The sequence below is a fragment of the Lepus europaeus genome, chromosome 3 (assembly GCF_033115175.1).
Source record: "Lepus europaeus isolate LE1 chromosome 3, mLepTim1.pri, whole genome shotgun sequence".
NCBI classification, from domain to species: Eukaryota; Metazoa; Chordata; class Mammalia; order Lagomorpha; family Leporidae; genus Lepus; species Lepus europaeus.
The window spans coordinates 36,943,735-37,085,728 of record NC_084829.1 but is presented as its reverse complement, the minus strand read 5'-3'; the positions used below and the strand labels follow the sequence as shown (position 1 = coordinate 37,085,728).

General features: G+C 48.7%; 2 protein-coding genes across 3 annotated transcripts; one reads left to right on the top strand and one right to left on the bottom strand.

Moving 5' to 3' along the window:
* The first annotated feature begins 38,780 nt into the window (after positions 1-38,780).
* Positions 38,781-76,019, top strand: STK38 (serine/threonine kinase 38). Of its 2 annotated transcripts, none has more exons than XM_062186025.1 (14): positions 38,781-39,080; positions 46,983-47,115; positions 50,949-51,000; positions 51,875-51,997; positions 54,463-54,546; positions 58,034-58,157; positions 60,637-60,791; positions 64,418-64,520; positions 65,703-65,764; positions 71,278-71,395; positions 72,376-72,499; positions 72,666-72,761; positions 73,685-73,779; positions 74,229-76,019. In XM_062186025.1, exons 2-14 carry the CDS (start codon positions 46,985-46,987, stop codon positions 74,357-74,359), a joined length of 1,398 nt encoding a protein of 465 aa, XP_062042009.1. In that variant the 5' UTR covers positions 38,781-39,080; positions 46,983-46,984; the 3' UTR covers positions 74,360-76,019. The 2 variants fall into 2 exon arrangements, with proteins under 2 accessions (XP_062042009.1, XP_062042008.1); XM_062186024.1 differs by having other exon boundaries at positions 46,980-47,115.
* Positions 76,020-79,121: 3,102 nt separating this feature from the next.
* KCTD20 (potassium channel tetramerization domain containing 20) lies at positions 79,122-115,543 on the bottom strand. The gene is made up of 8 exons (XM_062186023.1): positions 115,466-115,543; positions 95,672-95,877; positions 92,931-93,204; positions 88,878-88,980; positions 88,431-88,551; positions 86,891-87,088; positions 84,116-84,226; positions 79,122-82,220 (listed from the first exon to the last, which is right to left on the bottom strand). Exons 2-8 carry the CDS (start codon positions 95,829-95,831, stop codon positions 81,928-81,930), a joined length of 1,260 nt encoding a protein of 419 aa, XP_062042007.1. The 5' UTR covers positions 95,832-95,877; positions 115,466-115,543; the 3' UTR covers positions 79,122-81,927.
* Positions 115,544-141,994: the final 26,451 nt, after the last annotated feature.

The window sequence follows — 141,994 nt, the reverse complement described above, 5'->3', positions numbered from 1 at the left end:
CCTTGGGGTGACGGCTATGGCTCTACTCAAGTTACACTTCCTCTCGATTGCCAGGGAGGGTCCTGGGAAAGCTGAGTCCTCTGTAGGGGTGTCACACAACCTCCCAGTTTGGGAAACACAGAATCAGCAAAGCGATGTCCATAGGGAGCTGGCTAGGCCGGGGAGGTTTTAAGGGCATTCACCGCATTTCTCTCCATACTTCTCCGAAAGGTTACATATCAGCATAGGCACGACCTACTTTTCAAAGATAAAAGTATTTGTATGTAGACACACGGAGAAAAAAACAGATTGTCTATCAAAATGATAATGTTTATTAATGGAAGACAATTGATGTTTTTTTAGCTAATTTTTTTTAACATTTATTTATTTATATTTAAAAGGCAAAGTTACAGAGAGGCAGAGGCAGAGAGAGAGAGGTCTTCCATCCACTGGTTCACTCCCCAGATGGCCAAAACGGCCAGAGCTGCGCTGATCTGAAGCCAGGAGCCAGGAACTTTTCCTGGGTCCCCCATGCGAGTGCAGGGGCCCAGGCACTTGGGCCATCCTCCACTGCTTTCCCAGGCCACAGCAGGGAGCTGGATTGGAAGTGTGCTCTGGCACTCAAACCAGCACTTATATGGGATGCCGTAGCCGCAGGCCTCGGCCTAACCTGTGGCACCACAGCAACGGCCCCCCATTTACTTTTTTGTTAGGTCTATTTTCTATAATTATATTTTAATGAAAACAGAAATTTTAGGTATTTGTTGTTAGGTCTATTTTTCTATAATTATGTTTTTTTTTTTTTTTTTTTTTTTCTTTTTGACAGGCAGAGTGGACAGTGAGAGAGAGAGAGACAGAGAGAAAGGTCTTCCTTTTTGCCGTTGGTTCACCCTCCAATGGCCGCCGCGGTAGCGCGCTGCGGCCGGCACACCGCGCTGTTCCAATGGCAGGAGCCAGGTGTTTATCCTGGTCTCCCATGGGGTGCAGAGCCCAAACACTTGGGCTATCCTCCACTGCACTCCCTGGCCACAGCAGAGAGCTGGCCTGGAAGAGGGGCAACCGGGACAGGATCGGTGCCCCGACCGGGACTAGAAATGAAAATGAATAAAAATTTAAGTTCTATTTTAATAAAATATCTAAAATTTGGCTTTAAAAGTATCCTTTTAAATCAGTCCACAATTTCTCTTTCTTTTTTTAAGATTTATTTATTTATTTGAAAGAGTTACACAGAGAGAGGAGAGGCAGAGAGAGAGAGAGAGGTCTTCCATGCCATGGTTCATTCCTCAACTGGCCACAACGGCCGGAGCTGTGCCGATCCAAAGCTAGGAGCCAGGAGCTCCTCCAGGTCTCCCATGCAGGTGCAGGGGCCCAAGAACCTGGGCCATCTTTTACTGCCTTCCCAAGCCATAGCAGAGAGCTGGATGGGAAGTGGAGCAGCCGGGTCTCAAACCAGAGCCCATATGGGATGCCGGTGCTTCAGGCCAGGGTGTTAACCCACTGTGCCACAGCACCGGCCCCCACAATTTCTTTATTTTAATATTTTATTTATGTATTTATTTGAGAGTCAGAGAGACAGAGAGAGAGAGAAAAAGGGCTCCCATCTCTGATTCATTTCCCAAATACCACAGTAGCTGGTGATGGGCTGAGGCGTGAAGCTGGGACCAGGAACTCCATCCAGGTCTTCCATGTGGGTGGCAGAAGCCCAATTTCTTGAGCCACCACCGCTGCCTATGAGGGCCTGCACTTAGCAGCCAGAACCAGTGTTTCACCCGGGTACTCTGAGGTGGGATTGTGGGCATCGTAATCATTAGGCTAAATGCCCACCCCCAGGCTGGCTACTAATCATTGTCAGTTATCTGAAGTCTCCCAGTGCCTCAACTGAAGTTTGAGGACTTCCCGATCATGTGTGTGTAATTCCACTCCTCTCACACTGTTCCCTGAGCACATTTCTCCCTACATAGCAACATCCCACTCAAGTACACAAACATCCCACCCAAGTACCCTGAGCCTTTTCCTGGATTTGCCTGATTCATAAAAGGTGATTGTAGCACTGGAAACAAAGGGGAACCGGATTATAGAGAAGCTAAGTAACTTGCCCAGGGTCACACAGGTTGTAAGGGGATAAAGACTGGATTTAAATCTCAAGGCTGGTGATCCGAAGGTGGCCCCGGGGCATTTGTTGGACTCCTTTAAGATATAGGGGGCTAAAGGCTCCCCAGCTTCTCCCAGAGATGCCAATCACCTACCTGGGAATTCTCTTAGACGGCTCTAACTGAGGAAATACTGTAGTTAGAAGTATGCTTCTTGGTCCATATCGTACCGGGCAGCCTCTGGCTGTCCCACCCACTGCTCCCTGGCAAGCATAACTGAAAAAGGCCCGCTGCTACAGGTGTACCCCTCAGGCTACAGACCACGCCCCAGCAGCAGTCAGCGCTACCTGACCTGCCGGCCTGCTGCTTTCTTGCCGTGTGTTCAGTAAATCTAGCTCTGCTCACTCTCTCTGCTCTGGTGAATTTCACCACCTGCGCTGGCCTCAAACTGGTCGTTTCCAGCAACCTATGGGAGTGCTAGGTTGTGAGTCCAGGCTCCGCTTCTGATCCAGCTTCCTGCTGATGCGCACCCTGGGAGGCAGGGGAGATTGCTCAGGTGCTTGGGTCCTTGGGTCCTTGCCACCACATTAGGAGACCTGGTTTGAGATCCAGGCTCCTGGCTTCAGCCTGGCCCAGCCCTGGCTGTTGCAGGCATTTAAAGAGTGAACTCATGGATAGAAGCTCTCTTTCCATTAGTCTGTCATTCTCTTTTCCTTTCAAATAAAACGAAAATAAATAACTTTTTAAAAAAATCCCAAGTCTGGCTCTGGAGCCTGGCGAGCCCTTGGAAGAGCAGAAGGCAGCAAGGCTCAGCAGCTGCCTGCCTCGGGTGTCTCGGGGGTGCGGGGTGCGTGTTTGTTTCCTCAGCTGCCGCCCCCATCCCTTCCTCTGGGGAGCCCTAAGGAACAGCGAGAACCCTGGTGGTTCCTCGCTCGCTCTGCCCCCAGAGGCAGCTCACTTCCTGAGCCTCCCAAGAGGCTGTTCCCTTCTTGGATGATTTCAGCTCCACCCCTCTCCCCCTCGGTGGCGCCAGAGTGTCCACGCTAGCCTGCTGGTTTACCTTATTTGGTTCTCAGCCCTACAAAGGGTCTGGAAGAGGGTCTGGGCTGGAAGACAAGTACTCAGGGGCTGAGAACTGCCGTTTGCAGTGGCCCTCGCCCTGCTCTGGAAATCCCCGTATGTGAGCAAGTCTGGCCTCAAAAGCAACTACGAGAAGCAACTCAAGAGGGCAGAGCAGAGGGGCCTTGTTGTGTGGTTTGCAAGATAAATTTATTTTTTTCTTTGTAGAGCCAGTATGGCTCGCATTCACTCTCTCTCAGTCTCTAGAGTTTCTACAGCAATCTCTGGCTGATAGCCCACAGAGTGATGGCTGTGGCTGTGATCATTTAGCTTATGCTTACATGCAACATTTACAAGGCTTTCCCCCCACTAAAGATTTATTTATTTGAAAGGCAAAGAGTTAGAGAGAGAGCGCTTCCACCTGCTGGTTCCTCCCCAAATGGCTGCAATTGCTGGGACGAGGGCTGTGGCTGGTCCTGGCCAAAGCCAGGAACCTGAAACTCCATCCAGGTCTCCCAGGGGCCCAAGTGCTTGGGCCATCTTCTGCTGCTCTCCTAGGTGCACTGGCAGGGAGCTGCATCAGAAGTGGAGCAGCCGGGACTTAAGCTGGTGCTCATGTGAAATGCCAGCATTGCAGGCAGTGGCCCTACGCACTGCACCACCGTGCCGGTCTCAGTATTTATAAGCTTTGGAACCAGTTTTGGAGTGTCTCTCTTTTGGTCTCTTTACAAACACACTTCATCCTTGAAACTCTCTGACCTAGACTTTCTTACAATCTCTGTTTTATGGAGGAGAAAAGTAAGGCACAAAGAAGTGAAATCAGTTGCCCAATGTCGCAGAGTTCAAAATTACAAGGAACGGTTTGACCCAGCAGTCAGGACACCCGGCCGCAGGCAAGTGCTGCCTCTGAGGTCCAGCAGCTGTCCAGAGTCTGCATCCTGCTCCAGCCATGGCACTTCAGCCTGGTGGTCCCCTTCCTCCGGCACCTCTGTCTCCTCCCAGTGTTCTAAGCGTCCGTCTCGTCGGCACTCCTTCCTGCCCTTCACAGCCTTCTCCCTCCACTGCCTGCCAAAGCAGGGAGCCCTGGGGGTTCCTCCGGGGCCTATGCCCACCTCCCTGGATGACTCCCCCCACCAGCGACCTCACGCGCTTTCAGGACCGCAGTTCTTTGCTTTCTCTGTGGCCAAGTGCTTTCCTCCACACCTGAACCGTGCACCCCAAACACACGGATGTCCTCAAAGTGCTTTAGGTCCCTGATGCACCGTCGGTCCCTTCCGCGCCCCTCAACCGAGTGTGCCTCCAGGCCACTGTCCACTGACCACCATACCTGACCCCCACCTACACCACAGTCATCTAATTTTTCCTCTGCAGAAACAAGATGTGGCCTCTAAAGTCAGTGCCTCTGCCTGGAATACCCAAGCCTGGAGTTTTCCAATTTTTGAAAGAAATACCTGGGACATCACAACACGGTGCCAAAAATTGTGTGGCCCAAAGGAAGGCAGAGCCTAGTCTGTCTCAATACACTTCAACAGTGGCTGGCGACTCTGGCCAGTTAGACTATGACTGCCAGGTCGCACTCATTAGAATTGCAATCCAGTTTGTGTCCACACCCAGGAGAATTATTCAAAATATTCAGCATGGACCCTAACTAATCAAAACAGTCACAGGAAGTTGGCGAGAGAAAAGACCAGCTGCTGGGGATGAGGGCAAGATAGGCACGGGGTGGGGTCTCAGAGCAGCAGCCATCTGCCAGTGAACACAGAAGTATTTCAATATTTTAATAATGGCTCCCTAGGTGTCAGCGCCTTCCAGCCGAGCAGCGGCCCTGTCCACCCCTCAGCTTCCGTGGCCTCCTCTAACTCCGCCATCTAGGTTCCTTTCAGACTGCCGGGCTTCCTGTCACTTGCTACTTGCTACCCCTATCCTTGCTTGGAAAAGAGCCCAGGAGGCCACCCCTAATTAATTCTGATTTCTAAAAGAAAAGCAGACAGAAGCCAATGAAGGAAGCCTTCAGGGTAAGGGCCTGCTGGGCCGCAGTGCTCAGCGCCTGCCTTATCTCAGCTGGTGCTGGGAGAGGGCAGCCTGGCAGCCTGTGTGAGACCCAGGGTGGCAATGACCTTGTCAAGGAGGAGGGAGTTCCTGGCAGGGAGCTGAGATGTTTCTCACTTGACTGTGGCCACGTTACCAGGAAGCAGGCGCCCATGAACAGGCATGCTGTAACAAATCCCCAAAGAGCCTTGGCAACTGAGAGCTTTTATTTTAGAAGCAAAGGCTTATCAGGATTCTTGGCTGTTGGCTAGGATTGAGGCCTTGAGCAACTTCCTTAAACTCTTTGCAGTCTCACCATCGTATCTTTCATGTTGCAAAATGGAACAAGAATGACCTACGTGAATCAAAAAGATGTGTGAGGATTAAAACAACTCTTTGTTTTGAAAATTCACAATTACAGGAAAAGAATTTTTTAAAGATTTATTTTAAAGGCAGAGTTAACAGAGACAGAGAAAAGGAAAGACAGAGAGAGAGAGAGAGAGAGAGAGAGAGAGAGATGATTCACTACCCAAATGGCTGCAATGGCCAAGGCTGGGCTGGGCCAAAACCAAGAGCCTGGCACTCCATCCGAGTCTCCCATGTGGGTACAGGGCCAAGGACTTGGGCCATCTTCTGCTGCTTTCCCGTGTGCATTAGTGGGAGGCTGGATTGGAAGTGGAACATGGGGAACTGAACCAGCTCTCATGTGGGATGCCAGCATTGTGGGCACCCGCTTAACTAGCTGCTCTGCAACACTGGCCCCTTAAGAGAAAGAGTTAAATATTTAAGATACCTTCCCAGTGGGGAATGATACTTACAGCAACTATATACGAAGGCAGTCCAAAAAGTGTGGAAAAATGGAAGTTTTTAATTCCAAGTTTATTTGGGTACAAAATTTTAAAATTCATGCACACTTTTTTTCATCAAATGCATGTTCCTTTTTTTTTTTTAAAGTTTATTTGAAAGGTAGACTTACAGAGAGAAAGGAAGACATAGAGGGAGAGAGACAGAGAGAGAGAAGAAAGATCCTCTGTCTTCTGGTTCATTCCCCAGATTGCCACAACGGCCAGGGTTGGCCAGACCTAAGCCAGGACCCAGGAGCCAGGAGCTTCATCCAGGTCTCCCACCTCCCTGGGTGCAGGGGCCCAAGCACTTGGGCCATCCTCCACTGCCATCCCAGGCACATTAGCAGGGAGCTGCATTGGAAGTGGAGCAAGCCAGGACTTGAACCTGTGCCCATATGGGATGCCGGCACTACCTTACCCACTACGCCACAACACAGGCCCATAAAGTGCATTTTACACGAACTTTTTGATGACCTTCATAATCTCAGTTAATGAGATTTCATCAAAGGGTTCCAGGATACCAATGTAGAAATAATACTGAAGTTCTCTATCTCAGCAGTCTCGTGCCATCCAGACTGAGGGGGACCCAGAACGTCGCGTCATGGCCGCACCAGCTAGTGCCAGAAACACTCGGGGAGGGCGGCTAAGGTTCTGCCGGTGACAGGCATCCCCACAGGATCAAGTTTGACAAATGTCACCAGGTTACTGTGGGAAAGTTGGTCTGAGAGTTAGCACTTCACGAGACGCCAGAACTTCTGCCCAGCCGTCGGTCAGCGAGCAGACACGGGGAAATGCTGCCGAAAACAAGCCTGTGGCTGCTCCCATCACTGACCTGGTACGGTTCGGCTGATCCAGCATCCTGGGGGAGGGAAAATTCGCAAGGCGGCCTGTCAGGGTGAAGGGCAAGATCTTCAGCAGAGGAGACTAAGGGCCGGGGCCTGCACTGTGGCACAGCGGGTTAAAGCCCTGGTCTGCAGTGCTGGCAACCCGTATGGGCGCTGGTTCGAGTCCTGGCTGCTCCACTTCCAATCCAGCTCTCTGCTGTGGCCTGATAAAGCAGTAGAAGATGGCCCAAGTGCTTGGGCCCTGTGCCCATGTGGGAGACCCGTAGGAAGTTCCTGGCTCTTGCAGATCTGGCCGTTGTGGCCATTTAGGGAGTGAACTAGTGGAAGAAAGACCTCCTTCTTCTCTCTCTCTTTAAAAAAAAAAAGTCTAAGGGCCTGGGGGTAGAGGGGCTGTGTCCTGATGGCTTGAAGCAGTTCATTAAATGCTGACAAATGCTAAAATGAATTAATAAAATAATAATAATATTGGAAATATAAAATTGGCATTTTGCAAGCTCTAATGAAGTTCATTCAACAAAGAATTGTCAACTGGTGTTATAATTACTAAAAGAGTCCTCTGTTAGAATGGTTAAAAATTAAAAGCCTAGGGACCAGGGCACAGCAGGTAAAGGCGCCGCCTGCAGCGCCAGCATCCCATATGGGTGCTGCTTCAAGTTCCAGCTGCTCCACTTCTGATCCAGCTCTCTGCTGTGGCCTGGGAAAGCAGTAGAAGATGGCCCAAGTCTTTGGGAGACCTGGAAGAAGCTCCTGGCTCCTGATCTCAGCTTGGTCCAACTCCGGCCATTGCGGCCATCTGGGGAGTGAACTAGTGGATGGAAGACACCCCCCCCCCTCCTGCCCACCTCTCTGTAACTCTTTCAAATAAATAAATTTTTTTTTTTTAAATTAAAAACCTGGCCGGCGCCGTGGCTCAATAGGCTAATCCTCTGCCTGTGGCGCCGGCACTCCAGGTTCTAGTCCCGGTTGGGGCGCCGGATTCTGTCCCGGTTGCCCCTCTTCCAGGCCAGCTCTCTGCTATGGCCCGGGAAGGCAGTGGAGGATGGCTCAAGTCCTTAGGCCCTGCACCCCATGGGAGACCAGGAGAAGCACCTGGCTTCTGCTTTCAGAACAGCGCAGTATGCCGGCCGCAGTGGCCATTGGAGGGTGAACCAATGGCAAAGGAAGACCTTTCTCTCTGTCTCTCTCTCTCACTGTCCACTCTGCCAATCAAAAAAAAAAAATTTTAAAAAACTAACCACATTAAATGTTGGTGAGGATGTGGAGGAACTGGAATCCTTATCCACTGCTGGTAGGAACGTAAAATGGCACAAGCACTTTGGTAAATAGCTTTATAATTTATTAAGTTAAACAGCCCACTCTTCAGTGTTTACCCAGGAGACATGAAAGCATAAATTCACACTAAGACTTGGATGTGCTCATCACAGATTTCGTTGTGATAGTCAAAAGCTGGAATGAACCCAAATGTTGATGAATGGATGATATGACATAGTCATAAGATGGAATACTGCTTACAGTTAAAAGGAAAGGACTACAGATATATTCAGCATGGATGAATCTTAAAATAATTATGCTGGGGCTGGTGTTGTGCAGCCGGCTACAGCCGCCGTTTGTGAAAATGGCATCCCATAGTCGAGCGCCTGTTTGGGTCCGGCTGGTCTGCTTCCCATCCAGCCTCCGCTTACACAGCTGAGAAGTCAGGTGGAGACAGCCAAGATACCTGGGCCCTGCCACCTCTGCGGGAGACCAGGATGAGCTCCTGGCTTTGGTCTGGCTCAGATCTGGCTGTTGCAGGAATTTGGGAAGTGAACCAGCAGATGGAAGATCTCCCTCTCTCTCTCTCTCTCTCTCTTCTCTCTTGTCCCTCTCTCTGACTTTCAAATAAATAAATAGTTTTTAAAAAGTGCATGATTTCATTTTATGTAAAACTCTAGAAATGCAAACCAGTCTATAGTGACAGGAAGTAATCAGTGGTTGCTTGGGGATGTGGAGTGGGGAATGGCAGGAGCCAGGGATTACAGAGTGCAGGAGAAAACTCTCAGAGGCGATGGAACACATGCATGCATACATCACACACACACACACACACACACCATATGTCAACCCTTGTCAAATGGGCCCTGTGACAGTCTTTCTGATGTGTCAACATGGCTGGACTATAGACCCCAGTTATTGGACCAAACATTAATGTGGGTATTGCTGTAAAGGTGTTTTGCACATGTAAAAGTCATCATCAGTTGACTTTAGGTAAGGAAGGTTATCCAGCCAGAGTGGGCTAATTCCACGGAAAGGTTTAAAAACAGAGCTGGGCTTTCGGGAGAAGAAATGCTGCCTACGGATGGTAGCATCAGTCTCTGCCAGAGGGTTCCAGGCTGCCCCTCCTGGTGGCCGCATCAGCCCCACAAACACAAAGGCCAGTTCCTTCCAGCAAATCTTGTAGCATGTTATACCTGGAAGGAGGGTGCTGTTGTAGCAGATAGCCAACCGAGTGCAGGTGACTTTGGAGCTGGCCAATGAGCAGAGGTTGGAAGAATTTTGAGGAGCATGATAGAAAAAGCTAGAAAAGCCTAGTTTACCTTAAACAGGCTATTGGTTGAAATATGGATGTCAAAAACCCAGAGGGAAGTGAGGAGGGTGGTAGAGAAGATATCTATTGCCTTAGCGAATACCTAAATCATTAAACCAGACTGTCAGAAAAATGGATCTGGAAGGCTCATTCTGAGTCCTTACCTCCCGGTGGGACATGTTATTGGGAGCTAGCAGAAAGGCAATGTTTGTCCTATAATGACAGAAAGCGGTAAATCATGGTTACCGTCACATGGAAAGCAAAGGATGAATTTGGATATTTAGCTGGGGAAATTTCTAAGCGAAGTGTTGAAGATTGTGGTCTGCTTTCTTTCTGCTTACAGTAAAATTTGAGAGAAAAGAGAAAATTGAGGAAAAGAATTGTTAAGCAGAAAGGTGATAATCTGGAGAATTATCAGTGTAGCTCCAGGGCAAAAGAGGCCAAAATGAAGAGACTCATTGTCAGGAAAGCATAATGTAAACAAAAAGCAGTATAGCCTATCATACTAGCTTAGAAAGGTCACAAGGTCATTGTGCCCCCCCCCCAACCCCTGTGCTGTGGCATAGCAGGTAAAGCTGCTGCCTGCCCATATGGGCGTCGGTTCAAAACTCGGCTGCTCCACTTCCTATCCAGCTCCCTGCTAATGCGCCTGGGAAAACCGCGAAAGATGCTCCAAGTCCTTGGGCCCCTGCACCCACGTGAGAGATCCAGAAGAAGCTCCTGGCTCAGCTCCAGTCTTTGTGGCCATTTGGGGAGTGAACCAGCAGATTCTCTCTCCCTGCCTCTGCCTCTCCCTCTCCATAACTCCGCCTTTCAAATAAATCAATCAATCTTAAATTGTTAAATCAACATCAGGAGTCACTGTGTACTTACGTCCCATGTGGGATCTGTCCTTAATAGGTTGTCCAAGGTGAAGTAATGACATAGCTAGTACTGAAACAGTATTTTTACACTTTGTGGTTATGTGTGGGTGCAAACTGATGAAATCTTTATTTAGTATATACTGAAGCGATCTTCTGTATATAAAGATAATTGAAAATGAAAACAACAACAACAACAACAAAAACCCTTGGTGTTAAATTGGAAATTACATAGAAAAGTAATCAATCTTTTTAAAAAAATATCATGCAGGATGTCTGTCATTAATGTGATGTACACTGTTATTTAATGCTATAACTAGTACTCCAACAGTATTTTTTCACTTTGTGTTGCTATGTGAGGGCAAACTGTTGAAATCCTTATATATACTAAACTGATTTTCTGTATATAAAGAGAATTGAAAATGAATCTTGATGGGAATGGAAGGGGAGAGCGAGTGGGAAAGGGGAGGGTTGCGGGTGGGGGGGAAGTTGTGGAGGGGGAAGCCTTTGTAATCCATAAGCTATACTTTGGAAATTTATATTCATTAAATAAAAAAAAAAGAAAGAAAGAAAAGAAAAGGGATAGAAAAAAAAAAGAAAAAAAGATCATTGGGGTGCAGCTGGTTGGGCTGCCGTTTCAGACGCCCACAGCCCACTTTGGAGTGCCAGGTCCCAGCTGTTCTGCTTACAATTAAGCTCTTATGCACCTGGTAGCAGGTGATTTCTTGGGTGCCTGGGTCTTTTTCCACCCACATGGGAGACCCAGAAGGAGTTCCAGGCTCCCGACTTTGACCCAGCCAAACCCCTGCTACTGCAGGCATTTGGGGAATGAACCAAAGGATAGAGGGTTTCTCTCTCTCTTCCCCCACTGTGCTCAGCCTTTCAGATAAATAAATAAACCTTAAAAAAAAAAAAAAAGGTCAGGGCCGGTGCCGTGGTTCAACAGGCTAATCCTCTGCCTTGCGGCACCGGCACACCGGGTTCTAGTCCCGGTCGGGGCACCGGATTCTGTCCTGGTTGCCCCTCTTCCAGGCCAGCTCTCTGCTGTGGCCAGGGAGTGCAGTGGAGGATGGCCCAAGTCCTTGGGCCCTGCACCCCATGGGAGACCAGGAGAAGCACCTGGCTCCTGGCTTCAGATCAGTGTGGTGCGCCGGCCGCAGCACGCCGGCCACGGCGGCCATTGGAGGGTGAACCAACGGCAAAGGAAGACCTTTCTCTCTGTCTCTCTCTCACTGTCCACTCTGCCTGTCAAAAATAAAAAAATAATAATAATTAAAAAAAAGGTCAGAGCATTCATTCACACAAAACACACTCTGTAGAGATTAAGAGTTTGGCAGAGGGGCCGGCATTGTAGCATAAGCTACCACTTGTGAAGCAAGTTTGGGTGCTGGTTTGTGTCCCGGCTGTTCCACTTCTGATCCAGCTCCCTGCTAACAGCCTGGGAAAGTAATAGAAGATGATCCTAGGCCAGCGCCGTGGCTCAATAGGCTAATCCTCTGCCTGCGGCGCTGGCACACCGGGTTCTAGTCCCAGTCGGGGCACCGATCCTGTCCCGGTTGCCCCTCTTCCAGGCCAGCTCTCTGCTATGGCCCGGGAAGGCAGTGGAGGATGGCCCAAGTCCTTGGGCCCTGCACCCGCATGGGAGACCAGGAGAAGCACCTGGCTCCTGGCTTTGGATCACCACGATGTGCCGGCTGCAGCGCGCCTGCCGCGGCAGAATGGAAGATCTCTCTCTGTCTCTAACTCTGACTTTCAAAATAAATAAATCTTTAATTAAAAAAAAAAAAAGTTTGGGGCCAGCGCTGTGGTGTAGCAGGTAAAGCTGCCACCTGCACTGTCAGCATCCCATATGAGCGCCAGTTCAAGACCCAGCTGCTCCACTTCCGATCCAGCTCCCTATTGGTGGCCTGGGAAAAGATGGCCCAAATGCTTGGGCCCCTGCACCCATGTGGGAGACATGGAAGAAGCTCCAGGCTCCTGGCCTTTGTGTCCATTTGGGGAGTGAACCAGCAGATGGAAGACCTCTCTCTCTCTCTCTCTCTCTGCCTCTGCCTCTGCCTTTCAAATAAATGAATAAATCTTAAAGAATTTGGCTGATGGATTTGCTCCACTGTCTCAGCTGAAGTGAAAAACAGTGATGGGATAGCCCGGGAAAGACATGAGGAAGAGCCTCTTGTCTGCTGGACCCGATATGTACAGGAGATTCACAAGGGCCTGAGGACTTTATTGCTGTACTTATTTAAAAGATTTATTTATGTTATTAATTGATGTATTTGAATGGCAGAGTCACAGAGAGAAAGGGAGAGACAGACAGAGAGAGAACAGACAGAGAGACAGAGAGAGAGATCTTCCATCTGCAGTTCACTCCCCAATGGCCACAGTGGACGAGCATGGACCAGACTGAAGCTAAGGGCCTAGAACTCCATTTAGGGTCCAGGCACTCTGCCGCTTTCCCAGGCACATGAACAGGGAGTTGGGTCAGAACTGGAGGGGCTGGGACTTAAGCTGGTGCTCATGTGGGATGTCAGCTTTACAGGCGATGGCCTAACCCCCTGTGCCACAATGTTGTTCCCTAATTTTTTGCTTTTTGGAGAGACTTATTTGAAAGGTAGAGTTACAAAGAAAGAAGGAGCAACAGAAAAAGAGGAAGATCTTCCATCTGCTGGTTTACGCCCCAAATGGCTGCAACAGCTAGGACTGGGCCAGGCCAAAGCCAAGAGCGAAGAACCCCTTTCTGGTTCTCCCATGAAGGTGGTAGAGGCCCAAGTACTTGGGCCATCTGCTGCTGCTTTCCCAGGTGCATTAGCAGGGAGCTTGATAGGAAGTGGAGCAGCCTGGACTAACACTGGTGCTTACATGGGCTGCCGGAGTCACAGGTGGCAGATGGCCCTGCTGCCAATGCTGAACAATGCTGGCCCTTATTTGAAATGCAGACGGAAACAGAGCTCTCCCATCTGCTGATTTACTCTCCAAATGTTCCCAACAGCCAGTACTGGACTAGCCGAAGCCAGCAGTCAGGAACTCAATCCAGACATTCCATCTGGGTGGCCGGACCCCATCATTGAGCCGCTATCCACTGCGTCTCAGGGTACACATTAGCAAGCCGCTGGAATTGGAAGCAGAGCTGAGACTTAAACCCTGCTACTGGACGTGGGACATGGATATCCCAAGCAGCCTTTTTTTTTTTTTTTTTTTCTTTTTGACAGGCAGAGTTAGACAGTGAGAGAGAGACAGAGAGAAAGGTCTTCCTTTCCAAATGGTTGCTATGGCCGGCGTGCTGTGTCGATCCAAAGCCAGGAGCCAGGTGCTTCTCCTGGTCTCCCATGTGGGTGCAGGGCCCAAGCACTTGGGCCATCCTCCACTGCACTCCTGGGCCACAGCAGAGAGCTGGCCTGGAAGAGGGGCAACTGGGATAGAATCCGGCGCCCCAACCGGGACTAGAACCCGGGTGCCGGCACTGCAGGAGGAGGATTAGCTAGTGAGCCACAGCGCCGGCACCAAACAGCCTCTTAATCACTGCACCCAACGCCTGTGCCCTGAGACTGTGCTAGCAGAAGCCCCGACACCTTGGACTGAAAAGCACAGGCAGAAGCTGACGTGAGAGAAGCCCGTCAGATCCCGAAGAGGCAGGCTGACGAGAACTACTGAGCTGCAAACGTGTGCACCTCTCGTTCTGCCTCATGCTAAGACTCTGATTAGCACGCCCTTACCCCACATCGGGGTACCTGGCTTGGTTCCCCGCTCCGGCTCCTGACTGCAGCCTCCCGCGGATGCAGATACTAATACTGAGTTCCTTTCTGCCACCCATGTGGGAGACCTGGATTCTGACTTTGACCTGGTCCAGCCCTGGGTATTGCAGGCATTTCGGGAGTAAACCAGCCAATGGGAGATCTCTCTGTGTCTGTCTGTCTGTCTGCCTCTCTGCTTTTGAAATTAAACAAAAGGGGTGTGTAGGTGAAGGGGGTGACTTTATCTCAGTCACCAAGGGAGGCAGATTTTTGTTACATCAGCACCATAATTTTCTGGGAGGCTCATTAAGAATGCAGACCCCCAGGCCCCCACAGACCAACTCAATGGACCCTTCATGAGCCAGCCAAGGGAGCTGCATTTCAATGAGGTATCTGGGATCTTGTAAGCATTAAAATTCCAAATTATTGCTTGAAAAATGAAAAGACCCTAGCAGAAGGGCCTCGTACAAAGTTCATGGAGTAGGCACTAATAAGAGATTGTTGTAAATAGAAAACTTCAATTTCAAGTCAGTGTTTAAGCAAGGGTTCAAAGAAGCATGATATAGAGAAAAATTATTTCATCAGTTCGTTTAAACCTCAGCTCTCCCTGGGGTCCAATTATTTTTGTTTCTTCAAACTATCTCTCCAGAGAGAAGCCTAACTGAGAATAAGAAACAGAACATTGAAAAACAAAGGCAGATGGAGAGAGTATCACGGGAGGGAGTTGTAGGCAGGGACCTGCAAAAATCAGATTCCCACTGTGTGAATGTCAATAAGAAAAAATAGATATAACCAAGTAAGTCATTTAAATCTTTCTCAGTCAGCCAAAAGAAGGTGGATTTCAAGGTGCATTTTGGCACTGAGAGAGAACAGCTAGACAGACTCCATCCTGGCCATGTCAAGTTCTTAGTCACCAACAGGCAGTCACTGCACTTGTTGTTCTGCTGTGTCCGTGGGGATTACCTAAAAGCAAGAGGCCCCTGGGGTTGCATTCCTGCCCCTAGAGAACCAGCCATATTTGCAGAAAAGTGTGTGTCACTTTATATTCCTGTTTTGTGTGTGTGTGTGTTTTACAAATTTATTTATTTACTTGAGAGGCAGAGTTACAGACAGAGAGACAGCAAGAGAGGACTCCCATCTGCAGGTTCACTCCCCAAGTGGCTGCAATGGCCGGAGCTGGGCCACTCTGAAGCCAGGAGACAAGAGCTTCTTCTGGGTCTCCCACACAGGTGCAGGGGCCCAGCGACTTGGGCCATCTTCTACTGCTTTCCCAGGCCACAGCAGAGAGCTGGATTGGAAGTGGAGCAGCCGGGACACAAACCAGCATCCGTATGGGATGCCGGCGCCACAGGCAGATGCTTAACCTACCACGCCACAGTGTCGGTCTCTGCCCCTTGTGTTTTACATTTCCTTCCAGGATGTGAGATTTCTCTTTAAAAAAAAAAAAATTGAGAATTAGAGAGAGACAGAGAGAGAGAAATCCCATCCACTGGTTCACTCCTCAAAATCAACATATAGGAATGTAATCCAGGTCTCCTGTGGGAGTGGCAGGAGACCAATTCCTTGAGCCATTGCTGCTGTCTCCCAGGGTTAGCTTTAGCAGGAAGCTGGGAGCTGGAGTCGGAAGTCAGAAGTCAGAGCAAGGTATCAAACTGGTGTCTTTTTTTTTTTACTTGAAAGTCAGAGTTACAGAGAGAGAGAGAGAGAGAGAGAGAGAGAGATTCTCTATCCAATGGCTCATTTCCCAATTGGCTGCAATGGCCAGGGCTGCGCTGATCCAAAGCCAGGAGCTTCCTCCTGGTCTCCCACGCAGGCGCAGGGGCCCAAGGACTTGGGCCATCTTTTGCTACTTTCCCAGGAGAGAGCTGGATAGGAAGTGGAACAGCCGGGTCTCGAACCAGTGCCCACATGGGATGCCAGCGCTTCAGGTCAGGGCATTAACCCGCTGCGCCACAGCGCCGGCCCCTGAACTGGTGTCTTCATCAGTAGGCCAAATGCTCACTCCTTGAGAGTCTCAAAAAGGAGATGTTTTACTATAGATGATCAGGAAATATGATAGGGGTCTTTCTCAAACATGTGGCTTCTCTTGGTTTTCTGTGGGCTTTATGTTTAGGGTGATTTTTGTTTCATTTAGATAATAAACAACAAATGAGGATATGTGGGATAAGGAAGACCAAAAGATGGGGCGGCGTCCTGGTACGGGAGGTTAGGCCATGATGCCAGCGTCCCATGTCAGAATACTGATTTGATGGGGTTTCTCCACTTCCACTCCAGCTCCCTGCTAATGCATCTGAGAAAGCAGCAGAAGATGGCCCAAGTACGTGGGCCCCTGCCACCCATGTGGGAGGCCTGAACAGAATTCTGGGCCTTGAACAGAGATCTGGGCTCCCAGCTTCCGCCTGGCCCAGCTTTGGCCACTGTGGTCATTTGGGGAGTGAACTAACTAGGAGAGAGAGAGCTCTCCCTGTTCTTCTGCCTTTCTAATAAATAAGTAAATAAGTCTAATCTTTTTAAAGGCCCAGAGGATGGTAGGAGGTAATTAGATCAATTAAGCAGTTAAGGGGAGCCATGTGGGCGATTGCCAGCTTCACTGCTGGTGACATTAGGCACAAGGACTTGTCTTGTTGTTGTTAATGTGTACAAATGTCTCCTACCCATTGCTCTTCCGCAGCCACAAAATCTTCCCATTTCCCCCCAGAAATTCCTCTGTGTCACGCTGAAGAGGAAAGAGGCCTGCCTTGTCTGCTTTCTTGCAAAATGATTCTCTTTCCTTCCCAGGACATCACACAGTCTTAGATTCGTCCCCAAACCCTGGTCCCTGTGTTCCCAGTGTCCCCAGCACCGGGTCAGGAACAGTCACTGAGGGTTTTCATCCCCAGGGTTTGCTTTTCTCCTCTGCCTTACTCCATTTAGGGAACTAAATCTTCACTGTCTCGACTTAGGGAAGATTTATTTTATTTTTCTTAAGATTTATTTATGGGGCTGGCACTGGGGTGTAGTAGGTTAAGCCCCATCTGCAGTGCTGGCATCCCATATAGGCATTGGTTCGAGTCTGGATTGCTCTACTTCTGATTCAGCTCTCTGTTGTGGCCTGGGAAAGCAGCAGAATATGGCCCAAGTCCTTGGGCTCCTGCACCCGTGTGGAAGGCCAGGAAAAAGCTCCAGGTTCCTTGATTCAGATTGGCTCAGCTCCAGCTGTTGTGGCCATTTGGGGAGTAAACCAGTGGATGGAAGACCTCTCTCTCTCTGTCTCTCCCTCTCTTTGTTGGTAACTCTACCTCTCAAATAAATAAATAAATCTTTTTTAAAAAAGATTTTTTTTTATTTATTTGAAAGTCTGAGTTACACAGAGAGAGGAGAGGCAAAGAGAGGGAGAGAGAGAGAGAGAGAGAGAGAGAGAGAGAGAGGTCTTCCCTCCCCTGGTTCACTCCCCAGATGGCCACAACAGCCGGAGCTGCACCGATCTGAAGCCAGGAACCAGGAGCTTCCTCCAGGTCTCCTATGCAGGTGCAGGGGCCCAAGGACTTGGGCCATCTTCTACTGCTTTCCCAGGCCACAGCAGAGAGCTGGATCGGAAGAGAAGCAGCAGGGACTAGAACCAGCGCCCACATGGGATGCCGGCGGTTCAGGCCAGGGCGTTAACCCACTGTGCCATAGCTGCGGCCCCAATATATAAATCTTTTTAAAACTTTTATTTTATTGGGGCCGGCGCTGTGGCGTAGCGGGTAAAGCCGCCTCCTGCAGTGCCGGCATTCTATATGGGCAGCGGTTTGAGACCTGGCTGCTCCATTTCTGATCCAGCTCTCTGCTATGGCCTGGGAAATCAGTAGAAGATTGCCCAAGTCCTTGGGCCCCTGTACCCGTGTGGGAGCCCTGGAAGAAGCTCCTGACTCCTAACTTCGGATCAGTGCAGCTCCAGCCATTGCAGCCATCTGGGGAGTGAACCAGCAGGTGGAAGACCCCCTCCCCCCCGCCTCTCCTTCTCTCTCTGTATAACTGTGACTTTCAAGTAAAATAAATAATAAATATTAAAAATATTTTATTTATTATTTTAAAGGTGGAGTTACAAGGAGAGAAGGAGAGACACAGAAATCTTTCAGTCTTTGGTTCACTTCCCAAACACTGCAATGGCTGGGGCTGGGGCTGGGTCAGGCTGAGATTGGGAGCCAGAAGCTTCATCCGAATCTCCCATGTGAGTACAGAGGACCAAGCACTCTGGCCATCTTTTGCTGCTTTCCTAGGCACATATTAGCAGGGAGGTGGATTGGAAATGGAGCAGCTGGAACTTGAGCCCACACCCAAATGGGATGCCAGCATTGCGGGTGGCGGCTTTACCCGTGTCACCAGAGTGCCGGCCCCTTATTGAACCATGACACTGCACCACACAGAAGGGAAGCACACGCAGAGACCGGTGTGTGCAGTTCAGGAGAGCCCACTGTACCTCCGCTTGAGATCAGGGCCTCAAACTGAGAACTCGGAAGCTCATGTTTTTGTTTTTTTAAGATTTATTTATTTATTGAAAGGCAGAGTTACAGTGAGAGAGAGAGAGAGAGAGAAAGCGAAAGAGAGAGCTTCCATCTGCTGGTTCACTCTGTCTGCAACTGTTGGGGCTGGGCTGGTCTGAAGCCAGGAGCCAGGAGCCTCCTCTGGGTCTCTCATGTGGATGCAGAGGCCCAAGCACTCGGGCCATCCTCTGCTGCTTTCCCGGGTGCATTAGCAGGGAGCTGGGTGGGAAGTGGAGTAGTGGGGACTCGAACAGCCACCCATATGGGTTACCAGCAGTGGCTTAACCTCCTATGCACAGTGCCAGCCCCCAGAAGCTTGTGTTCTCCAGGCCCTGTGCTCTGTCCCCTACACTGGCCCAGGCTTTACGGGAGTGGGAATTAGAATGTAGATCAGAGGAGACTCTTCTCTTTTTTTTTATTTTTTATTTTTTTTTTATTTTTGACAGGCAGAGTGGACAGTAGAGGGAGACAGAGAGAAAGGTCTTCCTTTTTGCGGTTGGTTCACCCTCCAATGGCCGCTGTGGTTGGCGCGCTGCGGCCGGCCCACCGCACTGATCTGATGGCAGGAGCAAGGTGCTTATCCTGGTCTCCCATGGGGTGCAGGGCCCAAGCACTTGGGCCATCCTCCACTGCACTCCCTGGCCACAGGCAGAGAGCTGGCCTGGAAGAGGGGCAAGCGGGACAGGATCGGTGCCCCGACCGGGACTGCGGAGAATTAGCCTACTGAGCCACGGCGCCGGCCAGAGGCGCCTATCTGTTCTGGTGTATCCTGGGGTTGCTAGGTGGAATTTCGTACAGAGGCCAGACTACCCTTGGGGATCCCTGCCTTCATCATGTGCAATGATCGCTTCTGACAGCATCTGGAAAAACACAGAGAAAGCCTTAGAGCTGTGAGGAGAATGAAGAGGGCAATGGGATCAGGTGCCGCCAGTGGGCAGGGGGCGGGTGAGCTCCCAGCGCAGGTGGGTCGCGTCAGCGTGACACTGGGGAGCAGGAAGTCCCTCCCACACGACTCCACATCGCATTGCACTCTGGGAGAACTGCTGCTCCGGCAAAGCAGGGCAAGGCTGCAGATGGGGCTGCGAGGACAGGGAAGGGCTCCCCCAGCGCAAACCTGAAGAGGGAGGTGGCCAACACTGGGCGTTTGGAAGGGTGGAAAGAAAATCCTGGCCCTGCACTGGCAATACCCAGCAAGCCACCCGGAGCTGTTTACAAAGCGTTGTCGGGAAGAAGATGGCAAGGAGACGTTGTTCTGCAAGAAGCCACTGCTCAGGGCAGCAAACGCCACAGAGGTGCCAAGGCCTCCCACTCCCCAGACTAAGAAAAGCCCGTTGGATTAAACAATGTTTTCAAGAATGTTTTTATTTTATTTGAAAGGCAGAGTTACAGAGAGAGAGGAAGAGAGACAGAGAGAGACCTTCCATGTGCTATTCACTCCCCAAATAGCCACAACAGCCAGGGCTGGGCCAGGCTGAAGCCAGGAGCCTGGAAATCCATCTGGGTCTCCCACATGGGTGAGCCATCATCTGCTACTTTCCCAGATGCTTCAGCAGAGAGCTGGATCAAAAGTGGAGGGGCCGCGGGCGGGCTGGCCAAGGGGCCGGTGGGGCCAAGCGGCAGCCCCGTACAGCATCACCTCGCAGAAACGCCAACTTTCCCGGGCAGCTGCGCCCAAGTTCCCACCGCCTGCAGCCACTCCCGCCCCGCACCAGCCTCGCTGCAGCCTCTTCAGGCCCTGCACCAACTCCGCTCCAGTCCCTCTCTGACACCTTCAGGGCCCCCGGCCCCTCCAGCTCGGCTCCCACCAGCTCCAGTCCCGCAGGCCCGCTGCTCGGCGCGAGGAGACACACTAAAGAAGTAAACAGGTCATGGAACGCTTAACAAAAAGACGACAGGCGGATACAAGAGCTATCCAGCATCTTTGGGCAGCCATTGAGATCATAAGGAACCAGAAGCAAATCACCAACATTGACCGTATTACAAAGTATATGACTCGAGTCCACGGTATGCATCCAAAAGAGACCACCCGTCAGCTGAGCTTAGCTGTGAAAGATGGTCTTATTGTCGAAACTCTAACAGTGGGCTGCAAAGGTTCAAAAGCTGGTATTGAGCGAGAAGGATATTGGTTGCCAGGAGATGAGATTAGCGTTAAGAAAAAGAATACAAACAAACAGGAGATGGGCACATACCTGAGATTCATTGTCTCCCGCATGAAAGAGAGGGCTATTGATCTTAACAAAAAGGGGAAGAACAATAAGCATCCAATGTACAGGAGGCAATTCAAAGATGGCGCCCAAAGGAAGTAAGGTGGGTGGTACCCAAAGGTCGTTTACCACCAAAGCTGATTGGCCGCGCAGCATCAGGAGAAGTGACAACTGATGATGAGTGTACAGACATATGGCTGGTCCTGTAAAAAGTCACCCCGTAAAATGACCTTTTAAGTAATTGGTTGGTCCTTATTCCCTGCCCCAGTAATCCTGCAGTCTTGTGCTTTAAAAGGCTTTGCTACACGTGCAATAAACCGAGTTCTTGCTTGCTTGACTTGACTCCCCGCTGCGTCTGACTGTCTCCGGGATCGGGAGGCTGGGAAATGGGCAAGCGGCGCACTTACCTTTCTTCGGACCCAGTCCATCCTCGTTTGGGTGGACTAAGACGCAGCACCAGAAAAAGCTCCTGGTTCCTGGCCTTGGGTCAGCACGCTCCAGCCATTGCAGCCATCTGTGAAGTAAGCCAGTAGATGGAAGACCTCTCTCTCTCTCTCTGCCTCTGCCTTTTTGTAACTCTGACTTTCAAATAAATAAAGAAATAAATCTTTTTTTTGTGTGTGTGACAGGCAGAGTGGATAGTGAGAGAGAGAGACAGAGAGAAAGGTCTTCCTTTTTCCCGTTGGTTCACCCTCCAATGGCCGCTGCGGCCGGCGCATCTCGCTGATCCAAAGCCAGGAGCCAGGTGCTTCTCCTGGTCTCCCATGCGGGTGCAGGGTCCAAAGACTTGGGCCATCCTCCACTGCACTCCCTGGCCACAGCAGAGAGCTGGCCTGGAAGAGGGGCAACTGGGATAGAATCCGGTGCCCCAACCGGGACTAGAACCCGGTGTGCCGGCGCCACTAGGCGGAGGATTAGCCTGTTGAGCCACGGCGCTGGCCTAAATAAATAAATCTTAAAAAAAAAAAAAAAAAGTGCAGCAGCTAGGACTTGAACTGGTGCCCAATGGGATGCTGGCATTGCAGGCAGTGGCTTATCCATCGCACCTGGATTAAATAATATTAAACAATTAAAGTCCACTGCACGGGAGGACATTGCTGCTGACTTTGACAAGAATAGTTTGAGCCAGGTTGTGGGAAGAAAGCAGAACTGCAGGAGATTGAGACACATAGAAAATACAGACACCTAGACGGAAAATGGAGACAACTCTTTCGAGAAATGTGGTTATGAAGGAAATGGGAGATGGGCACTCGTGGGGGCTGGACATGGGGATCACAGGAAGAGACTAAAACAGAGGCTTTGGAGAAGTATCCACGCCGGTGAGCAGCACCAAACACGGAGCAGGCACTTGGCCTAGCAGTGAAGACGCTGGTAAAGACAGGACGTCTGTGCCTTTCTTCCATGCCTGCCTCTGGCGCCTGACTCCAGCTTCCTGCTACTGTAGACCTGGAAGGCGATGGTGATGGCTTAAGTAGATGGGCTGCCGCCACCCAATGGGAGACCTGGATGGAGTTCCTGGCTCTTGGTTTTGGCCTCTGCCCAGCCAGCATTTGGGGAGTGAGCCAGCAGATGAGTTCTTCGCTCTGTCTCTATCTCTGTTTAACCAATTAAAGGAGCAAAAGAGGAAGAAGGCACCAGAGAGACCAGGTGAGAGAGAAAGGATGGGGACCCCTAAAGAGCCAGGAAGCATCAGGTAGGAAATTGGCCTAAATAGGGGGACAGAAGCCTGAGGGTAGACGCGGATGCCTATAATTTGGTGGCAGAAGGTGAGAAAACGCTCTGAGGCCCCGCCTCTGTGTGAAGTTCGAGGTTGTAGAATCTGCTGATTGGTGGCACTGGGGCAGCAGTGGTCGGGGGTGGGGGTGGAGTGGGGGGTGGGGGGAGGGTTGGCAAAATCAAAGAATTAAAGAAGGCTACTTGAAGTAGCCACTGGAGTAGGTACAAATTCCAGGGTGCACGAGCACCTTGACATTGAACACTTTTATTTCTGTTTCAAGCTCTCGTTCCCCCAGGGGGCTGGTGTTGCATCCCCAGCAATTCATGAAAAAGGACGGAGAGGCAGGTGGATACCTGGGTCTGGAGCTCAGAGGAAGGGTATGGGCTGGAAACACCCATTAGGAATTCATCAGAAAAGAGTTTGTCCCTGGACTTCCAGAAAGTATTCATTTATTATAATTCAGAGAGAGAGAGTGATCTTCCATCTGCTGGTTCACTCCCCAGATGGCTGCACCTCAGCGCTGGCCCCTCCAGGAAGTACTTTTGCTTGGTCTGAGAGGCAGAAGAGACCAAAGAGCCAAACGTGAAAAAACCATAGCCTGAAAGGCCCAGTGGAGGAAGAAGAATCCATAAAGAAGAGTCCCAAAAAGTGGGCCAGCGTCTTGTCTCAGAACCTAGGCCAGCGAATGTTTCATGCGAAGTGGACATAAGCCAGCTAGCGTGGGGATTATCAGACAAAAAAGTGGGACATCATGGATTCCTTCTTTGGGTTGAGGCACAAAGAACCCCAGAAGATGCAATCATGAGAATAATCCTGTCTTCTATTGATTGATTGATAGGAGCGGCTGCCGCCTCAGGCAGCCCATCACACATGCACTAAAATCCCCGCACCTTATGTGAAACTCAAGGCTTCTTCGTGGTGCCCGGGGGCTGTCGCACATAAAAAATGATAATATTTGTACATCTGCTGGGGTGAGTGGATGATGAGGCCACTGGAGGTTGCCTGGCTCCCTTGGCCACTCTGAGGGCTGGGATACTACTGGCTCACCCTCCCCTGTCTCTAGGACCAAAAATCCTTCCGATTCCTACATTGAGCAGGTCTGTGGAGAGCTTTGCTGTGCAGGCAGAGCTGGGGACCATGGCAGGGCAAGAGCTCCTGCTGGTCTTCAGAAGGTTGGTAAAAGCCTCGGAGAAAGAGACAGTTTTCAAAAGCTTGCTGCTTGAAAGAGAGACAGACAGAAGAAAAAAAAAAGTCTACATTAGGTTGTTCAACTTTCGATAACGAGTGAAGAGAGGGAACATAGGAACAACATAGGAAAAGGAAGAAGTTCTGAAAAGTTGGATTGCACTGAAGACCTTGAAGTTGTCTGAAATTCAACACTGAGATTTAGGAGCTAGGAAACACTGTGAATTTCTGTGCTACACATCAGGACCGCGTCGGAAACACCCTGAGAGCATCTTGTCCTACAACTGAGTGTGATTGAAGACAGAACTGCGGGGATCCAGTGAGATTGACAGAGGATAATAGAGTTCACCAGGACAAAAGTCTTCTTTTAGGCAAGTTTCCTATGTGTGTCTCCATTAATGAAAAATCGTACAGTCCTTTCCAAAAAAAAAAAAAAAAAAAAGACTGAGGCTGTTCTGTCTGTCTTGATGTGGAAGACTCTCCAAGATATGTTTTTCAGCAAAAAATAACAAAGGGTTGGGCCGACTGGTTGGGTGCTAGTTCCTGTCCCAGCTGCTCCTCTTCCAATCCAGCTCTCTGCTATGATCTGGGAAAGTAGTGGAAGATGGCCCAAGTGCTTGGGCCCCTGCACCCATGTGGGAGACCTGGAAGAAGCTCCTGGCTTTGGATTGGCCCAGCTCTGGCCATTGTGGCTGTTTGGGGAGTGAACCAGCAGATGGAAGACATTTCTGTCTCTCCCTCTCAGATAAATAAATAAAATCTTAAAAAAAAAAAAAAATAACAAAGGGCAAAGACAGGACTTTAGAATGCTGTTTTTGTAAAAGAATATATGTGGATCTGTTTGCATATGCAAAGGCTATGGATGGATACACCGGACACTGGGAACAGCCCTGCCCACGGGGAGGAGGGTCCTGCAGGCGCTGGGGACCAAGGTGGAGCATTTTCATTGTACATGCTTTTTAATTTTGTACCAAGCATAAGTATTATTTATTAAATAAATAAACATATGTAAATACATTCTCAAAAAGCCTTTGGTGAATCATTTTTACAAGGTTCATTTGTAATGCAAACAACCGCTCCCACATTTGCTTTGGAAATGTTGACATTTGTGTACTGGCTCTTCTTAAGGCGTGAAATACCAGCATCTGTAAACCACACCCTGAGTGCTCAAATTTGAGGTCACTGACAAAACCAGCCATGCAAGTGCGACTTTCAAAAAAACCCGAAAGGCGTGAGCGGCAGGGGTCTGGACGAGTCCCAGCCTCGGAGGATGTGGGAGAGAACTCTGGGAGAGAGATGGTGCAGTTCCCTCTACTCACCAATCAGGAAACGGGCCCAATAGGCAAGGACCTAATAGAAACCGTGCCACGTTGTATAAGACAAAGGAAGAGAAATAAATCTCCCTACCCACATCTGCTTTCATTCGCATAAAAAACTCCTGAAGGGGCCACAAAGTGCTAATGAATACCAATGGCTAACTTGGAGGGGGTGGGAGTCATGGCAGGGAGGAGATTTTCACTTTGAATTTTTTTTATTATCCTTGGCCTATTCTTTAAAACATATACAATCTTTTTTTTTTTTTTTTGACAGGCAGAGTGGATAATGAGAGACAGAGAGAAAGGTCTTCCTTTTTGCCGTTGGTTCACCCTCCAGTGGCCCCTGCGGCCGGCGCATCTCACTGATCTGAAGCCAGGAGCCAGGTGCTTTTCCTGGTCTCCCATGCAGGTGCAGGGCCCAAAGACCTGGGCCATCCTCCACTGCCTTCCCGGGCCATAGCAGAGAGCTGGCCTGGAAGAGGGGCAACTGGGATAGAATCCGGCGCCCCAACCGGGACTAGAACCCGGTGTGCCAGTGCCGCAAGGCGGAGGATTAGCCTGTTAAGCCATGGCGCCGGCCAAAACATACATAATCTTTAGGAAGGGAGACGGACAGTGCCATCCACATGACCTACAGCTCAGTTTCAAGCAAGTTGTAGGTTCAGAGGTAAATCAAGAATCCAGTGGTGGGTGTTTGGCACAAGGGTAACCAGATGCCATTGGGATGCCCACATCACAGTGTCTGGGTTCAAATCCTGGCTCCGCTTACAATTCCAGCTTCCTGCTAATGTGCGCCCTAGGAGGCAGCAGATGGTGGCTCAAGTAGTTGGTTCCTGCTGCCCATGTGAGAGACCTGGATTTAGCTTCTGGCTCTCAGCTTCAGTCTGGCCCAGTCTTGGCTGTTGCAGGCATTTAGGGAATGAACCAGCAGAAGGGAATTCTCTCTTCCTCTGTCTTTCAAATAAATTTAAAATTTTTAAAAAAGGAATCCAGGGGCCAGCATTGTAGCATAGCAGGTTAAACCTCTGCCAGTGAGGTTGGCATCCAATATGAGTGCCAGTTTGAGACCCAGCTGCTCCACTTCTGATCCAGCTTCCTGCTAATGCTCCTGGGAAAACAGTAGAACAGGGCCCCAAGTCCTTGGGTCCCTGCACCCACTTGGGAGACCCAGAAGAAGCTCTGGGCACATGGCTTTGGCCTAGTCCAGTCCTGGACATTGTGGCAGTTTGGGGCGGGAGTGAACCACCAGATGGAAGATCTCTCTCTCTCTCTCTCTCTCTCTTCCTCTCTGTAACTGACTTTCAAATAAATAAATAAAAAAAAAAAGGAATCCACTGTTGAAATAACTGATCATATTTTGCTTCAAGCTCCAATGACTGAATTATTTTATCTTATGGAAATTTTGTCCTATGGAGATGTGTTTGGGATGACGTGGACTGTCAGTCAGGCCCATTTTTGACTACAGGCAGACGTGTCAAAATCACACTAGTGCTAGTTGGTGAATTCAGCCATCTGGGGAGGTACTGCCGCAGTGGACAGGGAGTTCTACAATCTACAGTGATCTCGTGGTTCCCTGTGAGCTCTGATGTTACTGGATTCTGAGATGGTTAGCCACGATTCGGCGTGAAAGGGGAATTTATGAGGTCATCTTTCGCTTCCAGGGGATGGCAATGGGCTGACAGGCCTCCTTGGGCTCCTTTGGCCTGAAGCTGCCCGGGAACTAGCCAGTGATCTTCTGGACCCCTATCTCGTGCTCACCCCTATGGTGACCATCTAGACCTGTGTTCCGTGAGCTAGGGAAATGTTAATTAGTGCTTCACAAAGCATCTCAAAAAGCTGTGGGAAATCCAATAAAATTAATGTTTTGGATAGAGAGTAAAAATGCTATTAAAGGGAGCTGTCACTGTGGTGCAGGGGGTTAAAGCCCTGGCCTGCAGCACCAGCATCGCATATGGCCACCGGTTCGAGTCCTGGCTGGTCCACTTCCTATCCAGCTCCCGGCTAATATGCCTGGGAAAGCAACAAGGATGGCCCGAGTCCTTGGGCCTCTGCGTGCATGTGGGAAACCCAGAAAAAGCTCCTGGCTACAGGTTGGCTTAGCTCCGACCGATGCTGCCATTTGGGGAGTGAATCAGTGGTTGGAAGACCTTTCACTCTGTGTGTGTGTCTCTTCCTCTCTCTCTAACTCTTTCAGATAAATAAAATAAATCTTTTAAAAAACGCTATTAAAGGTACTGAGAAGTCCTGAAATAAATAAGACCATATAACTTTACTTAATCCGACATTTTCCAGATTTATGGATATGGAACACTTTTTCTTGGGGGCGGGGGAGGTTTGTCCTATTACTCTATTTGGAAGAAATGGGGCAGGCGTTGTGGCACAGCGGGTTAAGGCCATGCTTGGGACACTGGCATCCCACGTAAGAATGCTGGCTTGTCTGTGCTTCCGATCCAGTTTCCTGCTAATGCACCTGGGAGGTAGCAGACGATGGCTCAAACACTTGGTTTTCTGCCACCCATCTGGGAGACCCGGATGAAGCTCCTGGCTCCTGGCTTTGACTTGGCCCAGCCTTTGCTGCTGTGGTGATTTGGGGAGTGAACCAGTGGGTGAAAAATCTCTCTCTCTCTCTCTGCTTTTTCAAATAAATAAATACATACATCTTTTTCACAAATGGGATTTAGGGAATTTCTGAGACGGCCTCTCAGTTGGCAGTTCCAGGACCTTTGCAAATAGCAGATCAGCCCCAAGGAGGGGGCCTTAGCTTCTGGGGATCTGCGTAGCCCTGTGCCCAGCAGCCAAAGGAAAACTTTTCAACCATGGCAGCCTCGGCAGTTCCCTTATTTTCCAAGAGGTTCCCATCTACACTGGGTGAGGTCAGTGGACACCTTCTCGCTTTCGCTTCTAGATTTCAGATTTGTTTTTGCTTTGGGGAACTGGATTCCTGCATTCTTTTTGTTTGGAAATCCTGGTTCCCCTCCTCTCCTTCTCCCAGGAGACCTCAGGCCACATTTGGTTGTATGTTTCTCTCCACTCCCAAATGAGCAGGCGGGAAAAGTTTATCCATTGGTTGGGTGTGAAGTGTGTGGCACTGGACTTGCCACACCTCGCATTCTTCACTGGTTTCTGAGATTTTTCACCCTCATTTCCCAAAGAAACATTGACTCATCATGACACATACCCACAGTCATTTGGAAAAAATTAAAGTCTGTATCTCCAAAGACTTCTCAATTATTTTGACTGCTTCATTAAGCATGCACTTGAAAGTTAAAAAACAAAACAAAACAAAAAAAACTCCAAGCAGGAAAAAATATTACAATCAAAACATCTCATTGCACCATGTGTTGACATACCTGTCCATCTGAGTCCAAGAAACCACATGAAAAGTTACTTTTGCCTTTAGAGATTTCTTTACTTTGAGGTTTTCAGGTTTGCAATTTAAGCATCAGGATAAAAATGATCAGCGAGGCAGCTGTTGTAGACCGAACTAATCCGACTAATGCTTCCCGGAACGACTGGAGCTGTGCATAAATTATCTTTCTCCTCACCTGGCTTGGTTATTGGCAGTTACCATGGAGTCCGTGCTGCCCGAGTTCAGCAGCCGTGTGTGTGTGTATAACACTTTGTGTACCTTAGCCCAGTTCCCTGATGGCTTGTTTCCATGCACCTGAGAAATATTTGCTGTAGGCTGTGGATGGTGTTTAAAGAGAATAGGAGTACTCTAAAGAGAATCACGTATGATTGGGGAGGGATTCTTTGGGGGGGGGGGGGCGGTGAGAGGGTGTGATGGTTAATTCTTTGTGTCAGCTTGGCTAGACCATGGTGCCCAGGGGTCTTGTTAAAGACCAGTCCAGGGGCCGGTGCTGTGGCATAGCAGGTGGGGCGACCATATGGCTGCCGGTTCGAGTCCCGGCTGCTCCACTTTTGATCCAGCTCTCTGCTATGGCCTCAGAAAGCAGCAGAAGATGGCCCAAGTGCTTGGGCCCCTGCACCCACGTGGGCAATCAGGAAGAAGCTCCTGGCTCCCGGCTTCAGATCCACCCAGCTCTGGCCATTGCGGCCATCTAGGGAGTGAACCAGCGGATGGAAGACCTCTCTCACTCTCTCTGCCTCTGCCTCTCTGTAGCTGTGCCTTTCAAATAAATAAATAAATCTCTAAAAAAAAAAAAAAAAAGGCCAGTCTAGATGTTGCTGTTTAGATCTATTTTAGGTGTGATTAACACGCACAGTCACTTGACTTGAAGTTAATGAGCCTTCATCATCTGAAGTGGCTTCTTCCAATTGGTTGAAGACCATCAGAACAAAACTGAGGTTTTATTTTTCTTAAGATTTATGTATTTATTTATTTATTTATTTGGACAGGCAGAGTGGATAGTGAGAGAGACAGAGAGAAAGGTCTTCCTTTTTGCCGTTGGTTCACCCTCCAATGGCCGCTGCGGCCGGCGCATCTCGCTGATCCAAAGCCAGGAGCCAGGTGCTTCTCCTGGTCTCCCATGCGGGTGCAGGGCCCAAGGACTTGGGCCATCCTCCACTGCCTTCCCAGGCCATAGCAGAGAGCTGGCCTGGAAGAGGGGCAACCAGGACAGAATCCGGCGCCCCGACGGGGACTAGAACCCGGTGTGCCGGAGCCGCAAGGCAGAGGATTAGCCTGTTAAGCTACGGTGCCAGCCTATGTATTTATTTTTAAAGATTTATTTGTTTGTTTGAGAAGCAGAGTTACAGAAAGAGAGGGAGAGACCGTGAGAGAGCTTTTCTATCTGCTGGTTCACTCCCCAAATGGCTGCAATGCCACAGTCAGGAGCCAGGAGCTTCTGCAGGGTCTCCCACACAGGTGTGGAGGCTCAAGCACTTGGGCCAACTTCTACTGCTTTCCTCAGCCACTAGCAGGGATCAGAAGTGGAGCAGCCAGGACTCGAGCTGGTGCCCATATGGGTTGCTGGCGCTGCAGGCGGAGGGTTAGCCCACTACTCCACAGTGCCGGCCCCAAGGCTGAAGTTTTCCGAGGAAGAAGGAATGCTGTCTCATGGCAGCAACACAGAGCTCTCAACTGAGTTTCCAGTCTGCAGGTGGGGATTCCGGAGTGTGGACGGCAGCCTGAGTGTCCAGCCTGCCCTGCGAACTCAGACTTTCCATTGCTCAGAATCACACGAGCCAGGTCCCTAAAACACGGCTCTGTCTCCACAGGTCCTCTGCATAACCCTGTACAGGGGTGCCGCTTCCCTGCGACTTTGCTTTCCACGGGTTCAGTTATCCATGGTAACCCACAGTCTGGAAATATTAAATTAAATATCCCATATTTTGACAGAGAAACCACACTCATGTAACTTTTATTACAGCATATTGTTATTTTATTGTTGTTGTTAATCTCTTACTGTGCCTCATTTATAAATTAAACTTTATTACGTATATGTAGGTATAGGAAAAAAAATAGTATACACAAGGCGACTTTGAAAAGTTCATGGAAAGTGTGTGGTATGAAAAAGTATACATGGGTTTCAAGATTTTTTGCATCCAAATATGCTTGCCTTTTAATTCTATTTTCCACAAATGTTTTGAAGTAGGGTTCAGTACTATACAATATTTCAGGCATCCACTGAGGGTCTTGGAATGTATCCCCCTAGGATAAAGGGGACAGACTACTGTTGTAGCCTACTGGATCTCAAGAAACTTGACTTTTTTGTGGCTGGTGCTGTGGCTTAGCAGGTAAAACCTCCATTCTCAGTGTCAGCATTTCATATGGGTGCTGGTTCAAATCCTGGATGCTCCACTTCCAATCCAGATCCCTGCTATGGCCTGGGAAAGCAGTGGAAGATGGTTAAAGTGCTTAAGCCCATGCACCCAAGTGGGAGGTCCAGAAGAAGCTCCTGGCTTCTGGCTTTGGCCTGGCCCAGCAACCTCCAGCTGTTGCGACCATGTGGGGAGTGAACCAGTGGATGAAAGACCTCTCTCTCTCTCTCTCTCTCTCTGCCTCTGCTTCTCTGTAACTCTGCCTTTCAGATAAATAAATAAATCTCAAAGAAGGAGGAGGAGGAGAAACCTGACTTGTACAGAGGGCTCCAGGGAGGGAGACCCTATGGACAAAAAATGCAGCTGATAAATTAATTGTGAGTTTGACCATAAGTGGAGTGTTGGCAGGGAGCTCGCAGCAATACTATTTAACAGAACTGTGCAAGATAAAAAACGTCGAGTCAATTCATTCCAGGGCCGGAGAGAGTTGTATAAGAAGGCAAGTTGGCTCAATTGTAAACACTACCACTGACGTAAGAGGGATGGCAGTGGTGGAAGAAGTTGCGGCATGAGTTAAATGCTCACCTCCACTGAGGAATCTAACAGCTTAAATAACAATGTTTAAGAAAAGGAACCCTTGGAAGCACTGACAGCAGCTGCTTCTGCCAAGTGACTCTGGAAGTGTCGGGTGGGGCGGGTAAGTGCTATTTATTACACCAAGTCCCGAAGCTCACCTGACCTTGCTCAGGTCTGTACAGGTGCTGCTCTAATAAAAATAAGAATGAAAGTGGAAAGTTGTGTAGGGCCAGTGTGGACAATTTGGCTTTACCCACTATGTCACAATGCCAGTTCCTTAGTGTGGACAATTTGGAAAGCACAGGAAAATATAAAGAAGATAAACCACTCACAATTCCTGCACTCAGAGAAAACCACGCGTGCATTTTGGAGGACCAGGATTATTAAATGAATTTCCAAGATTGAGGATTTAACACTTTGTAACTGGGGTGGTCTTTTTGGCGCAGTATGTTAGCTACCACTTGGGATGCTCATACCCAATACTGGAGTGGCCAGGTCTGAAGCCCATCTCTGCTTCTGATCCAGCTTCCTGCTATTATGCACCCTAGCAGGGCAGGTGATGGCTCAAGGAGTTAAATTGCCGCCATCCACATAGGAGACTCAGATGGACTTCCTGGATCCTGGCTTCAGCCTGGCCTAGCTCCAACTGTTGCAGATATCTGAGGGGAGTGAACCAGCAGATAAAAGATCTCTCCTTCTCTGTCTGTCTCTATCTCTCTGCCTTTAAAATAGAATAAATAAATATAAATTAAAAAATTAAGCATTGCAACTTAGATATAAATGAGCAAATAAGTACAGCATAATAGAGGCCAGTGCTGTGGCATTAGTGAGTTGAGCTTCTGCCCGCAGTGCTGCATCCCACGTGGGTGCTGGTTCGAGTCCTGGCTGCTCTATTTCTGATCCAGCTCCCTGCTGATGGCCTGGGAGGGCAGTGAAAGATGGCCCAGGTGCTTGGACCCCTGTACCCACGTGGGAGACCCGGAGAAGGCTCCTCTCTTAGGATCGACCCAGCTTTGGTCATTGTAGCCATTTGGGGAGTGAACCAGCAGATGGAAGATCTCTCTATCTGTCTTTCCCTCTCTCAGTCTGTTACTCTGCCTCTCAAGTAAATACGTAAATCTTTTAAAAAGTACATAATATTGTGTGTGTAATCTTGTAGGTATTCTTATATACAATATAATCACATACAGTAGGATTCCATATGTGTTCATCAATGTTGTTAGAAAGTAGTGTGGAGGGATATCCACCAAATGTCCCTGAGTGGATGTTTTGCCAGAACTGGAAGATTCAGTATAGGGATGCCCTCACTCTCAGGGTTATTCAAGTGCAGGGGGGAACATGATGGCGAGTGTCTCCTTAATTGTGCCTTGGGGCCCCCATGCGTCCCTCTAGTCTTGGCCATAGAAGAGACCGAGGGTTCCTGGCCCATGGGCAGGTTCTCCTTCTCATTTTCCACTCAGTTATCTGGTGAAGTTCCTTGCAACTCCAAGAGTGGTATGTGGACCAGGAGAGTTAGCACCCCTAGGGACTTGTTTGAAATGCAGAATCTCTGGGCTCTGCCCCAGACCTTCTGAACCAGAATTTGCATTTTAACCAAATCCCAGGAGATCTGTGTGCACATTAAAGTTTGAAAAACACTGGGTTAGCAGGCACCAAGCATAGTTCCTGCTCTTAAAAAAAAAAGATTTTATTTTTTTTGCTTGGAAGGCAGTTACAGAGAGAGAGGGGGAAAGAAAGACAGACAGGGAAACAGAGAGAGAGAGATCATCCATCAGCTGATTCACTCCCCAAATGGCCACAATGGCAGCCAGGCCTGGGCCGAGTCAAAGCCTGGAAACTGGAACTCTGCCCGGGTCTCCCACGTGAGTGGCAGGGGTCCAGGACTGGGGCCATCTTCTGCTGCTTTCCCTGGCACATCAGCAGAGAGCTGGATCGCCAGGTCTGGGACTCAGACCTGTGCTCATATGGGATGCCAGCATTGCAGGCAGCGCCTTACTCTGCTACACAACAGTGCCAGCCCTCCTGCTCTCCTGTGGAAGGAATAGTCAGAGGTAACTGATGTCATTGCCCTTTTTAAATTAAAGATTCTATTTTTATTATTTATTTTTGAGAAGTAGAGTTACAGTGAGAGGGAAAGACAGAAAGAAAGGTCTTCCATCTACTGGTTCACTCCCCAGATGGCTGCAATGGCCACAGCACCCAATCTGAAGCCAGGAGCCAGGAGCCAGGAGCTTCTCATGGGTCTCTGAGAGGGGTACAGGGGCCCAAGCATTCGGGTCATCTTCTGCTGCTTTCCCAGGCCACAGCAGAGATCTGGATCAGAAGAGGAGCAGCAGGCACTAGAACCAGCGCCATAATGGGATGCCGGAGCCACAGGTGGACGATTAACCTACTGCGCCACAGCATGGAGGGCACACACACTGCCTGTGTCCTGGATGGTGGAGGAATCACAGCTCAGCCTGAGGGAAGGAAAGCAACTAATTCCCTTGGACAAAGAATAATTTGGGGCAACACTTAAAGAGAACGGAAACATTATTTATTGTGTTTGAAACTGGAGAAATAAACAAAAAAGCCAACAGGGTCTGACATTGTGGTATAGCAGGTAAAGCCACCACCTATAATACTGGCATCCCAAGTGGGCGCCGGTTTGTGTACCACCTGCTCCACTTCTGATTTAGCTCTCTGCCTGGGAAAGCAGCAGAAGATGGCCCAAGTGCTTGGACCCCTGCCACCCATGTGGAAGAAATTCCTGCCTCCTGGCTTTGACTTGGCCCAGGCCCGGCTGCCATTGCGGTCATCTGGGGAATGAACCAGCTCGCTTGCTCTCTGTCTCTAACTACCTCTGACTTTCAAATAAATAAATAAATATTTTAAAGATGCTAATCAAGTAACTCAATCACCTGTGGATGAGTAAAAATTTAGTAGGCTATGCCTTTTTGTTCTTCTCCCCGGGAGTTTTAGAGAAACTGAGAAGCTTGATGGAGTGAACTATATTATGATAGCCATTACTGCGAGGGCAGAGGCAATACAACATAAAGAGGTTGCTTGAGTTCCCAGGCCGATTAATGGTCCTGCCATGTCTCAGTTCTCTATACAGACTGGTGGGTTAGACTAAAAGACAGCGACAAAGTCATAGGAGTATACACGATTGTGGTAGACATTACTGGCTGGCTAACCTAGCATCCATGCCTGACTCTTCTCTCCCTGTCTCGGTCACAGGACCTATGCAAGCACAGAGCTTGTTTTCCCAGGATGGGTGGCCTTGTGAGAGCCTGAAACCCGCTGGCACCAGCTGAGAAGCCTCTTGCTCTCTTGATGAAAGGGACAGACACAACGGATGGTGCTCTAGCTTCCTTGGTCCCCTTTTGAATGTAGACAAGATGCCTGGAGCTACGGCTGTCAACTTGGGTCCATGAGACTAAAGGTAAGAAAATTAGAAGAGACAGTCCTGATACCATGGAGCCGCATACCTCCAGAATTCTTTGCGCGTGAGGAAAGCAAAGCCTGTTTGCTGCAGTCACTGGGAATCTAGTTAGTTGTTACTTCCAGAGGAGTGAGCTTCTCAGAGATGAATATTAGGCCCTTTTGATATTAGGCTCAAACCTACAGAGATTTTCTCTGATATTTGCAGAAATTTTTTTTTGACAGGCAGAGTTAGACAGTGAGAGAGAGAGAGAGAGAGAGAGAGAGAGAGAGAAAGGTCTTCCTTTTTCCATTGGTTCACACACACACCCCCCCCCCCCCAAGTGGCTGCTACGGCCGGTGTGCTGCGCTGATTCGAAGCCAGGAGCCAGGTGCTTCCTCCTGGTCTCCCATACGGGTGCAGGGCCCAAGGACCTGGGCCATCCTCCACTGCTTTCCCGGGCCACAGCAGAGAGCTGGACTGGAAGAGGAGCAACCGGGACAGAATCTGGCAACCGGGACTAGAACCCAGAGTGCCGGCGCCGCAGGTGGAGGATTAGCCTAGTGAGCAGCGGTGCCGGCCAGGAATTCTAAACTGGTGAGAATCTATCCTCAGTTTGGTGGGTCTGTAAATCCTGTGATTCAGCAGGAGACATGAGGTGTGGCCAATACCATCCCCCAAACCATGCAGCAGGAAATAAGGAAGTGAAGTGTGATGTTTTCGTAAACATATACAATGCATACTGAGCAAACCAGGGTGATGGACATTTCCTTCTCCTGTTTTTTTTTTTTTTTTTTAAATAATTTTATGTATTTCAAAGGCAAAGTTAAAGAGAGAGAAAGAAAGAGAGGGAGAAAGAGAGAGAGAGAGAGAATTCTTCCATCCACTGGTTCACTCCCCAAAAGGCTGCAACAGCTGGGAGGGGTCAGGCTGAAGCCAGAAGCCAGGAGCTTCATCCAGGTCTCCCATGTGGGTACAGGGGCCCAAGCTCTTGGGTCCTCCTCTGTTGCCTTCCCAGGCACATCATTAGGGAGCTGGATCAGAAGTGGAGCAGCTGGGACTCGAAGTGGTGCCCATATCGGATACCGGTGCAGCAGGTGGCGGCCAAACCCGCTACGCCCCAACACTGGCCCCTCTCCTTGCTTTTTTGTTTGATGCATTCATGGTCAGAGTTTTTGTTGTTTTGTTTTTTGAAAATTTATTTATTTAGAAGGCAGAGTGACAGAGAGAGAGAGAGAGAGATCGGTCTTCCATCCACTGGTTCATTCCCCAAATGCCCGCAACAGCCAAGGCTGGGCCAGGCTGAAGTTAGGAGCCAGGAACTCTACCCTTGTCTCCCACGTGCGTGGTAGGGGCTCAACCACTTTTGGGCCACTATCTGCTGCCTTCCCAGGTGCATTAGCAGAGAGCTGGATTAGAAGTGGAACAGCTAAAAGGGCTGGCGCTGTGGGGCAGCGGGTTAAAGCCCTGGCCTGTAGCACCAGCATCCCATATAAGCGCCAATTCGAGTTCAGGCTGCTCCACTCCCAATCCAGCTCTCTGCTATGGCCTGGGAAAGCAGTAGAAGATGGCCCAGGTCCTTAGGCCCCTGGACCACTCCGGGTGGGAGACCCAGAAAAAGCTCCTGGCTTCAGATCAGCTCAGCTCTGGCCTTTGTGATCATATGGGGAGTGAACCTTTGGATGGAAGACCTCTCTCTCTCTCTCTCTCGCTCTCTCTCTCTGGCTCTACTTTTCTCTGTAACTCTGTCTTTCAAATAAATAAAACAAACCTTTAAAAAAAAAAAAAAGAAGTGGAGCAGCTGGGCCTAGAACGGGCACTCAGATGTGGGATGCCAGAGCCACAAGTGGCAGCTTAACCTGCTGCACCACAACACGAGCCCTGGTGCTCAGAATTTTTAAGTGCAAATCATAGAGCCTAACTGGCCAATGGATGCAGCAAAAGTCTTTACTAACAAGATATCGAAAAAGGGAAAAAAGCTGAGTAGTGTAAAGAATTCTGGGGATAGGCAGAGAGGCAGGCTTAGCAACAAACTGTGCAAAGAGGCAGCTTAAAATCAGACTGAAAGGGGCCAGTGCTGCGGCGTAGCAGGTAAAGCATATGGGTGCCGGTTCGAGCGCTGGCTGTTCCACTTCTGATCGAGCTCCCTGCTCATGGCCTGGGAAAAGCAGCGGAAGACTGCTGAAGTGTTTGGGCCCCTGCTACCCATGTGGGAGAATGGATAAAGCTCCTGGCTCTTGGCTTCAGCTTGGCCTGGCTCAGCTCTGCCCACTTGGGGAGTGAATGAGTGGATGGAGGCCCGTGTGCGCTTTCTCTCTGTCTCTCTCTCTCTCTGTTTCCATCTCTTGGACTGTCAAATAAATTAATTACTCTTAAAAAGAATCACACTGAACACCTGATCTATTCCCACTGCTGGGCCAGGTCTTGATGCTGGTGTGGCCGACACTACTGAGGGTGAATTCCAGGTGCCATCCTCACCAGAACGGATTCAGAGTGATCTTTCCAGGGCCTGGACCAAGGTGAGGTGAACAGGTAAGCAAGACCCTCACCTTGGGGACAAGATTTAAGAGGGCAGCAAAAAGCTTAATAATCAAGGTGAATATTTTAATGTAATACACATTTTAAAGATTATTTATTTGAAAGGCAGAATTACAGAGAGAGATCTTCCATCTGCTGGTTCACTTCCCAAATAGCCTCAATGGCCAGGGCTGGGCCAGACCAAAGCCAGGAGCCAAGAGCTTCATCCACATCCCGGCCCAAGCACTAGGGCTGTTCTCTGCTGCAGCTTGGGCCATGCCACCCATGTGGGAGACCTGGATGAAGCTCCTGGTTCCTGCCTTTGGCCTGGCCCAGCCTTGGCTACTGTGACTATTTGGGGAGTGGACCAGTAGACGGAAGATCTCTCTCGCTCTCTCTCCCTCTTTAACTCTGCCTTTCAAATTTCAACATAAGTAAAAAATTAAAAAACAAAAACAAAAACAAGAAAGTGAATGAGTAGGAGCATGTTTCTTTGGCTCCCTAGGGAGCCCCTTGGAAGGCAGGAGGGAACAATGTCTTACACATCTAATTCCAGGGACCTGACACTTTCTAGTTGGGAGCAGTTTGCTCCATTTTGAAGCAATTAGCGCCCAAGGGCTAGTAAACTTGGGACCTCTACCCGAAAAGTGGAATAGGCTAAGTGGTTGGGTAGCTTTGGAAAACAGATTCTCTGTCTGCATTGGGATGCCCTCCAGGTAGCCAATGCCCAAACCTAGCAGTGCTCACTTGGTCCCAGGTAAGAAGTGTTAATCCCGGGCCAGCTCTGTGACATAGTGGGCTAAGCCTCCACCTACGGCACCGGCATCTCATATGGGTGCTAGTTGAAGTCCTGGCTCCTCCTCCAATCCATCTTGCTTATGGCCTGAGAAAGCAGTGGAAGATGATGGCCCAATTGCTTGGGCCTCTGCATCCACGTAGGAGACCTGGAAGCAGCTCCTGGCTCCTGCCTTTGGATTGGCTGAGCTCCAGCTGTTGTGGCCATTTGGGGAGTGAATCAGCGAATGGAAGACCTTTCTCTCTGTAACTCTACCTCTCAAACTAATAAATAACATCTTTAAAAGAAAATAAAAAAGAAGCATTAATCCTTACTGGAACAAAGAGTAGGTGGGGTGGAGGGCTCCGTCAAGCCTATGACTACAATGATGGAAAATCAGGAAGGGTGGGGAAACCATACAAATGATTCAATTTCATAGAACACACACACACCCGAAAACAGTGCACGCCAAACTGGTTAAATCCGAGCAAAGTCTGTAATCTAATTAACCGCATTGCTTCAGTTAACTGATTTGTGCTAATGTCAATTTCCTGGTTTTGATAATGCTGATATAAAGACCCAAGGGGGGGCAAGTGGGCATGGGTATAGGGCACTTCTCTGTACTAATTTTGCAACAGCTTGTGAGTCCATAATTATTTCAAAATAATCTGTAAAAACAAAGCAAGGGGAACTTCCCCCTAGCCCAGCCCCGCCCCAGGCCCGGCCCACCTCGACACCGCCCCACAGCCCAGCAGCCCGGCCCCACCCGCGCCTCGATCGCCCGGGGCCCGGGGGAGGGGGCGTGGCGCGTGGGGGCGTGGCCACGCACGCGCAGTCCCGCCGTCCCGGCGGCGCCTCCGGGGAGTCGCGCACGCGCAGTCCCGGCCCCGGGTCGCCACTCCAGCCCCTCACCGCTGCCGGGGGACCCGGTTACCTTGGCCCCTTCGCGCTGCCGTCTTTTCCGGCAGTTGGGGAGTTTCCTGTTGTCCTCACCCGCAACCGCTGCTCGGCCGCTACCTCAGAGCCCCTCGCGCGTCCGCGCCCCTCTCTGGCCGCTGGCTGCCGCCGCCGGGGCTTCGCCTGTCTGCACGTCGAGACCGCTGGCCGGGCGGGCGTCTGCGGCTGTCCGCCGGCCACGGCCCTGCCTCCCCCGGGGCTCTGGTGAGTGTCCCGCTGCCGCTGTCTGCACTCCGTCCGCGGTTTCCGCGACTCCTGGGGCTGCCCCTCTCTCTGGCTGGCGCCCCCTCCCCTCGCCTCGGCCGCTCTCGGCCCCCGGCCCCCCTCGCCAGCCTCCTGTCAGCCCCCTGGGCCCGGCTGCCAGGCTCCGGGTTGGCCCTCTCCCACATTCCCCCAGGGCCACGTCCTGTCTCTGTGTGTGTGCAGTTGGGGCGGGGAGCCAGGCTCTCCTCTCCGGGTCGCCAGCTTTGTCTGCTCGCTGCCAGCAGGCAGTCCCCGTCGGGGTCCTGGCCATCGTCCGTTTTCCTTTATCTGGGTCTGAGGGTCGGAGGTGCCCGCAGCCCAGCGTGGGGGTGGGGGGGTGCTACGTTGGCATCTGCCCCTTCCCCGCCGTGGCCGGGCTTAGGGTCCTGGGCTGCAGGTGGTCTTACACTCACAGGCGCCTAAGAAGAGAGTGGGGAAGACATAGAGCGGGGGGTGGGGGTGGGGGTGGGGATAGGAAAAAGTCGCTCGGGACCAAGAGGCAAGCTGTCACAAAGCCTGCAGGACGTCTGGGAACGCGTCCCAGCGGCACCACAGCAGCGTGCTTTTTGCCATCCCCAGAGGAAGATTGGGGGCGAAGTAGGCCCTGTGCCTCCTCTCCCTAGCAGCCCGCCTTGGCTCCAAGCTAGCCAGCCGTTAGGTGCGGGTTTCCTGAAACATAAAATAATCACCTCCGCAGTACCAGGCTGCCCTCCCCGCCCAAACGGTAGACAGCAGCTTCCTGGTGAGGGAGCACTCTCCCCTCCCGGGCGGAACGGAGGGCCAGGGCACGGCCCGACCCTGCCCCCATCGCACCGAGGTGCTCTCGGCGCGTCCTCCTGGTTAATCTTTCCCAGGAGGAACATTAGAGCGGGTTGTAAGACGTGGGAGGGATGTGGCTCTTACGGAGTAGACTAGGTCTCAGGGTCGAATTGCCCAAATGGAAGATAGCTGGGTTGGCAGTCACAAAGGCATGAGCTATTGGTGAGACAAGAGGATTTTTTTTTAAGAGTACCGTTGTAAAGTCAGTCAACCAGACCTGTCCAGATTGAATAAAGTAATGGTTTTCCTTTGCCCTCCTTTTAATTTGCGATCCTTACCCCTGACTTTTCAGAGTATCACATCCTTTTGTTAATTTAAAAAAACCTTCTAAGAATGCCTCACCTACCTATTGTTTCTAATTCTGCAGAATTTAAGGAGAATGAAACAGGGCAGTGGGCCTCCAGCGGCTTGTAGGTCAGAACAGGAAAGCTTGACTTATCAAAAGCAGGAGAGAAAATCTTGTCTCACAAAAGCACAGGGTGTCGCAGTGAACCCATGAATTGCTAGAGGGCCGTGTTAACCGTGTCTTTTGATGAAAGGCCATTAGGGTTTGAGGAAAGGTCAAAGGGGAGGGCAGTGCGAACTTTACCATTGTGTTAGAGACCGCGTATGGAAGCCAAGAGCCTGGCCCATTGTGAGCATCTTTAGTGCGCTTACTGCCCTGTTGATTTTTTTTTTTTTTTAACAGGCAGAGTGGATAGTGAGAGAGAGAGAGAGAGACAGAGAGAGAAAGGTCTTCCTTTGCCGTTGGTTCACCCTCCAGTGGCTGCCGCGGCCGGCGCACCACGCTGATCCGAAGGCAGGAGCCAGGTGCTTCTCCTGGTCTCCCATGCGGGTGCAGGGCCCAAGCACTTGGGCCATCCTCCACTGCCTTCCCGGGCTATAGCAGAGAGCTGGCCTGGAAGAGGGGCAACCGGGACAGAATCCGGTGCCCCGACCAGGACTAGAACCTGGTGTGCTGGCGCCGCAAGGCGGAGGATTAGCCTAGTGAGCCGTGGCGCCGGCCTGTTGATCTTTTTAAGCAGCAGCTTGGAAGGTAATGCTTGTGATTTGAACGAGTCAAAACTTCTTTTTCCCCCGAGTTTTTGATATGCCCACCGATGTAAATGTACTCTGTTCTTTAACTTTGTTGACAACTAAAAATCACGAACTTATCCAGCTTGCATTTATCAGTCGCCAATCATAAGGCCTGTGTTGTCTGTCTAAATACTCTGGAATTGTGTGTTTATGCTGAAGTGACTTCAGCTGTTAAAATGAGACTACATGTGTGAAGAGCCTCCAGAAATATTCAGTCTCTCCCTTGCTTTTGCCTTGTTTTTAGGTCTGGTTTTCAGAATTCTTCAGACACACTTGGAGTGCATGTGGTTTTCATTGTGGGTGGAGGGGGTACAGACTGACAAATAAGGAACCACACCCAAGCTTCATAAATGAAACAGAGGTTTTAAAAACATTCCTCTGCTGATACATGAAAAACATTTGGGTTTGCTTTGGTAGTCGTAGAAACTTCCCTGTAAAACATAACATATTTTGTAGTGAGATGGCTCTGAGTGTAGTGTCTTGAATTTGTGATTTTGGCACATCACGAATCAAAATGTTTGCCTCTTAAGTAGACCCCTGATTTTTTTTTTTCCCCTGAGATTTATTTAATTGAAAGGCAGATTGAGAGAGAGAGAGCGAGAGAGAGAGAGAGATCTTCTATCTGCTGGTTACTCTGCCCCCTCTCCCCCCATGGCTGCAGTGTCAGGAGCCTGAGAACTCCATCTGGGTCTCCCACGTGGGTGGCAGGGCCCAAGCACTTTGGCCATCTTCTGCCACTTACTCAGGCACATTAGCTGGGAGCTGGATCTGAAGTAGAGCCTCCAGGACTCTAACTGTTTTGGTTGACTTTTTAAAGATTTACTTATTTACTTGAGAGGCAGTTATAGATAGACAGAGGTCTTCCATCCACTGGTTCACTCTCCAGATGGCTACAATGGCTGGAGCTGCGCCGAAGCCAGGAGCCAGGAGCTTTTTCCAGGTCACTCCCCAAGACACTTGGGGTATCTTCTACTGCTTTCCCAGGCCATTAGCAGAGAGCTGGATTGGAAGAGGAGGAGCCAGGACATGAACTGGCGCCCATATGGGATGCCTATGCCACAGCACTGGCCTCCAAGAGCCTGGGTTTTAAATCTCTCCTCTGAAGGGCTTATGTGATTTATGCCTGGGGATTTTAAAAAAATTTTTATTTTATGATTTATTTATTTATTTATTTGAAAGTCAGAGTTACACAGAGAGAAGGAGACATAGAGAGGGGGAGAGATTTTGTATCTGCTGGTTCACTCCCAGATGGCTCCAATAGCCAGGGTTGGACCAATCCAAAGCCAGCAGCCAGGAGCTTCTTCAGGGTCTCCCATGCGGACGCAGGGGCCCAAGCATTTGGGTCATCTTCCACTGTTTTCTCAGGCCTTTAGCAGGGGACTGGATCAAAGTGGAGCAGCCAGGACTCAAACCAGTGCCCACGTGGAATGCCAGTATTGCAACCTGCAGCCTTGCCTGATATGCTACCATGCCAGCCCCCTAAAAATTTCTTCTTCTTTTATTTATTTTTTTTTTTAAGATTTATTTATGTATTTGAGAGGCAGAGTTACAGACACAGAGAGGGAGAGACAGAGAGAGGAGAGTCTTCCATCTGCTGGTTCACTTCCCAGATGGCTACAGTGGCTGAAGCTGGGCCAATCTGAAGCCAGGAGCTTCTTCAGGGGCTCCCACATGGGTGCAGGGGCCCAAGGACTTGGGCCATCTTCTACTTTCCCAGGCCATCAACAGAGAGCTGGATCAGAAGTGGAGCAACCGGGACTTGAACCTGTGCCCATATGAGATGCCAGTGCCTCTGGTGGATACTTAATCTACTGCACCACAGCGGCCCCCCCCCCCAATTTCTTAATGTTAAACCTTGTTTCTTAACAGTAACAAATGTTTATATATTAATTTAATCCACAAACAGTTAAAAAGCTGCTAAGTACTAAGAAGGGAAAAACCTTAAGAAAACTTCATAAAATACACTATCTTTGAAAATGGTCCTTAACCCCTCCTGCATTTTACTCTGCTTTTTGTGGAGATGAAAAGTCAGAAGTATATGGAAGGAAAGTGTAAATAGAAAACACTGAGCGCTGTTGCCAGTGCTGGAGCTGTCAGTTTTGGTGAACAGTTTGGCCGAGTGTGATAATAGAGGTTAGTTAAAATATTGAGGGCAAAATGAGATTTCAATCTTAGGAAAAACTGTTCTATAAACGATCTAAACCTTTTTGAATTTTGTTGTTGTTGTTCTGTAAAATGAGGAAGTTAGGATCCCGTGTGTGTGTGTGTGTGTGGTGTGTATGTGTGTTTAAAGATTTACTTATTTTTTTTGAAAGTCAGAATTACAGAGAGATAGGTAGAGAAAGAGAGGGAGAGAGAGAGAAAGAGAGACAGAGAGATCTTCCATCCACTGGTTCACTCCCCCAAATGGCTGCAAAGGCTGGGGCTGGAGCCTCCTCTGGGTTTCCCAGGTGGGTGCATGGGCCCAGGGACTTGGGCCATCCTCTGCTGCTTTCCCAGGTGCATTAGTAGGGAGCTGGATTGGAAGTGGAGCAGCTGGGACTCGGAATGGCAACCACATAGGGTGTTAGCACCACAGGCAGAGGCTTAACCTTCTCTGCCACAGTGCCAGCCCCAGGACCCCTTGTTTTTTTTTTTTTTTTTTTTTTTTTTTGACAGGCAGAGTGGACAGTGAGAGAGAGACAGAGAGAAAGGTCTTCCTTTTTGCTGTTGGTTCATCCTCCAGTGGCCCCTGCGGCCGGCGCATCTCGCTGATCCGAAGCCAGGAGCCAGGTGCTTCTCCTGGTCTCCCATGCGGGTGCAGGGCCCAAGGACTTGGGCCATCCTCCACTGCTTTCCTGGGCCACAGCAGAGAGCTGGCCTGGAAGAGGAGCAACCAGGACAGAATCCGGTGCCCTGACCAGGACTAGAACCCAGAGTGCCGGGGCCGCAGGCAGAGGATTAGCCTAGTGAGCTGCAGCGCCAGCTGGATTTTCTTTTAACTGTGGAAATAAGCCCACAAGTTCCGGGGAACAGGTGTTTGGCCTGGTGATTGAGATGCCCATGTCCGGCATCCCAGAGTGTGAGTTCAACTCCGGACTCTTGCTCTTGATCCCAGCTTCTTGCAGATGCAGACCCTGGAAACCAGTGATGATGGCTCAGGTAATTAGGTTTCTGCCACCCATTTATGAGACCTGAATTGAGTTCCCAGCTCCTGGGTTTGGTGCCTGCCTAGCCCTAGCTGTTGTGAGCATCTGGGGAATGAACCAGTGGGTGGGAGCTGTCTGTCTGTTTCTCTCTCTCTGCCTCTCAAATATATAAATAAATAACATTTTTTTTTTTTAAATTTCATAGAATTACGGAGAGAGGCAGAGAGAGAGAGAGAGAGGTCTTCCATTTGCTGGTTCACTCCTCAGATGGCCACAATATCCGGAGCTGCGCCGATCCGAAGCCAGGAGCCAGGAGCTTCCTCCTGGTCTCCCACATGGGTGCAGGGGCCCAAGGACTTGGGCCACCTTCCACTGCTTTCCCAGGCCATAGAGCTAGATTGGAAGAGGAGCAGCCAGAACTAGAACCAGTGGCCATATGGGATGCCAGCATTTCAGGCCAGGGCGTTAACCCGCTGTGCTACAGCACTGGCCCCAATAAATAAATTTTGAAAGTTATTTGTAATAGTACATGTTCATTGAAGAAAATATAGAAAAACATGGAAAAGCAGAAGCCAGAATGAAACTGTCTATTATATATATTCTGACTGCCTAAACTAATAAGAACATTTTGATTATCTGTTTCTAGTATTTCTGTACACATGTAGTAAATACATAAACAAAATTGAGATCGTAATATTTACTCTTTTTTTTAAAAGATTTATTTTATTTATTTGAAAGGCAGAGTTATAGAGACAGGGAGAGATAGAGATTGTCCATCTGCTGGTTCTCTCCCCAAATGGCTGTGATAACCAGGGCTGGGCCAGGCCAAAGCCAGGAGCCAGAAACTTCATCCAGGTCTCTCACATGGGTATTGAGGCTCAAGGACTTGGACCATCTTCCACTGCTTTCCCAGGTGCATTAGTAGGGAGCTGGATCAGAAGTGGAGCAGCCGGGACTTCAACCGGCTGCAGCTTAACTCATGCTGCAATGCTGGCCTTGTGTGTGTGTGTGTGTTTAAGATTTATTTATTTATTTGAAAGAGTTACACAGAGAGAGAAGGAAAGGCAGAGAGAGAGAGAGAGAGGTCTTCCATCCACTGGTTCACTCCCCAGTTGGTCGCCATGGCCGGAGCTGGGCCGATCTGAGCCGATCTGAAGCCAGGAGCTTCTTCCTGGTCTCCCACACGGGTGCAGGGACATAAGGACTTGGGCCGTCTTCCACTGCTTTCACAGGCCATAGCAGAAAGCTGTGGATTGGGAGTGGAGCAGCCAGAACTTGAATTGGTGCCCATATGTTGCCGGCACTGCAGGTGGCAGCTTTAATTGTATCCTACCACGCCACAACTCTGGCCCCTCTACTGTATGTTCTTAATTTACACATATGGTATTGTGATCTTGTTCTTTTTTAAAAACTACAACACTATGCTTTTTTTTTTTTTAAAGATTTTTATTTATTTGAGAGTTAGAGTTAACAGGGGTAGAGGCAGAGAGAAAGGTCTTCCATCTGCTGGTTCACCTCCTAAATGGCCACAGTGGTTGGAGCTGGGCTGATCAGAAGCCAGGAGCTTTTTCCTGGTCTCGGCCATCCTTTTTTTTTTTTTTTTTTAAGATTTACTTATTATTTGAAAGTAGAGTTACAGAGATGCAGAGAGAGAGAGAGTGAGAGAGAGAGAGAGAGAGAGTCTTCCACCTCTTGGTTCATTCCCCAAATGGCTGCAATGGCTAGAGTTTTGCCAATCCGAAGCCAGGAGCCAGGACCTTTTTTCAGGTCTCCCATGCGAGTGCAGGGGCCCAAGAACTTGGGCCATCTTCTACTGCTTTCCTAGGCCATAGCAGAGAGCTGAATCGGAAGTGGAGCAGCCAGACATGATCTGGCACCATATGGGATGCCAGCTCTGCAGGTGGTGGCTTTACCCCTACCCATAGCATTGGCGCTAATGGGCCATCTTCTGGTTTCTCAGGCTGTAGCAGAGAGCTGGATCCAGAAGAGGAGCAGCTAGGACTAGAACTGGTGCCCATATGGGATGCCAGTGCCACAGGTAGAGGTTTTGCCCACTGCTACAATGCCGGCCCCAACACTATGTTAAAGATACATTCCTGTGGAGTTGCTTCTGACTACTACATGGTTATTTCTTGTTTGCATTCAAAGTATTTTACTTATTTATTTCCTTACTGAATTGCTTCAACTTCCCATAACACAAATGATGGCAAAATGAACATTCTAAATGTACTGCACATCCTATATGTGCTCCCTTTAAAAGCCTGTATGGTAATTTCTCTAGTGTTTATACTTAGGAGTGGGATTTCTGGGTCAAAGGACATTTATATATATATATATATATATATATATATATATATATATTCACCCAGTATTCTCTTTGTCTGGCCTTTTTTGTGTATTATGTGTGTCCTCTAGAATTTTTTTTTTTTAAGATTTATTTGTTTATTTGAGAGGCAGAGTTACAGAGGGAGAGACAGAGAGAGGTCTTCCATCCTCTGGTTTACTCCCCAAATGGCTGCAATGATGGGGGCTGGACCAGGCTGAAGCCAGGGGCCAGGAGCTTCTGTGTACAGGGGCCCATGCCCATGGACCATTCTCCAGTGCTTTCCCAGATGCATTAGCAGGGAGCTATATGGAAGTGGAACAGCTGGGACTTGAACCAGACCCCAGATAGGATGCTGACACTGCAGACCACAGCTTTAACCCACTGAGCCACAGTGCCAGCCCCCTTCCCGAAATCCTGCACCAATATACATTCCTATCTGAAGGGAAGGAGAAGGTATAATTGGTGGATTCTAATTCTAAAACTAATACCTCCTCTTGTCTTTGTTTTTAGCAGCCATGGCAATGACAGGCTCAACACCTTGCTCATCTATGAGTAATCATACAAAGGAAAGGGTGACAATGACCAAAGTGACATTGGAGAATTTTTATAGTAACCTTATCGCTCAACATGAAGAACGAGAAATGAGGTAAATAATTTTGCTTGAAAAAATGATCATGGCTATGGCATTCATGTCTGGTGTAATAAAACATATTGATAATATTGCTGAAAAGAGACAAGAATAGCAGTAACCATGTAATAGACTATCCCTTTGCAGTGGAATGACAGTATAACAAATTCCCAAAGTCCCTGCTATTAACCATCTATTTCTGTTAGTCAATAACGTAAGGTTCTGTTGAAATATATTTAAAAAATGGAGCTAGATAATTGAAGTTCATTTTACAGATTATTTATTTATTTATTCTTTAAGAGACAAAGACCAAGAGAACTCCATTCTGCTGGTTCACTCCCTAAATGCCTTTCAGCGGCTGGGCCTGGGCCTGGTAGAAACCAGGAGCCAGGAACTCAATCTAAGTCTCCCAGGTGGGTGGCAGGGGCCCAGTTACTTGAGCCATCACTTGCTTCTTCCCTGTGTGAGCAGGAAGCTGGAATCAAGAGCCAGAGCTGGGACTCAAACATAAGCACTCTGATAGAGGATGCAGCAACTTGACTGCAGGCCCAGCCCTTGCCCTGGGAGTTCATTTTTAAAGCAGTGTGATAGCGCGGAAAGATCAGCCTCTTTGGCATCAGACCTGGGCTTGGAATTCTGCTTGTACCATTTAGTAGCTCTATGAACCTGGCACAAGTTCCGTAGTCTTTTTCAGTTTCCCCATCCAGAAAATGGGCATAATTCTCCTTGCCTTGCAGGATTGCTGTGGGGATTAGATATAACATATGTGGTTACCCACCGTAAGCTTCATGGATAGCGAGCACTTAGTTAATGGTGATGGTAGCAGCTATTGTTATTACTGATCTGATATACATTTTTATGTAGTAATTCATAATTAAATTTTTTTCAAACGCTCTGTTGTGAAAGTACTCAGAAGTATAGAAAGGTTAAAAGCATTATACAGTAAATACATGTATACATGTTATCTAGAGTCTACAATTATGATTTATCGTATTTGTGTTACCCATCTCTATATCTATTCATTAATCTACATTTTTAAAAAGTTTATTTTTTATTTATTTGGAAGGCAGAGAGAAAGAAAGAGAAATTTTCCATCCATTGGTTCACTCCCAAATACCTGCAACAGCCAGGGCTGCAGCAGGCTGAAGCCAGGGGCTTGGAACTCAGTCTCAGTCTCTCATGTGGGTGGCAGGGCCTCAACTACTTGAGCCATCACCAACTGCCTCCCAAGGTGTGCATTAGCAGGAAGCTGGAATGGGAAGTGGAGCTGGGACTCAAACCCAGACACTCCAAGATGCAGTAGAGGCATCCCTAGCAGCTTCTTAACCTCTGTGCCAATTGCCTGCCCTGCCTCTATCTTACATTTTTGCTGTGCTTACAAGTTTGCTGCAGATGTCAGGGTACTTTTGAGTATTTCTGCTTATATAACATTAAGTAGAAGGGTGGACCTTTGGTGCCTTGGCTTAAGTTGCTGCTTGGGTTGCCTGTATCCCATATTGGAGTGTCTGGTTTGAGTCCTAGCTACTGTGCATCCCATCCAATTTCCTGCTGATGTGTACTCTGAGAGGCAGTAGAAGATGGCTCAGGTGGTTGGGTCCCTGCCACCTATATGGGAGCCCAGGATAGAGCTCTGGGCTCTCAGCTTTGCCCTGATCCAGCCCTGGCTGTTTCATGCATGAGGGGAGTGGACAGTGAATGAACGCTCACTCTCTGTCTTTGTCTCACTGCCTTGCAAATAAAATGAAAATAAAATTTAAAATATTAACTAGAGTCAAACATTTATGTTTTTAGGTTAGTGTAAAATTTGTGAGTTTTAACAGATGAGTATACCTGTATAAGTGAAACTTGTTTGATGAGTTTTAACAAACACACGTATCTGTATAAGTTAAAAACCCAAATCAAGATGTAGAACATTGCAGTCCTTCCAGAAAGTTCTTTCATGCCTCTTGCTCCTTCAGCCTTGGGAATTCCACTGTTGTGATTTTTTTCTAGCGTAGATTCATCTTGTCTATTCCATACAAGTAGAACATATAATTGAAATCATAGAGTAAATAATTCATTTGAGGACAACATCTTTCATTCAGCATGTTTTTGAGGTTCATCCATTTTTTGTTGTTGTCATTGTTGTTAAAGATTTATTTATTGGAAAGGCAAAATGACAGAGTGAAGGGTGGTGAGAGAAAGAGATAGATCTTTAATCCACTGGTTAACTCTCCAAATGCCTACAACAGGCAGGCCTGGGCCAGGCCGAAGCCAGACTTCAAGAACTCCTCCATCCACGTCTCTCGAAGCTGTGTCAGAAGCAGGGGAGCTGGGGCTTGAACCAGGCCCTGTCACATGGGATGCGTGGACATCCCTAGGGGCGCTGTGCCGAAGCTGCCCCTGTGCTCTGACCCTTCTTACTGTTCCCTACTTTAATTATCCAGCCATTGAAATGGAATTCATTTACACCCTTGAAATTTTCGACAGCGGAATCTTCTCCTTCTAATACTTGTGAACACATGGGTGAATATCCCAAAGTATTCTGGAAATTTAAAGAAGAAAATTGGGGAAGTTGGGTAGATAACCCATTAAGATTAGAGTAAATCCTCCCAAGTTTGGATGCAAATTCTTATTTTTTGTTTCATCCTGTGGATTTGTAATAAAATTCTTCAACAAAACATTCACTTTAATACTGTTATTGAAATAAATATTCATTGGCCAAAATCAAACTCATTTTCTTTCTGTGTTCCTCTCTCTCTGTTTCTTTGTTCATACATCATTGTCTACCCCCCACCCACCAGACAAGACATTTTAAGATGTTTCCTTTGATTCCTGCTTATTGGTTTTCTTTGCAATGACAAGGCACTTCATTGCAGTAGGAGATCTTTGCTGTGCGACTGAATTAGGACGGTAGCTGTCAGTGGCCTCAATCTCTTCTCAGCTGCTTTGCCTGCCTGCCAGTCTGTTAGATCTTCATTATTGCTGGTTACCATTCTGAAAGAAAAGTCTTGTCACATCACTCTTTGCTTAAAAGCCTCTATGAGTTCTCACTGTCCTCAGAGTGAGACCTAAGCTTCTTGATTCTATGTGTATCAGCCTTACTAGACTCCACGCTGTTTCTTCCTCAGTGTACCCTGTGCTTTGATTCTTATCCCACCCTGCTCAGGTCGCCTGTTGATCTGGAAAGCCCATAAATGGTGGAGGAGAGGTTCTAGCCCGTGTGTTTTCTTTTCTTATGATGAATAAATGAAGATTTGCTCTTAAGGGTATTTTACTTGTTCTTTTTAGTTATATCAAATCAGCATGAGATTGTAGATCAAAAGTATTCAGTTTCTAAACTGAAGTTTAGTATTCCAGGGGTTTGGCGTCTTAAGTTTTGATAGTGGTGCCACTCACCTTTTCTCATTCCCCCCACCCTTGAATCTCCAAATTCTTCCTTTACCTTTGCCATGTGTCACTCTGCTACTAGCAGGGAGGAGGAAGAAGATGTGAAAATCAAGGGTGTATATTTTGGTCAGAGAGGGAGAGAAACACCCTGATACAAGAGGTTATCAAATACCAGCTGTGTGGTGGCTAGGGAAGGAGGAAATAACTGGGAGAGAAGGGGGAGGGAGGGAAGGAATGAGAGAAAACATTTAATTTTGAAACAAGATTCACTGTTAACAATAAAATCTTATACAGTCTTTACGCAAATATAGACCTAAGGATAGGAATATTTTCATTTGTCTTAGCCATTGTAATTTTTTTTTTGTTTTTATGAGGTATTTTTGATTTACTTTCGTCATTTTTCAAAAACCAACTGTATGTGTGTATGGAGTTTTCAGAAAGTCTACCATTCTCTCCTATATATTTTTTGTTGTTTGTTTTAGACAAAAGAAGTTAGAAAAAGTGATGGAAGAAGAGGGCCTGAAAGATGAAGAGGTAATTAATGCTGGGAATTTTTCCCTTGAAAACCAGCACGGCAGGTTGAATCTTGTCCATGGAGTTAACCTGGGTGCGTAGGGGAAGGGTTTTGGCTCAGAAACAGGAACTTGAGAGGTGGCATGTTTCTGCGTTTGGGTGTTTATTTGGAGGGAGAAGTTATTTGTTAAATATCCAGCAGAGAAAGGCCTCTTGGCACATTTCAGTAATTAATTAGATTTAAAATTGCAAGAAAAAGGATGAAATCATATTAAAATTTAAGAGAAGAAAGGTGTAGCATTTTTGCAGCATTCAGTGAAACAAAATTCAGTGGGACAAATTTCTGAAATGATTATTAAGGTGAAATCTTAAGTCAGCCCTTCAGTCTAATGTGCACAGATATGGTAGGGGGTGGAAATAATCCCGTGCAAGGAACTGAAATGAAGTGGAAATGCCTCGAAAAATAGAAACGAATCACAGCAGAACCCAGGACCATGGTGAAAAAGACCCAGTACTTACATCAGTGATAGTTGGTGGGATACAGTGAGCTGCAAGGAGTAAAAAAACCTAGAAGGAAATAAAAAAAGAACACTTTTATTTGATAAGAAATATTAAAGGAACATGTTGTTGATTGTTTATCCCCCTCCAATAGAAGTGTTAGGGTACTGGACTGCTCGGGGGAGCACCCACCTGTCCCGGATGGGTGCTGAGCGTGCCTTGGTTGTTGCATCTGAAAGTCAAGGATGGGAGAGGTGACCTCGTATGTATCCTTTTGCTGTGATTACCCGGAGTCGAGTGCGGTCCTGTTTTCCAGCTCAGGGAGTCAGAAATCCGATATATTACAGAGTTTCAGAATTTCAGCTCCTTCTCTTCCCGCTCTGTATTTGGACATTAGAAACGGCTCAGGAGATCAGCGCATGCTCGGAAGGAGACTGAGTTTCTGCGTTTGAAGAGAACAAGACTTGGATTGGAAGATTTTGAGTCCTTAAAAGTCATAGGCAGAGGAGCGTTTGGTGAGGTAAGAACCACAGCTACTTGTCAAGAACAAACGTACTGTAGAACTTTGAAAATTATAACATAGCATAAGCTCATGATTGTGAATATAAGCAAAATGTTTGGAGTTAGATGGATCAGGCGTGCCAGCCTCACATCCTAACTACCTTGTCTGTCCTGTTACCCTCTTTCCTCCTCTTTCCACTGTCCCAGTTGTCAATTTTGGCAGAAACGATATTGGTGCATTAAATATTGATCTAGGGGGAGAATTGAAAATTGGAAGGAAATCAATATTAATTATTTACTCAGTGCTTTTCTCCTGTAATCGTGACAGTAGCCCGTTTTGTAGATGATGCAGTTAAGATTCCAAAGGTATATGTAATGTCCCAGAGTCACATAACCATTGAGCATTAGATCAGAGGGTTTTTTTTTCTTTGACAGAGTGGATAGTGAGAGACAGAGAGAAAGGTCTTCCTTTTTGCCATTGGTTCACCCTCCAATGGCCGCTGCGGCCAGCGCATCTCGCTGGTCCGAAGCCAGGAGCCAGGTGCTTCTCCTGGTCTCCCATGTGGGTGCAGGGCCCAAGCACTTGGGCCATCCTCCACTTCCTTCCCGGGCCATAGCAGAGAGCTGGCGTGGAAGAGGGGCAACCGGGATAGAATCCGGAGCCCCAACCGGGACTAGAACCCAGTGTGCCAGCGCCGCAAGGTGGAGGATTAGCCTGTTAAGCCATGGCGCCGGCCAGAGGGTTTTTTTTTTTTTTAAGATTTATTTTTTATTTGAAAGGCAGCGTTAGAGGGTGGGGGGGAGATTTTTCCATCTGCTGATTCTCTCCCCAAATGGCCACAACAGCCAAGGCTGGACCAGGCTGAAGCCAGCAGCCTGGAGCTTCTTCTGGGTCTCCCACATGGGCCCAAGTACTTGGGCCATATTCTAATGCTTTCTCAGGCGTATTAGCGGGGAGCTGGATTGAAAGTGGAGCAGCCAGTTCTTGAATCGGTACCCATATGGGATGCCGGCATCGCAGGCGGAGGCTTACCACACTACACCACAGTGTAGACCCCCTGGATCAGAAGTTGAACCCAAATATTCCTGACCTTAAAGTTCTTAATTTTTCTTCTTCTTTTCTTCTCCTCCTCCTCCTCCTTTTTCCTTCCTCCTCCTCTTCTTTTTTTTTTTTTTTTTTTTTTTAAGATTTATTTTATTTGTTTGAAAGGTAGAGTTACAGAGAGAGGGAGAGATAGAGAGATCTACCATCTGCTGGTTCACTCCCCACATGGCCACAATGGCCAGCGCTGGGCCAGGAGCCAAGAGCTTCATCCAGGTCTCCCACCTGGGTGCAGGGGTCCAAGAACTTGGGCCATCTTCTGCTGCTTTCCTAGGCACATTAACAGAGAGCTTGATCAGAAGTGGAACAGCCAGGACTCCAACTGGTACCCACATGGGATGCCAGTGTAACAGGCTGCAGCGTAACTCATTACATCACAATACTGGCCCCAAGTTCTTATCATGTCTGCACTCTTTATTTCTGCCAGATTGGTATCACTCTGAAAAAATGGCCTCGGAGCCAGAACTTCTAGAAAGGAGCTCTGAGAGATTAGTAGTAGAGAGTGGAAAGCTTTGGCAGCTTTATCCCTTCTGTTCTCACAAACAACTTGTGCTTGGCAGTGAGCAGTCTGATGGAGGCAATTTGAATGAGCCTTTGCAAGGTCATTTGCATCGCTGCGGAATGCCCAAAGTGCACAAAAAGCACACTGCAGTAGTTGTATTGCCTTTGTGTGGAAGGAGCAGCGTAGTGTTACAGATGAGTACCTGGGGAATAGAGTGCTCAGAGGACAGCTGAATGACAAGCCTGGTCCTCTGTGCTCAGAGTCACTGTTGGGGTCCGTGAGGGAGGGAAAGGTACAGCACTGCCGCTACTTTGTGTTCGGGGAGGACTCGCTGTGGGGCTCCATTAGGCGAGGCACACAGAGAAGAAAATGCATTTACCTGGAGAGAGGAGAGGAGGATGGACAAGAACTGGCCAGGAAGTTTTCCTTTTGGTCTGTAGGCCATCAACTTTGTTTTCATTGTCAAATTATTTGTTCTCTTTAAAAACATTGAAAATATATATGAAAACGGAAAACTGTATTAAATCCCATTTTCCTGATTTCTCTGTGCATAAACTTATTTTCAACCTGTAATCGTGTCCTTAGGTTTTCTGAGCTGACTGGCTTACAGATGTCAGAGGTTTAACGAGTCCTGAAAGCTTTCATTAGATTGGTTTGTTCATTTAGAGAGCTAAAGCTGCTCAGATATAGGGTATTTGAGGATGTTTCCAGCCTGAATTCACTGTGTTAATATATTTATTTTTGATCATTCTCCTGTTTTGTCACTGCTACTTGATTACATTAAAATTATCGTGCTTCAGTTTAACTATTTCTATGCCACATGAACGTGTTACTCGACAGTGACAATATTTGATTTGGTATTTCTTTGATGACCTCTTAGGTGCGGCTTGTTCAAAAGAAAGATACGGGGCACGTGTATGCCATGAAAATCCTCCGTAAAGCAGATATGCTTGAAAAAGAGCAGGTAAGGCGCAGTTGGAGCGGTACTTTCAGTCAGCTTGTGAAGTTTTGTCTCCTAAAGCAATTCTTTTTGCTTAGTTAAAAATGTATATTTTTGTTAGTTTTCCTTAGCTCTGTTGTGTGTGTACATGTATTATTGCCTCCCCCCCCCCCCCCATAAGAAAGCACATATTGAAAAGCGCAAATAATGCCTGTAGGTTGTATGTCATCTTTGAAAAATTGAAAGCCTGTTAGAGAAGCAGCTGCAGCTGGAGTCTCCCAGTTGGTCACAAGATGTCCTTGTCATGACAGCCTTTCTTGGAGGACAGCATACTCAGTGTGGCAGTGTGTTTTTAGTCAACCTTGGACTGGAAGCCCAGAATTAGAATTTAGAATTTACAATCTAAAACATGTTTTAATATGTTTCATTCTGCACACTTATCTCAAAGTTGGGTCTTCTGAGGGACTCATTGATGTCTAAGAGACCAGTGCTCCATTTTCTGAGTGGATTTGTTCAATATAATGCAAATGAAAGGAGAATGCTAATTCTCCTTTCATGATTAAGAATACATTTTAATAACCAAACCAACTTTTCAAATAGAGCTGCAAAATGCATAAGTACTTTATGCAAAGTACATAAGGTTTTAAATATTGCAGCATATTTTAAAAAGCAAGAATGCAGGCTTTCTGTAAATCTAATTTAGCTGGGTGCTTAAGAGCAGATTGCAGTGGGTGACAACTACAGATGTCCTGTGACAGATCCGATGTTACAGGGGCGAGTTTAAGAGCAAGGGTGGAAGTTAGCCCTAAAGCCAGCTCTTCCTGCTTCTCAGGGGAGGCGTAGGCAGTGAGCCTTCTCTGCCTTCATTTAAGTGCCAGCTCAAGTTTGGGATCACCATTCCCTCCCTAGTTTTCATGTGTGACCCAGGGGATAGAGACTCTAAGGAGTTTTAGTTGAGAGGGTCAGACCCCGGTGCAGTGAATCTTCAGATGCTGTAGGTCATGCTGACACTAGCCTTGATTCAGATGCCAGTAGTCCTGCTTTTTGTATGGATGTGTAGGTACCGACAGAGTTTGAGTTAATCTTGAGAAAGAAAATAAAAAGCTGTATTGATTGGTCAGTATATTTGCGTTTCACGATTAAGTTTTATTTTTACAAGACACATTTCCTACAGTTTCAGCCGAGGCTAAACACCTCTCTTAAAGTAATTAGCAGTCAGAGTAAGATTATGAAGCTAGCACATATTATGACTTTCAGGTTATTAATTCTACATAGCCTATGCCGGGTACCCAGTATGGTGACAGAGGATGTTCCCAGCATGTTGTGTAAAAACCTCTTCTCGAAATGTGCCTTCTTCAAAATCAGCGTCTAAATTTTTCCAAAGAAAAATGTCTGTTAGGACTTTAAATAATGCATTAACTTATGCATTAAAGGGTGCGTTAGCTTAATTGTTTAGCTCACCTTTGGTGCTAGATTTAATTCACTGGGTTTGATCTCATCATGGGGCCGCCCGCTGCCTGGGTCAGCCATCCTGAAGAAGCGTGCGGCGTTTGTGCTAGGTGAAGATCCGAAGCAGGCGCATGCAAGCCCATCACTTTTGGGTAGGGCTGACAGAGTTCACATCCTGAGCCTGACGTTTTGTAGTTACAAGTGCTTTATCCAGAGGAGTGGTTACCTTTTTTGTTTGCTTTTTCCGAACTGAGCAAGAATTAAAGCTACCTACTGCAGAATGGTTGATTTCCATAGGGTAGAAATTTCTGCTCGCTGGAAATACTTAAAAAATAAGATGCCAGCATTTAGCTGGTTTCTGACATTTCTCCTCTGGCACAAAAGGAAAACCTTGCATTGTGGTGCCAGGATACAGTTTTGATGGGACAAAAGACTGGCTTTTATCTCTGCTTTCTAAATGCCTAGGTTAGCTAGCGCCCGCACCTCATTAAATATTTATGGAATGAGAAAGACTTTTGGTATGAGTTGTACCCTTGGCTCTTCCTTCGTTTACCCAAAACTCCGTTGAGCTCTCTTTTAGATCTTGAGGTTGTTCCTAGTTGCTGTTTCAGTCTCAGGAGAAGGTGTGCTCATACTGTTTATAGCCTCCCAGTTGACAAACAGGAAGTATTGTAGTCATCGCACTGTCCTCTGAGGTGAGGACAAGCGGTAAGAGTGGTACCTCCTTCCCTTTTGTCTGGCTCCCTGCGTTTGGCAGGGCTTTAACAGGAGCCAGGGGCAACAGGCAGGTGAAAGCTGCCTCCTTGGGTCTAGTGTTTGATAGCAACTGAGTCTTGGCCACTGCTAAAGGTGAGCAAGTAGCGTCAGTTTCCTCAGAGCTTTCTTCTGTTTTAAGGTCAAGTATGCCTTCCTCGGCTTTTTGTGGTTTCATAGCCCTGTTCCTTATCACCCTACTGTCCATCCCCCCGCCCCATACCATTAGACTGGAATCTCAGATCTGTAAACTGAAATGCCTGCAGGGCCCTGAGAGTTAGCAGGGAAGGATGAGGCAGGGGAGGTGAGAGACCAGCGAGAGCGAGGGGTCTGTGTCCCGCTGGAAGAGTGGCAGAAGAGCGTCTTCCTGTGAAACAAGCAAGCATCTGGAAGGTGTCTCAAGCAGAACAGCAGCCACGGGCTGGATTTGCCAGCACACATGCCATTTCTTCACTCTCGGTGCACACTTTACTGGAGAACACGTTGTAAAAACTCAAGATCTGTAGCATGTATGAAGACCAAAACTTCTATTCAAGGATTGGACTTGGTTTTAATGGATTTAGATCTGATTCAACTCAACTTTGGATCTTGTGACACTTAATAAAGAGGGGAGGGGTAGAAGTTGATAATATGCAGTGATGTTTACTATTATATATTTGAAGAAAATAAGGTAAATTTGATAGTAATGCTTTATTTTAACAAAGTACTTTTACCAGTTTTTCTAAACCTTATGCAATTGGGTCTCCTTAGCTATGTATTTTAGTAAAAGTAAGAAATTGGAAGTGTCATTAATTTGAATCTATTAATTTTCTTAGGTGTTCTTATATTTCAATTTGGTAAGAATTGAGTGAGCACACTGTGTGTGCAATAGTGAACTGAATGCTGTGGCATCACAGTGTTCTAGAATTGTCCACTGGAGCACTGTCATTGCAGACCCCAGGGTAGGACTCATTCAGAGAATCTTACCTTGGCGGCTTATTTTCTATCATAAATGATTATTAGAACAAAAATGGGTACCAAAGAGTGGTGATTTTAACTAATCAAAGATTCAGTTTATAACACTGGTAAAGTTGCTGTTTCCATAAAGCCATTCATTTTGCCACTTTTGAAAGCCTTTCATCACTCAAGTTTTCATCACCAAGTACCATCTAGTCGAATGTCAATTTTGAATTAATAGGTTTATCTAAGTAGAAATTAGATCTTATGCATCATTACAATTAAATACTCAAAACAGTGTTTAAATTGTTTAAACATATATACAGTAGAAGCAGAGCAAGGCTTGTCATTAATCCAATGCATATACCTCCAGGTTGGCCACATTCGTGCGGAGCGCGACATTCTAGTGGAGGCAGACAGTTTGTGGGTTGTGAAAATGTTCTATAGTTTTCAGGATAAGCTAAACCTCTACCTAATCATGGAGTTCCTGCCTGGAGGTAATTACTGACGATGAAAGGTCATTTTTCCTTTTTGTGCTGTGGTTTCTCTCTCTCACCTCGACAGTTAACCCTCCTTTCTACTTGATTGTGCTCAGTTGCTTTCTGTATCTCTCTTCAGGTCTGTAAAGAAAGTTAGTAACCTGTCTTGTGCTGGGGTGCATTTCTACAGTCTTAGTGCCAAAAAAGTAACCGTTTCGTTCATTCTCAAGATTGCAGATGGAGATTTCTCTATTTTCTTTTTCTTCTAAAAATATGTAGGAATAAACCAGGTAGCTCTGCCTGTTCTCTTACCCGTGGAAATCATGTATAAGAAGTTACCTAACTGATAAAATTGAAGCTGTAACATTCTTTGCTTCAACTTTTTGTTTCTTTCTCCCTACCTGTGTTAGTAGTCAGAATCAATTTTCACACTCAAGATTGCAAGTTTTACAGAACTCAGCATGTGCGTCTCCTAAGACATGAGACAGTTCCCGAGTCAACCCAGAACAGACCATACATCCGTTCTGAGGAACTCCGGCTGTTTCCCAGTGAGCACATGAACTCTAAGCAAACTGTTGGTGAAATTTTTTTCTTTTAATTTCCATTTTGGTTCTTAGCAAAGCAAATCTAACTGTGGCATAAGATTTTGATCTTGTGGCAACCCTTAGTTTAGATTTAGGGTCGCCAGTACTTTTTATTCACTGTTGATCAAAGTTAGGAAACAGTATGGTAGGATGAGGAGAAGCTTACTTTTTTTCTTTTTCTTTTAAACTTGAGAGAGAGAGAAAGAGATAGCTTGCTCCCATCTGCTGGTTCACTCACTAAAGACCTACAACAGCTGAAGCTGGGCTGGGCAGAAACTGGAAGCTTGGAACTCATTCCAGGTCCCCCTTGTGGGTGGCCAGAAGCCAATTACTTGAGCCCTTGCTGTAGGAAGCTGCGGTCAGGAGGTGGAGCTGGGCGTTGAACCCAGGTACTCTGATGCAGGATGCTGGTGTCTTAACTGCTAGGCTAAACACCTGCCCCTGGGATAAATTTTTAAACATTTGGATGCTAATGCTTGAGTAGGAGTAAGAACCAGCGTGATCACCAGTCCCTTGACATGCATCTCCTCATTCCTTACCCACATTTTCTTCATGGCTTCTCACATCTCCTGGACCCTGCCCTTTGCAGGAGCTGGCCTGAGCTGTCTGATCATTTGGGCATACTTGCACAGGTGACGCCATTGGCTGCTCTCCTGGGCCACACAGCTACCTTAGAATTGGCCTGAGTGCACTGTCCCCATGTCTGCGCTGTGCTTGCATACTGACTGGCTGCCAGGAGTGATTAGGGAATCATGTTTTTCAAGTCTTGGACCAAAAAAAGAGCTTTTAGTAAGTGGTGTAATTTTTGCCTGAGGTAAAAATAATCCACTTTTGTCTAAGAATACAAAAAATAAAATTATAAGTGAAATGAAATTTATAAAAAGTATGATACTCTATTAAAATTAGACATTTCCCTTTCCCTGTTTTCTAACAAGTGGCTTTATGTGGGCTCTAAACTGAATCTTTCCTATTTCTCTTGGCTTTAAACTACTTATACATATTTTCTTTGCTTTTGTCTAACTGTTGAATTAGGATCTGAATCTTTTTCTGCTGTTTGATGTTGCTGGTATTAAGCAGAAATGAAGTTTGCTGAAAACTAAGGCGGTTACCCTTTAACTGCTAAAATCCTGATAATTGTGTTTTAAAAGTTACGTAAAGACTTGGCACACAAATAAATACTTGTGGAAAACACTAAAGAGAAACAAACTCACTGATTGTGAGAGGTGTTCAGTGTGCACTTCTGGGAGGCGGTTCTCACACGTTCTAGTACAGTATTTTCAGTTTACTTTTAGTTTTTTGTTGACTGATACTTTGCTACCTAAATCCCGCCTTTTTGTTTATGTGTCTTCTAGTGTTTTATGACTAGAAGTTGGGAAGTTTACATTCCCAATGTTTACATTTTTATTTGCTATTTCAGCCACTCTGTATAGCAGTGGTAGTATCGCCAATGTGGAGGTGCCATTTGAGTCTAGATGGAGAGAAGTCTGCAGGTACTTATGCAGATAACGTGAAAAGGAAAGTAGTTTTTTGTCCTGCAGCCAAAAAAAATCTTAAGCATATTTGTGTGTATATATATGTAGATTTTTTAAAGTATGGGAGAAATTTCCTTTATCTCTCAAAAATAAAATAGAAAGAACAGATTGTGTTCAGCATCAGCTAACTTAGGTGTGAGAACGTCTGATTCTCTGTGGCTGTGATTTTTACCTGTAAAGTACTAGAAACAACTGCTCACCGTTTCCCCTGAAGTGAAAATGTGGGTCGGTCTCTCAGACTCAGCACAGGTCTGCTTAGCTGCCTTATGTTGGCACGTAGGGATGACGTGTCTGAGAACTAATTCTTACTCATGTGTTTGTGTGTGTGCACGCACGTGTGTGTATGTGTGTGTGTGTGGTGGCTTTGTATTCTGTTTCCAGGAGACATGATGACCTTGTTAATGAAAAAAGACACTCTGACAGAAGAGGAGACTCAGTTTTATATAGCAGAAACAGTGTTAGCCATAGACTCCATTCACCAGCTTGGATTCATCCACAGAGACATAAAACCAGACAACCTTCTCCTGGACAGCAAGGTATGTGGGTGGGGAGCAGCCTGCGGAGTGTGTACCTACTGATCTGAGCAGGCTTTGCTGTATCAGACCTGCACCAGATGTAATTACAGTGGAAGAGCAGTGAGCGACTGGTGTGTTTTCTCTCTTTTTTAACAAATAAGTTTGGTGTTACTTCTTTTGCCTGGGATTTAACACTCCTCTTAAAAGTAAAGGACATTGTTGAAAATGATGAAAAACAAAGTTAATATAGAGAGTTATTTTCTAATGAAGCCAAAGATAATCATCTTCTAGCATAAAATTAACTAGAGTACTGATGCATTCCTGTCCGGGCAACCTCATCAGTTAATGAGGAACCCGGCCAAGAACCAGGAAGTAGGGCAAAAAAAATAAAATAAAATAAAAGACAACAAAAACCTCTCACAAAGTTTGGGTCCCAAATCATGTACTCTGCTTTTTAAAAAATCCATGTAATTGTTTCATTATACACTTTTTTTTTTTTAAAGATTTGTTTATTTGAAAGGCAATGTTACACAGAGAGCGGCAGAGGCAGAGCTAGAGATCTATCTGCTGGTTCACTCCCTAAATGGCCACAATGGCTGGACCTGGCTAGTCTGAAGCCAGGCGCCAAGAGCTGCTTCTGAGTCTCCCATGTGGATGCAGGGGCGCAAGTACTTGAGCCATCCTCCGTTGCTTTCTCCAGCAGGGAGCTGGATCAGAAGTGGAGCAACTGGCACTTGAACCAGTGCCCATATAGGATGCCACAGATGGAGGCTTAACCTATGCCACAGTGCTGGCCCCCCAGAATTGTTATCTTGACTGAATTTTTCTTTAAAGTAGAAAAGTAAATCTAATTCCTAAGGTATTTTTCTTTGTTGCTATCTTTTGATGACTTTGCTGCTGTCTTTGGAAAATCTGAAATGTTTTATTTTTTTCTTGAAACCTCTATCTTTCTGTTTCAAGAGAGCCAAAGACTTGTCAGGTAATTTCTTCTGGTGAATAGCTTTTTTTTCCATTTTAAGAATAATGCGTATTTATGGTAGATAATTTGAACAACACAATTATCAAGAATAAAATTTTCCTATAAAATTATCATCACTGAGATGTAACTGCTATTTTGTTATAAAGCTTCGATGCCTTTCTGTTTGTGTCTGTAATTTATATGAAGTTAGCATCCTGAAAGCAAATTCTGCTTTTAAAATGTTAATGCGACTTTGATGAATGAATCTCTTACCCCTTACATCATAATAGATTCTTCTTTCCTCATTTTATGATCTTTGTCATGAGTCCTACATTATGTAATAATATCTACCCTACTTTAAAAAATAATTGTGTATATATGTATAAAATACTCACATATGAGGCAAATATGGCAAAATGTTAAGAATTGCTAAATCTGTGTTTACTCATTGAACTTTATATATTTTTCTGTATTTGAAATATTTTAAATATTTTAAAAGAAAAATGCTATAGAATATATTTTCCAGTACCATAAGTTCATATATAAAATATTTTTTAATTTATTTGAAAGTCAGACTTACAGACAGGTAGGGAGAGACAGAGAGTGATCTATCTGCTGTATCACTCCCTAGATAGCTGCAATGACTGGGGAATAGGCCAGGCCATAGCCCGGAGTTTCACCCAGGTTTCCCATGTGGGTGCAGGGGCCCAAAAACCTGGGTCATCTTTTGCTGCTTTTCCAAAGCCATTAGCAGGGAGCTGGATTGGAAGTGGAGCTGCTGGGACTCAAACTAGCAGCCCCATGGGATGCCAGTATTGCAGGCTGTGGCTTAACCCACTATACCACAACACTAACCCCAAGTGCATAAATATTTTTAACAAGGCCCTACCCCTACCTTGTGTGTTTGTGGATTTAGGTGTCCTGGTTTTGACTTAGTTGTCCTCCTGTAGTCTACATTCAGGCTCAGCAAATGGACTGAAGGCCAAGGCCTTGGGCGTGCAGTCTAGCTGAAGAGGAGGTGCAGATTTGCCCCTATAATACGCTAGCTCAGACTTAGTGTAAAACGCTGTCGTAAGCAAGCTCCTTTATGTGTTCAGTGATGTAGATTGAATAGTGAAAATGCAGAAGTATTGCGGTCCTGCTGTATACTCAGAATAGCTAAAGAAGTCCCTGAAAGTCTAGACTTGAATACCATTTGCTTTAGGTACTGCTTTTTAAGATATCTCTTCTCTTAGGGTTCTTAGGCAAAACGTATAATCCTGAGAACTATAAATTAAACTTTTTCCTGGCTGGTAGAACACGTTTTTTGCAAATCAGAAAAAAAGATACTAACTTAGTAGGCTCAAAACTGTTCTTGTTTGGCAGTTTACCTTGCTGTATGTTCACATACACACACAACCCCAAAGGTAATGGGAGAAACATAATGAAGCCTGACCGTCTGAGCAGGCTTCCTGTGGCCTCGTGCTCTGGGACGTGTATGTTCAAGCCTGAGAATGTCCTGGAAGAGGTGGCGTCAAGGCAGGAGCACAGATACTAAAGTCACTGGGCTTACACCTAGGCCACCTGCTGCTGCTGGCGTGACCTCGAGCAGGGATTTCCCTGACCATCGGGATTCCCTCTTCTGCTTTTGACTTCACCACAAGAACACCTACTGCTTTCTTAGAGCTGGTTATGTGCCAGACGCTATGTGAGGAGCCCTGTATACGTTAATTCTTATTTCTGCTGGAAGATGTCATTATTTTCACTTTCCAGAAGAGATTAGAGAGAGGGGTTTAGAGAAGAAAAACCGTCCTGGCTTGAGGGGGAAGAGCATGGGCTGATTTCTGCCTTGGGTTCTGCCGCTTTTCCAGCAAGCCAGTGAATGCTTGAGTCTATGATGTATGGCGTAAGAGCTACAAATGAGCCACCACAGTTAATCCCCTGATCATGGCGCATGGCTCATGGGAGGTCTGAGTTTTCCTTGATAAAAATTCATAGTCAGAGACTTATGGCTGGAATATGGTATGGCAAAACTTATTAAGAACTATTCAGTAATATTCATTTGCTTTGTCTTTGAAATAATTTAGTCCTTGGGATTCATCTCAGTGAAATAATTTAAGAGGAGAAAAAGCTATAAGAGAAAAGATTTGTTCATTTACTCATCATTTAACCACCATTTATTAAGCTCATCCTCTGTATCATACACAGTTAGGGATGGGAGTGTAGACCCTCTCTGTCATAGAATACTTTATTCATGTTACTTGAGAGCAAAGAATTTAAAATGCAGCAAGGTAGTTAGTATTAGGCAGACGGTTAGGTAAACAACGATGTGCTAAGTCGATTGACTGTTGTGTGGACATTAAAAATGGTAATATGGAGTCCTGTGTAGAAACAAGAATATTTGAGTTCAGTTAAGGAAGAGTAAAATTGTCTGAAGATGTTATGGAGTATTTAACTATGTTTGCAAGTTTCTTTTTGGATAAAAAGAAAGGTGTACATAAAAATAAAAATAATTTTCCTTGTATAGTAGGATTTGGGATGATCTTTTAAGAATTTATTTGCTGTCCCATGTCTTTAGCTTCTAATAGAATTTTTTAAGAGTAGCATGGCAATAGAAATGTAATGAATACTGGCTAAAAGGATCAGAAGATAATGTTCCATTCTACATCCAAGAATGTTCACCCATCACCTCGCTGCTTCCTCCCCACAGGGCCATGTGAAACTCTCTGACTTTGGTCTTTGCACAGGACTGAAAAAAGCACATAGGACAGAATTTTACAGGAATCTGAACCACAGCCTGCCCAGTGATTTCAGTAAGTGTGAACCTAATGCTGGCCTCTTTTCCTTAACTGAGCCTAGAAGAGCCATTTCCCTGGTAACTGCATCACGTAGGACAGATAGGAGATTCTCACAACCAGACTTTTTAGAGAATAAAAAGATTTGCCTGTGGTTGTATTGTCCAGGGGAGCAGGATGAGTGCTATCAGATGTGTTAAGGCAGCTGTTGAAAACGCGTTTCTTTCGAGCCCTCCTGGGAAGGTTACTGGAGACGGATGTGGGGGAGGCAAGCAGAAGCAGTCAAGAAAAAAGTCCTGGAAACAGCTCCAGACTAGATTTATCCTCAGTGCCTCCCTTCTTCCTTCCTTCCTTCCTTCAGAGAGAGCAAGAGAGAGAGAGAGAGCGAGAGAGAGAGAGAGAGAGAGAGATCTTAGCTGCTAGTTTACTTCCCAAATACCTACAACAGCTGAGTAGGGCCAGAATGAAGCAGGGAGCTGGAAACTCAATCCAAGTCTCGTCTCCCATGTGGATGACAGGGACCCAAACACTTGAGCCTCTAGCAAGCCCTGCCTCCCAAGGGTGTGCATTAGCAGAAAGTTAGGCTCTTGTGTGGAGCCAGGCCTCCAAGCCAGGCACTCCCAAATGGACTGGGAGCATCCTAACCGGGGTCTTAACCCCTGAGCCAATGCCTGTCCCCTCCGTGCTTCCTTCTGTCACAGCAGAAGGAATTTTATCTTTATAAGGCTTCCTTCTGCTCGAGCACTTTCAGATCATTGAGAACTATGAAGTACAACTGACTGTTCATCCCAGAGAAGTTTATGTCAATGGGCCACATATTCAGAAGTCCCTGAGTATATAACAACTGACTGCTCTTGGAAATTTGATGATGCTTTTGAGAAATTGTGAATGTTTTAGGTTCACTTCAGGGTCTTTGCTTCTGGTTGAGATGTAATTCCAGTTCAGGCCCCTGTCCCCTTAGCCCACTCAGTCCTCATAGAGGCGCTGTATGCCAGTCTCACTGTGTTGATTCTTGTAGTTAATGGTTTAGAACCTCTGATTGGACTTAAAGACTTGCTAGGAAATGAGTCATTCAGAGTTTTTGAAATATGGGTAGAAAAGCAAGACTTTAGAATTTCATTATGACTTGAACTGGAGCCCAAGAAAGCAGTAAACATTCCTGCCTGAACTTTATTTAGAACTTGTTTTCTGTATTTTTAGCATTCCAGAATATGAATTCCAAGAGGAAAGCAGAAACCTGGAAAAGAAATAGACGTCAACTAGTAAGTAATATCTGTGGGTTTTGAAGTGCTACAAGCCAAGTATGAATATGTTTTTTAAAATGCACATAAATTTGTATTTGATAAATACTTGCATCATATCCCTTGCTTTTAAGATTACCTTAATAGGATGCTGTGTTTATGTTGATAACACCAAAAGGGTAGATCATATTAGGTTGTTTGATTGTGATATTCTCATTGGGTGATCTCATTCTGAGCTCTCAGGCTAGTAACAGTACCTTTCTTTCATTTTACCTATTCCCTGTGTTTATGGTGGTGAAGGGGTAACATTTAAGTTAGAGGTCTCACAATGAAACTGACTGCAAATAATTACTTGGGACTTTCAGCATTGCTTCTTACAATTTTTTAAAAAATATTTTACTTATTTATTTATTTGAGAAGTAGAATTACAGACAGAGGGAGAGGCAGAGAGAAAGGTCTTCCATCCACTGGCTCACTCCCCAAACGGCCTCAGTGGCTGGAGCTGGGCCAGCTGAAACCAGGAGCCAGGAGCTTCTTTCAGGTCTCCCACATGGGTGCAGGTTCCCGAGTGCTGCTTCTGCTGCTTTCCCAGGCCATAGCAGGGAGCTGGATTGGAAGTGGAGCAGCTGGGACTCGAACCAGCACCCATATGGGTGCCAGCATTGCAGGCAGAGGCTTAGCCTACTATACCACAGCACCGGCCCTGCCTCTTTGATCCACTTCAGGGAGTCTAGACCCCTCATTTCATCTGTCCCACCCTGTCTCTCTGCGATGAGAAAAAGTACTTAGTAATAAAAATTTGAGAAAAATGTGCTGAAGTATAACATGCATGTTGTATGTCAGAATGATGACCTTGCACACTTGTATTGTCTAGAAACAGTACTTCTGCATGTCTGCATGTACAGTCTGATTTGGCAGGTTTGCCCAGTGTTGTATTTCAGCAAGGCCTCTTAGTAAAATACTGATGTATAGTTCTCCGTTAACTCACCTGGTAGGTCAGTAGGAAGTAGATGTCAATGTTTAGTGAAGATGGAAGCCTGTGGGACTGTTTAAGACATTTTTAAAAAAATTTACTGGAAGCTTGTCACTGGGTCTCAGTGCTTTGAGTATTATGGTTTTTTATGTTAAACCTGGCTCCTAGGAGAGGCATTCAGTAAATGCCTTCAGGGTGCATCTTTGATGTGTTTTATAACATGAACTTGGGGTGCATCTTCAGGGTGAATCTTTGATGTGTTTTATAACATGAACTTGGGATACTGCAGTTTCGGATGATTAGTCCCAACAGACTCCTTTCCCTTGGAGCTCGGACACTTTTTTAACCTGCTAAGTGCTGCTTGTGGTTCACAGAGTGTTTCCGTAGATTACTGAGGGCTAGGGGGCATCAGGAACACTTGTGGTCACATGCTTCTGCTGCGTCTCCCTTGGGGCAGTAGTTCTTAATGTGGCTGCACATGAGAATCACTGGGCACCTTGGGACCAGCCCGATGTCCGCGTCCCACCCACTGGGATTCCGGTTCGGTTGGTCTGGGGTACAGTCTGGATAGCTGAGTTTTTAGACTCTAGGTGATTGTCCTGTGCAGTGGATGTTGAGGTCCTCCACTGAGGAGACTGTCGGGAGTGAGAGCTCCCGCAGTGTTGGGAAACTGTGCTTTGGAAGCTAAGGCAAGGTAAGAAATCTTCTGTGACGCTCTTTCCTTTTTAAAGCAGTCCCGGGTTTCACCTCTCGTTCCTGTGCTGCCACTTGTTTGGGGAGTGTTTCAGTTCCTCACCTTGTCCTTAGACTTCGACAGAAGCTCTGTGCTCAGGGGGCGGGGCCAATGAAGGAGGTGTCACTATGTCCATATTTGGAGTTAAGTGACATTTCGTAGTTTAAGTAAAGTCTTTGAGAACTTGAATAAACTTAAAAACCCTGGTGCTGTGACTAGGGTTCTTGACTTTTTGTCCTAGCCACAGTAGAAACAGAAAACTGAATGTTAAGATTATCCTATTGTCATAACTTGAAGAAAATAGTCACTTTTCCGTCTTCTACATGTAATTTCCATGTTACTTTGACCTTCTGTGAGTGATCAGGTTCGGCTGGTACCCAGTAGAAGATGGGCGCTAGTTAATGTATAGCATAAACGTGCTGTTCTTGGGTAAGCCTGAGATGTGTAGTTGCCTACCCAGCATACTACTTTTTAGTTCATGGAGAATCCCTGGAAGAAGTGAGGACTTAGATTTCACTCCTTGGCTACGTACTGCTACATTGCAAAGTTTTAACTTAAGAGGTGCTGGTAGCCTGAGCCTCAGTGATTGATCAGGTGATAGATATGGCTCAGCTTGAAGTTATTAGACCCAGGAAAGTGAGAGATGGTGTACATATAGGCATCTGATCTTGGTCACTTTGCTTTATCTTTAAGGTAGAATTTATAGGAGTGATTAAGTAGTAAACAGGTTACTTTATTTCCTCTAAAACTCTAAAACGAAATCATAGGGCTAGAACACGTCATGTGGTTGAACGTTAACCAACAGGCCCCTTCCCAATTGCAGCTCCAAGTGACACTTTAAATGCTCAGGCCACAGAAGGAAAAAGAAGGGGACAGGTGGAAGAGTTGGATTGGAGGCCGCTGCCGTGAGAAGGGGCAGCCCCGGCGTGGAAAGGCTGCGGCTGGTGCAGGCAGTGCAGAGCACGGGGCGGTGAGGCAAGAGCGAGCGCCCAGGTGCACTCGGTCCCGGACGCCTACGGTGCTCTCCCTCGGGCTCGAGCCTGCGCTCGGCCATGCTGTGTAAATCCGAGAGGTTTTGTGTTAAACGCTCAGGTGTCTTGCAGGAACTCTTTTCCTGCGGCAATTGACCTCTGGTTTTGTAATAGGAATTCTGAACAAATGAGATTTACTTAGTATTCATCTTTGCTGGAATAGATCTAATAGCTAAATTAAAGAGGATCTCTAGCTTTTTACCTGTGTGATAAGAATAAAACTACGTATGCTTCTTGGGGCGACCCAATCCATAGGTCAGACTTGAAAGTTAAAAAAACTGACATTTATGTTATTTAATATTTATATTTAATAAAACAGCTATGAGTATCTGTATGGAAAAAATGGATCCCTACATTACAGCATATACAAAAATCAATTTTATCTGGAGAACAGAACTTTAAAAATTTTAGAAGGAAAATATAAGGCTTTGTTTTTATGATGTTTGAGTAAGAAAAGGATTTTTTTAAATAAGACACAAGTACAAATCATGAAAGAAAAACTTGGCTTGTATTTCTACTTTAATGGAAAAATAACTTTCTATATATCAAAAGACAAACAAAGGCAAGCCGTGTGGTACAACTCCTTTGGAATTGCCCTGCAGGATCTATGTGAACACCCGTCAGTCTTGCAATTCTCCCCTTACTCATAGGCCTTGAGGAACCTCCTTGCACATGTGAACCAGGAAACATGGAGGAGTATTGATTGCATTCTCATAATAGCAAAAACACTGGAAATCACCCAGGGCCCATCTACAGGGAAATGGTTACATTCTGGAATAAAATACTGAAGTGACAGTTACCGAACTGCAGCTACCAGTGACAACATGGATAAGTTCTAGAAACATAACATTGAGATGAAACATTAGATGTTGTGAGACGGCATAGAACAATACCATTTTACAAAGTGCAAAAATTAAAACTAAGGTTTTGTCGAGAGATACTTGTGGCAAAATTAAATTTACTTTTTAAAGGAGTAAAATGTAAAGATGCAATTGAGCGTAGCCACAAGTGGGAGAGCCGGGTGGGGGTGGGCTGGGAGAGGCGCAGCAGCGTTCCCAGCATTGGTGTGGGCTCTTGGGTTGAACTCATGGGTGCCCCTTTTCATTGCTGTGCTTCAGAGTTTGATCATCCCACATGGATGTGTGTGGTAGAGTGTTTGTTGGTAGGTGACAAATCTCACTGCATTGAAAAAGGCCACGATACAAATAGTAAGCCTCGGACTGGGAGAAGATATTTGCAATATGTAAAATGTTAAAGAATGGGTGTCCTCAGTTCGCAAAGCATTTCTGTGAGTCAATAAGGAAAAAGACAACACAACTGAAAAAAACGAACAGGCAAAGGATCCGAACAGGGATTTACAGAAAAAGGCCGGAATAGCTAACTGACCTGTTGGTAGGAGTAAGGGACGTGCAAGTTAAAACAGTGCGATCCCATTTCATGCTCCTCAAGTTCGTAAAAACTAAAATCGGACAGGTCCAAGTGTTGGTGCGATGTGGAGCGCCCGGAGCTCATCCCTGAAGGCTAGTTAATAGGAACAAGCACGAGGGAGGACAGTTGGAAGATGGCTCCTCCAGTTGAGCTGCCCATGACCCAAGATGCAGCAGTGCTACTACAGAGCATCTCCAGTGTAACCGAGGTGTAGGTACCGGCACAGTGTCGAGGAGGCGTTAGGCGTGCTTGCTCAGGTGCACACTGGAAGCAACGGAAGTGGACAAGAACAGTCATGATTTATTGAACAGAATACTATACAGCAGACAAGTGACTCAACTTTAAAACCTTAATGATGAATTAAAGAAAGTGGAATAGAATATGAACTCCTTTATTTATATAAATGTATATTTTTGAGTGTATTCATACAAGAACCACACAGCCACTTGAGGACAGTTGTTATTTTCAGTTGGGAGGGCAGGGGGGTTAGATGGGTCAGACCTTTCATAGGTTCAGTGGTTTTGTTTCTTTTTAAAAGACAAATGATCTGAAATAAACACAGGAGACTGTTAACCTCTTCACTGTGAGTAACGGGCACAAGTGTGTTCTACTCTCTGCGCTTTCCTCTGTGTGCTTGTGCCGGGTCATAATAAACGCTTTAAAAAGACTGCCCAGCTGTGGTGTTTAGTTTTAGAAGTTGTGTAACATGTAAAGCACCTAGGTTGGAGCCTTGCACGTGGCCACAGTGTTGCGTGCATTGGAAGGCGTTGGCTGGACTTCCTCCCCGTGCGTTAGCGTAGAATACGAGAATTTGGAATGTGCCCCTTTAATAAGTGTTCATAGAAATGACCAAGTTTGGTATGTAAACGTTTGACCTGTAGGATGTAGGTAGCTTTTTAAAGTAAACGCTTCCTTTTATGATGTTCTTAGAGCACATACATGGTGGGAAGAGGGGTCATTTGGAGTGGGATACTTAATTTACCACTGGGCTCTGCCACTCAGCCGGGCCTGAGGCCTGCAGCGGAACCTTTTTGATGGTCATATTCTTTTATCTGCAAAGTTGAGCTACAAGTCCTCCTTGTGGAAGTTTTGTTACAGAACCTGGTACTTAAAGGATGTTGGGTAAATCATGACTCCCTTCCTAGATCACGTTAGCTTTAGATCGATGGAGGAAGTGTCTCTTACCTCGCTAACAAAGCGTTAGTGTTCATCTTGGAAAGTGCTCTGACAAGTCAAGCTCGCCACAAGGCGGCTGGGCAGTCCTGCTGCTTGGTGTGGGGCTAGCGTGCGCAGCCGTCGGTCTGTAGGTCAGGACTCTGGGCAGCCTCCTGCCTGGCTGGGCCTCCCTGACGTGTGGTACATGTTTCAGGCCTTCTCCACAGTAGGCACTCCTGACTACATTGCTCCCGAGGTGTTCATGCAGACCGGGTACAACAAGCTCTGTGATTGGTGGTCGCTTGGGGTGATCATGTATGAGATGCTCATCGGTAAGTCGCATGCTTTCAGAGGACTTTCTCTGTGCATCCAGGAAGGACTGCTATGCTGAAGCTAGACTGTCCATCTGGGGGTGATCTGAACACTTCTCCCTTGTCTTTCAAAGTGAAGTTTCCCAGGTAGACCACTCTGAACCGCATGCATCCGTGGTGTCCTCAGCTTGCTGGCGCCCGTGGCTGCTTCGCTGATCGTTTGTTTGTTATGTTTCCTTTCTCCGTGTTTTCATCCTCTCCGCCTAGCTGCTCTCTTAGTCACTAGTATGTAGCAAACAGCCGCTGTGTGCAGAGAGCTTTAACTGGGTGTTTCCCCACTCTTCTTATTTGTTCCCCTCTTTCTCTCTCCAAGCCATTGAAGCATGGAACCCTGTGGCCTCTCTCTCGCTTGGATGGTGTGTCTCTGTAGATGGGGGTAGCCATGCACCCCTGAGAGCTAGGAGAGAGTGTATTGCAAGTCCCATGCATGGCTGGGTGTGCAGTCTGGCTGGCTGTGTTGTCTTGGCCGGGTATTGGCTGTGTAGGTAGACGTACCCTGTGTGGTGGGCAGGTGGGGTGACAGGGTATGTAGTGTTTATCCTCTTCCCTGTAGTTTTCAAAAAAACCTATGCTTGTTTCTTGTTTAGCTTGCTTGGCACTCTCCGCATTTCAGGACAGTCCTAGAATGGAGTCATTAGTTTGTCCTCATTTCCGTTGGGCGTGGTGATGACCACATTGCAACCCTCCCTGAGTCTTCCTTTTCCAGCTCCCGCTGCTGGCTGGCTTCCTAGCGGCACCAGGAGCATTTAGGAGTTTGGGGGGAAAGGAGAAGCTGACTCGGCGTTTTCTGGGACGAGTGGAACTCATGCCCACGTCGTGGAGGAATGGCCATAGAGTGGAATCCAGGAGTCATTAAAGACACAGACTCTGCTCAAGAGGCCTCAGCCAGATTTTGGAAAGTGCTGGGACGTAAAATCTCCCAAGTTCCTTTTTTATTACAGGCTACCCACCTTTCTGTTCTGAGACCCCTCAGGAGACGTACAAGAAGGTGATGAACTGGAAAGAAACCTTGACTTTTCCTCCAGAAGTTCCCATCTCTGAGAAAGCCAAGGATCTAATTTTGAGGTATCTGAGGACATCCTTAGTGCCCCTGCTAAGACTCTTTGGCATTGAACCTTATCTCCCGGGTGGACCTTTGCTTCTTCCCTTTCCTCTCCGCAGCTAGGCGGAGAGAGAGAGAAAGGAAAGTTTTTTTTTCTCTTTGTGAAGGTAAGGCCTCTGTCTCTTCCAGATTCTGCTGTGAGTGGGAACACAGAATTGGAGCACCAGGAGTTGAGGAAATCAAATGTAATTCTTTTTTTGAAGGCGTTGACTGGGAACACATCAGGTACACCCATGTAGAAACTGCCTGGGTTGTTTCAGAGAGTCTAGTTTGCTTACTACCCATTTGGAAAAACCATCATTCGCTTCTTAGACATGTAGGTCTGTTCCTGGTTCTTGCTCATGGTACAGATTTGGTGTCCAGCGCCCTGCTCACATACCATGAGGTGTATTGCACGCAGCGTTGCACACAGTGAGGCGAGCCTCTGGTGTCACGGCGAAGGGAGCATCTATGAAGCACACTGCCCTTTCTCTACAGAGAACTGGGCAGCCTCTGCAGCCCCGAGGGTCCCTGCAGGACTGCCCCTGCCCCCACCGCAGGGCTCACTGGGAGACAGAGGGGAGGGAGGAGCGGAGCTGAAGGAGGACTGGGGAGAAGGTGGTCCGGGGAGAAGTGGAGCCGGGAAGGGGCAGTGCAGGTTATTACGGCGGGGGTGGCCCTGAGCGCCTGGCCCCCGTCATAGCCCCTGTCGTAGCCCCGCTGCCTTCCTCAGCGTTCGTTGGTTGCTAACCAGAAGGTGAAGAATTCGTCCTCTCTTTTCTTGTGTTCTGACTTATCCCGTGTGATTTCTGCCTGGCCTCTCTACTGATGGTGACTCCCGTGGGAGGAGTGTGGAGCCCCACACGAGGGGATCCCGCAGGGTTGGGCTTCCCCGTCCGCGCAGTAGTTGGGCAGGCCTGAGGGGAGGGGGAGCGCGTTAAGGCTGAGTGTTAGCTCCTCAGTGTCACTCCTTCCAGTTGTGAATGACTGTTTGCGGTTGCACCTTCGCCATGGATTTGGCTTGGAGACAGTCGGCTGACTGGGTCGGTCAGCATTCAGAGAAACGCAGCGCCTCCCGCTGTGAGAGGCCCTCCTGCGTCGGAGCAGGGAATCTGTGGAAGCAGCGCAGTTATTAACCATAGCAACTGTGGCCTGTCTGTTCTTGGCAGGGAGCGACCTGCTGCGATATCTATTGAAATCAAAAGCATTGACGATACCTCAAATTTCGACGAGTTTCCAGAATCTGATATCCTTAAACCAACAGGTAACGCCGCTGCTGCCTCTTAAGCACGTTCGTTGCCCCTCCGCTCGGGGTGATGCTCACAAGTCAGGGCGGAGGAGTGGCGAGGCGCTCCCTTCTCCAGTTCCCTCCCAAGTGGTTTCCCAGTGCTGCTGGGGGGAGCCGTGGGGCCTGGCTGAAGGCAGTGAGCACACGCCCCGCCTTTGGAGCACCCCGCTGCTGGTGGGAGCCACACGGCTCCATGCCTGTGTTGTTGTTAAACTCAGGAGTAGGAATGTGAAACGGCAGGAATGCAAAGGTAAAACTTGAAAAGCATTTGAGAATAAATGTGATGTTCAAAGGACACAGGCAAGCAAACGTAGAGGAGCCACAGAGAGAACGAGAGCCCTTCCACGTAGAGTGGCTAGGCGCAGGGCCCAGTGGTTTGTGGAGTAAGGCAGTGAAATCCGCTCTCACGTCTGTTTCTTCCCCAGTGGCCACCAGTAACCACCCTGAGACCGACTACAAGAACAAAGACTGGGTCTTCATCAATTACACCTACAAGCGCTTCGAGGGCCTGACTGCAAGGGGGGCCATCCCTTCCTACATGAAAGCAGCGAAGTAGCCCTGGGCCCGGGGGCCCGGGGGGCGCAGAGCTCTCGGTACAACGTCGTGGTGTCCTCCCACACTCTAGAAAGAGCTTCCGTGAAGCGGCCAAAGCCCATTGGTGTACATAGCAAAGCTCCTGCGAGGTGATCCTGCCGTGTCAGCCACACACAGCCGTCCTGCTTCAGCGCCGCCCTGGGCCGGCCGAGCGGTGCGCAGGAGCCTGGAGTTCCCTGAGTGCGTCAGGATGCGGGGGAAGCACCGTCCTCCACCACGATCAGCGTCGTGGGTTCTCGTGGGGTGTCAGCCAGTCCTGGGGCGCTGCGACAGCGCTGTTGCCAAGCCCGCCGAGTATTTCCCTTTGTGTGTAGCTAAAGTTCCACAGTTCTAAGAAAATAAAGCAATGGTGAAGGTCTTAGCAGCCAGCACCCTGGCTGAAGGTGGCCCGCCAGCCTGAGGCTGATGGCGGTGGCTTCCCGCCCGCGTTGGCCGTGGGCGAGTGGCCGTTTCAGCCTGAGTTCATGGTGCACTTTATTTATGGTACTAGGATCAAGACATTCAGTCCACCCGTGTAGCTCCCAGCTACACTCGTGCTTTTCTGAATGTCGGGTCGGGGGGCACCAGCCCCATCCGCCGTTGCTCTTCCAAGGCCCCTGCTGCCAGTGGGCGTTGTCAAGGAGCCCGGGTCGCGTGGGAACTCGCGCTTCCAGAAAATCCCCATGGTGGGTGTTGCCCTGCAGGTGCTACCCACAGGAGCCCGGTCGGTCCCCAGGCACACGGCCAAGACAGCCCGGGCAGGGCACAGGTGCTGCTCCTGCTCCCATGACGTCCTCAGAGGGAACAGCCCGTGGGAAGTCAGATCCAGCCAGCGGGTCCTGGAGAGTTCACGCCTCGAGCCCCGGGCAGCTCACTGTCTCCCGCTCTCTCCTCTCGGTGTTTCTCCTCTCCCAACTTGAAGTAGCCATTTTGCCTTGGAATCACGACCACAGAGTTCTCCTTTGCAGGTGCCTTCCCGGGGACAGCCCTCCATGACGGGTTGCCCGCAGCCGTGCTGCTGTCTCCAGAGAGACCCTCTGGATGTAGCACGAAGTGCCTTCTCTCACAGCTGCCACCGCCTTCGGAGGAATTCTGCGTCAGGAACACGTGCAGGCTCCTTATTGACGCATGATTACTTTTTTAAAAAAAGTTTTGCTAACTGAAAACATTTTGTTTGCACCTGTGTGGTCGCTTTGCCCGTCGCGAGCGTCCTGGCCAAGCTGTAGCAGGTGACCGCCTTCTGCCAGCCTCGAGGGTGCGAGAATCAGCTTTGAAAGGAAAGCATCTCCCAGCCATTCCAAAAGAGAAATGGGGGAGCGGCAGTTCGAGTTGTAAGTGAACTGGCTTTGGGTTTTCACGTTGGAGGAGGAAGAACGAATGCTGGGGAAGTCGGCTGTGGACGGAGGGAACGTGTCTGCCCCTTCACCTTGCGTTCATGGCCTGTTGTGAGAGGAAGCGAGATTCTGCTGTGGTCCTCTGCCGCCTCGTGGTCTTAGCGGACGGCGGGGCTTTGAGCCCGAGGTCTCGCAGGAACAGGAATGGGAGGCAGCAACGAGGGTGTGGTGGTGCGCATGCGGGAGCGGCCCTAGGGGAGATACCCACGTTTAACTTGGAAACTTCTCAATAAACGGTGTGCAACAGTGGGGGAAGTCTGTGGTGTTCTAAGCAAACGCGGCCTGTGACCCACAGCGGGTCCTTTGGCCGCAGGCCATCACTAGCCACGGTGCCATGCCAAGTGCTTCTGTGTCCCAGAGAAGCCGGAGCTGGCCTTGTCGTCAGGGACCCCGTCCTCTGAGCTGCGGTCCCCGCACGGCCCCCTCAGCTGGGGGCTCGGCTGTCGGGTCACCTGCTGACAAGTGCTGCCAGCTGGCGGGCCTTTGTTCCACTCTCTACAGCCCGGCCCCATCCCCAGGGGTCTCGCAGGCTCAGGGGTGGACGCCTGCGCCCTCCATGGCCACCGGAGCACGGGTGTCTCCAAGATGTCGTGGACCGAGGTGCCGCCTCTCAGCCCCTTTCTGGGGAAGCCTCAGGGAGAGGCCAGGAGAGGCAGCGTTTATCAGAGTAGAAGCTGCGAGCAGAGGGAGGCCAGGTACAGCCTGGGTGGCTTGGTCTTCGTGGGGCTCATGGTCCCAACACTGGCTCAGTGTTGATCCTATCACTGGGGGAGCTAGAAAATAATAGAACTTGTACATTTCAAAAAAGAAGTTGAAAAAGATTTACTTATTTATTCTGAAAGTCAGTTTTGGGGCGGGGGAGGGTGGGGAAAGGGATTGATCTTCCACCCGCCGGTTCACTCCGCAGACATCTGCAAGTCCCAGGCTGGGCCAGGCTGAAGCCAGGAGCCAGGAGCATGGGTGGCAGGGACTCTCTGCTTTCCCCAGGCCATCAGCAGAGCTGGCCTGTAAGCAGAGCAGCTGGGACACATCCCCTGTGGGATGCTGGTGTCGCAGGTGGCGGTGTCACCCGCTGCACCACACACGGGCCCCAAAAACCTGAATTTTAACTGTTCTATTGGTAGAGCTTCAGTGCAGCACCTTCTTGACTTGAGTGCATCAGAATTCTCTTCAGTGCCTCATTTTGTTAGAATTGCTTTCAAGAGATTCGGGCGAGTTCCTTCAGGGTTAATATCCGGGTTCTGAACAGCCGATGGCTAACTGGAAGACTTACCTGTGGCGTCATACGAGTCCTGTGCAATAGACTGCTGTTGCCTTCTCAGAATTGTAACACCGCACAGGGCCACCCTGTATCCTTTGTCTCTCTGGGTGTCCCTGTAACTCAAATGATTTTTCCTTTTTAACATTTACTTTTCTTTGAAAGGCAGAGTTACAGAGACATAGAGGCAGAGAGAGAGAGAGACAGAGAGTCTTCCGTCCACTGGTTCACTCCCGAAATGGCCACAACAGCCAGGCTAGGCCTATCTGAAGCCAGGAGCCAGTGGCTTCTTCCTGGTCTCCCACGCTGGTGCAGGGGCCCAAGGACTTGGGCCATCCTCCACTGCCTTCCCCAGCCACAGCAGAGAGCTGGGTTGGAAGTGAAGCAGCAGGCACTGGAACCAGCGCCCATGTGGGATGCGAATGCTGCAGAAGGCAGCTTTGTCTGCCCCACCACAGTGCCAGCCCCCCAAATGATGTTTTGAATTGAAAATGGTCCAGCGAATGGTACTTTGATTTCCTTCATGTTTCCCTGGAATGGTCTATCAAGGTCAGTCTTGACTTAAAAAAAAAAAAAGCCTCCATTGATGCTTTTCACTCCTATTTTCAGGAAAACAAACACCAAATTGTCCAAAACTTTCAGCTCAGCCCCCGGCTGTGGGTGTGCAGTAGGGAGCCTACCAGGCGAGCACTGCCGCCCGGCAGGCGGCCGATCCCAATGCAGCCATGCTGTGCTGACCAGCCTGCACAGGTGTGAGTGCCTTAGGGACGCTTCCCAGAGAGGTTTATTGTAGTAGGGATCTACAGAGGGGAAAGAAGGCTGGCAGCTGTGGCCTGTGCTGTGGTGACGGCATGGAGCTGTATGTAGTAAATACCACTTTGGGAAGAGTGGCGTAACACTGCCACCACTTGGTACGTCCTCAGTTCCCTCTGCCCTCCAACCTGACCCGTGGGGAAGCACGTTAGTATTAACGTGTGAGCATTCACTTCTATGGAAGCTACTCTTCTGGCCACTGGTGTTCTGCCCTCTCCAGTGGAGTTGCATCGTCTTAGTGGATACCTGCTGCACTCCTCCCACGGGGAACTTTCCTTTAAACTCCCACCCTGACTGCCTTCTTGGCAGCTCCTCTGCCTGCCACTTAAATGCTGGTGCCCCTCACCCCTCATCTCTTGCTGACCTCTCCAACACCGTGGCTTCAACTCATTATTTCTGTAATGAGGTCTTCAAAGACCCTTTTTGGAAATATTTAGAGAGAGAATCCTCTGCTGGTTCATTCCCTAAATGGTTGCAACAGCTGGGACTGGGCCAGGCCAAAGCCAGGAGCCTGGGACTTTCTCTGGGTCAGAGGTTCAAGCATTTGGGTCTTCGTTACTCTCCCCGACACGTTAACAGAGCTGGATTGGAAGTGGAGCAGCTGGGACTCAAATGGGCTGTCATAAGGGATGCTGGTGTCGAAGGTGTCATGTTGACCACTACTCCACAACACCTGCCCCTCCTCACTTGCTTTCTCTATAGACTGATTGGCTGATTGATTTGAAAGGCAGAGCTGGAGAGAGAGAGGGAGAGACGGGGTTTTCCATCTGCTGGTTCACTCCCTAGTTGTCTGCAACAGCTGGAGCTGTGCTGATCAGGAGCCAGTTCCAGGTCTTCCACGTGGGTGCAGGGGACCCAAGCACTTGGGCCATCTTCTGCTGCTTTCCCAGGCCACAGCAGAGAGCTGGATCAGAAGTGGAGCAGCCGGGACATGGACCGGAGCTGGTGCTGCGGGTGGTGGCTTAACCCACTTCGCCGGCCCCATAGTGTGTGGATCCCTTTATCGTTCAAGTTTTCATTTAGCTTTGTGGGGTTATGCTTAGTTGAATCTGTGTTCAAATGGTCTCGAATGCAAATCAACCAGGACCTCGGAAGGCAGCCCATGAAGGGCTCTGGAACCTCTGGGTTGTAAATACCAGAGCGGCAAGACCCGCAGGCCCCCGGCGAGGCCCCGTCTCCTCCCGGAAAGGAAGTGCTTCTGGCCATCGGGCAGTACCCTTTCAGTCCCTTTTAACATCCCCATAGCTGGTTTCATTTCTGCTAAGAATGACACGGACACACAAATGATAATATTTTATTATAGAAAAGAATCCCAAACACAGGATTTCGTAAACACTGGTAGGTGAACAAGTGCAACTTTCGAAATAGAACGTAGAGAGAAAACCTACAGGCATTTTGCCTTTAGGAGAAAATGCTCCCCTGCGGGGTGACCGCCCAGAGCACAGCTGTGCTCCCTCTCCCTGTTTGAACAGTTCCAAAATGAGGCAAGAAGTAGCATTGAACAAACTGCCAATGTCCCTTGGTTTTTAACGTTCTACTGACACTTGATTAAAAAAAAAAAAAAAAAAAAAGACTTTATGATGGCATTTTTGAAGCCTTGCTCTGGGTATCTGATTTCAGACGCTTTGGAGCACTATTTCCAAGTACATCTCTCCGCCCACGCTGGATCCCACAGTTACGTTCACAGACCCGTATCCATCCTCTATCACACTGGACTCTTGGAATTCAGTTTAAAATTAGTACTGGCTGTCGCCTACTACACAGTAAATCTAGCAGCTGCTTTCTGTGGTCCTTATAGATTTTGCTGTCATTGTTCTCTCTTCCTGGACTTTGGAGAAATCTGAAATAACCCAACACGTGTTAACACTCTGCTTCCTCTCCAGTTCCCCACAACACGTTTCCTCACCGGCACTACGTGATGTGCTGTAGACACAAAGTCAAGACTCTCAACCCCAGATTCTGATGCGCCTTGGCCTGCTGAGATGCGCTCTGAGCGACAGCCTGGGTAGAACCATTTTCTCATCAAAGTGTTTCTGGTTGAACAACCTAGCTCGCTTATTTAGGCACTTAGAACACCAAACCCAATCCCACCTCTGAGTGGACAGAAATGCCTCTTGCCCATCTGGCTAGGAGCTGGCTCGTACGGGGATGACTGCAGCCCTCCGAGGCCTCGCCATTATGGGATGTCCTGACCCCAGGAACGGGGAAGGCATGGCTGAGGGCGGCCACCAAGTTACAGTGATGCTGAGCTCCGGGTCGGTGCAGAAATTGTCCTCCTTTAGAAAGAACCTGTGGCCCCGGCTGTTCCTGCAGGTGCCACCACTGGGTGGCGCCAGGAGACACACCGTCACCTCAAGGGTTGGGGCCAAAAGCCTGTTAACCCAATTCGGGGGGTAAAGTTCTAGAAAGCTTGAGGAAATTGTGACACAGAGCAAGGGTTCAAGCACATTTCACCAAGTAAGCACTAACCGAGGTGTCGGCTGTGTGTGCGGACACGCAGTTTAACAAGACCTAAGCCGGCACCGAAGTCACACGTGTCACAGGGCACACAAACCTGACAGCTCGGCGCCCTCTGTGGTGGTAGTGAAAATCCACCGAGGCGCACCGGAAGCACCGTGATGCCCCGGCCGAGGCTGCCCAGCCGCTCCCGGCAGGAACGCGGGGCCGGCGAGGACAAGGGCCGAGTCTGACCGCAAAGGCGAGCCAGCTGCTTTCACAGAAAGAAAGCCACCCCCTGTACGCACCCCGAGCCTTTCCCCCAGCCTCGATGCCTGTGCGGCGCGGCTCCCCGGGGACAACAGCAGAGTCCACCCTGACCTGCTCACACCCGCAGAGCATGCCCTGAACACCCCCCTCGTTCTCTGGGCCTGGGAGGGGCTTTCCCAGCTGCCTTGGGGCCTGGGGCCAGGCCATTCAAGGAGCTTGTCCTGCAGTGTCTTGGAAGAATGGAATTTACTCCAAGACTCCAGGTAACTGTCTCTTCACAGTGAGGGGTGCAGCTGAGGCAGGTGACCGGAGGGGCAGCTTCTCCCACAGGGTGGGAGATACTCCGCAGTCTGGAGCCCCGGGCTGAGGCTTAGCTCTGCTGTTCACAGCCATGGAGACCTCGAGGCACGGCGGCGGGGAGTGCCCGGGCTGCCGCCTCCCGCAGTCACCACAGCTGGTCAGTCTGCTCCCAGCCCACCCTTCCCGTGGCGATGGCGTCAGTGCTGGTCTTCCCAGGTGAGTGGCTAACTGGCTAGTTCCCCAGGTGAAACACTGCTGTGGGGGAAGCCTCCCGTTCAAGCCGGCGGCCAGCGGCCAGCCTGCTCAGGGGCTCCCAGCCCCTGAACTCCTGATAAAACAAAACTGCTGCACTCATCTTGAAAGCGTTTAAGTCCCAGCTCAGCTCTCCGAGCCACACCCACGGCACCGGGCCGCCCTTGGGTGTCTAGACCTGTGGCTTCGCACCAGCTTCCGAGCCAGAATAATCCAGCTGGCCCGATGTGGGGCCGCGCTCCTGTAGCTGAGTTGCATTCCAAATGAATCATCCATTTACTGAGTCTGAAAAACTGAATCTAAAAAAGTTTCATAAACAGTTGCACCCTTACTCTTCCTGCCGGAGAGCCCGTCTGTGTGGCTCCGGACTGTTTGCGGCACTCACGAGGACTCCAGCTCGGACGAATCCCCTCTGAGAGCCACGTTCTCCACGGACGCAGCCGGGGGCGCCCTCCGTGAGCTCCGCTGAGCACCCCACGAGTGCCTGCCTTTAGAAGGCAGAGGTTGTCATCTGGTCCTTGCTGCTAAGCAGTGTGCCCGGTGTGGAACACGACCAACAGAAGCCAAGAACAGAGCAGAGAGGGGAGGACAGCGCGGAGCCCCGACGACTCCTCTGCTTCCGTGGTTACGCAGACCCAGTGAGCAGCACCAGGCCCCACTGTTTTAGATCAGCTGGGCAGCTGCCAAGCTGGCCAGTAGTTACGTGAGTGCTCCTTCATCTCCGGCCGGAGACACACGTTCGTTCTGGGAGACTGGAGAGGCCAGGAGAAGCGGGTCTCTGCCCAGGGCAGGCCCGGGAGCTCTGGTGGCGGCGGGCCCACAGCGGGCTCAGTCCTGAAAGTCACTGGAAGCCATGTGAGAAAGTGGGGCATTCAGCCGGTCGAGCTCGTCGACCTGGGGCGGGTGGTGCATCAGGACCTCCTGGTCCTCCAGGACGTCCTCTCCGGCTGCCACCAGGTTCGTGAGGGACTTGCTGCGGACACACTGGAAGTCCACGTGGCGGCTCTTCCCCTCCTCCTTCTCCCAGGACATCTGGATAAAGGGGCGCTGCACGTAATTGTAGATCACCTCGGACCGCCCCCCGGGTCTCCTCTTGATTTTTTCTTTACAGGTAGGGTAGCCTGAAACACAGAAGGAGGCCGCTCTCAGAATCTGGCAAACTGGGAACACTCTCGCAGCCATACTTTCTGCTTCCTAACACATTCATTTCCAAACCCAAAGACAGCCAGAAGAACCATGTGGGGAGTGACCAGTCGCTGCTCCGGGCCCCCTGCCCAGCCTCCTGCATGCGCCGCCCCCGCCTGCTCGGGTAAGCAGGTCTGGTGCCCGGAAGGACAAACAGAAGGAGAGTGACGAGACTTCTGGCCCTTGTAATGGGAGGAGGAGAGAAGCCTCTTAAATGAAGTTTCAGGAGACTTTAGTTGCTGGTAAAAGTACCACAGAGAAATCCTGTCAGGGCATGGCTACCCCACTCCTCTTGGTTCTGTTGCTTGGAAGGCATGCTGTGTGAGGTCAAGCACATGTGTCATGCTTAGCCTACAAAACACAGGGATGTGGCCAAGAACACCTAGAAGGCTGTCCCAGGCTGCAAACGAGCAGAACCAGAAGGCAGGGTTTCAGATGAGCGGAAACATTTCCAATGGGCGGGCAGACGGGCTGCCCTGGGAAAGGATGTGGTCCCTATCACCGTGTCCCTAGGCTTTCCCAAGAGATGAAAGACACCGTGGAGGGGACGGCGCTGTGGCACAGGGGGTCAAGCAGCCACCTGCAGTGCCGGCATCCCATATGGGCGCTGGTTGAGTCCCAGTTACTCCACTTCCAATCCGGCTCTCTGCTATGGCTTGGGAAAGCAGTGGAAGATGGCCCAGGTCCTTGGGCCCCTGTACCCAAGTGGGAGACCCGGAAGAAGCTCCTGGCTTCAGATTGGCTCAGTATGGCCATTTGGGGAGTGAACCAGAAGATGGAAGACCTCTCTTTCTGCTTCTCCCTCTCTGTAACTCTGCCTTTCAAATAAATAAATAAATAAATAAATGTTAAAACAAACAAACAGGAGCCGGTGCTGTGGCGTAGCCAGTAAAGCTGCCGCCTGCAGTGCCGGCATCCCATATGGGCACCAGTTCAAGTCCTGGCTGCTCCTCTTCCAATCCAGCACTCTGCTAGGCCTGGGAAAGCAGCAGAAGATGGCCCAAGTCCTTGGGCCCCTGCACCCATGTGGGACACCCAGAAGAAGCTCCTGGCTTCGGATTGGCACAGCTCTGGCCATTGCGGCCAACTGGAGCGTGAAACAGCAGATGGAAGATCTCTCTCTCTGGTTCTCCTCTATGTAACTCTGACTTTTAAGAAAATAAATAAATCTTAAAAACAAAAAAAAAAAAAAAAAAGAAAGAAAGAAAGAAAAAGAAACAGATGATCTCAAAATTTTCTTCCAACTTGAAATTCCTCCAATATCAGACACAATGGAGATGTGATGTGTTGGGTGTGCAAAAGTGAGGCAGCAGCAGGGGCAAGCCGCGGCCTGTGACACTGGCATCCCATACCCCATACTGGAGTGCCAGTTCAAGTCCAGCTGCCCTGCTTCCAGCCCAGCTCCCCGCTCTCGGGCCTGGGAGCCATGCTCAGGGTCACTTAGAGAGCTCTGTCCGTAAACCCAGACGCTCCTCTGAGGACTGCAATCATCTTGAGGTGCTGGGTTCCCGAGCTGCGCTTGCCAGGACCTCGCCAGGCTCAAGACGTTCTCCGGGATCCTGCTCGTGAAGCGCTCTTCCCGCCTCCTGTGCTTTGCCCCTGCTGCTCCTGATCTGGAAGGCGTGGAGTGAGCCCCACCTGCTCCTGTGGCTGTTTCAAAGCATTCTCCCGGAGAGAGACTGAAACATGAGGACAAACTGAAACAATGCCGCACTCCTTTAGCCCGGTCTCTGAATGCGAGGACTGGGCTGGGGCCGCAGGTGCAGCCTAGCCCCGGGCCCACGCAGTGCCTGCACACTGACTGGGCTGACGGTTGGTTGGTTGGTCTTACCTTCAATTCCAATACGAATATTTTTCAGGCCTCGTTCCTTTAACACTGTTTTAGCAACATCACGATTCTCAATATATTTGAAGAATCTGTACAGCTTGGAGCTATAAAGAACTGGGGAAAAGAAAAAGTGGTGGTTAGTCAAGGAGTGAAGGCCTCTGGAAGGGGAAGGAGATGAGGTAACAGAATCTAAGGACGAGGCTGGCGCCGTGGCTTAACAGGCTAATCCTCTGCCTTGCGGCGCCAGCACACCGGGTTCTAGTCCCGGTTGGGGCACCGGATTCTATCCCGGTTGCCCCTCTTCCGGCCAGCTCTCTGCTGTGGCCCGGGAAGGCAGTGGAGGATGGCCCAAGTCCTTGGGCCCTGCACCCGCATGGGAGACCAGGAGAAGCACCTGGCTCCTGGCTTCGGATCAGCGAGATGCACCGGCTGCAGCGGCCATTGGAAGGTGAATCAATGGCAAAAAAAAAAGGAAGACCTTTCTCTCTGTGTCTCTCTCTCACTATCCACTCTGTCAAAAAAAAAAAAAAAAAAAAAAAAGAAAGAATCTAAGGACGAACAGTGTACTTGACCACTGATGCCCAAAAGCCCAGGTGGGTCAAAGGGTAAGTGTTAAATAACACATATACCACAAGAGAAATTCTTATAGTTTCAGGGTAGGGAAGGTCTTTCTGAGTATGAAACAAAACCTAAAGGCCATAAAAGAAAAATTAGTGGAAAAATATAACATCTCTGCCAAAACCATCACCACAAAGCTAAAAAGACATTCACATGGGAAAAATATTTGCAACTCATACTACTGGGCACTAGTTTCCTTATTCTATAGAAAACACAACCACAAATGGGAGCTTTCACAAACCGCTAAGACCAGCAGCTCCAATTTTGTGACGGGTAAGGCTGGCTCTTACGAAATTCGGGGGTGACTCCTTGGTGTAGTGATTAAACTGCCTGAGTCCCCTTAAGAAGTGCCTGGGTCCGAGTCCTGGCTCCACTTCCGATCCCAGCTTCCTGCTGATGCACACGCTGGGAGGCAGCAGTGATGGCCCAAATGCTTAGGGCCCCACCACATGCACAAAACCAGGACTGAGTTCAGGCTCCTGGCTTCCACCTGGCCCCTGCTGCTGCAGGCCTTTGGGGCGTGAATCAGTGGGTGGACGCTCTACCCCACCTCCCCACTGCTCCCGCCCTCTCTCTGCCTTTCAAGTAAATGGAAAAAATAAAAGAAAGGTTCAGCCTCATTCAAGAGAATGAGGAGTGCAAATTAAAATTCATGCCAATCATGAGAATTATCTGCATATTAAGAGTGGAGGGGGCCTGCACTGTGGCGCAGGAGCTTAACACCCTGGCCTGAAGCATTGGCATCCCATATGGGCTCCGGTTCAAGTCCCAGCTGCTCCACTTCCGATATCTATCAAAATTAGAAAAGCCAAAGCTTTTGACATTGCATCTCTAGGAATACTCGATAGTGAAACATGTGTGTGAAGATTGTTTAAAAGGAGATTCACTGCACTCAGCACCACTTACAGTTTATACTTAAATGCTTAAACCAAACACAACACATGCATGGAATACTATGCAGCCACAGAAAGAATGTGGAGGTTCTTATGTAAGACACAGTATCAAACAGTCTGTATAATAGGAAATCGTTTTTTAAAACTTTTATTACTCTAGGGGTTAGAGCATATATTTTATATTGCATTACTATGTACACAGTGTATGAACACTAGTTAATCTTACTATTTTTAAAAATTTATTCATTTGAAAGGCAGAGTTAGAGACAATGAGAGAGAGAGAGAGAGAGAGAGAGAGAGAGAGGTCTTCATCTGCTGGTTCACTCCCCAAACAGCAGCAATGGCCAGGGCTGGGCCAGGCCAGAGTGAGGAACCAGGAGTTCCATCTGGGACTCCCTTGTGGGTGCAGGGGTCCAAACACTTGGGCCACCTTCCCAAGTGCATTAGCAGGGAGCTGGATTGGAAGTGAAGCAGCTGGGACTCAAAACAGCGTTCACATGGAATGCCAGCATTGCAGGCCACAGCTTAACCCAGTACATAACACCGGCCCCCTAAAACGGTTTGAGAAAAACAAGTATGCATTTGTTCATGTATGTGCCTTCTATCCTTGGAAGGACAGAAAAACCAAAGAGGAAAACAGCAGAGGGGCCGGAATGGGAATAAGATTTTTTAATGTACATTCTTTCACATTTTTTGAATTTTGAATTACTAATTCAAAATCTTAAAAAAAAAAAAAAGGAGGCGGGGCCGGCGTTAGCAGGTTAAAGCCCCAGCCTGCAGTGCCAGCATCCCATATGGGTGCCAGTTTGAGTCCTGGCTGCTCCTCTTCTGATCCAGCTCTCTGCTATAGCCTGGGAAAGCAGTAGAAGATGGCCCAAGTCCTTGGGCCCCTGCACTCGTGTGGGAGACCCGGAGGAAGCTCCTGGCTCCTGGCTTCAGATCAGCTCAGCTCTGGCCATTGTGGTCATTTGGGGAGGGAACCAGTGGAATGGAAGACCTCTCTCTCTCTCTCTGGCTTGACCTCTCTAACTCTTTCAAATAAATAATCCTTAAAAAAGAAGAGGAGAGCAACATCCACATCTGATCTGCTGCCTCAGGGGTGGAGTGAGAGGTTATACGAGATGCACTCCACTTCCCAGCCTAACGGGGAGAGCGCACCGGGAGAGGCTTAGCCTGGCTGAGTGCACTTGTCACCACACAACACTGATCTGCATGTGGGCTCTAGACGGAGCTGCTGAGGGCACCTCCACCACGCAGGTTCTCCTACTTTGGGAATATTCCTCCCCCATGGGCGGGGGGTGGTCTTCGTCCCAGTCCACAGAGTCCTCGTCCGTCAGCACGACGATGTGGCACTCTCGCTCCCCTTTCTTGGCACAGCCCACCATGATGGGCAGGATCAGTTCTTCGAGGTAGTGGTCAAACTGCTTGTGAGCACCGTCATTAGACAGCTCGTGCAGCAAAGCACCTGGGGAGAGAAAACGCAGGTGAGCGTGCTTTCTGGCCAAGTGCGAGAGAGAGACAGGTGACAGCTTTTGGCAGAGTGAAAGGCAAGGAGACACCCCCTGTTCCCAGGTGGAGGCTGATTGGGTCAGACACGCCCAGATTCTACCAGGCTCCCTCGGCCTCCTCGAGCATGCGCATCAGCGAAGGCTGTGTCGGACAGACAGTGCTGGGCCACAACTGAGTTCTGCCAGAGGTGGAGCCGTAACTGGGTCCTCTCCCGAAGATGCTCCGGGCCTGAGCCCACTGAGAGACAGGACCACAGTGAAGGCCCCGCTGCGACTTGCAGCCAGTGAATTACGGACGTCAAAGGACAATTCTTCCAGAATGTCAGGAAGCCTAGAACTCTGTAGCCAGGCAATCTGAGTGCTAGTCTTAGCTTTCCTAAAGCCTACAGCTTCAAACAAGCCAAGTTTTCAGGCTTCTCATTTGTCAAACGAAGTTACCACCCTCTTTCATAGCTAGTGTGCCTAAGACTTTAGTGATGCCACAGCCGTAAAGCACTTCGCGAACATTAGTTAAACATAAGTTAAAACAATGAAAAGGGGCAGGCTTTGAGGCCACTGTGGCAGGTAGTGGGTGAAGCCACCGCTTGGGACGCCCATATCACACATCAGAATGCCTGGTTTGAGTCCCAGTTCTCCGTGCTTTCAATCCGGCTTCGTGCTAAAGCACTAGGGAGGCAGTGGATACGGGCCCATGATCTAGGGTTCCTGCCACCGAAAGGGGAGACAAGGTTGGGGTTCGGGGTTCCTGGCTCCAGGCTTCAGCTTGGCCTGGCCCTGGCTGGAGGCATTTGGGGCGTGAACCAGCGGATGGAAGACCTCTATCTCTCTGTCTCTCCCTCTGTCACTCAACCTTTCAAACAGACAACAAATAAATAAGAGAACTAGCAGGGAAGCCCAATTTGTTGGGCATATGTTTAAAAAAAAAAAAAAACAGTGATAAAATCCTAACAAAAAGCTTGGCCAATCTGCTATTTAACAGTGAGCCTTTGCTCATGTTGGACAAGCAGTGTCCTTGTTTGTCAGAGTTGAGAAACCAGGGTCATGGGAGGGAAGCACGCAGCGTGGCGACCTGCCGGCTGGTCAGGCTACACTGAGACTCACCGCCTGGTTCCCTGTGTCTACCCCGCGGCCTCGCAGTGCTCTGAAGCAGTAGAGCAAACAGGCTACTGACTGTCACGTCTCTGCCTCAGCAAATCTGTGCAACCACACGGGGAAGTCCTTCTGCTCAGCAATGCAAACGCCGGTCGGCTCCAGAGCACACTCGGGGCGCAGCGCTGCTGCGACGGCTCCCGCACTTACTCAGGTCTTGGCATCGGATGGTGTTGAAGTCAAAGTTGATGCAGAGATAATCGCACGTGTCTCTAAGGTCTGGGATAGAGATGCCATCAGGACAGCTGATGATGCCAGTTTTGTAATAATCCTGTAAGCAGACGAGGAGGGAGCACTGTAGGCAAGAGTAAGATGGGACACCATTTCTTCAACCCGTCTCCCTCCCGGTCCCGGTCCTGTGAGAGCAGGGGCTACTGGGGCGATCACCAAGCTGGCCGAACTGGCAGATGGCGAAGCAGCCCCTGGCCGTCCTGACGCTTTCCATGAGAACCTGCTGACTGCGCTCACACCTGAAGTGCAGGAACAGAACACAGGCGGGAAAGGCAACGACTGGAAGCAGAGACCCTGAAGTCAGGGACGCGGCCGGCCGGGCACGCCTCTGGGGAAGACATGTGAAACAAGGGCGGAACTACACACCAGCACTGTGCGAAACACGGTCGCGCTGATTCCTTCGGCGATCTCATACTCTCCCTTCTCGTTGGGCCGCGTGAAGTTGTACTCTCTTCCGGGTCCAAACATCCTGAAAGACAGCCAGGCAACAGCGTGACCTCCGCCCTACCCCTCCCAGCACGGCCTCTTCTCTACCTCATCCCGCACTGTTCCACTCCGGCCTCTCACTGTGCAAGTCACAAACAGCACTGGGACCCGCCGCCACAAGCTGAGCTCACGTCTCAGGAAACGCCCTTCAGAGAGAGAAGAAGGTAGCAGTGGCTTTCAGCATGTGTGTGCAAGAAGGAATGAGGGCGCGAGTCCTCAAGGTTCATGTGTAGCAAGGGAGGGGCTTCGGCGGCAGATATAGGACAGCGCCGGCAGAGACGGCCCGTGGGCAGTGCGTGGAGGGTGTGGTGACGGCCTCCCCCGGCGCACCCTGCTGCCCAGGTACCTGCTGATGAGCCCCAAGGGCGCACGCTGCCCTCGTCCCTGCCTTTCGTTCCCCACTTCCGGCACACCGTCCCTCAGCACTCCTGAATTTGCGTGGGCATCTAGTCTGCTGATGACTGCAGTAACCAGTGCAGCTCGCTCGCTGGTTTCCCAACAGATCTCAACAGTGAACACGGCCTCCGTCAGGCAGAGGAGGAGAGGAGGGGGCGCTGGGCCTCAGCACTCCCACACGCCTCAGAGGGCTCAGGGCGGGGACAGAGGGCTGCTTCCCTTACCCACGCCTCCTCATCCTTTGGCCCCTCTCTCAGCTCTCCTCTGTCCAACTGATCTCGTGACTTGTGCTCCTGCCACACACTCGTGTAGAGTTGTGGAACCGGAACACAGCACCAAGGGCAGGGCCGGGCCAGCCTGATCGATTTCCCAACTTCCTTCCTTAACACGCAGGGCGGTGCTGCTGCCCCGGTTCGTCCCGGCTCTCCACTGACTTGGCTGCTTTTCAAAGGTCTGAAAATGACTCCACGCCGCACGCTTTCCAAGGCACTCTGCATCATGCACAAGTGCATCCGGGTAACAGCAGTCACCAGCGAATGTGGATGTTTTTCTGGAATGCTCTGGTTAAAGCCTAACTAAGAGACCATGGGCGGGTACGGCAAACAGCGCTACACACTGCCCGCCCCTCCGCCTTCCAGCAGCCCTCAGGCTCAGCGCTGTTTCTCTAGCAGCGGCAAGGCTCTGCGTTAATCCACCCTCGCTCCCCACTCAGCCCCCTCGTGACGAGTGGCCCCCACCTGTGTTCCCCTGGTTAGGCTCACGAGTACCATAGGCAGCCAGAGGACAGAACAAACTTAAGTAACTCAGAATTTGAGTCTACCCAGCTGAATGAGCCACCTGGATAAAGAACAAGGCTCCTCTCCGCAAGAGACAACCCATCTCTTGATTCAAAGAACCAAGAATTTGTGACTCAGAAAAGGCCTGCTGAGGCCAGCGCTGATGTCATGGGCTAAGCCACCACCTGCAGCGCCAGCATCCCATATGGGCGCCGATTCCTATCCTGGCCGCTCCCCTTTCGATCCAGCTCTCTGCTATGGCCTGGGAAAGCAGGAGAAGATGGCCCAAGTCCTTGGGCCCCTGCACCCACATAGGAAGACCTGGAGGAAGCTCCTGGCTGTTGTGGCCATTTAGGGGAGTAAACCAGTGGATGGGAGACCTTTCTCTGTCTCCCTCTCTCTGTCTATAACTCTCTCTCAAATAAATAATGATAATAATAATAAAAAATCTTTATTTTAAATGCTTGCCCCTCTCTCTTATTTGAAAGGAAAAATTTCAGGAAAAGGTGGGGGTGAGGAGGGAGAGATCTTCCATCTGCTGGTTCACTCCCCAAATGGCTGCAAATGGCCAGACCAAAGCCAGGAGCCAGGGGCTTCATCCAGGTCTCCCATGTGGGTGCAGAGGCCCAAGCACTTGGGCCATCCTCTGCTGCTTTCCAAGGCACATCAGCAGGGAGCTGGATTGGAAGTGGGGCACCCAAGACTCAAATGTGTCCATGTGGGATGCCAGCTCCATCTCTCTCTTTTTAAGATTTACTTGAGAGAGACAGAGAGCAAGTTCTCATCCACTGGTTCATTCCCCAAATGTCCATAATGGCTGGGGCTGGAACAGCAACTCAGTCCAGATCTAACCCTTGTAGGTGGCCGGAACCCAATCACTTGAGCCATCACTGCTGTCTCCAAGGTTTACAATGGTCAGGAGCTGCAGCCAGGAGTCAAGTCCAGATACTCTGTCATGGGACCCAGGCATCCTAAGTGCTAGCCTAAATGGCTGCTCACTACCTTTCTTCTGTTGATCACTACTTTTAGAGGTGACATTCCTCAAACAGCCAACGTGCACTGAGGAATTTTTTTTTTTTTTTTTTTTGGGTGGAGTGGGAAGGAGTATACGATGGTGACACTAAACCTGAGACCAAGAAGTTAAGCCTGATAAAATACAGGGCTAAGTAAGGAGCTGGTGCTGTGGCAAAGCAGGTTAAAGCCTTGGCCTGCAGCACTGGCATCCCATATGGGTGCCGGTTTGAGTCTAGGCTGCTCCACTTCTGATCCAGCTCCCTGCTAATGCAGCTGGGAAAGCAGTGGAGGATGGTGCAAGTCCTTGGGCCCCTGCAGCCACGTGGGAGACCTGGAAGAAGCTCCTGGCTCCTGGCTGTGCACTGGCTCATCTCTGGCCATTGTAGCCATTTGGGGAGTGAACCAATAGATGGAAGACATGTCTCTCCCCTTTTCTGTAACTTTCAAATAAATAAATCTTTTAAAAAAATAGAGCTAATTAGAAAAATGCTTTAATATTTTGCTTTCATCTTGATTAAGCTGTTTAAGAAATATGAGGATATTTGGTTCTACATAAAATTGTTCACTATGAATTTGTATGTTCAAATATACACGTTTGGATAGCTGGATCTCATTTAGCCTAGAATTCAGCAATTCAGTGTGATCCGTTCTGATTTCTAATTCAGTTCAAGTTAGCTTCAGGTCCTGAGTGAGGTTAGATCTTTAAACAAAACAAAATCTACTTCCTTTTTCATTGTCTTCATTTTTATTGGGGGGAGGGGGAAGGATTCTCCCATCCACTGATTGACTTCCCAAATGCCTGCAATATCAGGAGCTAGAAACTCATTCTAGGTCTCGTATGTGGGTCGCAGGAAACCAAGCACTTTGCTCCATCACCTGCTGCCTCCTAGAGTGTGCGTCTGCAGGAAGCCAGAGGCAGGAGCAGAGCCGGGCACAGCCCCAGGCACTTTGCCACGGGATGCCGTCCTAACTGCTACCCCGCACGCCTGCGCCAAGTCTACTTCTAAGTAGATGAAGACCCCAACAGCAAAGCTTCCACGCACACTGTCGTCAGCACTCCTGCTCTTAAACTCTCGGCCCCATCTGCTCTTGCTCCCGGGAAGGCCTGGGCTGTCCAGGAGGGGCTCTGCCAGCACCCTCCTGAGCAGTCTGTTTCCTTCCCTGACCTCTGACCCTGACAGGTGGGGGCAGAGAGGGGGAGAGCAAAGCAACAAACAAGCTAGGCATAAAGAGTGCGTTCCAAAGTTCTGGGCCATCAGACAATGACAGCAGAGCTTCTGTGGCCAAGCCTAGAGCTGGCAGCAGACAGCAGATGAAAGGCATTTGTAAAACGACTTTGTTCTTGTGTCCCGTGGAACGCTGGCCCAATTCACTTTTTTATTAAAAGCAAAAGAGAGCATGACTTAGGTCTCACCTCGTCCCAGGGTCTTAGCCTGTGAACTGGGAAATGCGACTGCAGCGTGGATGCCAGGGGAACAGGGGCCGGCCTCGGCAGGGCACTTCCCAGAGTCCTTGCCCAGAGGCTCACTGGCTACACTGGCTCTGGACGTGGACACACCCCCTTTGTCCCCAGGTCACCAACACACAGAGGGCTTTTCCCAGCTTGTCCTCCCTCTCTCCTGGAAGGAGGAAGGTAGAAAAACAGCAGTGCAATGCTTTTCACTTTCACAGCCAATGCGAGCTAAACAGCAGGTATTTCTATTTAGAGAGAGCAGAGTGAATCTGGACGGAAATTATAATCAGTTACCTTCCCAGCATGGTGTCCGGATGAGCAGTGAAAATTTGTGGATTCACAACAAAGCGAGTGCCATCTACAAGAAGCGTCACTTTCTCTGGCGCTTGGGAATGGGAGTTACTACCAAAGCCCACACTACTGTTTCCAAATCTCTCTGGAGCAATAAAGGGTTCATGGTTCCGCTTGCTCCCAGCTTGGCAGCAGGAGCCTTTGGCGTCTTCGGGAAGCGGCATTATGTGAGAGAGCTGCACATGTGCTGGCTGAGAGGCGTGGTCAAGTGAAAGCTCTAAAAGATCACACAAACAAACCAAAGTAACTCAAGAGCCAAAGCCCTGCCTGCTTTAACACAACAACTACGCAAACAAAAAACCAAACTTTCAGGTGTTGCCTGGAGCAAATGACAAACACACTGGAAGCACTCTGGGTCTCCCGGAGGTCTGTCTCCGTGCACAGCCACGCACAGCTGTGGGCCGGGGTGCAGGGCCGGGGGGACGGAGGCAGGGATGGCCACATTTAAAATGACTGAAACACTTGCAAGTAAACGATGTCCACGTTTCACCAACGGAGAACACTGCGCAGAAGACGCAGCAGTGCCTGGCCCTGCTCCTGACTCCCGCAGCGCCAGTGCGCCCAGGCCAAGCCCTCACATCACTGCACGCACTACTCGTGTTTGCTGAAGGAACCTGCTTCTGCTGGGTGCCCCAACTCTGCATTTTCACAGCCTTCAAGACTGTTTTAAATGTTGTTTCCCAGACCAGATCACGAGAATCACTCTCCCTAGAAATCCACAGACAGTGCCTTGTCACGATGACCATGCGGGTCTTACTCTGGGCAGAGAAGTGCCAGCGCATTGGGACTTAACGCGTGGGAGGGACTTCAATTCGTGTCCGAGTTGTCATCAAAAGGTTGTTTTCTTTAAGCAACTGATTTAGCTTTCCTAACCCTGGTCTAACACCTACAAAACGAGGGTTCTCTCCACGTCCCTCCCAGAGTTCTTCTTATTATTGGCTGAAATACAGTGCGCAAGAGCACTTAAAAATGTACAACACTGCATGCCACACTTGGGCTTCCAAGTCAGTGTCTCCAATCTGGGTGTGCACAGAAGACAGCCAGGAGCGTTCACAGGAGGACAGCCAGCGGCCAGAGGATGTTTTTAGGGAGGCAGGCTCCTAATGCATCTTATTATAATATAAAAAAAACTTTAATGAAAATTTCATATAGAAGCACAGAGTACAAGACATGTGTCCCATCTCACGTAGATTTACACTTTAGTTAACATTTTCCTGGATTTGGGGCAAACTTTTTTTTTTGACAGGTAGAGTTAACAGAGAAAGGTCTTCCTTTGCCATTGGTTCACCCCTACCAAATGGCTGCCACGGCCGGCGTGCTGCACTGATCCAAGCCAGGAGCCAGGTGCTTCCTCCTGGTCTCCCATGGGGTGCAGGGCCCAAGGACTTGGGCCATCCTCCACTGCACTCCCTGGCCACAGCAGAGAGCTGGCCTGGAAGAGGGGCAACCGGGATAGAATCTGGCGCCCCAACCGGGACTAGAACCCGGGGTGCTGGCACCGCAGGTGGAGGATTAGCCTAGTGAGCTGTGGCACCGGCTCTTTTTTAAAAAGAAATAAAATGTTACAGATACACCTGCACGGCTCGCCGCCCCTTAGCGTTTTAAATCTGCGCACAGTCATTCATGAACCTGATTACTGTCCAAGGCACCTCCTGGCAGTTACTCTGATGTCCGGAAATAAACTGTCAGCTGGAGGACACTCATTTTTTCCTGTTTGTTTGTAGATAAAAGCAAACCAAAATCGAGACTGAAAGCCTCCAGCTTCACATTCTACGGCTTCTGACAAGTTTTCCACAAGGCCCTGTGTTTGCACAGCAGGAGCAGGAGCTAAGCTTCCACACAACCCACAGGCAACATCTGGTCACCCTTCACAGGTCCGCACGCCTTCCTCGCTGAGACACCAAACAGGTGCCTGCATTACTCAGCCAGTTCCTCGGAACGCCTGCTCTCCTCCCAGCAAAAAAGCAACTGTACTCGTGGGTTCCTGAACCCTGCTTCAGTGGGCGAGCAGGAAAACAAACTCACTGCTCCCTGCCAGTTATGTAGCACAGCCTGGCCAGATTCAAATGCCAGTCTTGCCTACTCACAGTGGGAACCAAGCAAGTTACCTAAGCTTTCTAAGGCTTGGTTTCCTCACCTGTGAAATGAGGATCCCAGTCGTGAGGACTACCTAGAGCAGGGATCAACACACTCTGTAAAGGCCAGAAAGAAAATCCTGCAGGTTCTGCAGGTCAGTCTTTGCCATAGTAGCCGGGGAGCAATGTGTAAGCAAATGTACATGACAGCGCTGTTTCAGTACAGCTTAATTATCTTATTAAAAGTGAAAAAGTACTTAGAAATCAGGAGTTTTCACATCAAGCCACCAGCCTTGTGAGATAGGAAATTTATTAATGTCCTTATTTTCTAGAGTTAAGATTTTTAAATATCTCATCCATGGTTATAGCTGATGTGTAGCAAAGCTGGAATCTGAATCTGTCAGAATTCTGGCTCCAAATGTGTGGCTGTTTGTCTTACACCGTTAGCACTAAGTTAGATTTTCTGTGATAGACAGCTTTTGTGACATATAAACTAAACCAATTCATGGGTTACGAGACCAAGATGAACGTTCTATTCTTGCCTTCTGGGTGGAGGACATGCTCACATATCAGAAAACCCCCAGACTAAGGCAGAGCTGAACACCGTACCTTCATTTCTGGGACCTAAGGGATAAGGAAGACTGTGAAGAGTGGGTGAGGCCAGGCTATTTGTTTCTTTCTCTTGGGCAGCCGCTGAGGTGTCATCCGCTAGGCAGCTAGCCTCCTGCCGCAATAACCTGTCGCTGTCCCCGCTGCGGTGAACGTTCATCCTTGGACTCTGAATCCGGAACTGTGTGCTCGGACAGACAGAAACCCTGGAAGACAGGAAGATGCATGATCTCCAGCTCGCCAAACGGGTTTCCGAGGACTTCTCTGGACGAAGGCAGCTGGACAACTGACAGCTCTCACTGCTGTTCTCAGGAGCAATGGGCTATCTTGCACACTTTTTTGTTGTTCTATTAAGAGGAACCTGGCTGATTTAAATAGTCTTTGTCAAATCACTAAGAATGTTAATAGACTGGGTACCAGGGAATAATTTTAAGTTTTGTACATAAATAAATGTAGAATCCACCACTTTTGGCCACATACACAATCAACTCTACATTTTACTTTATTTTACTTATTTATTTATATGAAAATCAAGAGTTACACAGAGAAGGAGAGGCAGAGAGAGAGAGACAGAGAGAGAGAGATCTTCCATCTGCTGGTTCACTCCCCAGTTGGTCACAATGGCTGGAGACATGCTGATCTGAAGGTAGCAGCCAGGAGCTTCTTCTAGGTCTCGCACATGGGTGCAGCCATCTTCTACTGCTTTCCCAGGCCATAGCAGAGAGCTGGATCAGAAGTGGAGCAGCGGGACTTGAACAGGTGCCCATATGGGATGCTGACACTATAGGCAGTCGCCTTACCCACTATGCCACAGCGCAGGTCCCAACTCTACGTTTTAAATGGCGGTGTGATCATTTGGTTTTGTTTACACCACAGAGACACACACGGGTTGGGAGAGTCCAATTGTTCAAGTAAACAAAACTGACTGTGGCCAGTGCTGTGGCGTAGTAGGTTAAGCCTGGGCTGGCATCCCATACAGGCTCCGTTTTGAGTCCCTGCTGCTCCACTTCCGATCCAGATCTCTGCTATGGCCTGGGAAAGCAGTGGAAGTGGGAGACCCAGAGGAAGCTCCTGGCTCCTGGCTTCGGATCAGCACAGCTCCAGCCGTTGCGGCCATCTGGGGAGTAAACCAGCAGATGAAAGACCTCTCTCTCTCTGCCTCTCCTCTCTCTGTGTAACTCTTTCACATAAATAAATAAATCTTTAAAAAAAAAAAAAAGAAAACAGTAACGCCAACCTGAGCTAAACAAAACACAACCTAGTGCTGGCAGTGTTCAAGTTCTTTAAGAAAGTCTGGCTGACTGCTTGATTTGAAGGCGGAGAGAGGGAGAGATCTTCCATCTAACCACCATGCCACGTCTGCCCCCGAGGTTCTCCTTTTTATCTTCCCTTTTCTCGCTCTCATTTTCCATACCCTGTGCTCAACCCCAAACCTTACTTACTTCACAATCACACTGGTTGGAAGGCCATGACACCTCTTCCCAAGCAGCACACAGTTCCCATGAGCAACACTCACTGAGTCACTGCCACACACAGCTTCCTGCTGGTTATCACATCCTGCAACCCTTGCAACTATTCAAAACATGCCCGAGCTCACCCTTGCACTACTTTCCACCTGGCATTCTGGTGGAAGACTATTTTAAATCACCAGTGATTTGTACCGTATGGCCTGCACACTTCACAATACTGTGTAGGAGGGAAGAAGCTCCCAGGACAGGAACAGGTTTTCGTGCTCTCAATGTCCTGACCTATCAAGCATGTGGCAGGTGTCAATAAACATCTGTAATATGAACCAAAGTCTGAGTCCCTTCATACCCCAGAGGAAAATATTCTGAGCACAGGGCTGGGCGTGGCGGCACAACAGGGTAAGCCACCACTCAGGACATCCACGTTCCTTATCAGAGTGCTGGTCCGAGTCCCAGCTCCTCCGCTCACGTGTACCTTGGCAGACGGCAGATGATGGCTCAACTACTTGTGTCCCCTACCCACGTGAGAGACCCAGATGGCGTTCTGGTCTCCTGGCCTAATTGCAGGTATTAGGGGAGAGGACAGAAGCTCGTGCTCTTGCTCTCCCCGCCCCCGCTCTGTCAATATGCCTTTCAAATAAATAAGCCCTTAAAAAAAAGGTTTTGAACATAAAGTTGACTGCTCAGCTTCACCCATGTTTTAACTTGGATGAAATATAAAAATGACTACTTTGAACAGATGCATCAGTGCATGTACCCAAAAATAAATCATTTTAAAGAGATGTTTACAGTTGATAGAGTATTTTCCGACAATGGCTCTTACAGCATAAAGCAAACTGAAGAAATAAAGTGAATGTTATGGATAGAAAACCCGACATGTGGCTATAGCTTCTTCAGGATCACCCTTCTTCAAGGGAACACATTTATATTACAAAAAATGCAGCCGCTTCCTTAGCACTTGGTAAAGTGAAACAGAACCACCAGTCCCTTCAAGTGAGACTCAGAGTGTAGAAATCCAGACAGGGGCCGGTGCTGTGGCTCACTAAGCTAATCCTCCGCCTGCGGCGCCGGCACACCGGGTTCTAGTCCCGGTTGCTCCTCTTCCAGGCCAGCTCTCTGCTGTGGCCCGGGAAGGCAGTGGAGGATGGCCCAAGTGCTTGGGCCCTGCACCCCATGGGAGACCAGGAGAAGCACCTGGCTCCTGCCTTCGGATCAGCGCGATGCGCCAGCTGCAGTGCGCTGGCCACAGTGGCCATTGCGGGGTGAACCAACGGAAAAAAGGAAGACTTTTCTCTGTCTCTCTCACTGTCCACTCTGCCTGTCAAAAAATAAAAATAAAGAAAGAAAAAAAGAAGAAAAAAAATCCAGACAGGATAAAGACGGCCGTGGAACAGGAAAGAACACCATCAACATGAAAGGGGTCTGCTTCTTTCCAGTTGGTTCCACCCTGCCTCTGCTGCTGCTGTCCACAGCTGCTCGGGAAGGAAGTCACACTGCTCTCCGCTGTTCTCCAAGATGGCCAGGGCCAACCGAGGGAGCCTGAGCAGGCCTGTCTCTCGCGAACTCGCACAGAGGAGACTGTAAATTATTTACTCAACCCTTCCAACGTAGGGAAACCAGCTTTGCTACAGTGGAGTACAGTGAAAACATCTCCTTCCTTGTGTGCAGTACCAGGGCTCGGAGCTGTGTTTAATTTGTATACAGTGGATCGATAAAAAGATGTACTTGGAACTTAGCAGGGGAGAGATCTCTGAGAAGTGAAAAGGTGATTTTCTGAGCACTTAACAGACATCTGCATTTGATTAATTTTTATTAGAGGAACATATGCTCTTCTAAGAAAATGCAAACTTTACAGGTAGGGCAAAAAAGGGTGCTTTGATTATGGTCTCCAATCCTAGCCACTCTTCCAACTGTACTGTCAAACTCTGATAGGATCCAGTTTGCCAGGTGTTTCCTCGTTTTAAGAAACTCTCTCAGGATTAACGTTCAATGACACAGACTAGCATTCTGCCTAATCTCTGCTCAACTATAATTCCTCTACAACCCCCAATAGAACAAAGATCTCCTGACCTACGAAGCCTAAGAAATAAACCAACTGACACCAAATTCTTCAACCTACACAGAGCAGCCAGTTTCAACAAGACAGCAAGGGGCTACTCCTCTTCCAGGATGGATGTTTCATTCAACTTTAATGTTTTCCTGGCCCACCAGGTCTGTAACCACCTCTAAATGAATCTTGGTCCTCAGAGCAGATCCGATGGGAGAAAAGCAGCAGCAGCAATGCACTATTTTAATACGATATTGCTACAATTTGGGTCACCATCACTCTGAGAGTCACAGCAACATATAATTACAAGAACCAAAGATCCACCACATCCTTGGCACACCTCAACAGTAACTTAAGAGGCTGCTTCAGGAAACACCAGAAATTTTAAAATATAGTCATAGGGTCAGGCGTCGTGTGCAACAGGTTAAGCTGCTGTCTGGGATGCCCGCACCCACTATCAGAGCCTGATTCAAGTCCCAGCTACTCCATGCTTTTGATCAAGCTTCCTGCTAACGTCAAGCTTCCTGCTAACATGCCTGGGAGGCAGTGATTATGGTCCAAGTGCTTGGGGTTCCTGCTGCCCATGTGGGAGCCCTGGGTGGGATTCCTGGCTCCTGGTTTCCTCCTGGCCCAGCCCCAGCTGCCGTGAGCTTTTAGGCAGTCAACCAGCAGATGGATGATGTGTCATTCTGCCTTTCAAATAATTATAGATAAATAGGAGGCCAGCGTTGTGGCACAGAAGGGCAAACAGCAGCCTGTGATGCTCATATGGGTGCCGGTTCAAGTCCGAGCTGCTCCACTTCTGATCCAGCTCCCTGTTAACGGTCTGGGAAAGCAGCAGAAGATGGCCCAAGTGTTTGGGCCCATGCACCCACGTGGGAGACCCAGAGGAAACTCCTGGCTCCTGGCTTTGGTCTGGCCCTGCCCTGGCCAAACTGGTGGATGAAAAACCTCTATGTCTCTCCCTTTCTCTCTCTGTAACTCTTTCAAATAAGTAAAAATAAATCTAAGAAAAAAATTAAAAATGAATCTTTATCTATAAAATAGAACTTAGATAGTATAGCTGTAGAGCAAAGAACACCTACAAGCCAGTTAAACTTCTTCCGCACATTATGTAAAAGCACTGTGTATACTCTAAAGAGCTGCACAAGTATGTATTTATGTTTTCTTTTTAAAGATTTATTTATTTATTTGAAAGGCAGAATTAGAGAGAGAGGCAGAGAGAGAGAGGTATTTTCCATCTGCTAGTTCACTCTCCAAATGACAACAGCCAGGGCTGGCCCAGGCTGAAACTAGGGGCTTCTGGGTCTCCCACGTGGGTAGCAGTGGCCCAAGCATTTGGTCATCTTACTGCTTTTCCAGGCACATAAGCAGGGAGCCTTATCAGAAGAGGAGCAGCTGGGACTTGAACTGGTACCCACATGGGATGCCAGCACTGCAGCCGGCAGCTTAACCTGTTGTGCCCCAAAACTGGCGCCTAAATCTTGGATTTTTCTAATCTGGAACAATCAGCTATTTGGTGTCATAATCTCTCCATCTTGTAAAATCTACATAAAATCCTTGATAGAAATATCTCCACACATTCCCTGCACCTAAAGTCACACTGGTTTCTGGCAGGGGCACAAACACCTTGAATACGAATCCAAAACAAGCTCTAGATGATAAACCTATGCATTTTTCTTATTTGTAATTTCCCTCAATTATTTCTGAAGAAAACAAGATACTTACAGGATCACAATCTACTAAGTTCAATATCCTGCCATTTTACTCAGATTTCTAAAAACTAGTTGGAATGAGGGTGGAAGCAATCAAACTTAACAAGGTGCTACTCAAAGGCACAATGCAGTCGGACTAATAGGATGAGGGCATGACCTTTTGAAAAGGCAGTATTCTTTTTTATACTTAGGATCATGTCTATGTAAGAGCTGGATTCCGGGGGGAGGGCTGGCACTGTGGCATGGCAGGTAAAGCTGCCACCTGCAATACCTAAATGGGCACTGGTTTAAGTTCCAGTTGCTTTTTTTTTTTTTAATTTATTTTTATTTATTTGAAAGAGTTACAGAGAGAGACAGAGATCTTCCATCTGCTGGTTCACTACACAAATGGCCAAAACAGCTGGAGCTGAGCCAATCCGAAATCAGGAGCCAGGAGCTTCTTCCCAGTCTCCCACACAGGTGCAGGGACCCAAGGACTTGAGCCATACTTCTACTGCTTTCCCAGGCCATCAGTAGGCAGCTAGATTATAAGAACAGCCAGGACTCGAACCAGTGCCCATATGGGATGCCGGCGCTGCAGTCTGGGGCTTTAACCCATTGTGCCACAGCACCGGCCCCCTACTCCACTTCTGATCCAGCTCCCCACTAATGCGCCTGGGAAATCGGCGGAAGATGGCCCAACTACTTGAGCCCCTGCACCCATGTAGGAGACCCGGAAAAAGTTCCTGGCTTCTGCCTGGTCTAGCCCTGGCCACTGCAGCCATTTTGGGAGTGAACCAGAGGATGGAAGATCTCTCTTTCTCTGTAACTCTTTCAAATAAATAAATAAATCTTAAAAAAAAAAAAAAAAAAAAGGGAGCTGGATTTGGGATACAAGTGTCCCAAATGACAGCTTAACCTGCAGTACCTAACACTGACCCCAAATTACTTCTAAAAATGTTAAGAGCACTCCAGTATCAAGCCCTTAGAAAGCTCTATCCTTTGCCGGAGCCGCGGCTCAATAGGGTAATCCTCCGCCTTGCGGCACCAGCACACCGGGTTCTAGTCCCGGTCGGGGCACTGATCCTGTCCCGGTTGCCCCTCTTTCAGGTCAGCTCTCTGCTGTGGCCAGGGAGTGCAGTGGAGGATGGCCCAAGTGCTTGGGCCCTGCACCCCATGGGAGACCAGGAGAAGCACCTGGCTTCTGCCATCGGATCAGCGCGGTGCGCCGGCCACAGCGCGCCAGTCGCGGCAGCCATTGGAGGGTGAACCAACGGCAAAAGGAAGACTTTTTTCTCTATCTCTCTCTCACTGTCCACTCTGCCTGTCAAAAAAAAAAAAAAAAAAAATATATATATATATATATGAAAGAAAGCTCTATCCTTAACATTTCTAAATATCCGCACTTCCTACAATATGGTCCCACGCCCAAAATAACTTAGTTGTTTAAATCAGTGAAGAAATTGAGTCTTGTTAAGAAGTTATTTCCACTGAGACTCCCCTCGCACCTCCCTGCTGTTCCCCTCAAAGAACTGGCAGACTGGTGCAATGGGGATGCTTCTTAAAAGCTTTCTGGCTGCTTTGCTCCAAAGCTATACTTTTCATGATGGCTCCACCTTCCATCCTGTCTGTCTCTGTCTCCACTGCCTCATTTTTTTTTTTTTTTAAGAGTTATTTATTTGAAAGGCAAAATTACAGAAGTAGAGAGTGAGAGTGACAGAGAATCTTCCATCTGCTGGTTCAACTCCCCAGATGGCTGCAGTGGCCTGAGCTGTGCTGTTCTGGACTCAAACTGGTGCCCATACAGGATGCTGGCCCGGCAGGCGGCAACTTTACCCGCTAAGCCACAGCACTGGCCCCTCCAAAGCCTCACTTCCGAGAGGTTGACCAACCATTAACCACTCAAGAATCACAGAAGGATTAAGCAAGGCAATTCACTTCCAGTGCTTAGAACAATGCCTGGCACACAGAAGACACTCAGTACCTGTTGATTCCCATTACTCCTACCCCACAGACAGCCATCTGAATCTGCAGAGAGCTGTTACAAACCCAGCCTTATTCTATCCTGAAACCACCTCAGGAGAGATACTTTAATTATTCTCAACTTACTGGGGCAGGGAGAGGCGAGCAAAGCCTCAGAAAAGTTAGCCCCTTGCCCCAGTCACTACTCTAGCTAGCAGGCTATCCGGATGCTCTGTACTAAGCACTTTTATCAGCTTCTCATCTCTCAAAACTGGAGATAAGTTTCTTGAGGGGTCCCCAAAATTCATGGAAAATGTGTATCACGAAAAGATTACACATCAGTTTCAGAAATTTTCTGCACCAGTATAAACTTGTCTTTTAATTCCACTTTCCATGAGCTTTTTGAAGCACCCCCTGTGTGGTCAACACTGGGTTTACTGAATGTCTGCTGTGTGGACGGCAGGTGCCGGCGCTGAAAGACACAGAGGACTGAGCAACACTTTCAAGGGCTGGTGCTCAGTTCCCAAGCTGGTTAGGTGGGGGAATATAAAAAGGATGAGTAAACCTCGGGGATGAAACCGGAGTCAGTGGTCCAGACCAGTAGTTCCAGATTCTGATGCCGTCCCTTGCAAGTCCGACTCTGTAGGCTTACTGTGAGGACTGGACATTTGTCATCACACACACACAGAATGACGTCAAAGGCTATTCTCACATACATTCAGGTTTGGAAGCCTTTAAGATAAACATAAACTTTCTTAGAATTCCTATTAGAAAACCACCTCTAGCTAGTGTTGTTGGAGAAAGGAAATCTTCATAAAAGAGACAAAATCTGGGTTGGATTCGAAAAGTACAGGTAAGATGTTCTCCCCCAAGTTTTTCTTTTGGAACTTTTCAAATCCCTGAGGAAATCACACCCTCCCCTCAGATTCACCAGCGCTCAGTCCTGACACTCACTGCTGCTCTCTGTATAAACGCGAACATGTATGTACACATGTGGCTCCCCATTGCATGTATGTACACACGTAGCTCCCATCACTTGAAAATCAGACATCACAACACACCTCCTTCAAACTTCAGCATGCACAGCCTAAGAATTTAAAAAACTTGTACAAAACACCACTATTTTCATATCTAAGAAAATTCACATTTCATAATACCATTAATATATAATCCATAATTCTATCTAAATAGTCTCATATTTTCTCTTATAGTCTCTTTTGGACCATCTGACCACTAAATGCCCTCACTGCTGTGCAGCTGCCATTGTGTCTGGGCCACGCCAGGTGACAAAGGCTGAAGATTTCTTTTTCAAACAATCCTCAGTTCACACTGATATTTTTCAATTCAAATTGAACACAGCAGTTTTTTTCTAACTGTATATTATTGCATCTTTTCTCTGAGATTGAAAATCTTGCTTCATAGACTAGTTTCAGTTATAATAATGCCAATATTAACAATAAACCTACCGAGTTTCAGTGTTTTGGGGATGTAGCTCTTTTTACCCTTATGAAGTACTTCTCACTAAGGATGTACAGTCCTTGTGCTATGTTCAAAAGTTGTTTTTTCTCTGTACATGTTAGGTTCATTTGCTTCTCTCTGTATTTTTTTTTTTTTTTTTTGACAGACAGAGTGGACAGTGAGAGAGACAGAGAGAAAGGTCTTCCTTTGCTGTTGGTTCACCCTCCAATTGCCGCCGCAGTAGCACGCTGAGGCCGGCGCACCGCGCTGATCCGATGGCAGGAGCCAAGTGCTTCTCCTGGTCTCCCGTGGGGTGCAGAGCCCAAACACTTGGGCCATCCTCCACTGCACTCCCTGGCCACAGCAGACAGCTGGCCTGGAAGAGGGGCAACCGGGACAGAATCCGGTGCCCCGACCGGGACTAGAACCCGGTGTGCCGGCGCTGCAAGGTGGAGGATTAGCCTATTGAGCCGCGGCGCCGGCCATCTCTCTGTATTTAATCACAGCATGTTTTTTCATTATTTTTTGAATATGTAAACATCTACGTGGTTCAGAAGTTAAAGTCACATAAAAAGGAAAGGCCAGAAGGCTCCCTCCCCTTTTCCCTCAAGTCTCCCACTTATTCCCCACAGATAACCAGTTGTCTTAGTCCATTTGTGCTGCTGTAACAAAACACCAGAGACCGGGAAGTTTATACAGAATAGAAAATTTATCTTTTCATGCCCTGGAGGCTGAGAGCCCAGGATGAAAGCATGAGCAGACAGGAGTCTGGTGAGGGCCTGTTCTTAGGCGGTGCTGTCCTGACATACACAACGCAGGGGGAGCGGCAGAGGACTGGTTGGCTCCTTCAGTCTCCTTTAATGAGGCACTAATCCCACCCACAAGGGCAGAGCTTCACCCCAGGCCCCCACCTCTTAATATCATCACTGAGGTTTACTTCCAGCACAGCACTGGCTTTGTTAGTTTTCAATTATCCTTCATGTTTCTCTTTGCAGAAATAAGTAAATACATATACAGGTGCATCCTTTATTCCTTTTTACACAAAACCTAGAATACTATATCGAGTCTTTTGCACCTTGGTTTTTTTTTTTTTTTTTTTTTGACAGGCAGAGCGGATAGTGAGAGAGAGAGAGAAAGGTCTTCCTTTTTGCCGTTGGTTCACCCTCCGATAGCCGCTGCAGCCGGCGCATCACGCTGATCCAAAGCCAGGAGCCAGGTGCTTCTCCTGGTCTCCCATGCGGGTGCAGGGCCCAAGCACTTGGGCCATCCTCCACTGCCTTCCCGGGCCATAGCAGAGAGCTGGCCTGGAAGAGGGGCAACCGGGATAGAATCCGGCACCCCAACCGGGACTAGAACCTGGTGTGCCGGCGCCACAAGGTGGAGGATTAGCCTGTTAAGCCACAGCGCCGGCCGCACCTTGGTATTTTTATTGAACAGTATATCCTGGAAATCCCATCAGGAGCTCACAGACATCTTACTCATCCTTCTTATGGTCATATAATGCCCCAGTGCTTAGGCATAACTCTGGTAGAGAAAGGGGAAAAGAGCACTCCAGAGAAGGTGACAGCCTGTAACAGCAGGAAAGTAAAATATAGCTTTATTACTATATGAAGGAGCAGGAGAGTAGAGCGAAGGATTAATGAACAGAGCAGGGAAATCAGGGTCCCCATCACAGCACGCAACTCCGGGGAACGCAGGGCACGTCACTGTCTAAGGAGCGGGACAACATGTAAGTTAGGGGGCTGTACACGACTGCCCTGGGGAAGCCAAAGTTGCAGAACAGATTTGGGCCAGCTTGGGAAGGCCCTTGAATTACACAGTAAACTAAGAGGACCCTGTCCTGTAGCCGGCGTTTTCTGTGTTGAGAAGTGTCATGTTCAAAACGTTGCATTAAAAAAAGGCTCACGTGCTAGAAGCTTGGTGCTCAGAATGATGATGCTGACAGTGTGGAATGCTTAAAATGTAGGACCCGAGTGGCCTTGTCCTCCACCCCTCTCCTCAGCGCGGTCTCCACAAACCCGAACACCATGCCTTCAATTAAGCTGCAGAGTTCTGACGGAGAGATTTTTGAAGTTGATGTGGAAATGCCAAACCCTCTGTGACCATCAGGATCATGTTGGATGGTTTGGGAACGGATGATGAAGGAGATGATGACCCAGTCCCTCTACCAGCGTTCATGCAGCAACAGTAAAACAGGTCGTCAGGAGCACCCACCCCAGGGATGGCCCTCCTCCTGAACACCATGAGAACAGAGAAAACCGAGCAGATGCCGTCCCTGCCTGGAACCGAGAATTCCTGGAAGTTGACCAAGGAAAACTTTGTGAACTCATGCTGGCTGCAAACAACTTAGACAGCCACAAGTACTTGGGCCTCTGCCACCCACGTGGGAGACCCAGATAGGAGTTCCTGGTTTCAGCCTGGCCAAACCCTAGTCATTGCAGCCACTTAGGGAGTGAACCAGAGGATAGATCTCTCTCTCTCTCTCTAACGCGGCCTTTCAAATAAATAAATCATTTTTAAAAAAAAGTTTTCAAAAACTGTGTTACTTGGATTTATATTAGGACTTAAGATCTTTATATTAGGACTTAAGATATAACTTAAGTTATATTTACAGTTAAAGAGACTAAAGGCCTTAAACAGTGTCTTTTTTTTATATAAGGGTTTGTTTTTTTTTATTTTAAAGATTTATTTTATTTGAAAGTCAGAGTAGGCCGGCGCTGCAGCTCACTTGGCTAACCATCCACCTGTGGCACCAGCACCCCAGGTTCTAGTCCCGTTCAGGGCGCCAGATTCTGTTCCGGTTGCTCCTCTTCCAGTCCAGCTCTCTGCTATGGCCCGGGAAGGCAGTGGAGGATGGCCCAAGTGCTTGGGCCCTGCACCCGCATGGGAGACCAGGAGGAAGCACCTGGCTCATGGCTTCAGATCAGCGCGGTGCGCCGGCTGCAGTGGCCATTGGGGGGTGAACCAACAGAAAAAGCAAGACCTTTCTCTCTATCTCTCTCTTTCACTGTCTAACTCTGCCTGTCAAGAAAAAAAAAGTCAGAGTTACATAGAGAGAGGAGAGGGAGGGAGGGAGGGAGTGTGAGAGACAGAGAGAGAGAGAGAGAGAGAGAGAGAGAGAGAGAGAGAAAGAGAGGTCGATCCTCCATCCGACAGCTCACTCCCCAATTAGCCGCAATGGCCAGAGCTGCGCTGATCCAAAGCCAGGAGCCAGGAGCTTCTTCCAGGTCTCCCACACAGGTGCAGGGGCCCAAGGACTTGGGCCATCTTCTACTGCTTTTCCAGGCTATAGCAGAGAGCTGGATCGGAAATGGAGCAGCCAGGTCTCGAACTGGCAGCCATATGGGATGCTGGTGCTTCAGGCTAGGGCATTAACCCACTTTGCCACAGCACCAGCCCCAAGGGTTTTTTTTTTGAACATTTATTTTATTTTATTTCAAAGGACAGAGTTAGAGAGGCAGAGGCAAAGAGGAGAGGGAGAGAAAGAGGTCTTCTATCTTTTGGTTCACTTCCCAGATGGCCACAACAGCCAGAGTTGTGCCAATCCTAAACCAGGAGCCAGGAGCTTCCTCCATGTCTCCCATGTGGGTACAGGGGCCCAAGGACTTAGGCCATCTTCTGCTGCTTTTCCAGGCCATAGAAGAGAGCTGTATAGGAAGTGGAGCAGCCTGGACTCGAACTGGTGCCCATATGGGATGCCAGCACTGCAGGTGGCAGCTTTACCCACTATGCCACAGCACCGGCCCTAAACAGTGCCTTTTATAACTCAATCAACCAAATTACCTAATAAAAAATTAATGTACGATAACCAAAAAGATTTAAAGAACAATAAATATAACAAAAACTTTTGTACCCACCACCCAGTTTTTTTTTAAGAGTTTATTCATTTATTTGAGAGGTAGAGTTACAGTGGGGGGGTGGGGAGGAGAGAGAGGGAGGGAGGTCTTCCATCCGCTGATTCATTCCCCAATTGGCCACAATGACCAGAGCTGAGCTGATCCGAAGCCAGGAGCCAGGAGTTTCCTCCGGGTCTCCCACACAGGTGCAGGGGCCCAAGCACTTGGGTCATCTTCTACTGCTTTCTCAGGCCTCAGCAGAGAGCTGAATCAGAAGTGGAGCGGCTGGGACTAGAACCAGCACCCATATGGGATGCCAGCACTGCAGGCAGAGGATTAACCTACTGCACCACGGTGCCGCTCCCCCCCCAGTTTTAAATATAAAACACGTTATCCTAAATTTGACATTTCCATGAAAAAAATTAAACTATATTTGCAATCTTAACTTTTTTCTTATTTTAGCACTTCAATTGCCTACAAAGCAAACCTTTCTAAGTACTCAAAAAAACTCTAGTAAATCTTAAAAAACTAAACTTAAACATTAAAAGTTCCCAAATATGACAAACTTAGAAAAGTTTTCTTGCATTCTTAAACTCAAAAACATATTTTAAATGAGAGTTACAAATTAATCTGCTAATTCTGTTAATTATCACAAACACAGTATCCTAAAATCATCTAGGCTTAAACTTTATTAATTGAACACATATCAAATACTACATATTGTTCAAATACTTTATAAAGATTATTAAATTTAATACTTTAAAGCTGTACTGGCTAAAATGTCATTCTTACTCCCATTTTACAGAGAAGGAGACCAGAGGAGGTGAGGGAAGCTCCCGTAAGCGCACGGCTAACAAGCAGTGCGGCAGGGCTTTACCCTCGGGCTTCTGGCTTCAGAGGCCGTGCTGCGCTCGCTCTCCTCACAGGTCTGACTCACTGCCTGACCTCTACGTAGGTTTCACAGGATGGGAGACAGGAGTCCAAACTCAGGGTCTGAGGCCAGGACTACAATCTTCCTGTGCCAGTAATGGGCACGCGCAGCAGCTTTCCTGTTTGAACAACGGCTCCCACTTCTGGATAGGAGTTGACTTTATAATCCGAGTTCAAATTAAGACATTAACTAATGCTGCTGTAATTTCTTTTAACTTCACTACCTAAAAATTAAATAAAATCCTGCAATTTCCACACAGGATACCTCATCTTTTGATCAGATTTAATTAGTTAAACTAGGAACGATTCAAGGCATCTAATAAAGCAGGTGGCTCTGAAGCTGGGGATTCCAAAGAAAAAGCCAATCCACAAAGGACAGAATCTCCGTGGTGAGGTCCTTAATGCCCGGAACAGTTTTGTTTTGTTTTGTTTTTTTAATTTATTTATTTGACAGGTAAATTATAGACAGTGAGAGAGAGAGACAGAGAGAAAGGTCTTCCTTTACCGTTGGTTCACTCCCCAAATGGCTGCCACGGCTGGAGCTGCACCAATCCGAAGCCAGGAGCCAGGTGCTTCTTCCTGGTCTCCCATGCGGGTGCAGGGGCCCAAGCACTTGGGCCATCCTCCACTGCCTCCCCGGGCCACAGCAGAGAGCTGGACTGGAAGAGGAGCAACCGGGTCTAGAACCCAGCGCCCATATGGGATGCCGGCACAGCAGGCGGAAGATTAACCAAGTGAGCCACGGCGCTGGCCCCCAGAACAGTCTTCTGCTTGTTCTTACTCAGAACTAAAATGCTATAGAGAAAGAGGTACGCGGGTTGCTAAGGGCAACTTAATGACAAACTTCCAGGCAATTCAAGGAATACACTGTTAGTAATAATTTAAAAAGCAGTGCAACCAGTACTACTACTTTATGGAAAAGACCTAAGTAAACGGTAAGAAAAGGCGGCTTCAAGGGACAGATCACAAATCAGCACTGTAGCAAAAGAACTACCAGGCAGAAAAGTCCAGAGATAGCCCTAAATGACTGTCAGAAGATGCATCAAGGCCATCTAATTCAGGGGCCAGTGTCAGTCAGTATCCAGTTCTCACTGAATCTCAGTAAAAAAGAGGACAATGTGCATAACCTCTGTCTCTCTCTCCACACACACACACAGATGATCTAAGACACTTGACACTGACCAAGGCATTATCAATCTAATAATAACTTTCTAGGAAAAAGAAGCAATATTATACCAAATATGTGCATCAGTTTAAGATACACCCTGATCTCAATCAAAAATGTTAAAATATGAACTGAAGAACTGTGGTATGTGTTAGTGTAATGCTTTCTTGGGAAGAACTGTCCTTTGTAGCCACATTTTATCTTTACTTCTTTCTGATATTAAAAATGTTTCTTTAAAAAATAAAAATAATGGTGATAGAAAGTGATGGTGGGATTTTTTAAAATGTCCTTACCTGACAAAATAAAATGACGGCAACTTTATGGTGGCCTCCCAACCCCTTCTAGCCTCCCAGTAATAGGCTAACCAGTCATAAATATCAATCACCTTCTACCTAAGACTACAAAACACCTCTACTCTGTTAGTTCATCCCAGTTGTCTTAGTGTCCTTTGTGTTGCTATCAGAGTACTACAGACTAGGTAATTTATAAAGAAATTAGACGCACAGACTTAGAGGTTGGGAAGTCCAAGAGCACAGTGGTGGCAGCTTGCACGGGCTTTCCTGCTGTGTTATCCCGTGGCACAAGAGCAAGAAACAAGGGGGTGCCAAACTCCCCTTCAACACATGGCAATGGCAGTCTGATGACCTATCACCTATTTGGCCCCGCCTCCCAGCACTACCACACTGGAGATTCAGTCTCCAACACGCGGAGTGTGGAGGACACGTTCTATCCACCTCACCAGTCTACCTCAAGATATCCTAAAGAGGCACCTAACTCTATTGTTGAACAGCTCTCCCTAGAAAAACAAATTCTTTCCTTGCATTGAGTTGGCTTGCCACTATGACTTCAATTGCATAAGTTTTAGTCCCATGTCCTGGGAAAACATGTCCTATCACTTCCTATCCTTTAAATATTTAAAGTTAAGTACTATGAATTTCTTTCCTTAATCAGCATATTACATATGCAATTCTTGTCCGGTTTACATTTAAACACTGTTTCCAGACCTCTTAACATTTTGACCAGAAGTTCAAACCTTAAAAACAGCAAAGCTGCCTTTAATTCTCAACATCAGTAAAATGATAAACAACCATCGATTCTAAATTCCACAGTATGACAGATGCAAATAATACGGGACTCTAAAAAAGCATGCATACCTGGTTCAAAGGATTACAAAGTATCTTTGTTAACCCAATAGCATACTACAATACTACTTTTTGCTCATGCAATGGACAGACTGAAATACACTGTTTGGCAGGATTATGGGAAATGGGCACTCTGTTGATTTGTAATTTTTCTGAAGGATAATTTAGCAACATATTTCATTAGCCCTGAAAAAATGTGCCTATATCCTTTGGTCAAAAAGCCACTTCTACAAGTTTGTAGAATGGGAATAATAATAATGAATAGATGCTTTAATAAAGATATTCACAACAATTTGTAACAGGGTATCACACTGTGAAAATACACATTAGGTCTCCTCTCCACTTCCTGGCACAGAACTCCTGAACTCTTTGTAAGCCTCAAAGTGCTAAGTGTCTTTCTGATGCTAATAAGATGACCCGAGGCTGGCAGCCCTAAGTAATTTCAGGATGGGTGTCAGACACAGAAAAGACTAAGGAATAATTTAGCCCTAGTCCCCAGCTTTCAGGAAGGAAAGTGGGCTTACCAGTAAACTGAGCACTGATGCGATTTAATCAATCATTTCTACACAACGGAGCTTCCTCAAAACGCACAAGGGCAGAGTTGGGATGAGCCTCCGGCTAGGTGCACACATGCAGGTTCCTAGAGAGAACCCAGGAGAGCACAGAAGCCATACCCCTACCATGCATTGCTTCACCTACATCCTTTGTCATATTCTCCACAATGAACCCATAAATGGGAAGGTTTGCAGAAGTTCTATGTGCTCCTCTAGCAAATTAATGGAAGCCAAGGAAGGGGTCAGGGGAAGCCAGATTTATGGCCAGCTGGTCAGAAGTACAGGTAAAACAACCCGGGCCATGATTCTTTCTATGACACCAGGCTAGCCTGATTAAGAAGAGAGATGCGGTTTACCTTACATTTATTACTTATCATAAACCTTAGTATTAGTGATAATTACAACCTGAACAGCAGCTTTTCCTGAGAATTTACAGTTTGTCAGGCATCGTTCTAAGTACTTGATGAATTAACTAAAAGCCCTCAGAGGTAGCACTATTACTGTTTTGGAGACACAGAAAATGAGGAGTACTTATCCAGGCTAATAAATGGAGAAGCCAAGATTTGAACCGCTGCAAGAGTGACTTCAGTCATTACCCAGTGAAGTATAAGTAGGCCATTATCAAGCACAAATTCGAATGGCTTTGAAATGAGATGAACTTAAATTTGAATATAGGCTCAGCCTCTTATGAGGTGTTAAGACTTTGGGTAAATAATCTCTTTATCCATAAAACAAAATAATTAAATGGGACAATGATGTAAAACCATTTAGTGTCTGGTGCATAATGAATACTAACCATTCAGCCCTTACTATTTCTATTACTTTCATAAACATACAAGAACAATCTAACCATGACTAATTTGGGGACTCTACACCAAAGTATCCAAAGGCCCTCTTCTTTCAACCATGCTTTCATTCCTGTTATTCCAGAAATGCATGTATGATTTCAGTAATCTCATTTTCCATACAACATTAAGAAATTTACTGACTCAGATTAGCAGTTAGATTAACCTTACATTATATCACAGAGATACCTATTAACCTTGGTAAGAACAACAGTATACCTAAGACCACAACTTCAAAAGATTTAGGACACGGCTCAAGCATCTAACATGTAATAAAAGTTCACTGATGTGTTTGTCTAAACCTATATTAAATCTTTTTTAAAAACACTGAGTTCCTGACATCTTGCGGATTCTACATAACTACCTGCTTGCTCTTATTTGTCCTTCCACTGCTTATTTCAAGCTTCACAGGGTTCCCGTCTCAATATTGCCACTCTTGATGATCTAGACAGTTGGATCCTATTCTCCTTCAACCTCTAATCTTCCCAGATAATACTGCCTGTGTAGCCACAGGGGAAGTCTCTCCATTTCCTTCATCTACTTATAATTTAATCTCTCTGGATCTTTTCTATTTTTGAAAATATTTTTCTTGGTATGAGTGGGAAGAGTATTGGGCTTGGGGCCAGGAGTCCTCAACTCTGCCAACTCACTTCTCAAGACTATCTGAAAGCTGAGAGAACTGCACTGGCTACATTTCTAGCAGGTTCCCTTATATCGCTAAGCCTCAGATTTCTAGGACTCTGGGTCTTCCAACTGGAAACCATTTGGTAAATCCCCCACACTTCTTGCCCCAGTTAGCCAAAGGACAGAGGAAGACACAGTCATCAGGACACCCACGACTACACAGGAAAGACATGACAGCGTTCGAGTCGATAGAAAAAGCTCAAAAAACTCAGATGCCAAGGACTGGAAAAAAGGAACACGGGGCCTACCACTAAGCTCGTCTCTACTTGAAGGGGGACTAAGAAACAGAAAAAGCTTCCTGCAGTAGCAGTGGTCACTCAGCCCTCACTCTGCCTCCCGGGCCCAATGCAGCCATGTGCCGTACTGCAGCGTTGTCAACAAAACGGCCCACCACAGTACTCGCACAAGCAGGCACTACTCGGCTTGTTGGCCGAATCCAAGGCTGCAAGCCCTCCTGAGCGCTGTGGTGCTCTCCTCACATACCAGACTCAAGACCATGGGAGTTACATGGTGCAGGCTGCCCTGGTTCTCTCTGGGGAGAGACAGAGCTGCGGGCAGGCTGATTTGGCCTCATGGCATTGCTGAAGCCCGGCTGATGGTGGAAGCTGCCTCCAATAGGAAAAAGAACAGTTCAGTCAGGCAGAGGTGCCGGATCTCTGAGCCACCAAGGCAGTGTGAGACTATGGACCAACGTCACTTCCTTCGCTAGTGTCCGAGCCCAGGGCAGCACTAGCTTCTCCCTGAGCCTGACTGGGGGCAGGGGAGGAACAAGTCAACAGTCTTCAAACCTGCAAACCCAGCCGGGGTGTTGTGGCACCGTGGGATAAGCTGTGCTCTGGGACACTCACACCATCTCCTTTCAGAGTCCCACCTCCGCATGCAACCCAGCCTTCCTGCCAATACTCCTGCGAGGCCACACGGAGTTCAAGGCCCCTGGCTTTGGCCTGGCCCAGCTCCAGCCGTCGTGGATATCCGGGAGTGAAGGGAAGCTATCTCCCCACCTTCCACCCTCCCCTGGCCTTTTAAGTAAATAAACTTTAAAAAACATAATAAAAAAATAAATAAATGCTAAACACCCCAAGGCTAGCCCGATGGTGATGTTTTTCTAAGTGGGGTCCAGCAAGAGACCATTTTTAAAATGCACACTCCGAGACCCCCTTCCCACCCACCCCCCCAGATCTCTAGACTCAAATTTCTGGGAGGGAGACCCCCTTCCCACCCCCCACCCCAGATCTCCAGACGCAAATTTCTGGGAGGGGCGCTAGCGTTCGCTGGGCAACTGTGACCTGCCCAAGGAGCAAGTCTGCACCCTGGGACTGGGGGTGGGCGGGTGTTCAGGGTCAAGGCCTCACACTGGAGTGACACTACCCCAGCACAAACCCTCAGTCCCCCAGCTAACAGCTGCAGATCAGCGGTGTACCAAGGTCGGAGCACCAGGGACTGGGAACCGTACTCTCGTGAGCGAGTTAAGCAGTCCCCTCACAGCTTTGTTTACCCAGCTTAGTCCCCCACCCCCAACCCCCAAAAAAAACTAAAACCAAAGAAAAACAAACCTGGGTTCTCGTTTAAAAACAAAGCGGTTCGACCCAGGAGTTCTGGGGCAGAACCGCAGGCCGCGGCAGAAGGGCCGGGGCCCGAGGCGGCTCTGCCCCGCAAGGCAGGCTCGGTCGGGGGCTCGCGTGGGGCAGCGGGGCGGGAAGGCCGAGCCAAGCCGCTGCGCTCCACGCCGCTGAGGAGGAAGTCCCACCAACTACTCACTCCGCAGCGGCCTCGCCAGAATGAGCCCCGGCGTCCGCCGGCGAGCACCCCGGCTCGGAGCCCCAGGCCCGCACGCCGCCGCCGCACGGGGTGCCCCGTCTCCCCACGCCCAGACCCCGCTCCCCGCCGTGCGTCCCGCCGCGGCCTGGCCCTGCCGGCCCGGGTCCCCGCCGCGGCCTCCGGAGTCGCCGCCGGGACACACAGCCACAGCCCCGGGTCTCGGCCCCTGGACCCTCGCCGCGCCGCCACTTACTCGTCGCTCGCCGCCGCGCTCCGGCGCTCGGGGCCCGAATCCGCCCGGGAGGCGCGCGCAGCCCGCGCCGCCACCAGCGCCGCGGGGACCGGCAGTGCCGCAGCGGCGCGCGCCCCCCGCCCCGGCCCGCGCGGCCACGCGGCTGAGTCACCCGCCGCTTCACGTTAAGAGTCCCCCCGCGCGGGGCACGCCGGGAGTCCCCCGCGCGGGCGGCGGGGCGCGAGCCGCCTCCTCCCTCGGCCGGCGCCCGCGGCTCTCGCCCGCACGGGGCCGGGGAGGCTGGGTATTCGGAGGCGGGAAAGGGCGTTCTCCGGGGCGGTGAGGTCAGCCCGCGCGCCGCACCCGCGTGCGGGGACGGGGCGGGAAGTAAGCGGGTCGGAGCTCCTTCCCCGCGCCTCGGCCCGAGCATCCTGGCCAGAACAGGGAGGGGAGAAGCCGCGTTCTCCTCCAGCCCTGGGCGTCATCTAAACGCCCGCAGTGTTAGCAAACGTTAAAGCCACCGGCAGCAGAGGACTGGGAAGCTGGTCGTGGGTTCTGAATAAAATACCTCAGCCCTCAAAAACCTCGCAGGTGTGGTCCGTGTCCTCTAAGGCGAGCCGGTACCTGTCACGGTTTCTAGTGGCTTTTTGTACTTAAAAATGTCATCGTGCTAATTAAATTGTCCTGGTGATGCCGATTATTCCCTGTTTAAACGACCGAAAGCCATTGCACACTAGTAATAGCGTGACTTCTAAGCTCGGAGTCAATTTTCTTTTCCCTTACGAGAGAGTCCCTGAAGACGAACTGGGGGCGCAGGGTTAGGACTGGGGTCGAATGGAGGCCACGCGAGAAAACAGTTGGAGTCTCCATTCCAGCAGGCTGCAAGTGGCTGAGGCGCTCGAACGGCACAATGACTTTATTGGGACAACGACTGGCGCTTTCCAAGCCGAGGGCGGCCGTGTCTTCACCTAGGTTTTGGGCGTGGAGGCCACCTTCCTTCCCTGTGCCGTGCCTGGCAGCCCTCCACCGGCCTGCCTTCCCAGCCGCGTCTCTGGCCCTGTGCCCGGCCGCCGACTGGGCGCCCTGCCGGGCTGGGCTCTGGCCCGAGGGGGCCGCCCACTGCTGCGCACGCTTCACTGGCCTCAGCTTGTCACCAGGCCCACGGAGGCTGTGAGGCAGGACTTCCTGTGGCCTTGGTGAGCACTTGACGCTGTCTCTGCTGCAGTGTTCCAGAACAAAAAGAAAGGTAGACCACTATAGGATCCAAACTTCACGACCAAAGAAGCAGAACGGATCTCCCAAACTATGCCTGCATTTGCATTTCCATAAAGTACAGTGCTACGGCTTTCCTCTCAAAAAAAGAAAAAAATAAATAAATAAAACCATCGATGGCCCTGTAAGACACGCCTTGGGACAGATTTTTCTTTTCTGGGAAGATTTTTCTATGTTTATGACTTAGAAAATCCTGGCCCAAAGTTTGGAGAATCAGGCTTACACAATGTCTTCTATTATTATTACTTTGTATTTTGGACATTAAGGACACAGAAAGACATATTAAACACCTGTTACCCATCATCCAAAATGAGTAAATGATCATATGCTTTTAATTAATAGCTAAGTCCACATAGTTCAGTTTTTGGCCTAAGCTTCATATAATCAACAGCTCATCAGATCTGATACTGTTTCCAGGTAAAAATCCAGAAATTAAAAATGGATATTCACAGAAAGCACAAGTATATGCCAATTTTTGTTTCATTTTATTTCTAATTTAATGTCTCAAAATCCTGAGACTCTGAGATGTATTGTATCTGAAGCTGAGAAACCCCTTCTTTTTTTTTTTTAATTTTTTTTTTTTTTTTTTTTGACAGGCAGAGTGGACAGTGAGAGAGAGAGAGACAGAGAGAAAGGTCTTCCTTTTGCCATTGGTTCACCCTCCAATGGCCGCCGCGGTAGGCACACTGCAGCCGGCGCACCATGCTGATCCGATGGCAGGAGCCAGGTGCTTATCCTGATCTCCCATGGGGTGCAGGGCCCAAGGACTTGGGCCATCCTCCACTGCACTCCCTGGCCACAGCAGAGAGCTGGCCTGGAAGAGGGGCAACCCGGACAGGATCGGTGCCCCGACCGGGACTAGAACCTGGTGTGCTGGCGCCGCAAGGCGGAGGATTAGCCTATTGAGTCGCGGCGCCGGCCGAAATTCCAAGATTTTTAAACTCTTATTTTTTAAAGATTTATTTATTTATTTGAAAATCGGAGTTACACAGAGAGAGGAAAGGCAGAGAAAGAGAGAGAGAGAGAGAGAGAGAGAGGTCTTCCATCTGCTGGTTTACTGCTCAATTGGCTGCAACGACCAGAGCTGCGCCAACCTGAAGCCAGGAGCCAGGAGCTTCTTCTGGGTCTCCCACACAGGTGCAGGGGCCCAAGTACTTGGGCCATCTTTTACTGCTTTTCCAGGCCGTAGCAGAGAACTGGATTGGAAGTGGAGCAGCCAGGACTTGAGCCAGCGCTCATATGGGATGCCAGTACTGCAGGCAGTGGCTTTACCTACTATGCCACAGCGCCGCCCCTACTCTATTTTTTTTAAGGATTTATTTTATTCATTTGAAAGGCAGAGTGACAGAAAGACAGAGAGATCTTCCATCTGCTGGTTCACTCCCCAGATGGCAGCAACATCTAGGCTGAAGCCAGGAGGCAGGAACTCCAGCTGGGTCTCCCACATGGGTGCAGGGCCCCAAGCACTTGGGCCATCTTCCACTGCTTTCCCAGACACATTAGCAGGGAGCTGGATCGGAAGTGAAGACATCAACACCCCCTAAGACCAGAAAAAGAGAAGCGAACATCAAGGGCCTCTTGGGGAAGACTATACCATCTAAAAGGAGGCAAACAAACCTCAGTCTGAGCCCACCCTGAGATCCTGCTGCCAATGTATAGACACACAGGGAACAGAAGAACACGCTGAACCAGGAGCGTGCCATCTGCAGTCCTGCCCTGAAGATGCTACAGGCCCAGAGGCCTCTGTGCTGCGGGAGACAGCAGGAAGTTAAGAAACGGAAAGATACGGCTGGTGCTGTGGCTCACTAGGCTAATCCTCCACCTGCGGCGCCAGCACCCCAGGTTCTAGTCCTGGTTGGGGCGCTGGATTCTGTCCCGGTTGCTCCTCTTCCAGTCCAGCTCTGTGCTGTGGCCCGGGAAGGCAGTGGAAGATGGTCCAAATGCTTGCGCCCTGCATCCACATGGGACACCAGGAGGAAGCACCTGGCTCCTGGCTTCAGATCGGTGCAGCGCCGGCCGTGGTGGCCATTTGGGGAGTAAACCAACGGAAGGAGGACCTTTCTGTCTCTCTCTCTCACTGTCCAACTCTGCCTGTCAAAAAAAAAAGAAAAGAAAAGAAAAGAAAGAAAGAAATGGAAAGATAAAGGCATGTATGTGGCAAGGGAGACAGACCAGTCCAAGAGAACCTTCGTCTGCTAAAACGTTTATAGAAAAACGGGACTGAAAGTGACTAAAAGTCCCCACGTCTCGGATGGGGAGCACAGTTATGATGGGGCATGGAGAACGGAAGAGGCCTCTAGGATAAGGAGAAAAGCTCTGTCTCTCTGACGCTGGGTACAGGACCCCTGCCTTTGAGTAATCCGTTATGGCAAACACTTCCTTTGTGTGCTTGGCTGTCGCTATGTCTTATTTTATAACACAACATTTCAAAAGAAAAAAGTTTGAGAGATCAGCCCTACCCGTGAACTTAAAGATAGTTTCTCCTCACCAAGCTATTTGCAAATTATATCCATTTGCTTTTCTGGGACACTATTAAGGTTAAGTCCCAGCTGCTCCACTTCCAATCCAGCTCTCTGCTATGGGAAAGCCGTGGAAGATGGCCCAAGTCCTTGGGACCCTGCACCCACGTGGGAGACCTGGAGGAAGCTCCTGGCTCCTGGCTTCAGATCAGCGCAGCTCTGGCCGTTGCAGCCATCTGGGAAGTGAACCAGAGGATGGAAGACCTCTCTCTCTGTCTCTCTCTCTGCCTCTCCTCTCTCTGTGTAACTCTGACTTTCAAATAAATAAATAAATCTTTTTAAAAAAAGTTAAACGACTTAAAAAGAGAAATAAACATCTCATGAAACACCAAAGCCTTTGAAAGATCCTCACGCTTTTGCAACTGTGTTTCGATATTTCCAGTGTGAGAGCAGGGGTATAATAGGACAAGGGAGGATAAGGAGACCAGTGTCCAGTCATGGCCAAGAGAGTAATCTGGAGGCATTTCTCAAGGGTGTTTTGACGAGGGCATGAGCCCGAGAGTCCGGAGCGGACTAGAAGTGCCCTGGGCAGGCAGGGGTGGGGAGGTACAGAAGCATGGCAGCCTGGGTGCAGCACAGGCTGGTTGTAAGCTGATAAGGTGTTTTTCCCTCGTGACTCCTGTTGCCAGTTTGCAGACAGACCCTGACTGACTGCGCTGGCCGGGTGCCAGCTCCAGGGCTTGTGAATACACAGTTCCCATTCCTGCGCCCCATGCTGAGAGTCCTGGGAAGGTGTTTTTGTTTGTTTTTCCCTAGGCGAATTTAAAGTAAGTCATATTTGAAAAGGAAAATAAAAATAAACAAACCCCCAAAGATAGATTCTTCAGTTAGGACGTGAAGCAGTGAACAAATTAAAATAGGTTTGTACCCACTGAGCCATCACGGAAAACCACAAGTCTCTTCCCTGCTCAAATCGCACCCCCCTCCCCCCACACTTGCAATAACTGGAAACATGCAAAATCTGTTTACCCAAGCATATGTCCTGGCCTCTCATCTCCCCTCTGAGAAACTTCATAATGAAAAATAAACAAACAAAAAAATGGGACCTAGGTAAGTTAAAACGGGCTGTTTCTGTTTGTCCACCCAGAGCCCAAACCACGCTTTCTCCTGGTTTATGCGGAATCGTTGATGCCTACTTGGAAATAAGTCAGTGTTGCTGGATGTATGAATGGAGCAGAAAAACATGCAGTGACTTTCAAATTCTTGAGGCTGTATGAGGTAGTGAAAACAAGGTGGCAGAAGAGCCGGCTGACCTCCTTTTGAGGCCATTCTGCCACTGACGGAGCAAGTCACCCACAAGCTTGGGTTTCCTAGCCTGTAAGATGATAACTGCTCTGCCTTTGCCATGAAGTTGTCATGGAGAAGAAAAATAATCAAAATATATGCAAAAGTACATTACGACCTCAAAGCTCTTGAGAAATTTAAGGTAGTATTAATATATATATGCACTCCATCCAAACTAACAAGATCCCTCAAAGGAACACCCAAGGACGTTTTCTTGAGATAAAATTGCTCCCCCTGACAGCAACCTTAAATGACTTGTACATCAAATATACTGGTTTCCTTCACATGTATTATGCAGCCTGGATGAAAATAAAAACATTACAGTGACAAAATATCAACATGTTCTAGGAGAATTAAACATCACTTCTTTTTTTTAATGATTTGTATACTTATTTAAAAGGCAGAGTGACAGAGAGAGAGAGAGAGAGATCTCAATCTTCCATCTGCTGGTTCACTCCCCAAATGGCCACAGAGCTGGGTCTGAGCCAGGCGGAAGTCAGAGCCAAGAACTCGATCCAGGTCTCCCACAAGAGCAGCAGGTGCCCAAGTACATGGGCCATCATCCAGTGCCTTCCTAAGAACATTAGCAGGGAGCTGGATTGGAAGGCGAGCACCCAGGACTTGAAACAGTGTTCTGATAGGATGCTGGGGTCACAAGCAGCAGCTTAACTTGCTGTACCACAACACTGGCCCTGGCCGTCACTTCTTAAGGGGATATTTGGTATTCTCTTTTGTAAATGATGTACCACGTAATTGCTCTCGTAGGTTCTTACTTTTTTTTTTTTTTTTTTGGCCAGGCAGAGTTAGACAGTGAGAGAGAGAGACAGAGAGTTATAGACAGTGAGAGAGAGAGAGAGAGAGAAAGGTCTTACTTTCATTGGTTCACTCCCCTAATGGCCGCTACAGCCAGTGCTGCACCGATCCGAAGCCAGGAGCCAGGTGCTTCCTCCCAGTCTCCCATGGGGGTGCAGGGACCCAAGCACTTGGGCCATGCTCCACTGCCCTCCTGGGGCACAGCAGAGAGCTGGACTGGAAGAGGAGCAACCGGGACAGAACCGGCACCCCAACAGGGACTAGAACCTGGGATGCCGGCGCCGCAGGCGGAGGATTAGCCAAGTGAGCCACGGCGCCAGCCGGTTCTTACTCTTAAATGGTTCATGCATCCACAAGTGTGTGCACACACACATATACATACACACACACACAGAGGCAATGTCAATGTCCTCAGATGGATCTGGAAAGAAATTGCAAGCTTGTTATTCATTCCTCAGCTGCTGTTTGATTTTTAATAAACCAAATGACAGCGACATGTAAACAAGGTTAAGAGCAATTTCAGACAGTTCCTTTTCTGCTCTGAATGTCTGCAGCACCTAACATTTAAGTTTACTTAGCAATTTAGGTTAGTCTATTTTTTGTTTCTTGTTCATGGATGTAGGCCTGTAAGATGCCAAAAATTAGTAGCTCCTCAGCCTGGGTGGGGACCATCTCTGTAGAAGACTGAAAAGGAACGGAGCAGATCTGGCTTCTGGCGCCAGCCCAGACACCTTTGACCAGTCACTCCCTCTTCGGTCTTCGATATTTTTATGTAAAAATGAGGAAGCTGGGCTGTAAGGACAGCTACTGTTTGCCTTCCATCCGGTAGGCAGGCACTAGCTCTAACTCTCCCAGCAGCCTGGCAGCTCAGGCCTTCTTTTTTTTTAATTATTATTTTTTATTTATTTGAAAGGCAGAGTTACAGAGAGGCAGAGGCAAAGGCAGAGAGAGAGAGAGAGAGGTCTTCCATCTGCTGGTTCACTCCCCAAATGGCAGAAACAGCCAGAGCTGGGCTGATCTGAAACCAGGAGCCAGGAGCTTCCTCTGGGTCTCCCATGTGGGTGCAGGGGCACAAGCACTTGGGTCATCTTCCGTTGATTTCCCAAGCCATAATCAGAGAGTTAGATTGGAAGAGGAGCAGCCAGGACAAGAACAGCGTCTTTGTATGGGATGCGAGGCCTACAGGCAGAGGCTTAGCCTACTACACCACGGCCCAGCCCCCCTGCTTCCACTTCCAATCCAACTTCCTGCTAACATGCGCTCTGGGAAGCAACAAGTGAAGAGTCAAGTGTCAAGTAGCTGGGAGACCCAGATGGAGTTCCAGGTTCCTGGTTCTGGTCTACACCAGCCTTGGCTGTTGTGGGCATTTGGGGACTGGACCAGCAGATGGAAGATCTCTCTCGCTATCTGTCTCTGCCTCTTTGCCTTTCAAGTAAAATGATATTCGAAACGTTAAGCTGCCTCTTGTGACACTCATCTCCATATCAGATAGAGTCTGGTTCAAGTCTTAGCTACTCCACTTCCAATCCAGCTTCCTGCTCATGCTCACCCTGGGAGACAGCAGATGATGGCTCAAGTGCTTGAGTTCCTGCTACCCATGCAGGCGTGAGCTCTGGGCTCCTGGCTTTGGCCTGGCCCAGACCAAATGATTTCACTGGCCTTGTGCGGCCTGCGGGCTGGATGTTCCCCACTTTGCACTAATGGTTTCCCATTTCTCTTAGGATAAAATTGAAAACCTTCAACAATGGCATCTGCCTGTGGATCTTTTCTTATCTGGGGCCACTTACCTACTACTCTCCAATCACATTTTCTTTTGTCTTGCTTCTTTTAAAAAATTAATTTTTTTATTTCACTAAACTAGCCCAGGCACATAATTTTTAAGAATCATTGTTGGGGCTGGCTCTGTGGTATAGTGGGTAAAGTTGCTGCCTACAGTGCCAGCATCCCATATGGGTGCCGGTTCGAGTCCTGGCTGCTCCACTTCAGATCCAGCTCTGTGCTATGGCCTGGGAAAGCAGTGGAAGATGGTCCACGTCCTTGGGCCCCTGCATGGGAGACCAGAAAGAAGCTCCTGGCTCCTGGCTTCGGATTGATGCGGCTCTGGACATTGCAGCCATCTGGGGAGTGAACCAGTGGATGGAAGACCTCTCTCTGTGCCTCTGCCTCTCTATAACTGCCTTTCAAATAAATAAATCTTTAATAAAAATCAATCATTGATAAAGACGGCCCCTGACCTACGATGGTTTGCTGGATTTTTTTGACCTTATGGTAGTCCAAAAGTGAAACACATTCAGCAGAAACTGTATGTGGCATTTTGGAGTTTGAACTTTTCCTTGGCTAGCAATTTGTGGTTTGAGTCACTTGTGGTGCTGGCGAGACACAGCAGCCAGAGAGCCCGACCATCATGAGGGAAACAGTAATGCTCATGGGCACGGCATCGCTCCGATGATATCCTAGCTTCTTTCAAGTATTTGTATGCTCCCTGAATTATCTGTTTTCCATAATCCCTTGTCCCCTCTGCCCCGATTCTCCCATGTTGTAGCTTTTTACTTTATTTCATGTTGAAGGCTTTCCTCTGGTGTCTGGGGTTTTTGTCTATTTAAATATACATATATATATATATTAAAGATTTATTTTATTTATTTAGAAGGCAGAGTTACAAAGAGAGAGGTCTTCCATTTGCTGATTCACTCCCCAAATGGCCACAATGGCCAGGACTGGGCAAGGCTGAAGCCAGGAGCTTCTTCCAGGTCATTCACATGGGTGCAGGGGCCCAAGGACTTGGGTGATCTTCCATGCTTTCTCAGGCATATTAGCAGGGAGCCGAATTGGAAGTTGAACAGCCCCAGACTCCAATCAGCTCTCATACGGGATGCTGGCGTCGCAGGCAGTGGCTTAACCCGGTGCTACTAAATCAGGCTTTTTTGTCCATTTATATGTATGTGTGTATATATATATATATAAGATTATTTATTTGAAAGACAGAGTTACAGAGAAAGGTAGAGCCATAGAGTCAGAGAGAGAATGAGGTCTTCCATCTGCTAGTTCACTCCCCAAATGATCGCAATGGCCAGAGCTGAGCTGATCCAAAGCCAGGAGCCAGGAGTTTCTTCTGGGTCTCCCACGTGGGTACAGGGCCCAAAGACTTGGGCTTCTTCTCCTTCTCCTTCTCCTTCTTCTTCTTTTATAGGCAGAGTTAGACAATGAGAGAGAGACAGAGAGGAAGGTCTTCCTTCCATTGGTTCACTCCCCTAATGGCCGCTACGGCCGGCGCTGTGCCGATCCGAAGCCAGGAGCTGGGCACCTCCTCCCAGTCTCCAATGTGGATGCAGGGCCCAAGCACTTGGGCCATGCTCCACTGCCCTCCTGGGCCACAGCAGAGAGCTGGACTAGAAGAGGAGTAACCGGGACAGAATCCGGTGCCCCAACCAGGACTAGAACCCAGGGTGCTGGCACCACAGGCAGAGGATTAGCCTAGTGAGCCACGGCGCCGGCCATTCGGCCATCTTCTGCTTTTCCAGGCCATAGCAGAGAGCTGGATTGGAAGTGGAGCAGCTAGATCTCAAACCTACACCCATATGGGATGCCGGCACTGCAGGCCGGTGTTTTAACCGGACGCACCACAGCACCGGCCCCCTGTTCATTTATATTTTAAGAAGTGCCCTAAGATTTATTTGGAGTCTCTGACAGTGTATGTTTGAGTCTGGTCAACTGAAGAAATTTACTGCAGGCTTTTTGAATAGAGACTTTCAAAACTCCGCGGCTGTTTTTCTGGCATGGCTCATATTCTCCCAAAAGTAGCGCCCCCCCCCCCCCCATCCCCACCCACCTTTCTACTGCTACCAGAGAGTATCACTTGGCTGGGAAGTCCTGTGTCTGAGCAGGGGGAAGAGGCCTGGGTTTTTCTTTTTCAGCGTTAGCCAATTCCTCCCTTTTCAGTAAGATACAGGACTTTCAGTCTGAGTGATGCCTAGAATTCTCAGAGGTGATATTTCCTGGTTCCTCTGGAGGTAAAAGTAGTAACTTGAGGCCATGAGATGGAGCAGGCAGGGAGTTCATGACTTATTAAAGCGTTTGCAAACAAACCTCGCTTCGGAAGCATCCACCTCAATTCCTTGAGCCTCCCTCTGCACTTCACCGGCCTCCCCTACCTGCGTCTTTCCAGGGCTCCCCAGGGTGGCCTGCCCGGCTCCTCCTGCGAGGAGCTTGGCCTTCCCTCCATCCGCCACCTCCCTCACCAGCGCCACCCGTTTCCCATTTTGTCCCCTGTGGTTTGGGGTGACTCCCAGCTCGGTAAAGGCCAAGTGGGTGTTTCTGGGTGCTTTCTCCCCTTCTTGTTATTTCTGGGTGACTTTTCAAAGGGTGGAATGGGGAAGATCTTGGCTGTCTCGATGGGAGAGTCCTTACTGTTTTCATTTCTAGTTCTTGAAATGCCTTGAATTCTTGACTGCTTTTGAAAAGCTTGCACTTGGTGTTCCAGCTCCCAGACACCCTCCTTCCTGCCTCATCTTTCCCCTGCCAATTCCGAGTCTTCTTTTAGATCCCAACCTAAACAGCATTCTTGCTGAGTCCTTCTTGACCACCCACGCTGGGTTAGGTCTGTATCCTCCTGGCTCCAACTAAGTGTATTTGCATTTTCCCTTCTAGACTGGCAGCTCCACAAGGCGGGAGACCGTGTTCTGTCTTGCTCACAGCTACATCTAGTACAGTGCCTGGTATTTAATAGAGGATTTATGTATATTTAAAATATTTATTTGGTGATAGAATTACAGAGAGAAAAGAGGGAGAGAGAGAGAGGGAGAGAGAGAGAGATATCTTCCATCCACTGGTTCTTTCTCCAAAGGTCTGGAATGTTCAGGGCTGGGCTGGGCTGTGCCAAAGCCAGGAGTCAGGAGCCAGGAGTTTCTTCTGGGTCTCCCAGGTGGGTGCAGGGGCCCAAGCACTTGGGCCATCTTCCACTGCTTTCCCAGGTCATAAGCAGAGAGCTGGATTGGAAGAGGAGCAGCTGGGGCATGAACTGGCACCCATATGGGATGCTGGTGCCACAGGCAGAGGCTTAGCCTATTACACCACAGCGTTAGCCCCAAGGGTTTTACTTTAATCACATCTGCAAATCCCATTTCCCCAGATAGTTCTGGGCCAGGAACCTGAACTCCATCTCGGTCTTCCATGTGGATGGCAGACCCTAAGTAGTTGGGCCATGATCTGCTGCCTTCCAGGGTATGCATTAGTAGGAAGCTGAATCAGAAACAGAGGCAGGACTTGATGCCAGACACTCTGAAATGGGGTGTAGATAGCCCAAGCAGGGGCTTAATCTGCCACAACACTTGCCCCCCCATTTAAAAAAAAAAACTTATTTATTTGAGAGGTAGAGTTACAGAGGGAGGGAGAGACAGAAAGATCTTCCATCCTCCTGCTGGTTCACTTCCCAAATGGCTGCAACAGCCGGAGCTGGGCCAGGCTGAAGCCAAGAGTCAGGAGCTTCTTCAGGGTGTGCCACGTGGGTACAGGGGTTCAAGGACTTGGACCATCTTCCACTGCTTTCCCAGGCCATAGCAGAGAGCTGGATCGGAAGAGGAGCAGCCGGGACATGAACCGGCACCCATATGGGATGCCAGCGCTGCAGACAGAGGCTCAATCCTTATACACAGCACCAGTCCCACTCTTTTAATGTAGCTACAAGAATTCAAAATTACTTAGGAGGTTCACTTGTCTTTTAAAAATTGCTTTTTTAATGTATTTGAGAGGCAGAGAGAGAGTGTGTGTATGCTCACTGTTTCTTTCCCTTTCAGTGACTGCTTAGTTTTGAAAGATAGACTAGGAAGTTGAACTCAAGGCCAACCTTGAAGCCAAGAGAATTAAATGCCCAGGAAGAGAATAAGTCTTGGTTCACATTTTCTCTCACTGGACTGGCGCTGTAAGATCAGGAGGGCAAGGGAGAAGAGAAGTTAGAATAACCTTCATTATCACGCGCAGAGAGGGCCTGGTGGTGGTGGTGGGGGTTGGGGGGGGGGGTGAAAGAGAGCAAATCAGAATCTCCCGAGGATATACAAACAATGTGTTCTACCCCTGCCCCTCCCTACCCCTCTAAGTTTTGACCTTTTTGTTTTTTCTTTCAGATTTATATTACTTATTTGAAAAATAGAATGACAAAGAGATAGGCAGGGACAGAGAGAAAGACATTTTCCATCCTCTGGTTCACTTCCCAGGGCTGGGCCAGGCCAAAGCCAGGAGCCTAGAGCTTCATTCAGGTCTTCCAATCTCCACTGCCTTCCCAGGTGCATTAGCACAGAACTGGATCCTAGGTGGAGCAGCCTGAACTTAAACCAGTGCTCCTAACTGGCTGCACCACTGTGCCAGCCTCTTGATCTATTTTTCTTTTGGCCAAGCTAATTTACCTCTCTTTCTGTGTGTTACCCCCCCCCCCCACAATGGAATGAGGCTATAGAAAAGATAAAGAAAAACTAATGGGAGATGAGGATGTGGGGTGGTGGTGCAGCAGACCTAAAGACCAAGCGACCTAGAAAGAAGAACTAAACAGACAGGGTGCCGGATTCTGTCCCGGTTGCTCCTCTTCCAGGCCAGCTCTCTGCTATGGCCCGGGAAGGCAGTGGAGGATGGCCCAGGTCCTTGGGCCCTGCACCCCATGGGAGACCAGGAGAAGCACCTGGCTCCTGGCTTCGGATCAGCGCGATGCGCTGGCCATGGCAGCCATTGGAGGGTGAACCAACGGCAAAGGAAGATCTTTCTCTCTCTCTCTCTCTCTCACTGTCCACTCTGCCTGTCAAAAAATTAATTAATTAATTAATAAAAAGAACTAAATGGAAAAGGACCTCAGGGATCAGCTGGTTCCACCTACCACCCAAATACAGAACCCTTTTGCACGTGGAATAAACACTGGCCGTGCTGTTAAAACATCAATATTCATCTAACATATCAAATATTTTACAGAGAAATAGTGAAAATGCTCTCAAAATATATTTTTCAACAGGGAAAAAGCATGAAGAAGAAAAAACACCACAGCATTGTTTATGAACCTACAGAAGCTCTGAATCCATCTCCCAAAGTAACAAATTGTTGCAAATCACAGTGGGCAAAATATAGTATTCAGGAGGCATACATGACCCAACTTGTCAGCTCCAGGCTAGCTCCAGCCATGTCAAGCAATCCAGGTAAGATATTTTTTTGCATTAAACTAAGATAAATATTATATTTAGCATGCATTTTTCTCAGTATTAGGGACCTAAATTTGGGCATTAAATAGGCAAGTGTTATTTAAAAGTTAGTTGTAAGAAGATAGTGGTTAATTTATTCATTCAAATTCTTAGTTGGCAAAAAAATCTAAAAGTGACTTTGCTTCACGATTCTAAAGCTCTTGGTTTCTGTCAGCCCCGAATTATTGATGTGGTAACTCATTAAGATGATTCCCAAGTTAGCCAACGCAGATCAAATTGAACTTTTAATAAAAATGTGTCTTTAAACTTGACCCGACGATATCTGCATTGTTAAGGGAGGGACTTTTTTTTTTGCAAAAAAAAAAAAAAAATGTTTTCAAAAATGTGTGGTCCTCTATGTTCCCAAATGCTGGAAAATTAAAATATGTATGTTTTGAGGAGCATTAAAAGGAAAGTGTTGGGGTTCAATTTATATATAGTCTTCTGCTTTCAGATTTAATATATGCTGGGCCCCCGAAAGGTACCATTAACATGAATTTCAAACTATTATGCAATTTTAACATGCGACTGAGAAAGTGGAACTGTCACATATCCCGGCGGCTGCTCGCCCACCACAGATGTGGCCAGTGACCACCTTTAGCGAAGACCCCCAATTCCTGACTTTTACATGGTTGGCAAGAGTCAACAGCTATTTCTCAAAGCCTGGGGTTCTGCCGCCTAAGGACACCTCTGGGGCGCGCGTTTCTCGGCCTTTGCCCCCGAGGTGCGGCCCACGCCGCGAACGCGCAGGGCCTCCCGCGCAGCTGCAGCGACCTGCCGTGGCCTCGACGCGGTCACACGCGCCGCACCACCGCGGGAAGCCGATGGCTCTCGGGCGTCGCCAGGTCCACCCAACTCGCTCTCCTACCGCCGGCTTCGCTTCGGAGGCCGAGCGAGGGCGCGGCCAGCCTGGACAGCCTGCTCTCCGTCCGCGTGCCCGTGCACAGGCTGAGCCCGGCGGCCACTGGCGCCGGCCGAGCAGCAGCACCGGGGTCCCCCGAGGGGAGGCCCCTCGCAGGTGGGGACCCCGGCGGCGCCCCGATTCCGGCAGCCGCGCTCCCGTCGCGGGGTGGGGTGGGGGCGCTGTGAGAGGGGCACCGTGCCGTCACGACGGCGTCAGGAGGGGCGTCAACTCGGTACACGCGGGGACAGACACACGCGAGGAAGGCTGGGCCGCGAAGTCCGCCCGCCGCCGGCCGCCGCCTCCCGGCTCCCCGCAGCGCAGGCGGCCGGGAGCGAGCATCGCGCGCGCCCCAGCCCGCGCCGCGGTGCGCGCGCCCCATTGGCCGCAGCCGGCCCACGTGACCCGGGCCGACCCGGGCCCAGCGGCGGAGCGGGCGCTCTGCACCGCCCGGGACGTGTCCGGGGTCCGGCCCGAGAGCGCTCCGTGGCAGGCGACCTTACAACACGTTCCCTGAGGAGGGGCCCAGGCACGGCTCGTGCTGAGCAGGCGGCCTCGTCCCCCCCAGCCCCCGGGGGCTTTTGTCCGGGCGGTGACACTGAGACCCACGACGGAAATCACCAGCCGCCCGATGCCTGGAAAATGACCCGCGAAAGCCGGGATTTCTTACTTTGGGGAAATCGACGCAGAGAAACGTTAACTCGGGGCGGGGGAAATACGTTCATTTTCTGACCGGGGAACTTGGAGCCACTTCTTCTTAGAAGAGCCGAGGGCTGGGCAGGGAGGTGGGAAGCCCAGAGCAGCGTCCCTGAAGGGAAGGGAAGGGGACGGAGGGTGGGTCAAGGCTGGCCCTGCCGCCACCGCGTGCGGGGTGGGCAGAGGTGACCATGATCGATAGGAAGGGGCGGAAGGTAGCCCCTTCTCCTGGCGCGTGGGGTCTGGCATGGACGGCGCGGGGCAGGCAGACACACTTAGAAGCCTTCAGTGTGGCGCCGTAAGTCCTAGCAGGGGCCCAGACGCCGTAAAGGGCGTGGGCCTCCCCTGGAGAGCAGAGGACGCTTCTCCCGGGTGTAACCCAGGACGGACACCTGAGGAGGGGAGGGGCGCAGGTGCAGGGGCGGCTTGTCCGTCTTGCCTCCTAGTTCCCAGAAGACACGTCTTTCCTTTAATTCCTAGCTTTTAGGGAGTGTCTTGCTGTAACCTGTAGTTATTGTTGTAGATAGAGTACATCTAAATAGGGAAGTATGTTGGCATATATAATTAATATGCATTATATGGTGAATATAATAAAAAGCATACAATGATCACAAAATGTAGAGCGCTAAAAAGTGCTGCACACGTTCAAAGTGAGAGGAGATCACATTCTTTTTGGAAGACTGAAAAGGTATGTTAGAGAAAGGAATTTTCAAAAAACCCTTGAAGATAAGCTTTGGTCAGATGAAGAGACTTGTCGAGAAGAGTAAGGCGGCTGGATGAGTAACTTCACTTACGTTCTAAGGGCCGTGAAAAACCACCTAAAGTGATTGTAGACATGAATTAAAGCTTTACTTGTAGATTAAGAACTGTCCTGTGGTACCTTTTCTGCCCGCAATGTGTGTCTTGAAAAATTTTAAATCTCCAGAAATTTGTAACAGTGAGTCTATACCTAGTCAAACACTTCACATGGACTCGCTTTTTTTTGTTTAATGTTTTGCCACATTTGACTTATTTTCTCCATCTTTCTCTACATACTCATAAACACATATACACAGATTTTTTTTTGCTAAGTCATTTGTGAGAAAATTACATATGTACTCATTTCGTCCCTAAGTATTTCCACATACTATCTGCTCAGAACAAAGGTATTTTTTGACATAGCTACGATTCTGAAATTTCTGAGATATTTTAAAATTTGAGTACTGTACTTATGAACAAACAAGAATTGATTTATTGATTGTAAACATCTTATAACAGTGGTTTGTTGTATTTATTTGAAAGGCAGAATTAGAGAGAAAGAGAGACATCTTCCATCTGCTGGTTCATTCCCCAAGTGGCCACAATGGACAGGGCTGGGCCAAAGCCAGGAGCCAGGAGCATCTTCCGGGTCTCCCACATGGGTAAAGCGGCTCAAGGACCTGGGCCATTCTCTACTGCCCTCCAATGTATGTTAGCAGGGAGCTGGATCTGAAGTGGAGCAGCAAGGACTCAAACTGGCACCCACATGGATGCTGGCATTGTAGGAGGCTGCTTAACCCACTGTGCCAAAATCGGTCCTCCAATGTCCATTTTTGGAACGTATCTAATTTATATTTCATTTTCCTAATGCAGATATTGGAGTTTGTCTTTCCCAGGTGACAGTTAATCTGTTGAACTAACAGCTGCAGATCAATATACTTTTTTTTTTTAAGATTTATTTATTCATTCGAAAGTCAGAGTTACACAGAGGAGAGGCACAGAGAGAGAGACAGAGAGGTCTTCTATCCGATGGTTCACTCCCCAAATGGCTACAACAGCCAGAGCTGGGCCGATCCAAAGCCAGAAGCCAGGAGCTTCTTCTGGGTCTCCCACACGGGTGCAGGGGCCCAAGGAGTTGGGCCATCTTCTACTGCTTTCCCAGGCCATAGCAGAGAGCTGGATTGGAAGTGAAGCAGCCAGGAATTGAACAGGCACCCATAAGGGGTGCCGGCACTGCAGGCGGTGGTTCTATGTGCTAAACCACAGCACCAGCCCCCTGTTTTTTTTTTTTTTTTTTTTTTTTTTTGTTTGTTTTGTTTTTGACAGGCAGAGTTAGACAGTGAGAGAGAGAGAGACAGAGAGAAAGGTCTTCCTTCCGTTGGTTCACCTCCCAAATGGCCGCTACGGCCGGCACTGCGCCGATGTGAAGCCAGGAGCCAGGTGCTTCTTCCTGGTCTCCCATGCAGGTACAGGGGCCCAAGCACTTGGGCCATCCTCCACTGCCCTCCTGGGCTACAGCAGAGAGCTGGACTGGAAGAGGAGCAATCAGGACTAGAACCTGGCACCCATATGGGATGCCAGTGCCACAGGTGGAGAATTAACCAAGTGAGCCACGGCGCTGCCTCCCCCCGCCTCCCCCCTCCCCCCCGTTTGTTTTTTAATTTGAGTTGTAGAGAAACAGAAAGAGCTTCCATCTACCTACCTACCATTGGCTCCTGAAATAGCTGCAATGGCTGGAGCTGAGCTGAGCTGAAGCCGTGTAGCCAGGTATTAAAGCCAGGTCTCCAACTACTTGAGAACCCAACTCCTTGAGCCATCACATGGTGCTTCCCAGGGTTCGCATCGGCAAGAAGTTGGAGCCAGTAGCTTAGGTGGGGCCTGGAACCCAGACACTCTGACAGGGGATGTGGCTATTTCAGCTGGAATCTTAAGTGCTAGCCAGAAGACTGACTCTTCTGGGGCTTTTGTGCCTGCGATCTGTGCTGAGTGCACTGGGCTGGGGGTGCCAAGGGTGCCAGGTGGGGCTCTTGTTCCCGCATCAGCCCTCCTGTAAGGGGCATAGCGCTCTCCCTCTCCCAGCCTCCCAGTCTCCGTGGAATAGACAGGCTTCTAAGCCTCAGGAGCCCCTGAGCTGGGTTCTTGGACTTTTCTCTGCCTGATTCACTTGTCCACATCTTATCCCACCTGCTTCCTGCCTCCAGAAACATGTACAGCCCACTCATCTGCTGTTGGCCCGGCTCCCATCCTGTTCAGTGTTTTGGCTTTCTTCTTTTTTCTACTCCATTTTGGTGATGTCTTGGAGGGGATTCAGGGAGGAGAAGCCAATGTTTGTGCTCAGTCTTCAACCAGAAGTCGCCCAACTCCCATTTTTAGTGAATGAAATCGGGAGTATGCAGGAGGACCAGCACAGGAGACAATGTAATATTTACATTGTAAGCGGCTATGGAAGACACTTGCACGCCGATTCGGAGCAGGTTTGCTTAGGAACTTCCCTGAAGGCAACCAGGACAGCTGGCTCTGGTGCCCCTGCAGGGCCCCCACCACACAGCCGTGGCGGAAGGCTCCAACACTGGGACAATGATCTGCCTTACAAAGGAATTAGGTAGAGATTACACACCAGACTTCCGTCCAAATTTCTTACGAGGCCATTTAGATTCGGGTTTTATTTTTTATTATTATTTTTTTTTATTTTTGACAGGCAGAGTGGACAGTGAGAGAGAGAGAGACAGAGAGAAAGGCCTTCCATTGCTGTTGGTTCACCCTCCAATGGCCGCTGCGGCCGGCACACTGTGCTGATCCGAAGCCAGGAGCCAGGTGCTTCTCCTGGTCTCCCATGTGGGTGCAGGGCCCAAGCACTTGGGCCATCCTCCACTGCACTCCCGGGCCACAGCAGAGAGCTGGCCTGGAAGAGGGGCAACCGGGATAGAATCCGACGCCCCGACCGGGACTAGAACCCGGGGTGCCGGTGCTGCAAGGCGAAGGATTAGCCTGTTGAGCCACGGCGCCGGCTCGGGTTTTATTTTCTAACCATGTGTGGATATATAGTCACATAACTTTTCGGTAGTCCTTATTGTATTAAGTGGGATACTTTTGTCCTCTGGATATTAAAAATCCAACTCTTTAAAAATAATGCCAAGTTTGAGTCTTATTTCCTTCAGTCTGATGATCTTGTCAGACGACTTTTCACTTGCCTCCAACATATGACCTGAATACTCTCTGGCTACAACGTTGTAATATGATGGTGTCACTGTCTTGGTGTGCAAATGTCATAGGGCAGGGGCACCAGCTCTCTTCAGCTAGCAAATAATGCCATATGCGAGTGGGCCATAGCAGAGCTCTCAACCCATTTTACATTAACTTTTATGAAGCAAATGGACAGAACCCCAGATACAACCTCCTATTATCAGGAAGTTTACTTTTTTTTTTTTTAAATGTAGATCCAACTTCAGTGCAAAGGCTCAACATTTTTAAAAAGCGTGTATCCAGGGCTACAGCATGGAGCCAGGAACTCCATCCAGGTCTCCCACATGGGTGGCAGGGACCCAATTACTTGAGCCATCACTGCCGCCTCCCAGGGTCCGCATTAACTGGAAGCTGGAGTTGGATGCTGAATCCAGGCAATATGCTGTAGGCCAAGTGCCTACCCCAGGCGATTAATTTTTTTTAAAAAAGATTTATTATTTATTTTATTTATTTTAAAGACAGAGTTACAGAGAGAGGTAGAACCAGAGAGAGAGAGGTCTTCCATCTGCTGGTTCACTCCCCAAATGACCGCAACAGCCAGAGCTCAGCTGATCTCAAGCCAGGAGCCAGGAGCTTCTTCCAAGTCTTCCACACCGGTGCAGGGGCTCAAGGACTTGGGCCATCCTCTACTGCTTTCTCAGGCCATAGCAGAGAGCTGGATCAGAAGAGGAACAGCTGGGACACAAACTGATGCCCAAGTGGGATACTGGCATTGTAGGCCATGGCTTCACCTGCCAAGCCCCAGCGCCGGCCCCTCCTGGATAATTCCTGGCCATCCTTCAAACTTCAGGACTCAGCTCAGCTATCAGCTCCTTTAGAACATCTTCCTGGCCCCTCTGTGCAAACCTCACTCTTGCTCTAACCTAGTAAATCATAATTTGTGTCTTTTTCTTTCTTACACTGGGCTCCTTGATTTTTTTTTTTTTAATTTTCATTTTACTGGAAAGGCAGAGAAAAAGGGAGGAAGGGAGAGAGAGAGAGAGAGAGAGAGAGAGAGAGAGAGAGAGAGAATCTCCTGTCACTGGTTCACTTCCCAAATGCGTGCAATAGCTCTGGTTGGACCAGATTGAAGCCAATAGTTGAGAACTCAGTAGAGGCCTCCCACACTGGTGGCAGGGACCCAAGCATTTGAGCCGCCATCTGCTGCTTCCCAGTGTGCATTAACAGGAAGCTGGAATTGGAAGTGGAGCCGGGACTCTAACACAGGCACTGCGATGTGGGATGTGAGCATTCGAAGCAGTGTCGTAACCACTGCACCAAATGCCCATCGCTTTGAGGGCAGGCCTTGAAAAATAAAAGGTCCTGGGGCCAGCATGGTGGCATAGCAGGTAAAGCTGCCAACTGTGATACCAGCATCCCATACGGGTACCGGGTTCGTGTCCAGGCTGATCCATTTCTTTTTTAATTAATTAATTAATTTGAAAGTTAGAGGAACACAGAGAGAGGAGAGGCAGAGAGAGAGAGAGAGAGAGAGAGGTCTTCCACCTGCTGGTTCACTCCCCAATGGGCCGCTAATGGCCGGAGCTGCACCGATCTGAAGCCAGGAGCTTCTTCCAAGTTTTCCACGCGGGTGCAGGGGCCCAAGGAGTTGGGCCATCTTCTACTGCTTTCCCAGGTCATAGCAGAGAGCTGGATCAGAAGTGGAGCAGCCAGGACTTGAACCGGCACCCACATGGGATGCCAGCACTGCAGGTGGCAGCTTTACCTGTTACACCACAGCGCCAGCCCTGGCTGATCCGCTTCTGATCCTGCTCCCTGCTATGGCCTTCTGCAAAGCAGCAGAAAACATTCCTAGTGTGTGGTTCCTTGCCTTGGGTCCATGTGGGAGACCCAGATGAAACTTCTGGCTCCTGACTTCAGCCTGGCCCAGTGCTAGCTGTTGTGGTCATCTGGGGAGCCAACCAGTGGATGGAAGATTTCTCTGTAACTCTCCTCTCTGTAACTCTTTCAAAAATAAGTAAATAAATCGTTAAAAATAAATAAATAAAATAACGGTTTTAATTTCTAAAAAGATTATTTTATTTGACAAGAAGAGAGAGAGAGAGCAAGTGAACTTCCCTCTGCTGGTTCACTCCCGAAATGCTCACAACAGCCAGGGCTGGGCCATGCTGAGACTGGGAGCCAGGGACGACTCAGTCCAGGTCTCCCATCATATGAGTGGCAGCGTCCTGACTTTTTGAACCATCACCTGCTGCCTCCTAGGGTGTGTATTAGCAGAAAGCAGGACTTGAACCCAGGCACTCTAATATGGGATGCGTGTGTCCCAAATGGGGTTTTAACTACCATGCTCCCAGGTTTTGCCTTTTGATAATTATTTTCGTGGTTGGGTTTCATCTCTCTCATTGTCTGATGTAGTTTTCGGTAACTAGTGGTGAATCATTTTACCCATGGTTAATAGAGTTTTCTCTTTCAAACTCTTTCCTGTCAATGCAGATCACAACCCCCCTTCTCAGCCCAAAGAGAATAGCATTGGCCAGAACCATCACCAGGAGGAAATAATTCAGAAGTTGGCCATGCAATTGAGATTCATTGGGGACAGCATCAATCACAGGATGGTTCAAGAGGTGAGACTTCCTTTTTCCCAGCAAGGGCCTGTCAGGTGGGAGGAAAGAGCAAAGACAGCAATTGCTGCCCCATGGCCAAGGTGCCCAGGAGTGGTCAGAACTCTGGGACCGACAATGCCCGCACCGCCAATCAGCAGATCTAAAAATTGTGAACCTGTGTCAAAGCCAGCGTTTGCTGTCATCCTTGCTACCTTAGCTGTGATCCGTGGACTGGCAGCAGCAGCATCCCTGGGCACCTGGTTAGATGCTCAAATCCTGCCCACATCACCAGCAAGTCACAAGCCAGAATAGGCCTTTTTGCACATGGCCCAGGGGATCCGTGTGCACATTAGCGAGCGAGAAACTGCTGCACCCTCTCACAGTAGGATCAGAATTATCTGTGGAGTTTTGGCAACTATAGATGCCTGGGCCCACCTCTGGGAAATTCCAGTGTAATTGGCATTTTCCTAGCTCCCCGGATGAATCTAATGTGCAGTTGGAGCAGAAGCTGTGCCTTAGCTCTGGCTTCTCCTCCTTAAACCAACCGGAAGGCTGTGGCGGGAGTCCCGCCCCCAGGGACTTCTGATTATGGTTAGAGATGATAAGGGAATTAGGAAAGACTAAAGGCTACTGTTTGAAATCTTGGGGGTGATGACACCCACAGCTAGCCTAGTTTTCCTCTAGAACAACCTTCAATGGGAAACAGAGGAGGAACCATTGCATGGGGACCCATGGTGGGGGGCTGGCTGTGCCACAGAGCCCAGCCTCTTCCCTTAACTTCACCGCTGGTGAGGATTCTTGTTAATCCCCATCACTGCCGCCACGCTGCCCTCAGTGAGCCTGTGTCCTCCCCACCAATTTCCTTTCTGTCTCTATTCATTTGCCTATCTGGGGCATTTTTTAAAAAAGATTTATTATTTGGAAGACAGAGTTATAGAGAGAGAGGGAGAGACAGAGACAGAGAGATCCTCCAACCACTGGCTCACTCGCCAAATGACGGCAACTAGCAGGGCTGGGTCAGGCAGAAGCCTGAGCCTAGAACTCCATCTGGTCTTCAAGCACCTGGGCCAGGCTCCACTGCTTTCCCAAGTACATTTACCAGGGAGTTGGATTGGAAGTGGAGCAGCCAGGACTTGAACCAGCACTCCTATGGGATGCTGGCACTGCAGGTGGAAGCTTTACCTGCTGTGCCACAGCAATGGCCCCTATTATTATTGTTGTTGTTGTTCTGTTGTTTTTAAGATGTGTTTATTTGCTCTCAGAGTTAGAGAGAGAGAGAGAGAGATCTTCCATCTGATGGTTTATTCCGCAAATGGCCACAATGGCCAGGGCTAGTCCAGGCCAAAGCCAGGAGCCAGGAGCCAGGAGCCAGGAGCTTCATCCAGGTCTCCAACATAGGTAGCAGAGGCCCAAGAGCTTGGGGCATCCTCTGCTGCTTTTCCCAAGGTATTAGCAGGGAGGTGTATTGAAAGTGGAGCAGCTGGGACATGAACTGGTGCCCATATGAGATGCCAGCATCATAGATGGTGGCTTTACCTACTATGCCACAACACTGGCCCCAATTGTTATTATTTATTTGAAAGGTAGAGTTACACAGAGAGGGAAATGTAGAGACAGAGATATTTGGGGCATTTAATGTAAGTAGAGCAGCACAGTATATAGCCTTTTGGTGAAGCTTCTTTTACTCAAAGTACTTAAAAAAAAAAAAGCTGAAGCCAGAGGCTAGGAACTCCACCCATGTCTCCCATGTAGGGGCAGGGGCCCAAGCACTTGGCCCATCTTCCACTGCTTTCCCACACACATTAGCAGGGAGCTGAATTGGAAGTGGAGCAGCCGGGAAACAAACCAGTGTTTTCTGGTGTTGCAGGAGTTGGCTTAACCTGCTGTGCCACAATGCGGCCCCCGCGCCTTTAACTCTTTGGGGAATACACCTAGAGAAGGAGGTGCTGGGTCATGTGACCACTCTATGTTTCATTTTAGGGGACTTCCAGGCTGTTTTCCAAAGTGGTTGCACCATTTTGGACTGTGGCCCAGCAGCAGTACATGAGGGTTCTGGTTTTCTGCTTCCTGGTCAAACATTTATCATTGCCTGCGAATACAGCCAGCCTGGGGTGTGAGAAGTGCTATCGCATTGTGGTTTTGATGTGCATCTTCCCGATTGCTAGCCAAGCACATCTTTTCTTGGGACAAGAGATACAGCTTTATTTGTCTTTTTATTACTGAGTTAAAGAAGTTAATTATGTATTCCAGGTGTCAGTTAAATGATTTGTAAATATTTTGCCCAACTCAGTAGGTTGTCCTTTCACTTTCCTGGATGATGTTCCTTGAAGTAGAAAACTTTTTAATTTTGATGAAGTTCAATTTGTCTATTTCTTCTTTTGTAGCTAATGCTTTTGCTGTTGTATCTAAGAAATAATTGCCTAATTCAAGGTCATGAAGATTTACTCATGTTTTCTTCTGACGGCTTTATAGTTCTAGTTATTAAATTTGGATCTTTGATCCATTTGAAGTTAATTTTTCTATATGGCTTGAGTTAGAAATACAACTTTTTATGTTCTAATGTGGTTATCTAGCTGTCCCAGCATACACTGTTGAAAAGCCCTATTGGCTTCTCCTGGCAGCCTTGTTGGAAGTCAATTGGCTGTGAGCGTGAAGGTTTGTTTTTGGACTCTCAGTTCTATTCCATGGATCTAAGTGTCTGTCCTTAGCCTTTTCCAGCTTTTCTTGCAGTGTTTTACAAACCTGGCTGCAACCCAGACTTTTAAAGATATCATGTCCCAGGGCCAGTGCTGTGGTATAGTAGGTTACACCTCTGCCTGTTTGAGTCCCAGCTGCTCCACTTCCAATCCAACTCTCTGCTATGGCCTGGGAAAGCAGTGGAGGATGGCCCAAGTGCTTAGTCCCCTGCACCTGCATGGGAGACCTGGAGGAAGCTTCTGGCTCCTGGCTTCGGATCCGCCCAGCTGCGGCTGTTGCAGCCATTTGGGAAGTGAACCAGCAGATGGAGGACCTCTCTGTCTCTCCCTCTCTCTGTAACTCTGCCTCTCATATAAATAAACAAACCAGTAAACAATAATAGTAATTCAGAAAGTTCATCCTATGTTTGGCTCTAAAACTGTGAGTGCCTTTGCAGGATGTCACGCCTGGCAGGGAACAGGGCTTCCCTGGGCAGCCATCACTGTTTGCCTTTGGCGCCCTGCTTAGCCAGGCTGTCGCGCGGACTCTGGAAGTCTTCCTGCTGCGGATGCACTCCCAGACATTGCCAGTCTGCCCTGGGCACTGCCAGCAAGGAGCTCGCCACCTTTTATTTCTGTCTCCTGAACTGTTTTGGGTTTTTGTTCTCTAGCGGGGATTTTTGTTCAAGCACCTGTTTTGTTTCTTTTAAATCTGGGGCCTGTCATTTTTCTAAGCATAAAATGTGTTCTAAAGCAGGCTTCTCTTTGCCTTTGGGGTCTTAAATGCGGTGCCTGCGGCATTTTCCTCCGAGGAGCTGCTACAATTCTGCTGTAAACAGCCCTGGGGCCTGCACGGTCCCCCGTGGTTTCCCCACGCCTCTCATTTCTCCCTCCCTTATTTAGCCTAATTCGACTGTGCCATCTGCTTCCTCTGTGACCCTGACTGAATTAGGAATGCTTTTCTTGGTTTGTTAGAAAAAGGGAAGGGAAACAGACATTCACTTATTAAGTTTACTATTTATTTTTAAAAATGCTTATTATTTCTTTGGAAAGGCAGAGCAACAGACACACACACACATACACACACACAGAATCTTTCCTTCTCTGGTTCACTCCCCAGATGGTTGCAATAGCCGAAGCCAGGAACCAGGAACTCCAAACAAGTCTCCTATGTTGGTGGCAGGGGCCCAACTACTTGGCCATCATCTGCTGCCTTCCCTTAGTGGAAAGTTGGATTGCAAACAGAGCAGCCAGGACTCAAACTGGCACTCCGATATGGGATGGCAGCATCATAAGCTGACGCTTAACCTGCTGCCCCTCAATGCCAGCCGCCCCAACTTATCTGTTTGAGAAGCAGAGACACAGAGAGGGAGAGGGAAAAGGAGAGGGAGAGAGAAAGAGAGAGAGAAAGCAATCTCCCTTAGCTTGTTCACTCCTTAAATGCCTGCAACAGCCAGGGCTGAGCCAGGCTGAAGCCAGGAGCCAGGGACTCAATGCAGGTCTCCCATGTGGGTGGCGGGGACCCAGCTAGCTGAGAGAACACCTGCTGTTCTCAAGGCATGTGTGAGCCAGGAGCTGGGATCTGGAGCAGAGCTGGGCCTTGAACCCAGGCACTTGGATGCGGGCTGTGCATGTTCTAATCGCTATGCCAAACACTGTCCCTTAACAATGACTGAGCAATTTAGTTCTCCCAACAGTCCCGTGAATTACACCCAGCTTCTAAGTGGCAAAGCTGGACTTCAGGGTGCAAGGCTCTTTTCTCTTCTGCCACACTGGGGGGAGGAAATGCATTTGGTTTTCCTTAACGATCTCCGGTACTGACAAAACATAATCTGGATTGCCAAGCTTGCTGCTAAGGATTTCCTTCATTCAGTCAGTCAGTGAATTAGTGTTTGTTGAGCACCTGCTGTGAGTCAGGCCCTGGTTAAGTGCTGGGGATTTGGCACCCGTTGAAAGACAAAGCTGCCCCGATTTCAGAGTTCATAACAGAGACAAATGGTTGAGGGGATCAGGTCGGGGGGGGGGGGGGGGGCGGGGGCTGTGTTTTGGAGAAAAAGCAAACAAGGCTGGAGATGCCGGGGGTGGGGAGGGTTGCAATCTTTTTTTTCTTTTTTAAGATTTATTTATTTTACTTGAAAGTCAGAGTTACACAGAGAGAGGAGAGGCAGAAAGAGAGATTTTCCATCCACTGGTTCACTCCCCGATTGGCTGCAATTGGTTGCAACGGCTAGAGCTGCGCCGATCCAAAGCCAGGCCCCCGGGTCTTCCCATGGGGGGACAGGGGTCCAAGGACTTGGGCCATCTTCCACTGCTTTCCCAGGCCATAGCAGAGAGCTGGATCGGAAGAGGAGCAGCCGGGACTAGAACCGGTGCTCATGGGATGCCGGCACTGCAGGCGGCAGCTTTACCTGCCATGGCACAGCGCCGGCCCCAGGGTTGCGATCTTGGGGAAAAGGAGTGAGGAGAAGGCATCCCGGAGAAGGTGATTTCTGAGGAAAACCTGGGAAGAGATGGGGGACGTGGCAGTGGGGACATCAGAGGCAGGCAGGCGGCAAAGGCCCTGGGGCAGGAGCGGGCCTGGCGTGCATGGAGGCTGGAGTGGCTGAAGATGAGAGAGGGAGAGGGAGGAGGCAGTGAACAGCTCAGGCAGAG

Excerpts from the sequence above, each read along its gene's own strand:
- STK38 (XM_062186025.1), top strand. The coding sequence starts at position 46,985 with ATGGCAATGACAGGCTCAACACCTTGCTCATCTATGAGTAATCATACA. Across the intron at positions 72,500-72,665 it reads GCCAAGGATCTAATTTTGAG|ATTCTGCTGTGAGTGGGAAC; the intron begins GTATCTGAGGAC and ends TGTCTCTTCCAG. Across the intron at positions 72,762-73,684 it reads GTTGACTGGGAACACATCAG|GGAGCGACCTGCTGCGATAT; the intron begins GTACACCCATGT and ends TGTTCTTGGCAG.
- KCTD20 (XM_062186023.1), bottom strand. The coding sequence starts at position 95,831 with ATGAACGTTCACCGCAGCGGGGACAGCGACAGGTTATTGCGGCAGGAG. Across the intron at positions 88,981-92,930 it reads CCGGACACCATGCTGGGAAG|GATGTTTGGACCCGGAAGAG; the intron begins GTAACTGATTAT and ends GCTGTCTTTCAG. Across the intron at positions 82,221-84,115 it reads TATTCGTATTGGAATTGAAG|GCTACCCTACCTGTAAAGAA; the intron begins GTAAGACCAACC and ends TCTGTGTTTCAG.